Source organism: Zingiber officinale, chromosome 8A (assembly GCF_018446385.1).
Source record: "Zingiber officinale cultivar Zhangliang chromosome 8A, Zo_v1.1, whole genome shotgun sequence".
NCBI lineage: Eukaryota > Viridiplantae > Streptophyta > Magnoliopsida > Zingiberales > Zingiberaceae > Zingiber > Zingiber officinale.
In genome coordinates, this window is record NC_056000.1 from 4015697 (window position 1) to 4133688 (window position 117992).

General features: G+C 41.4%; 9 protein-coding genes, 2 long non-coding RNA genes and 1 other non-coding gene across 19 annotated transcripts; 5 read left to right on the forward strand and 7 right to left on the reverse strand.

Annotated features, from left to right (window-relative positions):
* Nucleotides 1-4805: 4805 nt before the first annotated feature.
* LOC122008377 lies at nt 4806-5310 on the reverse strand. The gene is made up of 3 exons (XR_006119275.1): nt 5212-5310; nt 5034-5116; nt 4806-4825 (listed from the first exon to the last, which is right to left on the reverse strand). It is a non-coding gene; the product is annotated as an uncharacterized LOC122008377 (long non-coding RNA).
* A 5246-nt stretch (nt 5311-10556) lies between these two features.
* Nucleotides 10557-13202, forward strand: LOC122012767 (3-ketoacyl-CoA synthase 20-like). Its single transcript, XM_042569414.1, has 2 exons — nt 10557-11428; nt 12241-13202. The coding sequence occupies exons 1-2, from the start codon at nt 10709-10711 to the stop codon at nt 13033-13035; spliced, it is 1515 nt and encodes a 504-aa protein (XP_042425348.1). The 5' UTR covers nt 10557-10708; the 3' UTR covers nt 13036-13202.
* Nucleotides 13203-14011: 809 nt separating this feature from the next.
* Nucleotides 14012-17410, forward strand: LOC122011999 (protein NUCLEAR FUSION DEFECTIVE 6, mitochondrial-like). Of its 2 annotated transcripts, none has more exons than XM_042568445.1 (3): nt 14012-14257; nt 14334-14455; nt 17155-17410. In XM_042568445.1, exons 1-3 carry the CDS (start codon nt 14115-14117, stop codon nt 17160-17162), a joined length of 273 nt encoding a protein of 90 aa, XP_042424379.1. In that variant the 5' UTR covers nt 14012-14114; the 3' UTR covers nt 17163-17410. The 2 variants fall into 2 exon arrangements, with proteins under 2 accessions (XP_042424379.1, XP_042424378.1); XM_042568444.1 differs by lacking the exon at nt 17155-17410 and adding an exon at nt 16635-16887.
* Nucleotides 17411-17678: 268 nt separating this feature from the next.
* On the reverse strand, nt 17679-18554 carry LOC122009759 (transcription repressor OFP7-like). The gene has a single exon (XM_042566038.1). It carries the CDS (start codon nt 18552-18554, stop codon nt 17679-17681), a length of 876 nt encoding a protein of 291 aa, XP_042421972.1.
* Nucleotides 18555-30554: 12000 nt separating this feature from the next.
* On the forward strand, nt 30555-32962 carry LOC122012000. 5 transcript variants are annotated; one of them, XR_006120080.1, is made up of 7 exons: nt 30555-30827; nt 30883-31107; nt 31774-31880; nt 31984-32074; nt 32269-32360; nt 32490-32597; nt 32776-32962. It is a non-coding gene; the product is annotated as an uncharacterized LOC122012000 (long non-coding RNA). The 5 variants fall into 5 exon arrangements; XR_006120078.1 differs by having other exon boundaries at nt 30556-31107; nt 31981-32074; XR_006120079.1 differs by having other exon boundaries at nt 30556-31097.
* Nucleotides 32963-56662: 23700 nt separating this feature from the next.
* LOC122012003 (transcription factor RAX2-like) lies at nt 56663-57791 on the reverse strand. Its single transcript, XM_042568447.1, has 3 exons — nt 57565-57791; nt 57364-57493; nt 56663-57267 (listed from the first exon to the last, which is right to left on the reverse strand). The coding sequence occupies exons 1-3, from the start codon at nt 57698-57700 to the stop codon at nt 56736-56738; spliced, it is 798 nt and encodes a 265-aa protein (XP_042424381.1). The 5' UTR covers nt 57701-57791; the 3' UTR covers nt 56663-56735.
* Nucleotides 57792-58187: 396 nt separating this feature from the next.
* On the forward strand, nt 58188-62698 carry LOC122012002 (syntaxin-71-like). The gene is made up of 9 exons (XM_042568446.1): nt 58188-58467; nt 58562-58687; nt 60107-60269; nt 60726-60811; nt 61861-61929; nt 62006-62050; nt 62146-62208; nt 62319-62395; nt 62620-62698. Exons 1-9 carry the CDS (start codon nt 58312-58314, stop codon nt 62633-62635), a joined length of 801 nt encoding a protein of 266 aa, XP_042424380.1. The 5' UTR covers nt 58188-58311; the 3' UTR covers nt 62636-62698.
* A 664-nt stretch (nt 62699-63362) lies between these two features.
* Nucleotides 63363-63435, reverse strand: TRNAV-UAC. Its single transcript has one exon. It is a non-coding gene; the product is annotated as a tRNA-Val (tRNA).
* A 1245-nt stretch (nt 63436-64680) lies between these two features.
* LOC122012208 (transcription factor MYBS3-like) lies at nt 64681-65956 on the reverse strand. Of its 2 annotated transcripts, none has more exons than XM_042568668.1 (3): nt 65540-65956; nt 65235-65428; nt 64681-65155 (listed from the first exon to the last, which is right to left on the reverse strand). In XM_042568668.1, the coding sequence occupies exons 1-3, from the start codon at nt 65943-65945 to the stop codon at nt 64913-64915; spliced, it is 843 nt and encodes a 280-aa protein (XP_042424602.1). In that variant the 5' UTR covers nt 65946-65956; the 3' UTR covers nt 64681-64912. The 2 variants fall into 2 exon arrangements, with proteins under 2 accessions (XP_042424602.1, XP_042424601.1); XM_042568667.1 differs by having other exon boundaries at nt 65232-65428; nt 65540-65944.
* A 7941-nt stretch (nt 65957-73897) lies between these two features.
* On the reverse strand, nt 73898-91084 carry LOC122012586 (dynamin-related protein 5A-like). Of its 2 annotated transcripts, XM_042569177.1 has the most exons (16): nt 90748-91084; nt 89974-90037; nt 89784-89888; nt 89485-89586; nt 88985-89035; nt 88832-88893; nt 88453-88543; nt 86670-86734; nt 85638-85832; nt 85313-85432; nt 83200-83270; nt 82727-82952; nt 76061-76111; nt 75108-75336; nt 74734-74873; nt 73898-74284 (listed from the first exon to the last, which is right to left on the reverse strand). In XM_042569177.1, exons 1-16 carry the CDS (start codon nt 90874-90876, stop codon nt 74156-74158), a joined length of 1830 nt encoding a protein of 609 aa, XP_042425111.1. In that variant the 5' UTR covers nt 90877-91084; the 3' UTR covers nt 73898-74155. The 2 variants fall into 2 exon arrangements, with proteins under 2 accessions (XP_042425111.1, XP_042425113.1); XM_042569179.1 differs by lacking the exons at nt 73898-74284; nt 74734-74873 and having other exon boundaries at nt 75171-75346.
* A 1228-nt stretch (nt 91085-92312) lies between these two features.
* LOC122012005 (multiprotein-bridging factor 1b-like) lies at nt 92313-99479 on the reverse strand. Its single transcript, XM_042568451.1, has 4 exons — nt 99260-99479; nt 99041-99124; nt 92811-92893; nt 92313-92690 (listed from the first exon to the last, which is right to left on the reverse strand). The coding sequence occupies exons 1-4, from the start codon at nt 99399-99401 to the stop codon at nt 92571-92573; spliced, it is 429 nt and encodes a 142-aa protein (XP_042424385.1). The 5' UTR covers nt 99402-99479; the 3' UTR covers nt 92313-92570.
* A 1586-nt stretch (nt 99480-101065) lies between these two features.
* Nucleotides 101066-101840, forward strand: LOC122011518 (transcription factor CPC-like). Its single transcript, XM_042567911.1, has 3 exons — nt 101066-101224; nt 101337-101424; nt 101609-101840. The coding sequence occupies exons 1-3, from the start codon at nt 101140-101142 to the stop codon at nt 101724-101726; spliced, it is 291 nt and encodes a 96-aa protein (XP_042423845.1). The 5' UTR covers nt 101066-101139; the 3' UTR covers nt 101727-101840.
* Nucleotides 101841-117992: the final 16152 nt, after the last annotated feature.

Consider the following 117992-nt stretch of genomic DNA (forward strand, 5'->3'; position numbering starts at 1 on the left):
TAGAAAATAAATAAGTATTTATTAATAATAATTATTTCTTAATATAATTCAATTTATAACACGCATTAGCATATTTTGATAGTATCTAAAACCTATAAGATAGCTTACTAGCTCCAGTAGTTTTGATGCAACGGTAAGCTAAATTAACAGTTATAGATGATTAAGATTTGAAGCTCAATTACGCTATAGTACAGGATACTTTTTCTTCACTAAAATGATAAATTTAACAAGTATATTTGTTCTGGATGGATAATCACAAATCTTTTCAATTTATTTAATGGGTAAAATGTAGGATCAAATAGTCTATGTTAGTATTTTGATAGTATCTACAATATCTTTGATAAAACCTATAAGATAACTTAATAGCCCTATGTTAGTGTAACGGTCAGACACTCTAATGATTAATCAAATATTTAATATCAAACCTAACGACATGCATTAACAGATCTAGATAGATAATTATGTGTGTGTGTTTTTTTTTGGACAATTTGTTATCCAAGATATTGAAGAATTTATTGAATTAAAATTATATAAAATTAATTTTAATTTATCTGTCGAGATTACCTGAGCTGATAATCTCAGACTGTCAGTGGGAACTGATTTCTGCTAATTTTTGGGTGCAGACAGAGCATCGAGTACGAACAGCAAAGTCTGAGCGGGCGAAATGACCGACAGGCGAAGCCGTCGAATGGGCGAAGGGGTCGATGCCTGCGATAGTCGCAGTTTCCTTGAAATAGATTCGCCCCACCTCCACCTGTGCTTCAAGGTTTCCTCAGATCGTCTGTTTCCCAGGATACAACGGCAAAGCCACGAACGCAACCAAGTACTGGTTGTTCGTGACGAATTGAGAATGCACTTGAGTGCTATCGTGAGTAGTTCAACCGAGCGGATGCACGACTAAGAGAAGAATTGAGGAACGAAGGTGGAGGAATTCTCTTGCTTTCGCTGCTCTTACGCGTCTTTTCTTTGCTTAATATCCAGCTTTCTTATATGGAGTTCTCACCTTGCCTGCATTAAATGATTAAATTATGATCATTTAATGTTGGGTTTAATGTCGTCATTAATAGATTTAATGTCGTCATTAATAGATTTAATGTCGTCATTAATGGATTTAATGTTGTCATTAATGTCTAGACATTACGAAATCATTATTAATGGGTTTAATGTCGTCATTAATACTGAGACGTTACGAAATCACCATTAATGAATTTAATGTTGGCATTAATGTTGAGACGTTACGAAATCATTATTAATTTCACATTAATGATTCCGTTACACTCTTGAGCATGTAGCAAAAACAGATTAAGTGACAATATATGTTGCTTTATTATTTTGGACAAATTTTGCCTCGACCGGTCCGGCATTCGATATGCGCAGGTCGTGCTCGCACACGAGTCAACTTTGATTCAGTACAATCCGGACCCTGGATTTGCACCCACCCCTGCACAGTCACGTGTGAGAGTCTCTCCCCATGCATATGTTTACAACATCAATGCATGTGTCATAATTTAAACCAACAATAAAGTCAAAAGACTTCTAATGTGAGACTAAACTCATGCACAATAAAGTCTCTTCGTCTCCACCTCTTTATTCCATTCACATTTTCAGCAATCCCCCACATGAATGGAAAACAAGGTATATGATAGCATTCAACAGTTGAGTCAAATATAAGATAGGTAGGTTTTACCATTTGAACCTTCCCTTGTGGAGATATATTTGATTACTGGCTGACAGTAGACGTGATGTCCTTGAACTGTACTACCGTCTGTGTAAGCATTGACAAATCTCACTCAAGACTCTCTCTGATATAACTCAGTTCTCATGAGTGTACTCGTTTTTGGCCATGAACACACCTGGTTCTGTGAGAAACTCTAGGAATTGTGCCTCCAATTCTCTTCGAAGCGGTCCTACTTCTTCCTCACATAGGTGATCTCTCAAGAGTAGTCATCTACTCTTCTTGATCATTAAAAGTCGTGTGCTTAACCTCCATCCTTCACTGATTCATTGGGTCGTTCCCCCACAGTGCGTCTAGTCAGTGCAGATTAGTTATCCCTTTGAACCTAGATTTTGGGATCTCCAATCAGCATAGGTTGGGTATCCTTTGCACTGATCGCTAACAAAGGCATCAAGCTCATTCCTCATGATGAATTTGCAACTAACTCTCGATTTAACCCTTTGGTTAGCGGATCAGCTAGGTTATTCTTTGACCTTACATAGTCAGCAGTGATAACTCCCGTTAAGAGTAGTTGTCTAATGGTATTATGTCTACGACGTATATGTCTAAACTTATCATTATACAGATGGCTCTGTGCCCGACCAATTGTTGATTAACTATCACAATGTATGCAAATTGTCGGCACAGGTTTTAACCATCGTGGAATATCTTCTAAGAATTGTCATAGTTATTCAGCCTCTTCACCACATTTGTCAAGAGCTACAAACTCAAATTCCATCGTAGATCTGGTTATTACGGTTTGCTTAAAAGATTTCCAGGAAATGGCTGCACCTCCCAGAGTGAATACATATCCACTCGTAGACTTAGAATCCTTTATGTCAAATATCCAACTTATATCGTTATATCCTTCAATCATAATGAGATATCTCGTATAGTTCAGACCATATTCACGAGTATACCTTAAGTACCACAATATTGTTGTTATCCCTTTCCAGTGCTCAACATTGGAATTACTCGTGTATCTACTCAGTTTACTTACAGGGAAGGCCAAGTCTGGTCGTGTACAACTCATCAGGTACATCAGATTTTCAATCACTCAAGAGTACTCTAACTGAGAGATACTTTCACCTTTATTTTTTGATAGATGTTGACTCGTATATATTGGTATTCATGCCAACGTAGTATCACCCATGATGAATTTCTCAAAACTTTTGTCCATGTAATGGAACTGACTAAGAACAAGTCCTTCTGTTGTTCTAAGAATTTTGATTTTAGAATCACATAAGCTAGACCTATGTCTTTCATATCAATCTTGAGTTCAACATATCTTTAGTAAATTTGATTATCTTATCATTACTTCTAAAGATAAGTATGTCATCTACATATAAATACAAGATGACATAGTCATTCTCTGTGGCTTTCATGTAGACACATTTATCATATTCATTAATCTTGAATCCATATTCATTCATGACATTATCAAATTTTTCTTGTCACTGTTTTGGTGCTTGTTTTAAGTCATATAATGACTTCACCAATCTACATACCGTGTTTTTCTATCCTGACACAAAATGTCACGCCCCAGAGGAGTCCCTGTCTGAAAAAATTTCGGCAACATCTCCCCTGTACGGTGGACAATCTGAAACTTTTCTACATCCTCATATACCTCAGCCACAGGCGGCTGGAATCATAACAATAAGTAAAAGCAAATACCACGCAGTTACTATAATTTATTCAGTCTCTGGCTGTCACAACCACGCAGTTAAGATAATTAAACAGAAAAAAATACTCTGACTCGAAATCCACCCTACTCCACTACACTCGTAAAGCTCAAATCCGACGAACTCACCTCTTCTGCCGTTCAGGCAAGCATGTAGTAAAAACATATCGAATAAAACATCCATCAATATCGCATACAATGACCAAGTATTCAAATAACCAAGTCCACACATAATCAAATAAGAACAAAACTAAATGATAGATAAATCATCGAGGTCTGCAGGGATCTAGCACTACGTGCAGTGAGGACTAGCGACTGGAAACTCCCTCCTGACAGCATCAACCTGAAAATAACAACAATGGAGGCGGGGTGAGTCCAACACTCAGCAGGTACAATTGATATGCAAAGTAAAGAAATAACACCTAGCACTAATCATGCGTACAGTCTCCTGATAAAAATAAAGATAAATGCAAACCGAAGTAGGCAGGAGAGAATCTGTACTAACCAGGACCCGGTATAAGGACAAACAGTCTGAAAGGTATAGAAGACCTGTATGCATGTCAAACATAGGTATCCAAACAATATGCAGCATATAAATGCAGCAAACACAATCACAAACAATAAATGCATCATGCATATGATGCCAATGTCATGGTCACCCCTGACGCCAGTCAGCCAACTCATAACAAAAGTGGGACCGAGTGGGTAGAGATGTGACAACCGTGCACTCTGCATCACTACCCCTGATGAGTGACCGAGTGGACGGGATGCTGTCGGAGTACACACGTACTCCTACCCCAAATCATAAATGGGGGAGCGAAATGCTCTCATCTCCCGGTACGCTATGACGGGGAGGGATCTCTAACGTGTTACACGCTGCGTCACACTACCCATGAGCAGACCAACGAAGCACCGGAAGAGCCAAACTGAAGTGCTACCACGCTATGTCACACTACCCATGAGCGTCACAACGGAGCACCGAACAGTGATGAAACTGGCAATGTGCTCAACAATAATGGAGCAATATATCGCACAGCATGCGATCATGCAAATGGTGCATGTCACTAAGCATGGTAATATACTAAACCAACCTCTGGACATATAACAATGGGCACCATAATGAATAAATCATATCAAGATATATTGATCAATAAGGTATCAACCTAGGTCCTGAACATGTGAAACATGGTTATATCACTACCCATGAGCATGAAAAATCAGGTACGAGATCAATACGAGATGCAAACAAACAACCAATCAAACAGGTAACATGTATTGGGCAGTGATTAACCGAAACAAATAAGAAACACAATTAATGCAACATGTTAATTTCATTACTAAGCATATCAAAGACAATAAGTCAAAAGTACCCGCCTCCAATCGAAATGGTCCAGTCCGACAAATCGAAATACTCGTCTCGAATCAAAGTCCTGTGTCAAACAAATAAATCTTTTTATTTAGCTACACTCCAAACGAATAGCTAAATAAAATCCTTAACAACAATTCAGAGCAAAACCCTAAATATTTCCTTTGTTCAGATAACCCTAACGATCAAGGTGAACAACATTTAACCATGTAAATCCTAATTCACCACAAAACGTATCACAAGCCTACAATTTACCAAATTCCAAAACTCACCCAAATCCGTATACTTTGTCGTTAATTTGTCGAGGATGCACCCGTTGCCAAAACTGTGGCTGGTACTAGATTTAACCACTGACCTATACATCAAACACCCAAAATTCGTAGTCAATACATTCACCTCTGTGAATCAAACCTTAACATTAAATTCACAGTCTTTAAACCAACAACTTACCCTAAACCAAAGGCTCGGTAGAACCCGAGGCAGCAACTCATGCAAGGGGTGAGGCTCGGCTATGGCAGAAGGAAAGGGTCGGCTCTGCTCGGACTGAGGGACGGCGGTAACCAGGGTGTTAGGGCACCGACGACTAGGATCGGCGTCGGCTTCTGTGGTCGGCGTCGGCTTCTGTGGTGAAGAAAAGGAAGAAACTGCTGTGGCAGTTAGGGCAATCGGCGTGAGAGAAGAAGAGAAGAGGGAGTTTTCGGCGAGGATGAGAGAATCGGCGAGGATGAGAGGAAATAAAGGGAAAAAGAAAAAGGAATATAAAATAAACATTTCCTCGCTTAAACGGGTCGCCTAAACAGGTTTTTTTCCCGGCCCCGTATTTATCCCCGCTAACTCGTCTGTACGAGCTCCGAAAAATTTCCAAAAATTTCGAAAAATTTCCTTATTAATATTCGCCTATTTTCGGTATTTTACACAAAAAAACCCTCAGGTTGCTCCATGTAGATTTTATCTTTTAAATCCCCATTTAGAAAAGCAGTATTTACATTCATCTGATGTATTTCGAGATTCCATAAAGCGGCAATAGCCAACAATACTCTAATGGAAGTTTTTCTCGACACCGGAGAATACATATCAAAGTAATCAAGGCCTTCTTGTTGTCGATATCCTTTGATTACCAATATGACCTTATATTTATCAATTGTGTCATCTGATTTCATTTTTTTTAAGATTCACTTGCAACCTAGCGGTTTACTTCCTGGAGGAAGATCCATAAGTTCCCAAGTGTGATTTTGTAAGATAGAGTTCATCTCAGATGCAATTGTCTCTCGCCAGTTAGGTCCATCAGAAGAGCCTACAGCTTCTGAGTAACTTCGAGACTCACTTTCCAACATAAAAGTGATAAAAATCTGATCCATAGGATTTTTCTACCTGAGCTCTTTTGCTCCGTCTAAGCTCAACCTCCAATGGTTCCTCATCATCATCTTCACCTTGTGTTTAATATACCCACTTTGAGGAGCGAGCATCCTCTCATGTCTTATACGGAACACATGCTTGAAGAACGAGGTATTTCTTGATTCTATTTTCGAGTTCTTATTTATCTCCAATATTTATGATTCATACACAACAAATCGATAAGAACTGCTGTTCTGTGCATATCCAATAAATACACAATCAACAGTCTTTGGTCCTCTCTTAATCCTTTTCGGATCAGACACTAAATCTTTGGCAAAACACCCCACATTCGTAAATATTTGTAGGACAGTTGTCTTCCATTCCACAACCCGTAAGAGCTCTTATTTATTTTATTTTAGGGCACCTTATTTAAAAGATAATTAGTTGTTAACATAGCTTCCCCCCACATGAACTCTGGCAATTCAGAGCTCAATAGAAAAACATTCATCATCTCTTTTAGAGTTCAATTCTTCTGCTTAGCAACTCCATTTTGCTAAGGAGTATATGGAGCTGTTGTTTCGTGTCTGATCCTATATTCAGCACACAACTCAGTAAACGATGATACATATTCATTGTCTCGGTCACTTCGAACCACCTTAATTTTTCTATTAAGTTGGGTTTCAACCTCATTTTTATAAAGAGCAAATTTCTCTATAACTTCATCCTTACTTTTGAGAAGATACACATAACAGTATTTTGTGCTATCATCTACAAAAGTGATGAATTACTTATTTCCATCACATGTTAGTGTACCTTTGAGGTCGCACACGTCAGCGTGGATTAGTCCGAGTGGTTCGTTATTTCTTTCAATATTTTGAAATGATGACCTTATTAGTTTTATTTACCATGTCACAAACATAAAGACTCAAGCATATAAGTGTAAGAGCTTTCATTTTTATTTATCTTGGGCTTAATGGTTATTATATTGAGCTTGAATAACTCATCATATACATAGCCCCTTCCTACAAATATTTCATTCTTGGACAATACAACTCCGTCTGACTAAAAAATAATGTGAAAACCATACTTGCTTAACAATGATCCAGACACTAGATTCTTCCGAATCTCCAGAACATGCAACACATTGTTTAGAGTAAGGTCCTTGCCTGAGGTCATCTTCAGCACCACCTTTACTTGGCCCATGATGTCTGAGCTTGCTGAGTTTCCCATGAACAGTTTGTCTCCAGTGACTTCTTCGAAGTTGTGGAGCAACTCCTTATTGCAGTGCACATGTCTAGTGGCTCCAATATCGATCCACCATTGTCTCGGGTTTGAACCGACTAGGTTCAGTTCTGAGATCATTGCGCAGAGGTCGTTCATTGCTGGTCCCTCGTTCAGGTTAGCCTTCTGCTTCTTCTTCAGCTTCTTGCACTCTGAAGATTTGTGACCTACTTTGTCACAGTTGAAGCACTTCTCAGAGAACCTCTTCTTGCTGATGCCTCCTTTGGGTCTTATCTTGGAACACTTGGGGTTTTTTCGTTTCGAGCTTTGACCGTGCTCGACCACATTGGCTTTCACAATAGCCTGAGAGAATAATTTCCTCTCTGAACTCTTGTTGCCTTCTTCGATGTAAAGTCTAACAATAAATTCCTCCACATTCATCTCCTTCCGCTTGTGCTTCAGGTAGTTCTCGAAGCTTTCCAGCCGGGAGGCAGCTTCTCAATGATAGCACCTGGAAGGTTTCACTCAAAATCATCCCTTCTGAGTGGATCTCGTGCAAGATCACCCGAAACTCCTGAACTTGGCTGATCACCATCTTAGAGTCAACCATCTTATAATCCAGGAATCGACCGATGATGAACTTCTTGGCTCCTGCATCATCCGTTTTGTACTTCTTGTCCAGAGACTCCCACAACTCCTTAGTCGTTCTCTTCATGCTATACATAGCGTACAGTGAATTAGCAAGACAGTTATGGATGTAATTTCGGCAAAGGAACTCAGAATGAGTCCATACCTCCACTACACTGATGGTTTGCGTATCAGCATCCTCATCACGCTTGGGAGGGTCCTCGGTCAAGAATCAAGCCAGATTGAGCGTGGTCAGGTAGAAGAACATCTTCTGCTGCCACCTCTTGAAGTTCAGTGGCTCTGGTTTTCCCTCATGACTCACTGGCACAGTTCCAATCGGGGCGAAGAGGGTTTGCATGTATTGAGTCTGTTGCACCTCAACATTCTATTCTGTGGTCATCTCAACAGAATCGAATATGTTTTAAGATTGTCGGGCAATCTGTTGCTGGAGATATTGGGGAATTAACTAAATTGGAATTATACAAAATCAATTCTAACTTATTTGTCGAGATGACCTGAGCTGATAATCTCAGACTGCCAGCGGGGGCTGATTTCTGTTAATTCCTGAGTGCAGACAGAGCACCGAGTTCGAGCAGCAAAAGTCTGAGCAAGCGAAGCGGCCGACTGGAGAAGCGGCCGACGAGCAAAGCGGTAGAACGAGCGAAGGGACCGAGGCCTGCGATGGTCGCAGTTTCCTTGAAATAGATTCACCCCACTTCCCGCTATGCTTCAAGGTTTCCTCGGGTCGTCTGTTTCCCGGGATACAACGGCAAAACCACGAACGCAACCAAGCACTAATTGTTCGTGGCGAACTGAGAATGCACTTGAGTGCTATCACGAGTAGTTTAGCCGAGCAGATGCACGACTAAGAGAAGAATCGAGGAACGAAGGTGGATGAATTTTCTTGCTTTCGCTTCTCTTACGCGTCTTTTCTTTGCTCAAGATCCAGCCTCCTTATATAGGAGCTCTCACCTTGCCTGCAATAAATGATCAAATTATTATCATTTAATGCTGAGTTTAATGTCATCATTAATGGGTTTAATGTCTTCATTAATGTCGAAACGTTACGAAATCATTATTAATGGGTTTAATGTCACCATTAATACTGAGATGTTACGAAATCATCATTAATGAGTTTTATGTCATGATTAATGTTTAGAAGTTACGGAATCACCATTAATTACACATTAATGCTTCCGTTACACTCTTGAGCATGTAGCAAAAAGAGATTCAAGTGGCAATATGTTAGTTTACTCTTTTGGACAAATTTTGCCTCAATCGGTTTGACATTCGACATGCGCAGGTCGTGCTCACACACGAGTCAACCTTGCTTCAGTACAATTAGGGCTGTAAACAAGCCGAGTTGAGCTGAGCCGAGCTTTGGGATGTTCAAGTTTGTTTGATAAGGTAATCAAGCCGAGCTTAAAATGAACCAAACTTTTGAAATGAGTGTTCAAGCTTGACTTGGTTTATTTTTTATGAGCTTGAGCTTGTTTGAAGCTTGACTTGAGCTTGGTTTGTTTAGATGTTATCAAGCTCTAAATTCAAGCTTGGCTTGAGCTTGGTTCGAGCTTGACATGAGCTTGGCATGAGCTTAGTTCGAGCTTGATTCATTTAGATGTTATCAAACTCTCAATTCAAGTTTATTTGATTGTTTGAAACTTTTAATTGCTTGATTGGTTATTAAGCTTGATAATTTAAATTTATTTATTTATTTTATTATTTATTTAACGTATTAAAAAGAATTTTATTAATGAATATGGTTCATGAATGTTCTTAACGAAGTCGAACACCTAGTTTGTTCATAAACGCTTGGTTCATTTACATCCCTAAGTACAATCCGGACCCTAGATTTGTACCCACCCCTATGCACTCACGAGTGAGTGAGTCTCTCCCCATGTGTATGTTTACAATATCAATGCATGTGTCATAATTTAAACCAACAATAAAGCCAAGAGACTTTTAATGTGGGACTAAATTCATGCATAATAGAGTCTCTTAGTCTCTACCTTTTAGCCCTCGAAGCTATGGTGCAGCGGTAGGGCATCCAGGTTGTCACCCAGGTACCCGCGTTTCGAGCCCCAACTATGACGAATTTGTAGGAATTTTTTCTCGAAATAGGGCACACAACTAAAGGATGTTGGACTCCTGGCTGCCCGAGCTTTCCGATTTACCCTAGTAGCCAGTGAAAAACTTTCGTGGGATTACATTGATTATCTCAAGCTCGATATTACCCAACTTGATTAATTTTTTTTTTAATCTCCACTCTTTATTTTATTCATATTTCCATAATTTTCTGATTTATTCGGTAGATAGAACGTGACATCAGTTGCTCGATTAATTGAGATATAAAATTAGAATACAAGGTATATGAAAAAAAAATAATTATAGACACATTTAATATATATTATATATTTTTTAAAAAATAATAATAATAATATTTTGAAAAAAAAAAACAAAAGTTCTGATACGATGGCGAATGAAGAGGGCTTGTGTCTGAAAGCATTAAACGCAGATAAATCTGAACCATTAAAGATACGGTAATTTCCGCGTTCATCAGACGACTTTAAAATGAGGCATTCACTGGAAACTATACCTTCCCTCTTGCGTTCCACAACACTAATAGAAAAATAAATAAATAAATAATAATAAATAAATAAACAAACAAACAAACCAAAAGCATTAAGCACCTTTTGGGGAATTTGCTGTCTTCCTTTTTCTATAAATCTAGTCGTACCTCTTCTTGCTCAGTGTATCTCCGGCCATGGCTGACGAGAAGGTGGCGCCTCCCGTCGACGACCGTATGAAACCGCTCACACCCAACTACCTGAAGCTTGTCTTTCACCACGTCGTCTCCAACGCCCTCTTTCTCTGTATCCCTCCACTCCTCGCGCTGCTTTTCCCTCACCTCTCCGCCACAAGCCTCGCCAGCTTCGCCTCGCCGCAGCTCAGCTCCCATTCTACCGTCGCTGGATCCACCCTCCTCGGCCTGGTCGTGGCGCTGTACATGCTCCGCCGCCCGAAAGCAGTCTACCTGGTGGACTTCGCCTGCTTCAAGGGGAGCTCGGCGTACGTGGCGCCCCGCGTCACCATCTTGGCGAAGTTCACCGGAGGCGGCACGTTCACCGAAGAGACGGTGGCGTTCCAGCGCAAGATGCTGGAGCGGTCGGGGATCTCCGACGAGGCATATATCCCGGCTTCGCTGCTGTGCAACCCACCCGACATGTGCTACCGGACGGCGCAGGAGGAGGCCGAGACCGTCATATTCAGCGCCGTCGACGAGTTGTTCCGCAACACTGGCGTGGCGGCGCGGGACGTCGGTGTCTTGGTCACCAACTGCAGCCTCCACAACCCGACGCCGACCTACGCCGACATGATCGTCCACCGCTACAAGATGTCCTCTGACGTCATCACCTACAACCTCTCCGGGATGGGCTGCAGCGCCGGCTTGATCGCCATCGATCTCGTTCGCCAGCTTCTTCAGGTATATACAAATTAATCATTTTTACCAATTATATTACTACAAAGTCTGTAATTTATTTATAATATTTATCATTATATATATATATAAATATATATATAAAGCTAGTGAGGGGACTGGAGAATGCACATACTGCCAGCCACATTAACCAGTCAGTGATTTTGAAACTGAGCCGCACTGTTCAAAATTATAATAAAACTATTATCGTTAAATCCACATTTTTTAACTGCTTCAAAACTCAAAAGCACTGCACTGGGTAGGCAATATCCCGAAGTGGACACAAAATAGACATTCAAAATTTTTTTGCCAACGGTTTGTTCATGCATGCTTTTATTTATTTATTACTTCTGACCACGTTAGCATGTGGAGATATATGTGTGCTTCAATAAATTGTGGACTGACGTCGCAACAGTAAACACGAAGCGCGAGAGATCTAACTGGCAACCAGTAACGTGACCGACCAATGTTTGGTCATTCGCATTAATACCGTTGGGCGGGACAGTTAAGAGAGGGTAGCGGATGGGTGGGTGGATGGGTAGGGTGGAATTAATGGCATAGTTATTCTATCGCAGATATGGCGTTTAGATTCTATGAGAATCGCCAAAACCGTGTCGTCAAGTCGCATTCAGCAACGCAGAGCGACAATTGGGCAGACCGCGGCATTTTTTTTCTTGCTCGTTGTTTTAGGGTTTACATTTATAACGTTTGACTTTGATCAGTCGCGGAACAGCCCTCGCAGTTTCTTCACCGGCCTGAATAGTAAGTAATCTCAGAATGTCGAAGACTGTGATTGACTCCGTCAGTAAATTTGGCAGGTGCATCGAAACAGCTACGCGTTGGTGGTGAGCACCGAGAGCATGACGCTGAACGCCTACTTGGGCAACAACCGTTCCATGCTCGTCACCAACAGCCTCTTCCGCTTGGGCGGCGCCGCCATCCTCCTCAGCAACCGCCTCCGAGACCGGCGCCGGTCAAAGTACCAGCTGATCCACACCGTGCGCACCCACAAGGGCGCCGACGATCGCAGCTACTCGTGTGTCACCCAGGAGGAGGACGCGGAGGGCAAGGTCGGCGTCGCTCTCTCCAAGGACCTCATGGCCGTCGCCGGCAGCGCCCTCAAGGCCAACATCTCCACCCTGGGCCCCATCGTCCTCCCCCTCTCCGAGCAGCTCCTCTTCCTCACCTCCCTGGTCCTCAAGAAGGTCCTCAAGCTCGACCATGTCAAGCAATACCTGCCGGACTTCAAGCTCGCATTCGAGCACTTCTGCATCCACGCCGGCGGGCGCGCCGTGCTGGAGGAGCTGGAGAAGAGCCTGGGGCTGTCGCCGTGGGACATGGAGCCGTCGAGGATGACGCTCTACAGGTTCGGCAACACTTCGAGCAGCTCGCTGTGGTACGAGCTCGCCTACTGCGAGGCAAAGGCAAGGATCAAAGCCGGCGACAGGGTGTGGCAGATCGGCTTCGGCTCCGGGTTCAAGTGCAACAGTGCGGTGTGGAGATCCCTGAGAGCGATCAAAAGTGCCAAGAACATGAGAAACAGTAATCCCTGGTTGGATGAGATCGACAACTTCCCAGTTCAAGTGCCGAAACTAGTGCCACTTATGCCATAGATTACCACTTTTCATATCTATTGGAGCATATCGTTATGTATCGAGATGTTTAATTATTAAGTTGGCTCACAAAGCATATGAATGTTTAATCTGTTTGATCTCTTTGACGAATTATGGATCGGATTTCCATCCAATATCTCAAATATAATCAATGTTGATTCTTTGCATTGGTGTAAAGGAAAACAAAATTCCTCCTTAAGCAGCTAGCCACACTACAGAGATATATTCCTAACCTTCCATTTGGTGCATCGGCCTCACTCAAAGCACATTATATATTATATCGATCAAGAAAGCAAATTAATTAAAGTCAGATCACAGCGCTAAACAGAGAACATATCCAAGATAAAATGTTATCACTTCGCCGGCCTCCGGTGGTGTATCCACAGTCCGTAAAGGCCCAATATGCACCCAGCTCCCGAGGTTCGTTCACGCCGGTCTACGTCGTTCTGGGGATCATCGGCGCCTTGACACTGGCAGCCTGCTTCGTGGGGCGGGCGCTTGCGCGTCGTTGCCTTCGGCCTCGAAGAGATAAAAGGTACGTGGCGGAAGGAGAGATCGAAATGGTCGTTCCGGCAGTGAACTTCGGCGCCGGCGCCGGCGTGGGAGGAATCAAGCAGCAGTTGACGATGAAGCATTCGGGAAGCGACCTGCAGGAGTCTGCAGCGGCTGGAACTGGAAGCAGAGTAAATTTTGGTGACATGTTTAAATAAATAAATAATTAATTAATTAATTAATTAATGTGGTTTACTCGTTGCAGCTTTATAAACTTTTGTGTTTCAGATCACTTCTCGAGCATGCTGCAATAATAAATAAATGAAAGCTTAAGCTTCTATGTAATTTATCTTAGCGTAGTGTTTGTCTGGGTCCGGGGAACAATTCAAGCTCTAATTTTGAAAATTGTATGTTTCTTCATAAATTAATTATATAATTATCGTTAGAAATATGAATTTTGGTATTAAAGTAGTTTAATTTGAGTCGAGCTCAAGTCTGACATAAACTGACTCGTAGTCTTATTTTACTCTCAGTGCTACGAGCCCTAATTTGCCGCCTGCCCTAAACCCCGCTGGCCGAAGCGCGTCATGATAGCCGCCGCCGCTGGCAGGTCGATCCTCCGCTCGCCTTGCCTCAGGGGCGCTGCCTCGAGAGCCGGATCAGTGCGGCCTTCCCTGTTTCGCTCCATCCCAAAGCAGAGGCCTCCGTCTGCTGCCGTTCGCTTCTTCAGGTGTCCGCCAGCGGCTCGCGATGCCTTGCTTTCTTTCTCTTCTTTGCGTAAGATTAATTTCTTTCGGATTGTTAAGGTCACCCGTCGAGGCGAGCTTCTGTGTGGAATCGATGCTGCCGATGCACAGTGCCACGGCTTCCGCGTTGATGACGTCGATGCTCACGATTTCGCGCAGGGGTTGTGGGTGGCTGTCGGAAGGTTTACTCCGAACTATTCTTCGTCTGTTGTCCTGTGATTTTCTTTCAATTGGTTGAATTCATTAATTCTCGTTGATTTGTTTATCTAAAACAATCTTGCATATGTGTTCGTTTGCTTCATCTGCTGTCGACAAAATAGCGATGCATATTCTTTATTTTATTATTGTGACCATTGCTTGACAAACAATTTATAAACCCATAATAAGGACTCTACATATTGAAGCAAATTAAATTGATAAAGAAATAATAAATAAATTTCAATGCATTACCTATCCTATGTGTTTTATTGGTCAAATAGCATTAAATTTTGTTTTTTAATTGGACGGGGTAATCAGCAGCAGTGTTCTCCAAAACAAGCTCACTTTAATTTGAGTGCTGGTAGAAAGGAAATCTTTGGTTATAGTAGAAACACGTCAAAAGGTAGTTCACTGGATTGATTTAATAGCCAGGTGCTTCCAACTTTTCAATAGGAAAGTAACTAATTTTACTAATGTCAAATTTCTCGAAATTTATGGTATTTTTTTGATATTCCAGTTCATCTCTAATTGACTATATAAAGGAACTCACTACAGTTTCATTGAAATGTAATTGTCAACTTTCTAAGGAACAAACAAATCTTCAACTTGATAGCCAGAATCTAATTTTTCTTCTGCTCTGCACGCAATTGCGCCTATTACTAGTTGTAACAGCCTATCTGTTTTGTCTTCTCTTTTAAGATGTTTGGTGAGGCCATTTTGACGGGTTCTTTCATTTCATTTAGTTTGTTATCCAACATTCTTCCCTGTCTCAATTTCACTTGATTCAATCACATCACTTCTGGTTCGATGATTGTATTCCTTTTCCTTTTGTGTGAGCCACTTAGCATACTGATTTTTCTTCATTCAACCAGCTGCGATTGATGATGTGTGACAATTACTAGGTGGAGTCTAGCAAGTTAGTTACTGATGTTCTCACATACACAGGTTGGCATATGTTCTTTTGAGCCTCTTGTTAATATTCTCTTTTGAATCTGATTGATTTGACCAAGTCGCTCCAGAGTTGAGGCAATTGTGAGATGATGCGACAAACATGGATGCCCTTGAGCATGACTTCTCTATAAATATGTAGATTAAATATGCAAATGGAATATGAGATTGTATTATCACAATGAAATTTCTCATATCAAGTTTATGCTTCCACAATCTTACCTAGATACTATTACTACTTAAAAGCCACTTTTGAGAATGATGCAACAAAAATATTTTATTCACATGGCTCATAATAAGGACACACCCACAAACACTCTTATTTTTTTCTAATATTTTAATTAACAACCACATGATGCTTAAAAAATGTTTTTTTTTATCATAATGCTGCTGTTGTCGGTGACTTGCTGCCAATTTTGCAAAATAAAAATCATGGCAAGTTGTTCATGTGGAGAATTCATGGAACTTGCACTTGCTCGCCATAAATATTTGCTTCCATGTGTGATTTGGTGTTTTGTTTGTGATATTCCATTTCAATGAGACTTCCCTTGAAGCTTATTCATATATGATCCAAACCTTCCATTTTTGTATGGATGTGCTTTGCTTTGCTTCCTTAAAGTTTAAGCCCCTTCCTCTAATGGAACTCTATTTGTTAGGTTAGTCAATTGCACCAATGCATTTCGTCGTCATTAGCAAAATACAGCTAGTGTTTCCTTCACTTGCATTGGGCTTCAGCCTTCAGCCTTCAGCCTTCAGCCTTCAGATTGATGGCATGCTCTAATACATAGGCTCTTCTTACCCTCTTGGTACTTGTGTTAGATACAAAAACTTCGACATTGATACTAAGGAACAATTGGTACCCCTATTGTTCACTAGTAAAATTTTTAGAAATAGCTATGTCGGATTTGCAGTGCCTTGAGTAATATCGATGGCATGTCGCTTTCAATGGATATATTGCTTTGTGTGCTTGCTCTTGCTGATTCTTTTATGCCTGTCATAATGCCTCCATCATGAACTCATAACATAACTGTAACATGGATATCTGTGATCTACATCAGAAAAACTGTTAGTGTTGCATTTACGTGTCAACAAGAATGTTTATTTTTAACTCGTCATTCAATTCAATCCCTCACCCCAAAAATTATTAATCTAATATCTGGCCAAACTTAGTAGTTTGTAGATATTTCCTGTACTGATGTCTTGTATGTATATCAGCTAGCAATGAGGATGTATGATGGTTCACAAGCGGATCAAAGCAATACTTTGGTCAAAAACAACCAATACGTTTAGAGAAAGTCAGCCATCATTGTGGAAGGATTAAATTAACACTCGTGAGCATCAGATAGATGAACCAAATATTCAATTGTTTTTCCCTGAGTTATGAACTTTAAATGAGGATAATGTATGATCTCCACGCTGCAGTGTGTTGCTCATGAAATAAAAATGCTTCTTACCTTTTTCTATTCAATGAACTTGTATAGCATTTTCACTGATTGTCTCTCTACCGTTCTATTTCCTCGATATGTTGACAGTTCCATTTCTAAGCATTATAAAGATTTTAGCACTATGTTTGTTTGGTCTTTGTGTGAAAGGTTATTCCTGATGCCATTTCTGCATATGTCGAGTCATTTATTCAAATCAAGGAGATTTTGTACAATGTAGCTTTCGACATTCTTGATGTTATTTTTTTTATCATTTTGATTGGAGCTTAGATACTTGATTCTTTATATTGTAGATGGATGAGTTGTAGATTCGGATTTTGGAGGGGCAATGCACGGGTGCAGATCCTTCATGATTGATTCGCTTAAGCAATTAATTCCCTTTAATTTAGATTGCTGTTGGAGATGGATTGCAATACTCGTGACCATATTTTTCGCTTCATTTCTTCTCGACCTTCTTGTAGCTTGACATTAAACTGTCTAATAATTTACAACTTCTCAAGATGTAGCATTTATGAATTCTTGTCCGGAATCCATATAAATTGTGCTCAAGGCAATGTGAGAATTAATGTGCCCGCCTATTTATCTTTTCTGTCAAAACAAGTCTGTTCTTCTAAAGTTACAGAAAACGTTTCGTCCATATTTTCATATTAAGTAATTTAATGCTAGATAAATTCAAGTAACAGTCCATTCTCTTTGTGATCGAGCTTTGAATGTAACATTCTTGTTATTTATCACTGATCGGAAAGAGCTCGGAGGAGCACAAAATTTATTGGTCGATCTTCAAACAGAGCGTTAGAATTAGAGACACGAGCTGAATCTATTTGCCAAACATTGCTTCACAAATGTCCTCAAATGCTTCGAGGATGACCTGATGGTGTCGGCTGGAGTTCAGCTTGAGGTACGAGTGGAGGAGCTGCTCCAGGTCTTGGGCCCTGCTCATGCCGCGTTCCACGATCATCTCCACCATGGAGCTCCTGAAGTCGCCGTAAGGGTCGGTGGACCGCTTCACCACCGGGAATCCTCCCGCGTTGGCCTTGGCCGGCGAGATGGAGACCAATGGCCGGAGTTCCGTCGTCGTCGAATGCGCCGCGTGCCTTCGCGGCGGACGTCGTGTGGACTTCATGCTCTTGCTACTAGTGCTCTTGTTCTTCCTCTTGCTGTGGTGGTAGAATTCGGAGGAGTCGGAGGAGAAGCTCTTGGACGAGAACAGTGTAGTTCTCGATTCCTCCTCGTCCTTCTCTTCCTCGCTGCTGAAGAGATCGAGCTCATCCTCGTTTAATGAGTCCGAGGAAGAAGAGTAGGGGAAGCTACTGCTCTTCTTTCTCTGACCAAAAGGTACCTTGCGCCTCTCTCTTTTAGTTGCCCCCGGCTTCCACTTTCTATCCTCCTTGCCGATCGAGGGGAGCAACGGCTCGGAAGCTTCGACCGACCGACGATCGCGGCAGTTGATGGAGACATGCACGACCGGAGCGACGTAGCGGCGCTGCCGGATGTCGGCGGGAAATGACCAGTAGTGCTGGTCGAGCTTGCAACGGTCATTCCACCCGTGGTTGACCGTCTCCGGCAGACGCGTCGCCGGAGGCTTGGTCGCGGCGGCGACGTTGGCGGCGGTGGAGCAGGAGGAGGCGAGCAGCATCCGTGCGAAGCGCTGCTTCAGCTTGCTACTACTGCTTTTACTGACCGATTTCTCCATTTGAGACGCTTGTTAGAAGATGAACAAGAAGACGATATTTATATCGGAACCTTGACGGAGTAGAATCGGTGCTTGGATTTGGATTGTCTCGCTCGTGACTTGCTTGTTTAAGCTCCCCTACATAATAATTATCCTACTCGCTGATGTCAACACGCGACGGGTGCAATCCAATCAGTCGAGTCGTATCTGAACAATAAAAGTTTAGCTGACGAAGTAACGTAACAACGCTCTCTCGGCAAATAAACATTGTTTAAATCAGATTTTGATGCGTTCTTCTTGTAGGTGGCGTTGCCAATGGAGGGGCATTCAGATGCCTTCTCGTTTTGCCCAGAACGCTGTTGCTACGTGCTTGTCCTGCACGATGCCCATTTCTGTAAGCAGACAAAGCAATTGAAACCGGGGGGTCAACCACTGTCCATCTGTTCCCAAGTACAAGTTCTGCCTGTTGGGAAAGGAAGAGGATGCATGCACGCAAAGATTGGTGACGAAGATAAGTAGCAAGTAGCAAGCCAAGGGGAAGTGGACAGGCATGCTGCTCCAATTTGCTCTCGCACCTTTCGCGGCGCCATAAATGCGATCTAGTGCTGGGTTGCTGCTTGCTCCTGACACGGAGTGGAGGTGATGTGAGTGCGGTGTGGTTGTTTTGTAGCAATTGGACTCTTGTGTCATAGTCACAGGGGTAGACTTCTCTTCTCATTTCTTTTGACTTTATTTCTGATAGATAGATGATGTAGGGACCTAAGGAAAGAATTATTGTCATCCTAAGCTAATGCTAGATTAGAGCTATAAAATTAAACACAACTCTAATCATATACAATTCTCAATGGACTTTTAGGAAAATCAATAGGGACTTGAAAATGGAGAAAATAGTTTGAAAATAGCTTTTATCTGTTCTCATTTCTAATGATGTGTTTTCACGTGAACACTTAGAGCGAGAAAAATAGAGATGCACTTGTTCATGTGGATGATTCAGCGCCGGAGAGGGCGTTCACATTGCTGTGGCAGTACCAAGTGCCAAGGAGAGGGGAGAGAAATACCAGTCGAGAGATTTCCCTCATATCCGAGTGGAAGTTGAGTGGTGGTGGCGTAAAGGTGGAGAAGAAGACAAATGAGGAAGAATGTTGACGAAAATATATTTTCTTATTGCAACAACTTTGATAGTGAACTTTTTGTTGGAATTTCGGTGGATCGATTAGAAAATAAGAATATAGGAGAAGCTTTATAAGAAAATATGAGGATGGAGAGACTCTTTGAATAGGAACGTCTATTTCTTGTTATTTGATAAATGATTATATTCCTATTAATATATTTAGATTCATGTTTCTATGTCCTTTTACAATTAACACATCATAAAACAATTAATTTTTATTGTTTTTTATACTAATGATTATTGTCAAGTTAAGTTGTTCTTAACATTGTTCTTATATGGTTGAAGAAATCAATTTGTCTTTGGAATAAGTTAACATGTCTGCTCCCAACAAATTCCTTAAGTATTGAAAAACTTCCGCTTTTGAGACTTTGTAAATATCAGTTTGATTTCACATGAAGTAATTCTAATTTTTTTTAACTTAATATACTCCTTATGAAATGAAAGTGAATATCAATATGCATGCTTAGATCTTTCATGATGCACTAGCGCAATTGCTGATCTATTATCCACATATATTTTGGTCATAATTTCTTGTTGCAATCTAAGATCTTAGAGTAATTTCTTTCACCAAATAGCATGACAAATACAAGAGGTTACAACAATATACTTAGCTTTACAAGTTGATAGAGCAACAATTGATTGTTTCTTTGAAAACCAAGTGAATGTAACATTACTAAGAAAAACACGTATCTAATAGTGCTCTTGCGATCATCATAACTTCCATCCCAATCGTTATCACTGCGACAAAAAAAACTCCATATCTTTCGTTGATAAATAGATAAACTCATAATCAATTATCCCTTTAATGTATCTAAGAATTCTCTTAGCTACATATAAGTGAAATATTTTTGGAGTTTCTATATACCTGCTTATCAAACCAACTCCAAATAATATTCAAGCCTTGTACATGTCAAATGCTTGAGGCAACCCATAAGACTCTTATAATAAGTTAGATTCATAGGTTTACCTTCTCCGTCTTTAGTTATTCTAATACTGTACTCTATGGGTGTATCCATAGAATAACAATCTTCCATTGAGAATTTTTTCAGAATCCCTTTGGCATATTTTTCTTGTCATACAAAGATTCTCTCTTCTATTTGTTGTACATCAATGCCAAGGAAGTATCTCATCAATCATAGATTTGTCATCTCAAACTCTTTCTCCATTAATTACTTGAATTCTCTAATCATGAAGATATTATTACAAGTAAAAATTAAATCATCCATATAAATACATACCAATAGAATATCTCTAAATGAATTATTCTTTAAGTATAAAGAATGCTCGTAGGTGCACTTTGTGAAACCTTCCTTTATAAAGTGATCACCAATTCTTGAGTTCTAGGCTCTAGGAGTTTGCTAGAGCTTGTAAAGAGCTTTCTTTAATTTGTATACCTTTTCTTCTTTCCCTTTAATGATAAAACCCGATGGTTGCTGGATATATACCTCTTCTTTAATATTTTCATTTTAAAAAGTAGATTTTATGTCCACATGTATATCTTCCATCTTCTTTGAGATGCAAGAGAGATAAGTAATCTTACTGTTTCAAATCAGACTAATGATGGGAAGACTTATTTGTAGTCAACCCTATACTTTTGCTTGTATCCTTTAACAACCAACCTTGCTTTGTGCCTTTCAACTTCTCTTGTTACATTTGTCTTTATTTTGAACACCCATTTGACTTCAATAGCTTTATGTCTTTGAGGAAGTGAAGTGAGTTTCCATGTATTATTTTTCTTTATAGTAAGAATCTCTTCTTTCATTGCTTTTCTCCGCTTTGCATCCTTGGAGACTTCTTCATAAAATCATATCATGCAAATAAACACAAATTATTAGGAGCAAAGTCAGTATCAATCGTTCGGCTAGAGTCATATATGTCTTAGATGCTCTTTATCTTTTTCACAATTAGACTATTTGGATCATCACTTTCTAATTGAGTATCAACTTGTTGGGGGTGATTATATTTCTTCACTCTCTCCTTGCTTGTTTTTCTTCTCTTTATATTTTTCTTCAAATGAGATTTACTTCTTGTCATGTACATCATTATTATTGTTATTGTTATTCCAATTCCATGTTTGTTCTTCATCAAATTTCATATCTCTTGATACCATGAGCTTTTGAGTTACAAGATTGTCAATTTGTACCCGCTAGCATTATCACAATAGCCTAAGAGAATACATTTCTGACTTTTACCTTCAAATTTTGTCTGCTTCTTAGTTTGTACCTTTGCAAATGTTATGCTCCCAAAAAATATGAAGATGATCCACCCTTGGTTTGTGTAACCTTCAAGCTTCCTCTAGGGTGATGTCTTTGGAAAACCTGTTCAATAAATATACAATACAGATAACAACATCTTTCTAAAATTATTTTGGAATATTTTTCTCTTTCAACATACATCAAATCATATTTAAAATAGTTCAATTTTTTCTTCTTGATACACCATTTTGTTATGATGTTTAGGGCATTATGAGTGGATGAATAATATAATTTTCCTTGAAAATAATTCTCAAACTCTAACAAATTGTATTCACCTCCTAAATCAATTTACAAATATTTTATCTGATATCTACTTTATTTTTCAACTAAAATTTTAAATTACTTAAATTTGGTGAAAATTTCTTTATTCTCTTTCAGCATAGATACCTAAGTTTTCCCATTATAATCATAAGTTAAATTCAAGAAATACATATTTCCACTAGTAGAGATAGGTTTGATGGGTCCATAAACATCGAAGTGTGATAACCGTTATTATATCGCATTATTCAAGTTCCTAAATTCATGATTTTAATCCTTTCTTAGTTTAAATCCACATTTGTACACTTTATGAGGATGGATTCATTTTGAGCATTTAATACAATTTCCTTTATATTTGTGGAGTTTTATGCTAATTTGTGGAATCGATTTTGCAAGCGATCAAGAGTTTATGGATCTGAGTCGGATCAAACCAAATTGGAATTAATTTTGAATTTAAATTTGGAGAACCAATTGACAACTAATATGAGCCATCTATTCAAGATTTGAGGAGAGTTGGGTATCCATCAAAGATCTGATCCATCAAGCTCAAAGGAGAGTAGATCATAACCATTGATTAAGATCTAAAGACTTTCACCCAAATTTGAACTTATCCAACTATTGATCTAGATCTGGAGTAATTTTGGCCATAGGTTAGGATTTGATTAGATTTAAAACAAGAAGGAAGCTACAATGTGCTCATTCGTTAAATTGAACATTACAAGAATGCACGTAGAACAGAGGAGTTCCTTATCTGATCATGATCACCGGAACTCTCCATCTTCCTTCTCACTGCAGAGGTCAAGGGCTTTTCCTTACTTCTCAGATTCCACCTCCAAGCTGCCAATCGAAGTCTAACCATCTCTTCATTTATTCCATCGTTGATCGCAGGATGTCAACACAACCACCGGGCTACCAAGTTCTTGGGCTTTTACAGCTTGGAAGAAACCCTAATTTCATCCTTCTTCACAGCTTAGCATCAATGATCTCCATCAATAATTAAATCTTCAATAGAGCATCATTAGAGTCTTCTTCTTCACCATCCATCAGTTGTGCCAACTGATACAAGTTAGGAGAATACCCTAGCTTGGTTTGTGAGCAAAATTGCATTCTAGAGAACACGTTATTGATTGATTTGTAGTTCCTTTTCTTCTATTTGATTTGTTTGATTGTGAACACAATTTGTTCAAGTCCCTCATACAATGGAAGTTATATCTCTTTGATTTCATTCCTATACTTGTTGTTTGCTTCGGATTGTTGATGTCTTGGTTAACTTGGTCACTTCATTATCTCTATTGAGGTTAGATGTAATCAGATTTGGGTTAGTTGAATAGGATTTGTTACTTCCCTTACTTAGATTTCATTTGGTTCTTGTTTAGGTTACTTCATTAATGTTGTTTACAACTTGGTTGGATTTTAGGATTCATGTAGATTAGCATGTCTTACTTATGATTCCATAAATCTCCTTACGATGTAGTTTAACAAGGTTCGGTTTCATTAGTTACATTATTTCATGCTTGTCTTTATTTCCTTTATGGTTGTACATTAGTTTACTTTCTTATCAATTGTATTCATTTCTTTTTATTGTCATTAGACTTAGCATTTCAAAACCAACCCAAAACTCTAAACCTATAACAACTCAATCCTAAGCTTTATCATTATCAGCTACATTCCTTATGAAAGATGATTCGGGTCACCTATACCATATTGGTATAGTGAGGGTTTCAGTACTTTATTATTTGATACCCATTTCATGACAAAAATAGGGTTTATCAAATTTGGCATTGTTACCAGAGAATATAAAGGTATTTGATAATTTTAGGATTGTTTTTTTTTTATTTCACATCAAATTTGAAAAAAAAATATTGTTGAGTGCTTTAATATTTAGATATCCATGTGTTTGATCATATATGTTTTTGTGTCTTTTGATCATACTTCCTAGTATTTCAGTGTAAGATTTGATTTTTTTTTTATTATTATGGATCCATATTATCAACATTTCAGGGGTAGGATGAGAGTCAGTACTACCAGCCTAAATCTCAGTATTATTAGCCTGATTCTCAATACCACTAGCTCTATCAGCAAGGCATGTATGATTTATTTTCAGATTCCTATAATTTTAATTGGACAAATTCTTTGAATTTCAGGTACGAGAGTATGCAACAGTACATTTCTAAGCAACCTCAGTGTTATCCACCTCCACGACATGATGTGTATAATCTGGTTCCTAATGCATATATGCTTGATTAGAGAGATCATTCAAATTATATATATGGGGGAACACAATAACAAAATGCTCAGAATTGTTCAGTTGATCAAAGTCCAATTGGATATCAAGGCAATTCGATGTTTGACTACGACAATTTGAGTTGGCTCCTTGGGACAGATTTCATGACTTTAGTACAAATATTCTTGTCCCTAGTCATGAAGAAACCCCTATGCAAGGGTTTGAATAGATTATGCTGGAATTCACTTTACAAATGCAACAACAAGGCACTCTTAGTCTTCAGTTCCAATAGCAAAATGATGTCACATTACAAAACTTGCAGATTCAGTTAAATCAAATGACATCATCTATCAACCAGATGCTAGCACAAGACACCAGTCAGTCTCTCTCATAGGTCATTTATAATGGTATCAGCATGTTTGATGAGATGGATTGTGGAGGTAGATATATGCATGTCTATGATTCTATCACTCTACAAGACTCCTCTATTTCATTGTGCTATAGAGACAATGTTGTTGATGTTATGGATTCTGATGATGATAAGGCATGTAAAAAAGAAATTATTGTTGTCGGAGATTTTGATGATTTAAATGTAGCGTGTAGTATTCATGATGAAAGTGGAGAGGTTGTTGATGTTAAGGATGATAAGGTTGCTGACCTACAGTTAGAGCAACCCATGGAGTTAGGAGTGATGAACAACGGGAGATCTGTAGACTTAACATTCTCAGTTAAGCTGTTGGACTATATATTTGATTATATAGTAGGAATGGATCCAATCCCTCAAGTTATCTTCACCAAGAATGAAAGGAAGATTTCACCACTTCCTTTTGATTTTTATTATATTTAGATCTTATCTGCTTTATTCTAACTTGGTGATTTTCTTTAATCATGCACTTTAACATTTATGTTGAGGAGGCCTAAGGCTAAGGTGATAAATGTAACAATTTAACTTTTGGGGTGGATACTTCAACTAGATCACCTTCGACCACCTGAGAGAGTCTTCGAGGAGCTATTGGTGGAAGGAGCTAGTATTTCACCTTCTGAGAGGACCTTACAGTTGAATCGACTTAGACCACCTGGAAAGACTTTTGAGAAGACAATAACTGAGGGAGAAACTTTGTACAAAGTTGACTATATGAGGATTGTGCTCATCTCCATCTTGATTATTTCACCTTTGGTGTGGAAATTAAAATTGAATCTTCTTCAACCACTGGGGATGACTTTTATTCGTACTACTCCATTATCCGCCAAGCTTCTACTTCTGAATCACCTTCAACCACTAGGAATAAAAGGAAGTTTGTTATTTTCTTTTTTACTTCCCACTTTTCTTTTCATACTTTACTTTCATATTTTTTTTTTATACTTTGCATTTTATTTTGAATAAACATATCTAATTGTTCCATTAATACCTTGAAAATCATAAAAGTTTCTTAAATTTGATCATCAAGTTCTAGTCATTTGACATGATTGAATGCTCTACTTGCATGCTATTGATTTGTGTGGTTGTGGATTCTAATTTGACTAATTAAGTTTGATTGTCAAATTACCTAGTGAGGACTACTATATGTTTATTCTTTATTCCAAATGGGACACGCAACTAAAGGATGTTGGGCTCTTGGGTTGCCCGCTGCGAGCGCTTCCTAATTTACCCTGGTGGCCGATGGGAAACTTTCGTGGGGTCGGGACGGTCACCCCAGGTTCGACGTTACCCAGCCTGGTTAATCATTTTTTTATTCTCTTTTTTTGTAATATGCACTCATGACAATTGAGCTTTAGAACTTGCTTTGTTTCTTTTCAAAATTACAATGACATATGTGTGTATGAACATGATGAAAGATATTTATTTCCCCATCCTTTGATTTCCTTTCCTTCAAATACTAGTTGAATAACTCACTCAACATTTTTACTTTCCACCATATTTTCTTTGTCTTCATTCTCTTGAGAGTTTGGTTGAATTATTGATGAGTTAGATTTTTTCAAGATGGACAAAGTTCTAAGTGTGGGGGATTACATATGTTTGAATTTCATGAAGATTAGGAATTTTTGGAGTTGAAAAGAAAATTCTGATATGTTGTGCAAAATTTGAGCACTTGGAGACACAATTATTTCTAACTTGGAAGAATGTATCAAAGTTGATATTACAGAAATGTTGATAGTTTAGTTGATTGGTTTGCATGATACACTAGTTGGGTCTTTGAATGCTAGAATAGATAATGCTATAGCAGTAAGGAAATTATGTAGGAAGTTATAGATCATCAATGATAGTAATGGAGCTTCTTGTGGATGTTACACCCGTGGAGAGTTGTTCACTGTTTATGTTGTATTTACTAAAATTGAAAGGGAAAAGATGCTACATTCCTGAATGGTAAACATAGTAATCATGATGGATATCAAGCCAAGGAACCTTGAAGGTATAAATGTTGCAATTGAAGCTATTTTGGAATCTAAAATTTTAGAATTGTATTGGATTTCAAGTTTTTAAAAATTCTAGTTTTCAGAATCTAAAACTCTCATCCCTTGAACGCTGCACACTTTCTTCTCATTAATCTGTGTATTCTTCCATAGCACCTCGTCTCTCGGATGCACCGCCGAGTCCGTTGACTCACTTCCTGTGCCATCCTTCTTGCTAGCTATGTCTTCTGCTCGATTTCTTGTGCTCATAAGTTTTGCATATTTAGACACAACTCATTAAACACAAATAGGATATAACTTAACATAGTTGATCACATCAAAACTACCACAGAGTACTTACACCAAACACATTGAAATTAAACATCACTTTATCAGGGATCATGCTGTTAAAGGAAACATTGAACTTGACTACGTTGAGTCCAAGTCAGATCTAGCTGACATCTTTATAAAATTGCTCCCTGAATCCGAATTTAGCAATTTATGTCGATAGTTAGTAATGTGCACGATAGATTATAACTTAATCTTTTACTTCATTTTTTCTAGCAAACGATTTTCAACTGCTAGGCTACTCCTATTTTTACCTTTATTTTAAAACCCCCATTTTTCTAGTTTTCTAAAATCTGTTATGGACTTAGGCTAGGTTTTCCCTTAAACAACATAATCCTATAGTTTTGGGTAGCCAACATCTCATAAGCACATTAGGACTATCTTGCTTGTGTATTCAAAAACATAGAAAGGTGTGAGATGCATAAGGTGTTGAAACCCCAAAGTTGTTTTGATGTGATCAACCAAGTTAGGTTAGGTCATGTGATGTTTTAACCTTGTGTATAAGTGTGCAGGAGCTTAGGAACATAAGAAGTCGAGCAAAAGACGCAGCTAGCATGAAGGATGACATGGGAGAGAGCTGATGGGATCGGTGCATCTGAGGGACGAGGTGCTGTGGAAGAGTACGCGGGCAGACGAGAAGGAAACACACGACGTTTCCGAGGGATGAGAAGACGGAGCGAAAGGTTGCTCGAGAAGGTCGAAATTGGGTTCGGGTGAGCCTTATTTTGGTTGGCCGAAATCACCCAAGCGAGCAGAGCCGGAGCGGAAGACCCGGACCGAGGTGAGCAGTACCGGAGTAGAGAGTCCGGATCAGAAAAAGTCAACCATGTTGACTTTAGTGGTCTGGGTGTCCGGACCCAATTTGAGCGCTTGGAACCTGACTTTGACTAGATCATGATTTGACCATGATCCATTGCGAAGGGGTTAAAGTTTTATCCCCTTTCAGGCACCTAGAACCCTCCAGGCGCCCCGACCAAGGTTATAAATACAGCCTTGGTTCAGAAGCTTTTCAATCAATCAAGCAATCACTGTAACAACACTTGTGCGCTCTTCTTTTAGTTTAGCTTCTCATTTCTGTATTTTCACTGTTGTAAGAGGCTTCTCCGCCTAAAGGAGATACTTAGTGCGATCCATTCCTTGGATTAACAACCTCCCCGGTTGTAACCAAGTCAAACCCGTGAGCCTCGTCTTTTTAGTTTCTTTCTTTATTTAATTTACGCAAGTGTTCTTTTAAAAGTTTTAGAAGGATATTTTTGTTTTATTTTTGCAGGGCTATTCAACCTCCGATAGTCGGCCACTAACGGTCCCTAACAAGTGGTATCAGAGTCAAGACGCTTCAGGAGAACTAACCGTCGATCGAAGCAAAGACGATGATCGGACCTAGCATATACCCGCCAAAGTTCGAGGGGGAGTTCGCTAGCTAGAAAAAGCGAATGCAGGTATTTTTTTTAAATTGATTTCGATTACTTCTAATAATAAAATTCAGTTTTATAGCACCAGAAGGTAAAGAAAAATATCAGTGGATGAAAAAAGAGCAGGCCGACTACGTGGCAAGCGGCAAAGCAGAGTTCCATCTGCTGAGCGTCCTTCCGCCATAAGAAGTCAACCGGATCGGCAACTACGACTCAGCAAATGAGCGTTGGGAGAAGTTCCTTGAGCTACACGAAGGGACGTCCGAAGCCAAGCTCGCAAAACAGGACTTATTTCGCAACCAGCTGACCAACCTACGGCTTGAAGAAGACGAAACAATTGTGCATCTTCACTCGAGAATTAAGAAGCTCATCACCAAACTATCGAATCTCGGAGAAAAGGTAAGTGATCCGGTAGTAAGAGTGGGCCCCCCCCTTTTTTCTTGCAAAGTCAACGCCAAGGGGAAGTCACCGGAACAGCCGCCCACCCAGAGGAAAGTGTGGTCCGACCGGACGGACGGTCGTAGACGGCCGGTCCGATTGGACTGCCGGCCGGTCGATGGAATCGAGTACCCGGAGGGGTCCGGCCGGCTCGCACTTATAGTTGGGAGGCACCCTGTCAAATCGGGGTTCCGACGCTCAGTTAAAAAGGTCATGGACCGAGCTGACCTTTTGACCGACCGCAGTCATAAAGCACCCCTGTTTGTTAGTCTCCACAAAGCACAAGTAAACCACTGCGGATGTCCGGTCGGATGTTTAGGTATCTGTCCGCTCGGACTACAAGTTTGGAGCAAAGGAAAAGGCCAGAGGATTTCTTTCTTTAACAACCTGTGGGTTTCACGTGTGTGCCATGCTCCAAATCTTGTGACAGGGGATTCTGCTGTCCCATCGAGGGCATGCTTTGACTGTAGCGATATGGGTCAGGTAAACTTTCTGACAGCCGCGTACCTAGGAAAGGACAGGTAAGCTTTCTGACAGCCGCATACCTAGGATAGGACAGAGGACACTTGTGCACCTTGGTACGCGTGCCCAAACCTTTCACACACTACAACAAAAATAGCTTTTCGCAGCTTGCTATTAACAGCGCATATTAAAAGCATCTCGTTAATAGTATTATTAACGGCATGCATATTGCTGCGCGCTGTTAATAGTATAAACTTAAAGAAGGAAAAAAATTACGTCCAGATATTAACGGTGCACATTAAAAGTATGTCGTTAATACTATAAATATTTAATAACAATAACGACATGCAAAAATAGGCACGCCGCGAATACTTTTTAAAATTATCAACGGCATGTAGCATGCTGCGATTAATTTAAAAAAATAATAAGAAAATTATTATTTTTTTCACGTTAAGTTTAAAAAAAATCTAAACATGAGACCTCTCTCTCACACAAACTCCTCCGCCGCCGAAGCCCTCTCACGCGAAGCCCTCCACCGAAGTCCTCTCACGCGATGCCCTTCACCGAAGCCTGATAAAGAGTATTTTGGTGCATTGTTTTGGCTCTTATTCTTGCAATTTTTACCTTCTCACATACTTAATTTGATGTTTATATTATATTTTGTGAGTAGAAACTCATTTTGAACTTAATTATAAATTTCCTATAAATTATAGAATTTAATTTCATATTTTTATATGGTTTTGTAGGAAATCAAAAAGAGCTATGGATTATGGTCAAGCCGGACTGAATTTGACTTGATTTGGATGTCAAATGGGGTAGATCAAGCAGAATAGTGTGGACCGTTGATCTATATCAAGAGAGATCTTACTCCTTCATTTTGATTTAAGCATCCTGCCCTTGATTAGATCTAAATGCTATGGACCCTTGGATCTAAGAATAAAGGCAGCTTGATCCAAACCACACATCTCTCCATCAGCTAAATCAGACGGCCAGATCTTCATCATCTCCCTTACAAAGATGGATGGCCCAGATTAAATGAGGAGAAATTCCCCTCTTAAGCAAACACGCGCACAGTTCCCTTCTTCTCACCCTGTCGGCTCGCGTTTCTTCTTCCAGCAGCTAGGGCGCGACAACTCTCCTCACCAGCGCATCTTCTTCCTTCCTCACAACCGGCCGGCGGCTTCTTCATCTTCCCTTTACTCGTCGCCGGCCGGACCTCCGCAGCCCACTTCCTCTTCTAGATTTCCAGTGGCGACGGCATAGGCAAACACGAAAGGGAGTAGCAGGCGACCGCGGCGATTCCGACCAACTCCACCTCACCAGAGGGGTTCTCCGGTGAGATCCTTCACCTCCTGACGTTCTTCCTTCACTCTTACCTTCTGGGGTTCAGTTGGCAGCAAGAAGAAGGCAACACGGTAGGATCTCCATGACAGTCCGGTCAACTTCCATCTGAGGGGGTTCCTCAGTGGAAGATTCGCATCATCTTCGTTGTCTAAGCAAGCAGCAACCGGCAGTGAGCTTCTGTCCACCGACTTTGGGGGTTCCGAGCTGGGTCTTCATGTGACGATGAGGGTAGTAGTTGGAATCAGAATCAGAAGCGAAAGTGTAAATTGTGGTTGGAAGTCTTAGTTTATTTTATGTTTACTGTTGATGTTTGTTAATTCTTATTAAATGTTTGTAGCAAACTTAGATCCTCATGTTTAGATTGCACACACTTTATCTACTTTGTTTCGTGCATAAAATGTGTTCGATGAAATGTTTCTTTAAGTCGTTAGGTTCAATTTGATGCGTTTTAACTTGTTTAATTTTTATTTTGTCTTGTTCTTTCAATTTTGTTAGGTTCTAGTTTTGATTAAATGCAATTAGGATATGTTATATTAGATTTCTTTAATGCTCTAGATTTTTAATTCAATGCTTACTTTATGTTGTCTTTAATTTCATTGCAATCTTAGTTTAAGTTAGAATAGGTTTCCTTATTTGCATCGTCTTTCATTTACTAGGTTAGGTTCATTTAATGTTTTGCTATTTCATTTCTTAGTTTAACTCTATTAATGGTGATATCGTAGCGTAGAGTGACAATGCGTTGTCACTTGTTTTCCAAAATCAGTTTAACTCCATTAATGGATATGTTATCTTATTTGAGAAAGTATGACTATTTATAATATTTAGAACTTGCTTTCCAAAATCAGCTTTACTCTATTCCGATATCTCCATATCTCAACTTGCATGTTTGATTGTTTTGGAGATTTTTCGTCTTAATGAGTGATTCACCTTTGTTTAGAACCCTCCCAAGCTGGCTACTCCTCTATTTGATACTAAAATGCCAGAGGACCCTAAGATGGCATACACAGACCTAGATAATCTTCAAATGGTGTTTTGAACGAAGAGGTATTTACTTATATTCGCAAGCATGTTATATATATGCATTCCACTAGATTCATGTCTTAATGTATTGTTGAATTGATAGCACTAATTCTTTTCCGCATAGTAGTGTTTGGTCTTGCATTGTGATGGCGTCTGAGTGTTGGCTTGGTCTCTGTTGGCTTGCTACATATCTAGAAAGCTCCATGATTTGTGCTAAGGTAGTTCTTCTCAACGAGCATATCTGAGATGGAAGTTCCATGCTACTTGCTTTTCCGAGTTTGATTTGCTGCTACAAGATCGAAAAGATATTATGTAGTTGTTCCTTCTGGTCGAATAGTTTCACTTTCCCGTCTTAGTTTCTTGTATGTTCTTTGTTAAATAATTATGTGGATTTAATTCTTATCGGTAACAGCTGAAGCGTATCCAATTTGGATTTTCCAGCTCAAAATATCAGTAGATTTGTTGTGGTAGTGCCTTAACAGGATTTGAGGCTTCTCCATTCAGGTAGGTTATGCTCGTTTGACTCACATTATGGTAATTATTTTTAATTTTGTATAATTTAAGTAATAAGTAATGATATATGTATCTTTTGAATTGTGCTGTAATGATTTTGTATATATTTCTATATTTAAGGAAAAGACAAGTCTGGTAGATACAAAAATTACAAGATCACAAGTTTGGATTGAAGGTCACAAGAAAAAAAATGGGAAGCCTAGTACTCAAGTTGTTGGAGAGAAAATAGTAAGCATGCCCACTCATTTTAGATTTCTTTAGTATTTTATTCCACTGATCTTGTTTTTCATAAGAATTTATACTTAAGATCTCTATTTATACAGCCTAAAATGTTTTTTCTATACCTCCTTGTACATGTGTTCAAGCTGTTTTTTACTTGTGAGTTGGTACATGTGTTCAATTTCAGGTGGACCTAATTCGACCAAATGATGAAATGCAGTTTCTCGATGATGCAATAGAAAGCACGGTCGCATGGTTATCTATATTTATAGTATTGTGTGATTGATATATATTATACTAATTTGTTTGGATTGTAAGTTGAATTGTTGTTATGTAATTGTTAGTTTGTTAGATATTTTATATATTGTTTTAGATGTTTTGAGTTTTTGTGGATAATGAAAAATTATGACTTTTATTAATTTTGTATGGATTTGATTTGCACTAAATTTATTGTAAAATTTTAATTTATTATTTTCGTCAATTTTTTTTTAATATAGTTAAGATCATTAACAGCATACGTTTGCGCGCTGCGGATAGTATTTTCTGTAGCGTGCAAAGCACACCGTGGATACTATTATCCGTAGCGTGCTTTGCGTGCTACGAAAAATACTATTATCCGCGGCATGCTTTGCGTGCTGCGGAAAATACTATCCGTGGCGTGCAAAGCACGCCGCGGATAATAGTATCTGCGGCGTGCTTTGCGCGCTACAGAAAATACTATCCGCAGCGCGCAAACGCACGCCGCGGATAATTTATGACTTTCAACAGCTTTTAACTATGCTGCGCGCAATGCACGCTGCGAAAAGTGAATTTGCACGCTGTGAAAAGTCATTTTTGTTGTAGTGACAGCTCTATATAAAGAACCTCAGGTTTCATCGACAGAGAATTCTGGTACGTACTCTGAGACTTCTGGAGCCACCTTGTTCATCGTGATTTACCTGACTTGAGCGTCGGAGGGTCGTCGCTGGGAATCCCCTTCCCGGCTCGACTTCTGTGCAGGATAGCCGGAGCATCTCGACACTAGTTGGAGATCTACATCAGCGAGCCTTGGAGCGCCACGTGCCCAGCGTCTGTTGACTTCTGGTTCGGACAGGATCAAATTGGCGCCGTCTGTGGGAACGCTCCTGCATCCGATCGGAGACAATGGACGAGGCTGGACGACAACACACGGTGACGCTTTCAATAGAGGAACTCGACGCCCTGGTCGAGATAAGGGCCGCCAAACTCATGGAGCAAAAACAAAAAGCATCAGCCGAGCGGGCGGAGCAGCAAGCAACATCTGCGTCTCATGGCCGAGCGGAAGCACCTCAAGCCACCGTCGCATTCCCCCGAGCCTTGTTTCGCACTCCTGAAGCCGCACCAGCTCGAAGAGATAAAGGCTCCTCTTCAGATGAAATGCCAAGGCGGGATGACAGAAAAGGGAAAGCCCCCCGGGCAGACTCATCTCCCGAGCGGACCAATCGCCAATTCTCGGAAGATATTTTACGAGACCCTCTGCCCAAGCACTACGTGCCTCCGACGATCGGCGAATACAATGGAACAACGGACCCGGATGATCATCTGGGTAAGTTTGATAATACAGCCACGCTCCATCAATACACCGATGGAGTAAAGTGCCGCGTCTTTCTTACCACTCTCTCGGGATCGGCTCAACGGTGGTTCCGTAGGCTGCCGGACGGATCCATCACAAGCTTCAAGGACTTCCGAACGGCCTTCCTCCACCACTTCGCTAGCAGTCGGCGTTATCAGAAAACAAGTGTTAGCTTGTTCGCCATCAAGCAAGAACCAAAAGAATCGCTTCGAGCTTACATCCAGCGATTCAACCAAGTGGCGATGGACATCCCAACGGCCACATCGGAGACGATGATGAATGCCTTCACGCAAGGCCTTGTGGATGGGGATTTCTTCCGGTCGCTCATCCGAAAGCCGCCCCGAGATTATGATCACATGCTACATCGGGCCAACGAATATATAAATGTGGAAGAAGCGCAAGCCGCTCGGAAAAAGGAAACTCCAGCCGAGCGCGCACCTGTTCATGCCGAGCGGAAACAGCACACCGCTCAGCAGCCACCCAGAGGACCGAGGCGAAGCAATTCGATCCCTCACGCGGATCGCACGTACAAGAAGTGGCTGCCGCTCGGCCCAAGCCAAAGAAGAGGTGGACCCCTATGTTCTGCAAATTCCACCAAACGGATACGCACAACACGAGGGATTGCCGAAGCCTTCCCTTTGTGTCCAATCCTGTTCCCCGGAGAGCCGAACGACGGTCTCCTCCCCTCGACAGGAGGCAAAGGACCCAGGAAGCCGACCGGACCCGCATAGAGAGGCGACATCACCAGACGTCCGATCGGCATAGATCCCCAAGACAGGAGAGTCGCCGGACGTCCAGAGAACGGTCCCGACCGTCCGCTCGGGAGGAGGAAAATAGGAGCAATACTTCCCGGGGCGAGATCAACGTTATTGCTGGCGGACCGACCGGAGGAGATTCCAACCGAGCCCGAAAGGCGGCCGTCCGGCAGCTGCAGATCCACACGGTCGGCTGTAGCCAAGAGCGGGCAAGTGGACCGGAAATCACTTTCGGGCCTGGAGACTTAGAAGGAGTAGAAGTGCCCCACGACGACGCGCTGCTCATTAAAGCGGTAATAGCAAATTACACCATTCACCGCGTATTTGTTGACACAGGAAGTTCGGTCAACATCATATTCAAGAAGGCGTTCGATCAGTTACAAATTGATCGCGCCGAGCTGCTGCCCATGACAACCCCGCTCTACGGGTTTACGGGCAACGAAGTTCAGCCGGTCGGACAGATCCGGCTGGCCACCTCACTGGGGGAAGAGCCGCTCAGGAGGACCAGGACAATAAACTTCGTGGTGGTCGACTCTCCATCATCCTACAATGTCATTCTGGGACGACCGACGCTCGGCGAATTCTGAGCGGTTGTTTCAACCTTCCACCAGAAGATAAAGTTCCCCGTGGAAGACAAAGTAGGAGAAGTGCGTGGAGATCAACTAGCAGCTCGGCGATGCTATATAGAGATGATCCGAGCAGAAGCTTCTTCCGCTCGGAAGGCCCCCCGAATCGAGGTACACGCCATAACCGAGAAACCTCCTGCTTTAATTTATGATGAAAAGGAGGAAGTTCAGATCCATCCGACCCGATCGGAGGCCACCACTTTCATCGCCTCGGATCTAGAGGAAAAACAGAAGAAGAAGCTGATCCAATGCCTCCAGCAAAATCATGATGTCTTTGTTTGGTCGATACACGAGTTGCCCGGAATTTCGCCTAGCCTAGCGCAGCATGAGTTGCATGTCCGACCTGACGCTCGGCCAGTAAAGCAGAAAAAAAGAGATTTTAGCGCCGCGGAAGTAGAGAAACTTCTGGAGGCCGGCCACATACGCGAGGTGCAGTTCCTGAGCTGGCTAGCCAACGTGGTATTGGTCTCCAAGCCGGGCGGCAAGTGGAGAGTTTGCATTGACTTTCGGGACTTAAACAAAGCATGTCCCAAAGATTTTTATCCTCTGCCCCGGATAGATCAGCTGGTGGACTCTACGGCCGGCTGTGAATTAATTTGCATGCTCGACGCCTACCAGGGCTATCACCAGGTACCGCTCGCCCGCGAAGATCAGGAAAAGGTTAGCTTCGTGACTGCCGACGGCACTTACTGTTACAACGTGATGCCGTTCGGACCACCTATCAACGCTTGATGAACAAAGTGTTCAGGGAGCAGATAGGGCGGAATCTGGAAGTTTATGTGGACGACATTCTTATTAAATCCGTCCTAGCGGCAGATCTCTTTAAAGACATGGAAGAGACATTCCGAACGCTGCGCAAATACGGAGTCAAGCTGAATCCCCAGAAGTGCCTGTTCGGAGCAAAGGGAGGACGTTTCTTGGGATACGTAGTGACCGAGCGGGGAATCGAAGCCAACCCCGGCAAGGTGAAAGCTCTGCAAGACATGCTTCCTCCCAGAAACACAAGGGAAGTGCAACGGTTGACCGGTCGGATAACTGCTTTGTCCAGATTCATCTCCAAAACTGCCGACCGGAGCCTGCCATTCTTCAAGATCCTGCGCAAGGCTACTAAGTTCCAGTGGAACGAAGAGTGTGACCGAGCATTTGAAGAGTTGAAAACATATCTGAATTCTCTGCCTATACTTGTCAAGCCGATCGGGGGTGAGTCACTTTATATGTATCTATCGTCAACTGAGCATGCTGTAGGCTCAGCACTTGTGAGGGCGAACGGTGAAGAGCAACCGGTGTATTTTCTGAGCCATATTTTGAAAGATGCTGAATCTCGCTACACCGGGCTCGAGAAGTTGGCCTTTGCTTTGGTTCTAGCCGCTCGGCGCCTTCGACCGTATTTCTTGGCCCACACAATCATTGTCCGGACGAACAGTCCACTCGGAAGAGTCCTGTTGAATCCAGAAGCGTCCGGACGGCTTATCAAGTGGACGACAGAATTAAGCGAGTTTGACATCCAGTACCAGCCCCGCTCGGCGATTAAAGCCCAATCCTTGGCTGATTTTGTGACCGAAGTGCAGAGGCCCGAGCCGGAAGCTCTGTGGAAGATATATGTGGATGGGTCTTCCACTCGACTCGGAAGCGGGATTGGGATATTACTTATCTCACCGCAAGAAGAAAAGATGCACCTATCCGTCCGGCTGGACTACAAGGCCACCAACAATGAGGCAGAGTATGAGGCCCTTATAGCCGGATTACAGGCAGCACGGCATGTGGGAGCCGGTCGGGTAACTCTCTATTCGGATTCACAGTTGGCCGCTCAGCAACTTTCCGGCACCTTTGAAATCAACTGTGTTCGGCTTAAACTCTACGCTGAGGCCTTTGAAAAACTCAAAGCTACTTTCCGAGAAGTGCTTATTCAGAAGATTCCCGAACGGAGAACCAGATAGTCGGCCAAACTCATGAGCTCAATAACGCCGATCGCCATTCAGCAGCCAATTGAAAAAACGCTGATGGTGGCGCATGTCGACCGGATGCAAGGCCTCGCGTTTCCAAGTGACCGGAGGACACCTATTATAGAATTCCTCCGTTCGGCACCACACCATCCGATGAATATGCAGCCCGGAAAGAGCCGGTCGGTTTACACTCATCGGAGATCAGCTTTACAAAGCTTTCTCGCGTCCTCTGCTAAAATGTGTAAGCTCGGAGGACTCACCATCCTCCGAAGTACATCAAGGATCATGTGGAGGTCATCCGGGCCTCGTTAGCCAAGAAGATCCTCTTGGCCGGATACTTTTGGCCAACTTTACAAGCGGACGCCGATCGACATGTTACGTGCCTTTCATGCCGAAGTATCACAACTTCTCCCACCGACCGCAGAGGAGATGAAGGCATCAACCATCTCATGTCCGGTCGATCGGTGGGGAATGGATATTGTGGGTCCATTTCCGATGGCGGCAGAGGAAATTTTACTAGTGGCGGAGACTATTTCTCCAAGTGGGTGGAGGCCGAGCCGCTAGCAAAGATCACCGAGCAAATGGTTAAAAATTCATCTGGCAAGACATCATTTGTCGGTTCGGCATCCCTCGCCGACTGATTAACGGGCGGCAGTTCACAGGGAAGATGTTGGAGGATTGGTGCCAAAGCTACGGCATTGAGCAACATTTCACGTCCGTGGCCTATCCTCAGAGCAACGGTCAAGCTGAAGTCGCCAACCGGGAAATTCTTCGTATTCTGCGCGCTCGGCTCGACCATTTGGGAGGGAGTTGGCCGGATGAAGTGCCGAGCGTCTTGTGGGCTATCCGAACGACGCCAAAAGAAGGGACGGGAGTCACACCGTTCCATTTGGTATATGGCGGTGAGGCTGTCATACCGGTCGAAGTCGGCGTTGAGTCAGCCAGGATCCAGAACTATGATGATGACAACACCGAACGAAGATGGACTTGGTAGAAGAGGAGAGGGCAAAGGCGTCCGTTCGGCTGATGGCGTACCGTCAGCGGATGAAGCAAAACTACAACCGGCGCGTAATTCCCAGATCGTTCCAAGTCGGCGATCTTGTCTGGAAGAAAGTCAAGCCGGTCGGCGACGTCGGCAAGCTTGAAGCGCCATGGGCAGGCCCTTTCAAAATCATCGAAAAGCTCCGCTCGGGCGCGTATTATCTGGAGGATGAGGACGGACGGCAGCTAGATAGGCCGTGGAGCGCGAACCACCTCCAGCCTTACCGGGCGGGGTGAAAGGTGTATCACTGTAAATCACCCTGTGTATTTCATTTTTCGACTAAATACTTGAAATGCAGAGATGAAAAGTCAAAGGAGCGAATATAAGGCATTATCATCGTAGCGCGAAGGCCCCCGAGCCGATCGGCCGGGAGGTTTATGTGGTTAAGACTTGTAAGCAAATAACCCGCGCCGTTCGGCCGGAGGTAAATGGGTCGAGCCAAGCGCTCGAGGAACGAAGGCCCCGCGCCGTTCGGCCGGAGGTAAATGGGTCGAGCCAAACGCTCGAAGATCGAAGGCCCCGTGCCATTCGGACGGAGGTATATTATCCGAGCCAAAATACTCGATGAAGTAGATCCTGAGCCGTGCGGCCAGGAGGGCATTATCCAAGCTGGGGGAAAGGCAAAGAGCTACGCCGAACGGAAGTGTCAAAATTAGCCTTGACGCCCAGACGTTAGAGCCGCGCCGACCGGCTATAAATATCCGCGCCGACGAGCACCGTCGTTAAAGATCAAGAGACGAGCCGGCGTCTATAAACCCTCCGAGCGGAAGACCGACGAGCACCGTCGTTAAAGATCAAGAGACGAGCCGGCGTCTATAAACCCTCCGAGCGGAAGACCGACGAGCACCGTCGTTAAAGATCGAGAGCCGCGCCGACCGGCTATAAATATCCGCGCCGACGAGCACCGTCGTTAAAGATCAAGAGACGAGCCGACGTCTATAAACCCTCCGAGCGGAAGACCGACGAGCACCGGCGTTAAAGATCAAGAGACGAGCCGGCGTCTATAAACCCTCCGAGCGGAAGACCGACGAGCACCGTCGTTAAAGATCAAGAGACGAGCCGGCGCCTATAAACCCTCCGAGCGGAAGACCGACGAGCACCGTCGTTAAAGATCGAGAGCCGCGCCGACCGGCTATAAATATCCGCGCCGACGAGCACCGTCGTTAAAGATCAAGAGACGAGCCGGCGTCTATAAACCCTCCGAGCGGAAGACCGACGAGCACCGTCGTTAAAGATCAAGAGACGAGCCGGCGTCTATAAACCCTCCGAGTGGAAGACCGACGAGCACCGTCGTTAAAGATCGAGAGCCTCGCCGACCGGCTATAAATATCCGCGCCGACGAGCACCGTCGTTAAAGATCAAGAGACGAGTCGGCGTCTATAAATAATCCGAGCAGGCCAACCGTCGAGCTCCGAGGTTGAACATCGAGAGGTTCGGATCGTCTCATAACCAGCGATTCTTGGTAGCAACACAGAATTATGTGCGGCCGAACGGAAGAGCTGGAGAAAATACTCCAGCGATTCTCCAAGGGTGTGATGTGACAGGAGATGAGCGGACAGCACAAGTGTTAGCAAGGGGACAGTGCAAGAAGATAAAATACACGAAAGGAAAGCATTTCATTAAAATTAAAACCTTAGGCCGAGTGGCCTAAATACAAAAAGGTTCATGATCAGCCGAGCGGCTAAATTACAAGAATTACTCGATGTAGTCGTAGAGGTCCCTCGGAATGTTGCTCAGAAGCTCCACCTGATCGCCGGCCGGAATATCGGTGGACTCCGGAAGAAGGCCCTTCGACTTCAGATAGGTCATAGTAGCCGTAATGGCCAAGTCGAAAGCCGAGTACATCCGCTCGCAAATTTTCTCCGAGAACTCGGGCGATCGGATGTGGCTTTGTCGGAGAGCGGCGACTCGGCTCGGCTCGGCATCCTGGTATTCTTTGAAGGTTGCCTGGGAGCTTGTGAGGGCCTCATTCAGACGTTCGATCTTCTCCGCATCAGCCGAGCGGCCTGCCTTCTCCCGATCGAGCTGCTCCGTCAGCTCTTTTATCTTCGACTCCAGGCCCCGGGCCTCCACGTTTTTCTTCTCCAGATCGGAGATGGCTGTGTTCTTCCGAGTGGTGGCAAGAGTTATCTTTGTGTCAAGCGACTTGACCTGTCGCTCGGACTCGGCTAGGGCGTGGGCCTGGTCAGCTGTTTTCTTCTGCTCAGCAGCCAGCAGAGTTTGAGCTTTCTTCAGCTCTTTTTGCAGCTCAGAGTAGGAAGGTCCTTGGGAGCCGCTCGGACCACCTGCCGCCCGCAGTTGCCTTATCTCCTCGTCCGCCATAGCCAGACGGCTGGAAACTGCTATCTCTTCCACCCACCTCTGAAACGAGAAGGCGCAGTTGTTAGAAGCCGAGCGGAAATATTTTAGGCAAAACAAAAAACAAAAAACAACGAAGAACTTACCCCCGTAGCCGCTTGCATGTGGCTGTTGGCTAAGTTCTGGAGAGGGATCAGTGCTACGCGCGCCCGAGCGTCGGCCCACATCTCGGCGAGGGGCCCTTTCAAAGTGATAGTGTGCTCGGGCACGGTTGTCCGGTCAGCTTCTGGCAGCAACTCTTCAGTAGGGAGATGAAGAGTAGCCCGTACTGTGCGGCCATGACCAGGGATCGCCCGACCGGGATCAGAAGCTGGCGCAGAAGATCGCGAATGGATGGTCGAACGTTGGACTGAACGGCGAGCAGGGGGGAGAGTGTCGACCGGAGTGGCCTCGACCGGAGTGGCCTCGACCGGAGCAGTCAGCTCGTCCCAGTCCGAAGGCGTCCGGTCGGACGAAATGGTCTCGGGCACAGGCGCCTTCCCTTTCGCAGTCGAGGCGGCCCGGTCAGAGGGTTGGACCGCGGAGGTAGCCGAGCGTAGCGGTGTCTCCACTCGGCGTCTCTTTTGCAGTGGCTGATCCTCCTCCCGAACGGACCCTTCCTCGGGGGCCGTTGGTTCCCTGGAGGGGGTAGCTCCGCTGTCCACCTGCTGTTGAGAGGCCTGAGCGGCCGATTCAGCCTGGGTGCCGCTTTCTCCTTCGTGAGAACCGACCGGCTGAATACCCAGCGCCTTCATTTCTTTGGCTGCCACGGCCTCCAGCGCCGCTGCCTTTCTCTTTAGAACGCCGGCCATCACCGAGTCCATGACGATGTCAGCTGCAGGAAGAGAAAAAGAAATCAGTTAGCAATTAAAGCAAGTGCCAAAGCAAAGTTCTTACCGAAGCCGGTCGGAAGTGGGGTCCGTATAGGACTCAGCCCAAAAATGTACATCACTCCCTCGTGAAGAAGCTTGTTGATGTCAAGCCGTAGACCGGCTAGTACATTTGCGGCGTGAAGATAATCCGGTCGGGTCTTGAATTTCTTCGGGAGGGGAGGTAGACTGACTTGCCACTTGGTCGGAAAGGTGGGGCATGCGGATATAGAAATAATAGTCCTTCAATGTTTATTGGAAGTGGGTAGTTTATTGAAGAAGACGAAACCGGCCGAGCTTGAAGGTGCCCGGCTCGGCTTGCTTAGGATAATAGAAATAAAGAAGACCTCCTCGGAGGGGGATGTTGTGAATCTTAAACAAAACGACAACGCCGCAGCGCATAAAGGTATTTGGTACTAAACCGCGGCACGCTAAAATAGTTACAGACGTCTACTATAAAAGGATGTACGGGAACCGCAGACCGACGATGAATTGGTCGCGAAGACATAGAAACCGCCACGGTGGTCTCAGGAGGCCGAGCGGGACCAGCTAAGGCGAACTCGATATCCTCGGGATTTCAAATTGTCACCAAAATATCAAAATCCGTTGTTGAAACGAGATCGCGATGGTAGTATACCATGGGCCTAGGGATTGTTCTTCGGGATGAGAAGAACTGGCCATGATCGGGACAGAAGAAATCAAAAAGGAAGTTTCAAAGACGAGGAAATGGAGTTTCAAAAACTAGAGCAGAAGTGCGAATTAGATATCGGAAAGGAAAAAGGAAAGATCTAAAACCTTACTGGGGGAAGAGGGATCGAAGAAAGGCGCCGGATAGCGTCAAAGGGCAAAAGCGAGATCGCCGGAGCTCCAGAGCGCAGAAAGCAACAGTAGAGGTGACGGAGGCGTGTAAAGGTGAGGAGGAAATGAAGAATTTATAGGGTGAGGGCCGGGCGGCCTCCACCGTCGGATCCAGGTCACGGGAATCAAAGCATACATCTAGCCGTATATTTCGAATTGCTTCGGTCACATCAAAATATCACGCTGCCGCCTCCGTATTCCGAGAGCATCGCTCCACGTGGCAGTCAATCGTTCGGAGCATTTAATGAAGGTATGATCAACCTTGATGGCGAAGATTGGCGCAGAACGCGAGGAGATCCGGTGAAGGCCATCACTGACTCATTCAAGGACATCTCTACGGCTGACCGGGCGGAGAATACCATCATGAATGAGCCGTTCGGCTAGACTCACAGTCCAGTCAGTCGGACTATGCGCCTCCTTCGACTAGACTTGAAGGGAAGGCAAGTGATCCGGTAGTAAGAGTGGGCCCCCCCCCTTTTTCTTGCAAAGTCAACGCCAAGGGGAAGTCACCGGAACAGCCGCCCACCCAGAGGAGAGTGTGGTCCGACCGGACGGACGGCCGTAGACGGCCGGTCCGATTGGACTGCCGGCCGGTCGATGGAATCGAGTACCCGGAGGGGTCCGGCCGGCTCGCACTTATAGTTGGGAGGCACCCTGTCAAATCGGGGTTCCGACGCTCAGTTAAAAAGGTCATGGACCGAGCTGACCTTTTGACCGACCGCAGTCATAAAGCACCCCTGTTTGTTAGTCTCCACAAAGCACAAGTAAACCATTGCGGATGTCCGGTCGGATGTTTCCGCTCGGACTACAAGTTTGGAGCAAAGGAAAAGGCCAGAGGATTTCTTTCTTTGACAACCTGTAGGTTTCACGTGTGTGCCATGCTCCAAATCTTGTGACAGGGGATTCTGCTGTCCCATCGAGGGCATGCTTTGACTGTAGCGATATGGGTCAGGTAAACTTTCTGACAGCCGCGTACCTAGGAAAGGACAGGTAAGCTTTCTGACAGCCGCATACCTAGGATAGGACAGAGGACACTTGTGCACCTTGGTACGCGTGCCCAAACCTTTCACAGCTCTATATAAAGAACCTCAGGTTTCATCGACAGAGAATTCTGGTACGTACTCTGAGACTTCTGGAGTCACCTTGTTCATCGTGATTTACCTGACTTGAGCGTCGGAGGGTCGTCGCTGGGAATCCCCTTCCCGGCTCGACTTCTGTGCAGGATAGCCGGAGCATCTCGACACTAGTTGGAGATCTACATCAGCGAGCCTTGGAGCGTCACGTGCCCAGCGTCTGTTGACTTCTGGTTCGGACAGGATCAGTAAGTAACTGAGATTCGCTAAGATACGCGTTAAATGCATTCCCTAGGAATACAAAATGGACTTCACTAGTAGATATTTTTTATATCTCTAAGGACTTAGAAACTATTACCTTAGAAGAATTATTTTCTACGTTTGAAGTGCATGAATCGATATGTGCAGGTACGAAGGAGTCGAAGCACAACATCATCCTCAAGGTAACAAGAGACGAACATGAGTCAGAATCTTCTCTCGACGACGAAGAAATGGTAATGATGATAAGGTAATTTAAAAGTTGTTTAATTTAAAGAAAACTAACCATCCGTAGGGTAGAAAGAAAAGGACAATCAGATGCTACCACTGCAACGAAGAAGAGCATGTCAAAGACAACTGCTCGAAGCTAAGGAACAAGGACAAGGACAAAGAAAAGAAATCTATCCAAACAAACAAATTCAAGACACTAAAAGCGATGTGGGATGATACGTCATCCAAATCGAAAGTCGAGGCATTCTCGGGACTTGCATTAATGGCAAGTCATCAAGACGAGGACTACGATTCAAGCTCGTCCGAAATGAGCATCGAGAGCATCGATGAAGGAGGAGCTACGTCGGAAGAAAGCAGCAGTTCAGGGGGAGCCACGGATAATGAGATCGATAAGGTATGTCAGGTACGATCTCTTCCTCCCGATAAATTATTTAAGTTTATTAAAGTATTAACTAAAGATTGCTGTAAATTAGAAAAAGAGATAAAAAAAAATTTAAAAATAATTCTAGCTAAATCTTGCCCGTTAGAAGAGTTTGACAGAGTAAAATTAGAAAAATGATAATTTACAAAAAGAAATAAATAACTTAAAAATTCATGCATGCTCATCTAATACAAATTTTAGAAAATTCAATAATCTAAATTGATACTTTAGATATCACAAGGGACAAATTAGAAATATTTCAAAGAAATGTGTCCCTAAGAAATACCTAATTAATACAGTTGGTTGGAACCTATATTGGGTTCCGAAATCTTGTCTAAATTAAACCTTAATTAGACTTAGCGCTTTCAGTGAGAAATTAATTTCTTGATGAGGCTTTGTCTAGAAAGTAGTTGTTGCTCCAATAACTAAGAACGCCTAGTGTCTCGCCACTGCCTGGAAGCCAAGTATTGAAATAAAAAGTTTAATTGACTAACTGATAAAGCATTAAATTGAAATTAGATAATGCTTTAAAAGGGTTACTCAATTTTCTTTAAAATTTGCCAAAAAAAATTTTTTTGCGAAAACTTAGAAAAATTTCTCAAATTTTTTGCAAAGTTGTCTAACTTAGAAATTTTTGTTTAACTTAGGAAGTCTTTTTCTCTGCTTGAAATTTCTTTTACTTAACTTTTTTTTTTCTAGAATTCTTGTAAATTTTTGGTGATAACAAAATAATTTTCAAAAATTTTTCAATTTTTTTTTAAATTAGTACCCTTAGATTTTTTGGTACCCCATTTTTTATGTGATCATGGGGGAGAAGGAAAAGATTAAGTCTAGAGGGAGGTAGATTATAATTTTTTATTTTTGGACTTTATTGCAGAATTTATTATTTTAATTTTTTATGTCTTTTTACCCTATCTTAACTTGGGTTGCTCACATCAAAAAGGGGGAGATTGTTGGAATCCCAAGGTTGTTTTGATATGATCAACCAAGTTAGGTTAGGTCTTGTGGTGTTTTAACCTTGTGTCTAAGTGCGCAGGAGCTTAGGAACATAAGAAGTCGAGCAAAAGACACAGCTAGCGTGAAGGACGGCATGGGAGAGAGCTGACGGGATCGGTGCGTCTGAGGGACGAGGTGTTGTGGAAGAGTACGCGGGCGGAAGAGAAGGAAGCGCGCGGCGTTTTTGAGGGACAAGAAGCCGGAGCAAAAGGTTGCTTGAGAAGGCCGAAATTAGATTCAGGTGAGCCTTATTTCAGTTGACTGAAATCACCCAAGCGAGCGGAGCCGGAGCGGAAGACCCGGACTGAGGCGAGCAGCACCGGAGCAGAGCGCCCGGACTAAAAAAAGTCAACCATGTTGACTTTGAAGGTGCAGCGGGGCCGGCAAGAGGAGGGTGAATTGCCTGCGAAATAAAAGTATACCCTCCTCAGTTTTTAAACTCAAAATAGATAGCAACAATTAAAGTAAAAGGCAGATGAATAAGAGACAAGAAATTAACTTGTTTACAACCAAGACGGTTGTTAATCCAAGGTGGTTGAACAGCTCCACTAGAATGTCTCCTTCACTGTAGGAGGAGAAGCCTTTTTACACACTAAAAGAGTTCACAAGTTGCTAGGAATTGAATGCTTGATTGACTTATCATTTCCTAGCTCCATGGGTCTTTAAATAGCTCCTGGAAATTCTATCTCGAAGGTCCAAGGCACCTCTAATAAAGGTCCAAGGCGCCTCTAACTAAGTCAAGCGGATAAAACTCTATCCGCACTCAAACGGCCGAGTTGACCAGCTTGGAGGCGCCTCAAGCAGTGTTGAAGGTGACTCCAAGGTTGAGGACAACGCAGACGCCTTTAGTACTTCATTGAGGGCACCTCAAACTAGCGTTCCAGCTCCTTTAGCCTTCATTTTAGCTTCCGATGCTCTAATAACTTGGGTGATTGCAGCCAACTGGAATAGGGCTCACCCGAACCCAATTCCCGACCTTTTCCTCGAGCAGTCTTCCGTCCCGACTTTACGCCCCTCGAACGTCGCGTACGTTCTTCTCACCCACCGGTGTACTCTTTCACAGCTCTCTCATCCTTCGGACGCACCGAGCCCGTCGGCTCCCTTCCCGTGTCGTCCTTCTCGCTAGCTACGTCTTCCGCTCGACTTCTTGCGCTCCTAAGCTCCTGCACACTTAGACACAGGGACCAAAAATAAACAGGACCTAACTAACTTGGTTGATCATATCAAAATAACCACGGGGTCCAACAATCTCCCTCTTTTTGATGTGCATCAACCCAAGTTCAAGTTAGGGAAAAAGTAAACAAATAGTAATTTTAAGTAAATTACTAAACTTACATTTTGCAATAATAGATTTCCTAACTCTCCCTAAACTTAAACTTGTACTTACTTAACTATCTCCCCCTTTGATCACAGCAAAAAGAGTGGGGAACAAAGTAAAAAAAATCCTAAGTTAAAAATTTTCTAAATAAGAGAAAAATTCAAGTTTTCTAAGTACAAGATCAGACTAAAATATTTTAAGTTAACAATGTTCTTAAAAACAATTTTAAAGCATGTGCTAAATAAAAGCAAATCTTTTTCAGAAAAATTTAGTTAAGATAAAAAAATTCTAATTGAGAATTTTTCTAAGAAATATTTTTTTAGAAAAAGATGTTTTCGAAGAATATCCAAAAAAAATGTTTAAAAACTTTTCAAAGTATTATCTATTTTTAATTTTAACACTTTTATCAGAAAGTTAATTAAATATTTTATTTTCAATATTTTGACTTCAAGGTCGGGGCGAGGCACTAGGCCTTCTTGGTTATTGGAGCAACAACCACTTCCTTAGTCAAAGCCTCATAAAGAAATTTTAATGTTTAATGTTCTTCTGAAAGCCTTAACTTAAAGAGATTTTAATCCAGTAAAGATTTTAGAACCCAGTATAGATTCCTTGCTACAGGGTTAGTTAAAAACTTAGGGGGTATATAGCCTTTAGATATTCTTCTAAGTTGACCCTGATGTTTTCTTATATACCAATTTAATTTTCCATAAATCTTAATTTTTGATTTTTGAAAAAGATTAGTATTTAAACATCCATTAGATTTTAACTTTTCAATTTGGAGTTTCAATTTATCATTTTCAGATTTCAAATTATCTAACATTTTATTTAAGTTAGCAATTTCTTTTTCTGATTCAGCTAAGTCTTTAGAAAGAGCTTTAATAAATTGAAACGACTGTTTAGGGTTTAGAGCACGTACCTTACTTACCTTACTTTGTGATGCTCCCCTTTCATCATAGCTTTCCTCTTCTAATGTTCCTCCTCCTTCATCTATGCTCATTTCTGAACTTGACTCTTCTTCTAACAGATAGTTGGCGATCAGCACTAGTCCTGAGAAGGCTTCGACTTCATATTCGGAGGGCGTCGAATCGTCCCATGTGGCCTTCAGGATTTTGTGCTTAAAGGAATTTGACTTGTACTTTACCTTCTCCTTGTCTTTTGTCTTTTGCTTTATCTTTGGGCAGTCATCCTTGATATGTCATTCTTCGTTGCAATTATAGCACCGGACCGTTCTTCTATTGCGCTGATGCTTTCTCGACTGTGATCAAAATTTATTAGTTTTAAGAAATTTATTAAAACGTTTTACCAGTAGCGCCTCTTCGGTTTCGTCAATCGACGCTTCAGAGTCGGAATCGTCCTTTTCGGCTTGTAGGGCAATGTTGAGGTTCGACTTTTCTACTTGTTGAGGCTCTGTAAGTTGAGACTCGTGAAGTTCGAAGGTAGAAAATAAATTTTCTAAACTACTTACCTCAAAGTCCTTAGAGATGTAGTAAGCATCTACTAAGGACGCCCACTCTGGAGTCCTTAGGAAAGCGTTGTGTATATACCGGATGGAATCTCGGTTTGTTACCGATTCATCGAGATTTGTCAGTTGCGTTATCAGCTCCTTGATTCTCGCTTGGAGTTGCGCTACCTTCTCGCCGGTGTTCATCCGGAGATTCATTAGTTGAGTCCGGAGGATGTCACACCTCGCTAGCTTTGCTTCTGAGGTGTCTTCGTGGAGCTCCAGGAATTTATCCCAAAGATCTTTGGTGGAGTCGTAGCTTCCGATCCATCTTACCTCCTAGGGCGGAAGAATACTGAGCAGGTGAAATTTCGCCTTTCCGTTGGCCACGCAATCGGCCTGCTTCTTCTTCGTCCAGTTGCATTATTCTTTGTCTTTTGGCGTTATATATCCATATTTCATTATTAAAAGAGTATTGAATTCGGTCTTAAAAAATACCTCCATTTTATATTTCCACGTAGCGAAGTCTCCGTCGAACTTCGGGGGATGAATGTTCGCTCTGGCCATAGTCTTGATCTTTGTGCTTCAGTTGGCAGTTAGTCCTTTTGAGGCGGTCGGACTCTGATACTAATTGAAGGTTCAGCGGGGCCGATAAGAGGGGGGTGAATTGCCTGCGAAATAAAAGTATACCCTCCTCAGTTTTTTAACTCAAAATAGATAGCAACAATTAAAGTAAAAGGCAGATGAATAAGAGACAAGAAATTAACTTGGTTACAACCAGTTAATCCAAGGCGGTTGAACAGCTCCACTAGAATATCTCCTTCACTGTGGGCGGAGAAGCCTTTTTACACACTAAAAGAGTTCACAAGTTGCTAGGAATTGAATGCTTGATTGACTTATCATTTCCTAGCTCCAGGGGCCTTTAAATAGCTCCTGGAAATTCTATCTTGAAGGTCCAAGGCGCATCTAACCAAGTCGAGCGGATAAAACTCTATCCGCGCTCAAACGATCGAGTTGACCAGCTTGGATGCGCCTCAAGCAGTATTGAAGGCGCCTCCATTGTTTAAGGCACCTTCAACACTTGTTGGAGGCGCCTCTAAGGTTGAGGACAGCGCAAACGCCTTTAGTACTTCATTGAGGGCGCCTCAAGCTAGCGTTCCAGCTCCTTTAGCCTTCATTTTAACTTTCGATGCTCCGATAACTTGGGTGATTGCAGCCAACCGGAATAGAGCTCACTCGAACTCAATTCCCGACATTTTCCTCGTGCAGTCTTCCGTCCCGGCTTTACGTCCCTCAACCGTCGCGCACGTTCTTCTCACCCACCGGTGTATTCTTCCGCAGTTCTCTCGTACTTCGGACGCACCGAGCCCATCAACTCCCTTCTCGTGCCGTCCTTCTCGCTAGTTGCGTCTTCCGCTCGACTTCCTACGCTCCTAAGATTCTGCACACTTAGACATAGGGATCAAAAACAAACAAAACCTAACTAACTTGGTTGATCATATCAAAACAACCACGGGGTCCAACAGACTTTAGTGGTCCGAGCGCCCGGAGTGATTCCAGATGCCTAGAACCTAACTTTGACTAGATCACGATTTGACCATGATCCGTTGCGAAGGGGATAAAGTTTTATCCCCTTCCAGGTGCCTGGAACCCTCCAGGCGCTCCGACCATGGCTATAAATATAATCTTAGTCAAGAAGCTTTTCAATCAATCAAGCAATAACTGTAACAACACTTGTGCGCTCTTCTTTTAGTTTAGCTTCTCATTTATGTGCTTTCACTGCTGTAAGATGCTTCTACGCCTGAAGGGGATACTTAGTGCGATCCATTCCTTGGATTAACAACCTCCCCGGTTATAACCAAATCAAACCCGTGAGCCTCGTCTTTTTAGTTTCTTTCTTTATTTAATTTACACAAGCGTTCTTTTAAAAGTCCGAGAAGGGTATTTTGGTTTTATTTTTGTAGGGCTATTCAACCCTCCGATAGCCGACCACCAACGGTCCCCAACATAAGGTATTGTTTAGACTTCAGATGCTTATTTTAGTACATCAATATAAATCTAAGCGTTAAATATCAAAATATATTGATCAAGCTAAGTAGTTCTTCTTAGTGAATAACTAGTTGGATAGAGGTATTTAACTTGACTAATTAAGTGAACACTACTATCTCCTGGTAATTAGCTAGTAATTAAAGGTTAAATATTTAAGGGCAAATTTTCTAAATGATTATTTTCAAAGTAATATCAGGTTAAGGGGAGGGTCTGTCTTGAAAACTAAAATTTTGTTTTTTAAAAAATATTTTGAAAATTATTTTCCAAGTATTTATGAAATTTACTTGAAATCTTTTAAAATCCTTTGCAAAACTCTTAGTTTTTGTTTGAAAATACTTTGAATATTGCTTTGAAAAACTTCCTTGAAAACACTTTGCAAGATTCTTACAAAATTTTATGTTTGAAAAATTTTATGAAAAATACATGGAAAATGTTTTTTTGATTTTTTTTTTGTCAAAATGGGTTGAAAAATTACTTTGAAAATTATTGCTTTGAAAAAAACTTTGCAAATTGCTTTATAACTAGAAAAGTGTTTTGAAATAACTCTAAAAATTGCTTTGATATTCTTTAAAGATTACTTTAAAATTACTTTGAAAGTTTTTAAATGTACTTTGAAATTACTTTTAAAGTTGCTTTTAAAATATTTTGAAAATACTTTGAAGTTACTTTAAAAATTATTTTAAAAAATACTTTAAAAATATTTCAAAATTACTTAAAATTTTCTTTGGAAACATTACTTTTAAAATTAATTATTTGAAAGATATTTTGAAAAAGATCTTGAACATTACTTTGAAAATTTTCCTAAAAAAGTCATTTGAAAATTATTTTAAAAATTAATTTGACAGATCTTTTGAAAATTACTTTAAAAAATCTATTGAAAATTATTTTGAAAAAAATTATTTAAAAATACTTGAAAAATATTTTGCAAAATCTATGTTTAAAAATTTTATGAAAATACTTGCAAAAGGTTTTGAAAACAATTGCAAACACTTCCTAAACCTTTATTATTTTATAAGTTTACTTAGTTTATTTACATATTTTATACTTTTGGTGGAATCTATTTACATGGCCATTTTTTAATGGATGTCAAAGGAAAAGGGGGGGCGGCGGGAGTAAGGGTTTAAGTAAGAAAAAAATAAGAATTCTATAAAAATTTTAACCCTAAAATTGATTAAGAGAATAAACAAAAATTAAACTAAGTTTTTCATGATCATATTTTCTTCATGCAAATTTTTCTAACTTTAACTCATATTGTTATTATATCAAAAAAGAAGAGATTGTTGGTACAGTAAGCACTAATGATCGAACTTAGATTTTGATGAATGACAAATGAATTAAAGTTAGATATTGTATTATCTAACCTTGTTACCAAATATGTAGAAATTGACGGGTCTGGAGTACCTAACACCAGACTGAAATCCAACTAAGTCTGTTGGACCTAATAGCTGGTGGGAAGTTCAGATATGTCAAGAAGTGACTCGATATCTGGTGGAAAGTCCAGTTGGATCCGCGGGACCTGACAACTAGTCAAAGTCCAGTTGGATCTACGGACCTAACAACTAGCAAAAAGACCTAATGGATCAAAGGAGAGTCAAGTGATTCTTCATGGTAAGTGAGGTAAGTCACTAGGGGAGAGTGGTCTAGTGAGGATGAATCTCAATTAGGGACTTGAGGCACTGGTCCGGCTTAAATCTATTTTGGAAGTCTAAGCTTAGTTCATGATTAGATCTTGAACTCAAGAAGATAGAATCTAATTAATAGTCATTTTATTACATTATAATAACTCTGTTTTGTAGGTTATTTTTTGTTATTTGGACTAACATGCATTGCAGGAGTTAATGTGCAAAAATCAGCTTTGGATAAATAATGTCTGAAGCACCTCGGAGGGTCAAGGAGGCATCTTAGAGTAGCACGGAGGTGCCCTCACATGGATGAACTTTCAAGATAAAGTTCTCGTGGTGGGGAGGTGCCCTGGAATGCGCTGAAAGCGCCTCAGAGTGCATTGGAGGTGCCTTAAAGGGTCTGGAAAGCACCCTAATATGGATAAAAGTACAGTTTACAGAACTTATCGAGTTTGAAGCTTGGGGGATAATTTTTTCAGCCGAAGGCACCTCGGACAAGGCTAGAGCCACCCTCAACACTCCTTAAAAGGGTTATTTGACCAACAAAACAACACAATTCATTTTCAAGTTACTATAACTCTTCTGCTACTTCGAACACACCATACTGCTACTGGGCTATTGCTCTGAGACATTCGATCACTGTCGGTAGACTGACATTAGCACACGAGCTCTAAACTTTGACAATTTAGTGTTGATAAATTTTAATTAAAGTTAATTACATTATTATTATTCGTAAGACAGTATAGGTTATTATACTGTTCTTTATTTCTGTATATGATTCACTCTTCCAGTGGTTCCAAAAGAGTTTTTAGTGGATTATTTATCGATACGGTCCGAGGAATTGTGGGTCTTGGAGTAAGAGTCTACGGAGGCTCCGAACAAAGTAAAAAAAAAATATTTGTGATTTTTTCTTTCATTTTTTTCTTATTTATTCTATTTTCCCCTTACACTTTGATTCAAAATGTTAAAGTTTTTTTTTAAAACACGTGATCCCCCCTCTCACGTGCACCGATCCTAGAGATTGGACCTTTTGTCCGATCAAATTTCGAGTCCTCTTGGCTCGATTGAATCCCAAGTCCCCTAAGCTCGATTGGAACCCGAGTTGTCTTGGTTCGATCGAATCTTCTAGACATACTACCTAACCGGGCTCTTTGTCTGACCAGATGTCGAGTCCTCAAGTACCTAACCTTCGATAGTTGATCAAACCAGTTCAAGAGCGATGCCCGATCAGATAGTAGATAGGACTTAGCCAGCCCACTGCTAAAGTGTTACAATTAATGACCCCTCAAACTAAGAGCTTGATATTCCTTTTTGGCATTTTATATAACCATTATAAGGGAATCAAGAGAATATTTCTTGTGTGGTTCGTACGGTGGAAGCTTCCACCCTGCAAACACAGAGGTGATGTGTAACGACCCGACCCTTTGGCCTCTTGGGCGGCCCTTATGTCATCGACCCATTTGGCGACCTCTCATGTCGTCGACCGACAACCCTTTGGTCGTGCCGTTACTCACTAGGACTTTCCACCCCTGGCAGTGGATTTTTGCCTTCCCCAGGATTCGAACTCTAGACCTCCAAGCTTAAGTACTAGAGTTTATGAATCCTGGTACTTGGCTACTAGGATTCATAAACTCTAGTACTTAAACTTGGAGGTCTAGAGTTCAAATTCTGGGGAAGACAAAAATCCACTGCTAGAGGTGGAAAGTCCTAGTGAGTAATGGCACGACCAAAGGGTCGTCGGTCGACGACATGAGAGGTCGCCAAATGGGCCGATGACATAAGGGCCGCCAGTTGAGCCGCCCAAGAGGCCAAAGGGTCAGGTCGTTACAATAAAAAGGCACCTTTTTATTGTAACGACCAGGCCCTTTGGCCTCTTGGGCGACCCTTGCGGCGGCCCACTGGCGGCCCTTATGTCGTCGGCCCATTTGGTGACCTCTAATGTCATCGACCGACGACTCTTTGGCCGTGTCGTTACTCACTAGGACTTTCCACCCCTGGCAGTGGATTTTTGTCTTCCCCAGGATTCGAACTCTAGACCTCTAGGCTTAAGTACTAGAGTTTATGAATCCTGGTAGCCAAGTGAGCGCCCTTTTTATTGTAACGACCCGACCCATTTGGCGGCCCATTTGGTACCCTTGGGTCGTCGACCGTCAATCGTTGGCAGTGCCGTTACTCACTAGGACTTTCCACCCCTGGCCAATGGATTTTTGCCTTTCCCAGGATTCGAAATCTAGACCTCCAGGCTTAAGTACTAGAGTTTATGAATCCTGGTAGCCAAGTGAGTTGTCTTGGTTCGATCGGATCTTCTAGACATACTACCTAACCGGGCTCTTTGTCTGACCAGATGTCGAGTCCTCAAGTACCTAACCTTCGATAGTTGATCAAACCAATTCAAGAGCGATGCCCGATCAGATAGTAGATGGGACTTAGCCAGTCCACCGCTAAAGTGTTACAATTAATGACCCCTCAAACTAAGAGCTTGGTATTCCTTTTTGGCATTTTATATAACCATTGTAAGGGAATCATCTTGTGTGATTCGTACGGTGGAAGCTTCCACCCTGTAAACACAAAGGTGATGGGTCCAATTTAGAAAAGATTACAAAGTGTCAGAATGGTTGCTCCTATTTTAGTAATGTATCGATATTCATACAGAGAGGAAAAATAACACTATATAAGGGTTCTCTATGCAGCATTACACTACATTCTCAGAATTTACAGTTCCCTATTTTCCTCACCACTCGTCTAACTTGAGCATTGGAGTGTCTGTGTCGGGGCCCCTCCCAGGCCTAGTCACTGATGTTTTGTTCCTCCTTCGTTCTTCTTTGACACACAAGCTCGCTCGTGGCACTAGGTTCCTCTTGCTCGGAGTCTTCCTACGGTCAACCTCAAAGCCACCTAGCTAGCATGCCAACTTTCTTGATTTCAGACAGGATCAAATTTTGATCCGACGAACAAGATTAGGCCCTTGAGGTTGGGGCCGAAGTTAAGGAGGCTAGCTGACGTGGTGGTCAAAGTCAAAGAAGGGTCAATAATCAGGACTAGCATGACCACAGAGCTCGACCAATCACTTCGGTCGATCAGACCTTTTGTCCGATTAGATTACGAGTCCTCCTGGCTCGATTGAATCCTGAGTTCCCTTAGCTCGATTGGAACCCGAGTTCTCTTAGTCCAATCAGATCTTCTAAACATACTGCCCGACCAAGCTCTTTGTCTAATCGGATGTCGGATCCTCAAGGTACCTAACCTTCGGTAGTCGATTAGATTCGTTCAAGAGCGATATCCGATCAGATAGCAGATAGGACTTGGATAGCCCACCCCGCTGAAGTCTTACAATTAATGGCCCCTCAACCTAAAGGCTCGATATTCCTTTTTGATGTTTTGCGTAACTATTGTCGGGAAATCAAGGGAATATTCCTTGTGTAGTCCGTATAGTGAAAGCTTCCACCTTGCAAACGCGGAGGTGATGAGTCCAATTTAGGAAAGACTACAAAGTGTCAAAATGGTTGATCCTATTTTAGAATCCATCAATATTTATGTAGAGAGAAAAAATAACACTATATAAGGGGTCTCCTTCCAAATGCATAAGTACGCTATGCAATATTACACTACGCTCTTAGAATTTACGGTTCTCCATTTTTCTCACCACTCGTTTAACTTGAACATCAGAGTGCTTATATCAGGATCCCTCTTGATCCGATCACTAACATTTCGTTCCTCCTTCGTTGTTCTTTAAGACGGAGGCTTGTTCATGATATAAAGTTCCTCCTATTTAGAGTTTTTTCATGGTCATTTTTAAAATCACCTAACTTGCATATTAACTTTTTCTATTACAGACACGATCATCTATTATTTTTTAGCCATATATATTTTATTTTAGTTCACGATAATCTATATTATTTTTAGTCAGTGTTATTTAGCTGTGATGTTTTCTTGCTACGCATTAAATTTCAGAATTTAAGACATCTACAATTGTGAAAATATTTTGTTAGCTTTTTGTGTTGCCCTATAAAATTCAAGAGAGAGAGAGAGAGAGAGAGAAAAGCTGGGTTCGAAAAATAGAACCCAGCTTCTTAATTTGATGACAGGTACCAAAGAGAACAACAATAAGCTGTAAAAAAACTTTGGATGATTACCGTACGAGAAAGTCTGCTGCCTTGGAAGAAGAGATAAGACTTTCCTTATTCAGAGGACGCAGCCAGATGAGAGAGGGCGAGAGAGCAGACCCTCGAAAGCAATGCATGAACAAATGCTTTAGAATAGGCAACAATTAATGGCTAAATACATAAAGCAGAAGCAGGATTAGGAGTAAATGTCTGAAATTGGCCAAAGAGTAAGCCTCGTGATGTATCTTGATGCAGCGAGAAAGGCCTGATAGCTATTCCATCCTTTGCATGAGCTTCGAAACTGCCAGTCCACCGTCCATGCAATTCTCATGGCGTCTGAGCACTCTGTGTCATACGCAGACAGACTAAAAGAATCATGCCTTTGCTGACCATGTTTGAACGACGAACTGTCCACACCATTCCAATGCACAATACAACCATGACTTTGATTAATTAGCATTAGTTAATGAGTTTTTGTTAACTTAATTTCGACTTCGCACCACCCAATCGACTGCACTACACAGATACTGAAAACAAAAGGGGCATTAAAACAGAAACTACACTGCTATAACAACAATTACTAGTCATCTACTCTGTCGTCAGTTCTATCATGTTCATGGGTAATTGAACTTGCTGCAGTTGCATCCATCATGACAAGTGAAACCCTGGGGCGGTGTTGCCATGTCGCTTGGAGTTGGATCGCTTTCCTGGCAGCCGAAGCTGTAGCCACCGAGGAATAAGGCAGCTGCATCTCCCAGCCCAAGCGACGACAGGAACAGCTCATTAGAGTAGCTGCACCAGCTGTTAACCGACGACGACGAAGCCGCCGAGGCTTCCTCCGACGGGGAGACCACTTGTTCGATGAAAATCCTCTCAGGGAATGGCATCTGCCGATACTGCTGGGAGAGCAGCCCGTAGCTGGGTTGAAGAGGCTTGACATGCGCGAAGCTGAAATCGGCGCCGCCGAAAGCCTCGGTTTTGATGGGTGGATAGAGGACCGGAGGAGGTGGAGTGGACGGTGCGCCGTGGAGAGTGGAGTTGGAGGTTGCCCTCGGCACGAGCAACTTCTTCTTGAGTTTGGTGTTCCAGTAGTTCTTCACGTCGTTGTCAGTTCTCCCAACCAGCTGGGAAGCGATCACAGACCACCTAATGAGAATTTTTTTTTTTTTGCCCGTGAATTAGGAATGTCCAATCTCGAGATAAAATTCTTAGCTAACTCAACTCCAAATCAATCGACCAAACCTGCTTCCGAGTCTATCATACAGAGTGCAAATGACGTTGTCCTCTTCCTCTGTGAACCCGCCGTGTTTGATGTCGGGGCGGAGGTAATTGAGCCATCTTAATCGGCAGCTCTTGCCGCATCGCTTGAGGCCTACATTATTGATAGTGATCGAGTGAGCACACTGCTACATGCACTATTGATTGAGATGGAACAGTAATGACCTGCTTTCTGAGGCAAAGCGATCCAGTTGCCGCCGGCGCCGTTTTTCTCAATGTAGCTCTTGAGAGCGGCGTCTTCCTCCGGCGACCAGGGCCCCCGCTTCACGTTGGCTTTGTCGCAGCACGGAGCTCTCCCCATCGAACAATAAACCTACAGCTCAAAGAGATGGATGGATGAAAGGAGGAAAACAGAGCTGGCAGAGGAGGATGCTTCTCTCTGCTTCGTTTATAAACAGACGAAAAGAATGGAAAAAAGGTAGACGCGTACCGTACGAGCTGCACCAACAGACTGTCAATTAGTATTATCATTATTGAAGAGGCGATTGACATTCTATTACCTGCTTTTATATTTATATAATAATATTATTAAAAATACTTTTATTTATAATACATATATATTTTAATTAGCTTTTATCTTAAATACACCCCTCTAATAAAAAAATGAATTAACATGGCACACAATAAACCCATAAACCATGGCACTGTTGAACAGGACTTCAGAAGGAAATTTGGAAACTGAGGGGTTGAAATGAAAACAAAACAATGGGACGTCCCTACGTTAAATTTTGAAACTGAGGGTTTTCTAAGTAAAGATCTTCGAGTATATATTATATTATTTTATTTTATTTTATCGAAATTACCTCTAAATTTGTTCTCCGCCCCGAACGCATCTCCATTTCCTGGAGTTGGGGTCGGAGAACAGCCAGATTTGTTCTGGTTCAGAGAAGGGAGGCTGACCAAGGATCGAGGATGAGCGTCATCGATATCCTTACGCGGGTCGACGTAATCTGCAAGAAGTACGAGAAATACGACGTCGACAAGCTCAATGCCGACAATGTTTCCGGTGACGACGCCTTCGCCCGCCTTTATGCCTCCGTCGATTCGGACATCGAATCAGCCCTCCAGGTATCTCCCGTTCCTTCCTTCTTTTTCTTCGCCTCTTTTTGCATTGTGCTAGGGTTTGATCCGTAGCGGTTGATTTGGCGATCGCGCGACGCAGAAAGCGGAAGCAGCGTCCAGCGAAAAGAATCGAGCCGCAGTTGTGGCGTTGAATGCGGAGATCCGGCGCACAAAGGCGCGGTTGCTGGAGGAGATCCCGAAGCTGCAGCGGTTGGCCGTGAAGAAGGTGTGACCCCTTTTTCTCTGATTCTCTTTTGTCAAGTTGCGGGTTATTTAAATTTGGCATATGCTTTGTTTTCGATTGTGTGATTTGAGATTATGTTAGCTTTTTAACTCCAAATGTTGTTCAAAAAACAACATTTTAGTTCTGTTTTGCCCCTCATAGGAATAGGAAAGCAAGCCTGCAGAGAACACTGTGAGGTCATGCTCAATTAAGCAGGTTTGACAGCATGACATATTAGTTGGTGCCTTTGACTGTTAGAATCTACTATCAAGTAAGATCCTTTTATCCTGGTTCTAAATAGTTGAGCTTAAGATTGGTTGTTCTCTGTTGTTGTCATGCAAGAGATAAGAGTTATTTAAGGTGTTCACAAGAAGACAGTGATGGTATGTTAAAAAATTGAATTCCTTTGTGACCTGAGACTCAGTAGCTTGCAGTTCATTTTAAGATAGGAGTAGAAAATATACTTGGAGAAGCACCACAGGAAGATCCTGCTTCAATGATGAACTTCAGTCAATTGATGTCAGAGATTACAGAGACCAGCTGATAAACTCATGACTGAACTTGCAAGGAAAAATGAGCATTCGTTTGATGTTCTTTTCATATTGGAATTGCTGTTGTTAGTATGTAATGCTGAATTTAGGTGATGATATGCTTTTAATTGTGGATTAGGAGTTAGATCACCAAGCCGTGTTAAATGATTTGTTAACGTTGTTTGTTTGTGTTGTCTATATTTCCGCTGCATACTCTTCACAAACAACACACACGAGCACATGCGCAATTAAGTGATTTATTATTTGGGTATGAAAATTTTCAATTTAGGTAAACTGGCCATTCATCCCCTCTCCCTCTAGTTGCCCGTATACCCCTAGCCCCTGTCAAGCACACCATCTATTGATCCCACAAGAACTACTGGAGGGGCTAAAGAGACAAAAACAACAACTGTATTGGAAACATAAATTGTATATGCTACCGTACTACAAGCTTGACATTTCATGATACATTATTGGAAAACATTTTGGTAGGTTAAGATGGGTAATTTAATATTTGAAATGTTTTCGGAAATTTCAATGATACAAAATGTATGTGACTCAATGATATATAATGTTACATGATCTTTGATGAGACCATAGCTGAGCTTCATATTTCTTCTCTTGTTATTTTTACCTTGCAAGAAGGTAGATCACAATATGTTGTGCTGATAACGATTAGCCTGCATGGCCCATTCTTTGAAATGCAATTTGTTTTACACACAATACCAATGCATTGCAAATTCATAATGGTTGGTTTTTCTTAAAATTGACTGTTTGTGTCTTCCTGTGAGTGTAATTGGGCATCCATTATTATGTATTTAGAACATAGATAATCTGAAATAGACGACTTATTTCTGTTGAATTTGGTATTTCTAATTTATTTTTAGTTCAGGTAAAAGGGCTGTCAAAAGAGGAACTTGCTACACGCAGTGACTTGGTGTCAGCTCTACCAGACAGGATTCAATCAATTCCAGATGGGAGTTCAACTGGAGCAAAAACTGGCGGCTGGACAGCTTCAGGTTCTCGCACAGGGATTAGATTCGACACTACTTCAGGTTATCATAATCATATTCTGTGCATTTATCAGGTGTTTGTAAGAATACTCAAAGAAGGTATTAACTTAGAGAAAATTAATCTGGTATAGACTGTGGATGTGCGCTTAGCACTTCTAGTTCTTATAGTTTTTCCTGATACAGGGGCAAGTTTGCAGTTTTGCTTCTTTTTTCTAGGCCATACAACATCAATATGTTTGGAGTGACTAGGGCTAAATGAATTTAGTCAAGAAAGGGATAAATCAAGTAGGCAAATCCTGAGCCATAGAATAAACTATTCCTAGTTGCATTGGTTGTATGCTTCTGGAGATTGAAGTCCTTACAAGTTCCTTTTTCTAATGTATAATGGAATACATTATTTTAGTAGTACACTAGTCCTTGTATCATGATCTCACATTTATACTCTTTTTTTTTTTTGTAAATTGATTGGGATTTGATTATGTATTTGATTTCTCCCAGATGGAAGATTTGACAGTGAGTACTTTCAGCAGACTGAAGAATCAAACCAATTTAGGCAAGAGTATGAAATGCGCAAAATGAAACAAGTGATTTCTCTTCTTCCTTTATATTTGTATATGCCAGTGCATAGGTTAAGGGTGGCAGTAGACATCTGGTCCATTTTGTTGCAATTCAAATTGCTAAGCTTTTATTGGTGATGGTTTATTTCTCCTGATTGTTGATGTACTACCATTGTCTGCTACGAATAATTTCTTTCAGTGATTAGGTATGTTAATCTGTATAACTCGTATATAAGTTTTCTCAAGTGAACATGTGTTCTTACCTAGAATACTAGCTGTATATCATATCTTATGTTCAACGCAGATTGCTTATTATTTTAACTATCATCGTCTTCTCCTTGAAATTGCAAATCTCACTTGTGCGTGTCTTGTTCTTCTTTGCACTTTTGGATGATTTAATGATGTTCTCATATTTCTGTTTCATTGATAGAGAAAATGTGTGTGCCAGCTGGAATACATTAAGCAAATGCGTGCCTGTTTATACATGGCCAATTCCTTCTTATTGATGAATCAAATGTCTTTTTCTCAACCACTGAGCATTTAATATAAGAAATTGGGCACAAGCTGTGGTGTTCTGAAATGCACATGATGTTGTTTTTTTATTATTATTATTTTTTCCATTTGATCATTGTTCATTTGTTGTTTGTCTGAGTCTTTTATCCTCTTTGTAGTATTAGTACATTATTGTATTAATCACATCATTTGAGAATTACACTTCATTTTATTTATCATGCATTTTTTGTTTCACTCCCTAGACCGTGTTGTAAAATGAACTGTGTTTTTCATGGAAATAGTTTTTTTTTGTTTCAAATAATTTTCATGCTCTTGCAATAGCAAACTTTATTGGCATAGTTTGGGATACTGTGCCAATTTCTATTAAATCCCTATATTCCATCTTCATTTTTTTTTAATTTTGGTCCTCAGTTATTTTAGATTTGTTAATTAACTTTCAGATCTGGAGATGGTTTTAGTGAGACTACAAACTATAATAGTTGTTTTCTCTGTCAGTCAGTGATGGTTTTATTGTAACTAATTATTGCTGCTGATAGATGGGTGATGTATAATCTATTTTTCAGGATCAAGGTTTGGATGTTATATCGGAAGGACTGGATACACTGAAAAACATGGCCCATGACATGAATGAAGTGAGGTTTTTATTTTGAGTTATCAAGTACTAAAAGGAATTTTTTTTTGTTTCGCTGATTTTATTGTATTGGACAGGAATTGGACAGGCAAGTACCTCTGATGGATGAAATTGATTCAAAGGTAGTTTTTTTACTCTCTTCAAATATTATCATTCTTTTCACTAACTAATGAGATATTCAGTTTTTGTTTGACTTACTGGTGAGATTGGACTACAGGTGGACAAGGCTACTTCTGACCTGAAGCATACCAATGTCAGACTTAAGCAGACTGTTACTCAGGTCCCTTCTAATTCTAGTTTGAGTTTACATTATCTATTCGGACAGATATTTGTTCAACCACCTATAGTCTAAAATTTCTAACAGGTAACTGTAATTTTCATTTTTTTCAGCTAAGATCCAGTCGCAATTTTTGCATTGACATAATCTTGTTGTGCATTATTCTTGGTATTGCTGCTTATCTGTACAAGTAAGTTTCGCTTCTATCCTGCAGTTTGTACAGTCATATTTATGGCTGGTGGACTGATTTAGTTACCATCTTGAATCTGATTCCATAAATAGAATAACTGATGTAAACAATACCATGGCTATGCATATCCCTGAGAACCTACAGATTTTTTTTTTTCATGGATGAATTCCAACAATGAAAGAGTTCCTGAAACCCTAACTAATTTGTTCTTTTTCCCTTTCCAGTGTACTAAAGAAATGAGATTCCAATGACACGATCAGTCTTCCATCTGATTGCGCATTTGTATTCCATCGGGCAAGAGATGTCATGCTGTGTGTGTTCTGTTGCTACTTCGTTATAAAATTTTTGTTTCTAGTTTGTTGTGCATTTGTTGAATTACAACAGAACAACTGGACTACATTTCATTTCCTGCTAACAGACTTTGTATGAATGATTATTTGCTATGGATATGATGATAATCAGCAAATTGTATTGTCAAAAAATTCAGTTTCTTTCGAGTTTATTACGTTTTTACAACGAAGTTCTTTGTTTTGTGTACCTATTTTATGCACTTTTTTTTCCAAACGCTCCTATGCTTTCGAAATTGCTAAAATTTGTTAAGTTATTGAAAATGAGCCCGGTTTGGGTAAAAGAAATTTTTAAAATTTTCTTTTTAAATTATGAAAACTAAATAAAAAAATAAAAAATTGATATTTTAATAAAATAATAAAGTTGCATTTTTGAAAATATTATATATATATATAATTAAGAAATCAATTGGTAAATGTGAAACTAGGAGAGATGTTTCGTAAATTGTAAAACTTGTGGGGTTGCAAAAGTAAAACGACTGAAAATGTTTTCCATTTTATATGAAATATCAAACTTCGTGTTCTGGAAAAGGATTTGTATTCTTCAACTTGCCCCACAAAAACAGAGACAGATAGACAAAATCAAAACAATTTAAGGAGTAAAATAAAAATAAAAAACCTGTTGCTACCCAGGATCGAACTGGGGACCTTTAGTGTGTAAGACTAACGTGATAACCACTACACCATAGCAACTTGATGCTCTAAGGGATAAAAACAATAGAAATAGCACCATCTCTACCAATTAACGTGATATCCACAGGTATCTCATCTCACCACCTCTCATCATTGCCCGCACACTTCTAAACCTTTTGACTACTCACTTCAAAATTTATCGATAGTTCCAAGATTATGACACCGACGTCTAGCACCACCTTCAAATGGAGGAATCCATGCACGAAAAAGAGCAAGCCATAGAATTATTACTCCATGATAGAGAAAAAAAAACAAAAAAAAAAGAAAAAAGAAAAAAAAAAAAAAAGAAGAGAGGTCTAAAATATCCGTACAATAATTGCATGACCGTGGCCTTTTCCCATTGGTGATAGTGATGACACACTCACCAATTACTAAGTTGGAGATTCATAAGACAACATGTGGAGGCGGAGCATCGATCGTCCCCCTGCGACAATTAAGAAGGTCACCCAACTCCACACCAGTCTAATTAATCTCGTGGCGTGGTGGTGGTTCACCTGCTGCCAACATGTTCAAAAAGTGAGCTTTCCTCCTCGTTAACCTTTCCACACTCAGCTACTTGTGTCTCCTCCTTCCATATCTATCCGACCGTCCAACTATTCATAGATCAATTGACTCGATCGACACTCAATAATTCTTTCATCTTTTTTATATAGTGAAAGTAAACATGAGTTCCTCATGCAACAACAACAACAGTGAGTGATTTGAGAGCACACCTATTCCAAGAAACGTAATTGGTAGGTAAATCATAATTGGTGTATTATATTGCCTCATCATTTCCTTATCTTCCAATATAGGATATGATGCCGATCAAATCTTCATGGATAAGTCAAATGATGTGGCTTCCTATCCTCCATCTACAGGATTTGTATTATCTTTCCTTAGCTTGTTGCAAATCCCTTTCAGGTTATCAAATGCAAGTTTTCTTGTCTGCTGAAACAAGATTCCGTAACTGCACAGAAAGGAACAAATGTTTTTTTTTTTTCTTTTCTCCTTTTCTTTTTTTCTGGCACAGAGCATTAATTTGTAGCAGTTCATGCCATTGTTTTCACAATATGCATTAACCAAATGCTATTCAGATGTTCACCATTCTTTATTCTCTATGTCTTCAGTTTCTTTAAGGAGTTTATCAATAGTTATACTCATATTTTGGTTACCTTAAATGGCAACTGGGTATTAACTTCCTGTTCATAGTCACAGCTCAGTCAGTCTTTGTGATTGTATAAAAGTACTTTGAGGTGGAAATGCTGGCCATCAATGAGAAAAAGCTTCCTGGAGAATTTCTCACACAAACAGTACGTACTGCTTTCATTTCAAAAAAAAAAAAAAGAGAGAGAAAGGGAAACTTTCAGTAGAGCTACAGATCATCTCCTTATCTGACAGTGTTTGAGTTAATCTAAAAGATCAAAAGGAACCTTGTGTCGATGACACTGGCTAAGCTTCGACCTCAAATTGCAGCATCTTATTTATTGACAACACTTTATGTAACACTTGTGGTACCAAGACAGAGATTCCCAGGCATTGAGATCTTCTGATTTAACCTTGAGCTGGAAATTCTGAGCTCTAAATCTAGGCCTACAGATGAAGGAAGATGGTCTGTTTCTTGCCCTTGGATTGATGAATTCAGGTCTATTTTTGCAGTCTCAAAGCCCCCTTGGCTTGCCATGGTACAAAGAGATAATCCTGAGTCAGTGTGGCGAGCTGCCTTCTCACCAGTTGCAACCTGCAGAGATGCAATGAGATAAACGGTGGTTAGAAGATATCAAGAAAGCAAGATAGAACAAGATTGTTTGAACAACCACATCGAAGAGACTCGATCGACGCTTCTTTTTGTCGAGGTTGCTTTGCCTCAGGAAGTATTTCTGAGCATGGCTCGCCACTTGTGTGGGAGTTCTAGTGGTGACGAAGTTCCTCGAGATGCCTCTCCAATCCCCTTTTCCAAGCTTCTCTAGCCCCGCCAGGAATCGCCTGTGCTCTTCCTCAGTCCACGAAAGCCCTATCCAATTCAAAGGGGGAAAAAAAATCTTGTGTCACTAGGAAGGATGTTCATCTTATGATGAGAGAAGGTTGTGTTGTGTTGCATGTTTCAGAGTTGCTGATGGTTCACCTTTCTTCCTCTCTTGTTTTCTGCCACCAGGACCATCAGAGAGATAGCCATTAGCCATCTTCTGATCAGCAGCCTCATCCACTGAGCCAAGAGAAGAAGTCGATGAAGAAGGGGAAGAGGAAAAGGCAAAAGGATAAGTGCAAGAGACGAGGCACTCCATGCTGAAGCTTTTCTTGAGAGGGGAAGCCGAACGAAGCTGAACCCCAAATAGCTTCACTCCACCGCCTTCTCCTCCAGCCATGCCTCTTGTGCTGCTGCAACACGTCCTCGAGTTGTGGCCATTATGTCCACAATGAGAGCATTTCCTCACCATTCTCAACCTGCTCAAGCTCAATCCAGCAGCTAATCTATCTGTGTGTGTGTATATATATATATATACATACAACAAAGGGCTAGGGCTGCTCATTTGTGGAGAGGCTTTGATTGGGTGTGTCACTATAAACGACACACAAAATCTAACAGTTCACTATTTTGGAAAAGATGACAAATCTAATCTCTTGGACTTCTTGAAATCAAATTTAATCTAACAGTTCACTATTTTTTTGAAGGTCTATTGCTTTTGTCAGACAGCTTTCTCAAATGATTTAATATCATTAGGATTTGGGTGGATTCTGTTTGGCGTGATTAGCTTAATCACTTCCACTAGCACCTAATCCTGGATTTGTGTGTGATAATAATATGAAGCAAACATGCTCCATGAGATTCGATTACATCAAAAAAAAAAAAACTTTGCCATTGTTGCTGGCATCCATTGTACGTGCTCCTTTTGTAAATTAACACAGATGACGCACTATTCTATTTAGTTAGATGAGCCTTTCATCATTGAGCTGCGTCAAGAAGGTTTCATTATTTATAATATTCTAAAATTTGTTTTGTTTAATATATTTACGAATTTCACTTGCTTACAGTTATGCCTAATCTTTTTAAATTATTTTAATTTTATCCTATGAATGGGATATTTTCCATATCGATTTGCAAAAAGTAAGCTTATATATATATGTTTTGTTGAAACCAAAGTGCAAGATCTTATAATGATATATCATCCTGTTCAGAAGTTGAGTATAAGGAGAGGTCGACGATATGGTTACAATATTAACGAAGGAGAGATTTTAAGTTGAGAGTTGTTGACCTGCACATATTATAGACAAAGTCAATAGGAACGTTAGAGCGAGAATTAGAAAGGGGATCTCTAGCACAGACACTACAACACTCAAGTTAGAGTAGTAGCCGAGCGAAAATTAACAAGAAGATTAACAGTAGAATACTGGAATTTGAGTGCCTCTGGATGTGTTCACGTACCTAGCCAACAGAGAGGACTCCTTTTTTATACCGTCTCTCATAACCTCCATAATAATGAGGCGACAAAGAATGTCTGGTGTCAGAATATGTAAGGTGATGAAGTATATACAGTAGTCCGCCCTTAGCCATAGGAATGTTCAATTGCGTGTATATATTAGAATAAGGAAATATTCTCGATGAGTAACCATTATTTTCTGACAAATTGTTACAATTCCTTCACAATATTGTGTCCTAGAGGAGATCTGACCAGCTTTGGGTCCAAGCAGATGTATGTTGAGATACTTACATAGGATAAGTAGGGAGTTAAGCCCTGTATATCCAGTCGGCTCTAGGGCCGCTCAGGTTTATATTAAGAATCTTACATTGGAAGAGTGGGGAGCTAGGCCCCGTATACTCGGCCAGCTCTAGGGCCCGACCAACTGTATGCTGAGAGATTTACAAGGAGAAGTGGGGAGCTAAGTCTTGTATGTCTGACCGACTCTAGGGTCGCCCGGATTTATACTAAGAATCTTACATTGAAAGAGTGGGGAGCTGGGCCCCGTATGCTCGACCGGTTCTATGGTCTGATCGACTGTATACTGAGAGACCTGTAGAGAGAAGTGTTGAGTTGTGCCCCGTATGACCGGGTTGCCCAGGTGTATGGTAAGAGACTTGCACAGGAGAAGTGGAGAGCTAAGCCCCGGATGTCTGGTTGGCTCTAGGACCTGATCGACTGTATGCTGAGAGACTTGGACAAGAGAAGTGGGGAGCTAAACCCCATATGTCCAGTCGGCTCTAGGACCCGACTGGTTGTATGCTAAGAAACTTACAAAGGAAAGGTTGTTCGTTCAGATACATATACCTAGATTTTGAATGACATCTCACTTTGACTTTGACTCTATCATATCACCTTGACTATCGATTCACATTACCTTGGGGGCCACTCATACACGTCATATCATAAGCCTCCCCTTCAAGTCTAATTGAAGGAGGTGCAAGTTCAATTGACTAGACAGCTTATCGCAAAGGCTAAATCACTTGAGCAGGCGACGATATGTGAGTACTGAGCGGGTGGTGATATGTAAGGAACGTCGAGCAAGCGGGGATATGTAAGTCCCGAGCGGGTAATGATATGTAAGCAATGCTGAGCGAGCGGCGATATGTGAGTACCAAACGGATGGAGATATATAAGTAATGTCGAGTGGGCGGAGATATGTAAGGAATGTCGAGCGAGCGGTGATATGTAAGGGTTGAGTGCGCGACAATTTGTTGATAAGTGTCGATCATCTAGGAGCCCTACCCAAGTGAGTTGATGCTAGGGGCTATGTGTAAGTGGATTAGGGCTGGGAGTTATGCCCAAGTGAATAATTCACGCGAGTCATGCACTCTTATGACTCAGCCGAGCGGCATGAGAGTCTGAGACATAGGCTTGAGGATAGACTCACTTATAACTCGCTCGGGCAACATGAGAATCTGGGAGATAGGCGTAAAGGCAGGCTTATTTATAACTCGGTCAGGCAGCAAGAGAGTCTGGGACATTTGCACGAGGGCAGACTTGCTTATAATTCGGTCAGGCAGCACAAGAGTGTGGGACATAGGTGCGAGGGTAGGCTCACTTATAACTCGGTTAGGCGGTGCGAGAGTCTAGGACATAGGTACAAGGGGCAGGCTCACTTATAACTCGGTCAGGCGGTGCGAGGTCTGAGACATTGGCAGGCTCGCTTATAACTTAGTTGGGAGACATGAGAGTCTGGGTCATAGGCACGAGAGCAAGCTTGCTTATAACTCGGTCAAGCGACGCAAGAGTCTGGGACATAGGTGTAAGGGAAGGCTCACTTATAACACGGTCAGGCGGCACGAGAGTCTGGGATGGAAGACCAGATGGTCATTGGGTGCAAAAGCCTTGCTCGCTTATAACTCGCAACTAGAGCGAGAGTTTGGGATAGCGAACAGAATGGTCATTAGGCGTGAAAGCCTTCCTCGCTTATAACTCGCAGTTGGGGCGAGAGTTTGAGATGGTTGACTAGATGGTCGTTGGGTGTGAGAACCTTGTTCGCTTATAACTCGCAGTTGGGACGAGAGTCTATGATGGACGATCGGATGGTCGTTGGGCTTGAGAGCCTTGCTCGATTATAATTCGTAGCTGGGTCGAGAGTCTGAGATAGCCGACGGGATGATTTGGCACGAGAGAGTCTTGCTCGCTTATAACTCATAGTTGTGGCAAGAGTCTAGGATGGTCATTGGGCACGAGAGTCTTGCTCACTTATAACTCACAATTGGGGCAAGAGTCTAGGATGGCCGACATAATGGTCATTCGGCATAAGAGCCTTGCTCGCTTATAACTCATAGTTGGGACAAGAGTCTAGGATGGCTGACCAGATGGTCATTAGGCGCGAGAATCTTGCTCGCTCATAACTCGCAGCTGGAGTGAGAGTCTGGGATGACTGACCGAATGGTCATTTGGGCTCGAGAGCATTGCTCGCTTATAACTCGTAGCTGGGGCAAGAATCTGAGATGGCCGACCGGATGGTCATTGGGTGTGAAAGTCTTGCTCGCTTATAACTTGTAGTTAAGGCGAGAGTTTGGGATGATTGACCCTATGGTTGTTGGGCGTGAGAGCCTTACTCACTTATAACTAGTAGCTGGGGCGAGAGTCGGGATTTTCATAAGTCTGAATTCGTTGACTGAGAATTGCTAATTAATGCTGATAAAGCTTTTAAACAATGTTGATTGAACTATTGAACGGTCGATTTAAGCTGACCTAATTTTGATAGGAATTTCTTGAAGTCGGTTGGACGTTGTCACTTTCATTTCAATGGATAATTTTGTTGGTGCGGTTAACACTAACGGTTTAACCCAGATTTTGATGAATGACAAAATATGTTAAGTTAGTTTTGCTGTTGATCTAACACTCTGACCGAGTGTGCAGGCGAAGTCCAGATAGGTCAACAGGCTGACTAGATGTCTGGCACGAAGCCCAGCTAGGTCGACGGGCTGACCGGATAGCTGGCACGAAGTCCAAGCGAGTCGACGGGCTGACCGGACGCTTGGCACGAAGTCCAGCTAGGTCGACGGGCTGACCAGATAGCTGGCGAGAAGTCCAAGCGGGTCGACGGGCCGACCGGACGCTTGGCACGAAGTCCAGCTAGGTCGACGGGCTGACCGGATAGCTGGCGAGAAGTCCATCTAGGTCGATGAGCTGACCGGATAGTTGGCGAGAAGTCCAGACGGGTCGAAGGGCTGACCGGACGTCTGGCGGGTAAGTAAAGGTAAGTCATTGGAAGGGAGTGACTGTGAGGACGCGTTCCCGGGAAGGGAACATTAGGCGTCGATCCGGCTTAGATGCATTTCGGATATCTAAGTCGAGATCGTGACTAGATTCCGATCTCGGAAAGACGGAATCTAAGTCATACTCCTTATGATTCAAACTATAAACTGTGCTAACAATTTATTTTACAGGATATACATTGCCTCGGACTAACCTTGTCTTGCAGGAGAAGGAGTCTCTGGAGAAAGGTGGTCCGGGCACTCGGAGGGGATCCGGGCGCCCGGAGGTCCGGGCGCCCGGAGGCAACTTCTATCCAGTTCGCGGCGTAGACACGTGGAGCTCGCTGGTTGGGCCTGCCACGTCACACTAGGGCGCCCGGAAGGGATCCGGGGCGCTCCGAGCCTCCTATATAAGGAGGGTCAAAGGCGGAGCTCAAAACAACAACTCTGAATTGAAGAACTCGCTCTCCTATGCTCCTGCGACGCTGTAAAGCTCCGACAAACGCGCTGCTTCTCTTTTTAAGTCTCTTATTTTATCGGTATTGCTTTAATTATTTCATTAGCATTTTCTGTACTTAGTTTGTAATATCTTTCGAACTGCTAGTGAATTGCCCATCGAAAGCACCCTCGTGTGCGGGCCTTGGAGTAGGAGTCGCCTAAGGCTCCGAACCAAGTAAAATTGGTTCTTGTGTTAGCATTGCATTGTTTTACTTTTCCGCTGCGCTTACTCTTATCGACGAATTTTTTATAATCAATATTCACCCCCCCCCTCTATCGAACGTCTACGATCCAACAAATTTGACCTTGTTTATTTTGACTATAATGAGAATTCAGTTGATCGTTGATTTGAAATTTACCTTTTTATGGGTTGAGTGGCCATTTAAAAATATCGACCATGTAGTCATTTAGAGATACTGGTCGAGTGGCAATTTTGAGATACCAGTCGTGTTGCCATTTGGAGATACTGCCCAAGTGGTCATTTAGAAATACCGATCGTGTGATCATTTGGAGATATTGACCGAGTGATCATTTAGAATTATCGAATGTGTGGCCATTTGGAGATACTGGCTGAGTGACCATTTTGAAATAATAGCCGTTGAATGTCCATTAATAGAAGAGCCTCATACCTGATAAGTATAGGGATATAGTCTAAATTTAAATTCTAAAATTTAAGTTTTAGACTTATCCGTCGAGATGGCTTGAGCGGATAATCTTAAGTTGCCAAGCAGGACGAATAAGCTACTTGGGACGATTGAATTGCAATTTAGAGCTTGGATGAATTTGCTCGGGTTCAAATTTAATTTCATCTTTGATGGGGACTACTGATCAGATCAAAATGTACTGTGCTGTGAAATATTTGTCTCGATTCCTCGATTCCCAAATATTCCCAGAGTTGGGGAGAGACTAGGAATTTCCAGTTCAGCACTCCTGCACTGTAGCTGTGATGCATTTGTCAAAATCCTCCAGCGTCATGGCGATGTTGATTGTACCGGGTGCATCCCTCTTTACGCTCCAGAACAGGCGAAGATTCTTATAGACAATGTCAAATTTGATCCTATTTGGAAGTTGAGTAGACGGAGGGGCTAGCAATGTGACTGGAATGTTGGCGGAGGAGAAACTTTGAGCTAGGAGTTGTTGACCTATGCATAGCACAGAAAGAATCAATGGGAATGTTAGAGAGAGAACCAGGGAGGAGGTCCCTAACGCAGACACTTCGACGCCCAAGTTATAATAGTAGCCAAGTGAAAATGGAGAAGAAGATAAATAGTATAACAATGGAATTTGAGTGCCTTTGGATGTGTTTGCGTACTTGACTAACTAAGTGGACCTCCCTATTTATACTGTCTTTCATAACCTTCGTAATAATGAGGCAGCAGAGAATATTTGGTGTCAGAAGGTTTGATTACGTGTATATGCCATAATAAGAGAATATTCTCTGGTAAATAATTATTATTCTCTTACAAGTTATTATGATTACCTGACAATGTTGTCTCTTAGAGGGTATCCGATTAGTTCTGGGTCCGGGTGGATGTATGCTGAGAGACTTGCATAGGAGAAGTAGGGAGCTATGCCCTGTATGTCTGGCCGACTCTAAGGTCACCCGAGTTTATGATGTGAACCTTACATTGGAAGTGTAGGGAGCAGAGCCCATATGCCCAGCCGGCTCTAGGGCCCAACCGACTGTATGCTGAGAGACTTGCAAGGAGAAGTGGGGAGCTAAACCTTGTATGTCCAACCGGCTCTAGGGCCGCCTGAGTTTATATTGAGACCCCTTACATTAGAAGAATGGGAAGCTGGACCCCGTATGTCGATTAATTCAATCATGTCTATCCAGGCACTGCCTTCACATACTCATGAGGATGGGTGGGGTCCACTCAAGGGTCGATGGGACCCACCCCTATGAGTCCTATGCAGACCGTGCCTGCACAGGCAGGATCGAATTAACTACATATGTTCAACCAGCTTTAGGGCTCGACCGTCTGCATGTTGAGAGACTTGCAAGGAGAAGTGGGGAGCTAAACTATGTATGTCTGACCAACTATAGAGCTATCCGAGTGTATACTGAGAGACTTGCATAGAAGAAGTGGGGAGCTAAGATTCGTATGTCCGGCCGCCTCTAGGACCGAATCGACTGGACTTACATAGGAGAAGTGGGGAGCTAAGCCCCGTATATCCGACCGGCTCTAGGACCCGACCGACTATATGTTAAGAGACTTGCACAGGAAATATAGTTTGTTCATATACATATTTCTGAACTTTGATTACCACCTCACTTTAACTTGGATCGCTATATCATCTTAACTATTAATCCTATATAATTACCTTTGTGACAAGTGACCACTCACAACCCGCCTTGTAATATAATTAATTATTTTTCTTAACGAGTGTTACATTCATCCGATAGTCAAAATTTACCGAACCACACTTTTTTTATAATTGATAATTATTAAGAAAAAAACATCATTATAATATTTTTTTAAAACTACAAAATAGTTTTAAATAAAAGGCGCTTACAAAATGTTTTTTTTATCATAATGTTTCTTTTAATTTAAGAATACTAATAATCTACACTTTGAATATTTAAAGGAAATATTTTATTTTAATAGCATAACCTGATTTATAAATCAATTTTCACTTAAAAAAATTGATATATAATGGAGGTAAATTGATTTATAAAGTAGCTAGTAGTATTTTATTTTATCGACATAAACTCTTTTAGATAAAAAAAAAAAATCAATATCGTATTTAGAAAACATAGAAGCTCATAATGATTAAAATTTTGATTTTAAAATCTCAAATTAAATCACAAATTAGGTCACATTTTGAAAATCAACCAAAAAAAATGAGTAAGAACTAAGGCATCGATTAGAGGGAGAGAAAAAGAAAAGGAAGATTCACCAAATCTTTTCAAAATTTCTTATTCAATAGCAAATTAGATAGAGCCCGAGTAATATAATCAAAAGTATAAAATAAAATACGACAAAACTAAGTAATCATAGTGGGAAAAGAAATAGGCGTCCGTCTTACTTATGTGTTCATAGAGTTGAGATTCTCTGTCTCAAAAATAATATTCTCATGTCCCCTCGTTGTTCGGAGGAGTTAGATTGCATCTCAAGGATGCAGTGCGCATCACGAGGATGTCATGATTATCCGATCGACGAAAAAACATAGAAACATAATATATTTAGGATAGAAGATCCCAACTCCTCAAGATAAGAGAAAAGTTCTTATATGCAAACAATAGATGATGTTGCTACAATGTTCTTACATGGTCCAACATATTAGCTAAAATGACAGACATCTTCATAAATGTGGAATCTATCGACTAATTCAATTTATTATTATTTTTTTAAGATGATACTAAATACATCGATTGCATTAGGGCATGCAGAGTGGCTTTGTTCAATGAACTAATAGGATAAATAAAGACGTAGTTTAACTACGTAGAAGCAGTTATGAATGAATGAATGAACGAACGAACGAACGAACAATAATGGAAAAAAAAAATAACACCTTGAGCGAGGGAGAAAATCTGGAATAAAAGTAAAAGGCAAGATGATATGGCAAGCGCTACTTGGCCCATGCGACAGTGTCAATCTCCGCTTGGGCACTTCTATATAGCTCTAATCTCTTTGCAAGTGAAATTCTACGTTCCATAATTGCAGGGTCTTCATCCAGTAACTTTCCTAGCTGCTTTCCCTGTAAAAAACAAATAAAATAAAAATAACGTGATTCTTCCCTACTATTTTCAACAAGGTAAAAATTGCATGGTTACTAATAGAGTTGCTTTATTCCTCCACAGGAAAGAACTTGTCCCTAGTCCCATCGAGTGAGGAAAACCGAAAATATGCAATAGGTAATTATTATGATTTTGGGCTTAAATTTTTTTCCAAAACATTATAGCAAGATTCTATATTTAAATATCTCGATGTCTCTTTAAATCCTTCCTTAAATCATGTGTGCTGAACTGCCTCATTCAAAATTTTGAATATTAGAAAACTAATTAAAAAGGCAAATATCCGGGGAAGGTTATCATGTCTTAAGGAGACAATCATATTCAATAAAGATATCCAAAAATGCAAGATACATAACCTTAAAAATAAAAATAAAGTTAAAATGATTAAAATTTCAAAATACTTCATACTCACCTCTCTTTTTCCTATATCAGTAAAGAAAAGATCGAGCAAGGAGCGCTTAGCCTCACGTACTTGGCAGTAAACAATAGATTTAGGTATCGAATTCCGCAAGCTTGCACATACCATATTCACATAAGCCAGAACAGTAGATCCTGCCAGCAAGAGTAGGATGAATAAAATGCAGATATTTCGGGTTCGAGTATATTTACAATTTCCAGGAACTATGAAGAAAAAAGCGACCAAATTCATCATGAAATTTTCAGGCACCATACCACTGGCAGACTCAAAAACATATCATGCCATTCTAGTGATAGTAGTAAGAATAGAGACATGTGTAGGTAACAGTATTGCAGATTGGTAATTCCAGAAACAAAATGACAACTTACCTACACGTCTGAGGTATGAATCATTGTATCTATCAAAAAGGGAGTGTGTTGGATTTCCACCCTTCTCAACATCCTGAGGAAGCTTCCTGAAGAAATCTACAGTTAAATAACTGCATTCCATGTCTACCAGCTTTAGAGTTGCTTTCTTGCTTTCTTCCCTCATTCTCTCCAAGGACTCAACGGCCGCATTCCCGACCTCAGCTCTCAAAGTAGGGTATTGTTTTAATTCCTGAAGAATACTATAATCATTCTCGGGTTCAATAATTTTCTCTAGTATTGAATGGATATAATATTTAGCAATATATGAGACATGAAATAGAAAAAAATATTCCAAGTTACATTAACAAACTAAGAACTAGAAGTGTTAATTGGACTGGGCTGCCCATCGCCCGGCTTGACCTGACACAGTTTGTGTTGTGCCCAACCCAAAGGTTAACTAAATTAGACCAAGCCAAATGGTTGACTGCTAAAGGTACACAAAGATCTGTTGATGAGATTTCTTCACAAAAGTTCAGTGCAGAATTGTACAATATAACAATGTTGATTGTTGAATAGTCAATCAGATTCCTCCACTGTCTTAGCTAGGTCTGATTTTAGACACCACTGTTATTTATTGACCAGCAAATTTGCTCATATTCATTCAGTGTGGAATAGAGACATTTGTAATGGAAAATAACATAAAAATTATATGGGATCTTTGTAAGAAACTAAGAATTAATACTAGCATGAAGGGATTACTGCAGGCCATTTAATGTCATCAATAGTCTCAATCATGCTATCTCTACTTTTAATAAAAACATCAAACTCTTTTAAGTTGAAAAAGGAGGCTTCAATTCAAAGAATAAAATTATGATGATGAAAAGAAACACTAAAAGGAACAACTGCAGTCTACGCTACACCATAAAAAAACTCCAGAAATCAAAGTTCAGCTTAGCTGAGAATGCAAGACCTACCAAGGTTTCGCTGATAGCCTTGTGGGCTAGGTCCTTCAATATAGAATGGACCTGCAATTATGAGAACAAGTGGGATTATTAAATGGGGATTGCTTTCTCAGCACACAAAGAAATATATTTATTTAATATAACTAAAAGTCATTCACAAGATCTGGTTATTAGAAGCCATATAGTCACATGGGATAAGATTCATCTAGCTGAACTCAAATGCTTTGCTGTTGTAGTACAGTAAAAGTCATTGCTGTTGTGATGACTATATTTCATCTAGCAAAGGCCTTTCACAACATTGAGTGGGGCTCACTATGAGTCAGGAAAGAACCTGATTCAATGGATATCCGATTTCACTGCAATATGATTCCACAAAAAAATTCAGCTTATTTTGGTTTTGGGCCAATTGAATTCACAGGTCAAAAATAGTGTATTTGAATCTTAGCTTAGAGATGGATATGTAGGAAATACCAACTAACTAGACTTGACCAAGATTTAATAATACAAATATATTGTTTGCACAAGTTAATTGCATGCAAAAAAACCATAGTGATAAAATAATAATAGTAAAAGAGTACCATTAAAAAGTAAGAATCTTATGGATTTAATCTTGGAGACTATTGCACTGTACAACTATCATGTTGATATTTATAATGATATTGCAGCAAGTAGTTATTTTGATATTTTTAGTCATGGTTTGTCATCTTTCTTACAAATTAATATTTTCTATACTAAACTTTGTTTTTTGGTATTAACATTGTTCTGTTTTGATGGCGACAAAAAAATTGATACCGAAACAACCCCAGCTATAGTTAGGTCAAATCTACTATAGACATTCGAAGGTTAACTGAATCAAATGCCTTTCATAGACAACCATGTCAAAAGTGTTGCAAATGGTTCTTTTGGGAAGTACTATGCTTTCCCCAATATATAATAAAAACATTGACAAACCCAAGAGGAACGGGGGTAGCCGAGTTGGTATTGTTAGAAAAAATATAAATGAAAACATAATTTGTGGGTTATTAGTCCGACGTTGGAAGAGTGGCAATACGGTTGATCGATAGTGTATGAGGAGATGCGAATTCATAACTCGAATTGCACCAATTCAAGAGTTCTTGTGTGAATGTTATTACACACTATGGACCGTGATCGGCGCACAATGTACCCACATGAATCAACCAGAAGTTATCACGAATCTTTTTTACATATTCAGCCCACGTGGCTCAACAGGAGCATGCCACATGACTTGGCATGCCACTTGCCTTTCCATGCTTTACATGCAAGCCACACATGTTAATCTCAAGTGACACATGTCACATGGCTTGCATGCAAAGCATGGACGTTTCTTTATAAGGAAAGATATGTTGAGAAGTACGAGCGCTTCTTCTTCCTACATAGAAAGGAACAAAAAACACAGAGGCAAGAAAAAGAAGAAGCAGAAGAAAGCTCTTCTTCGTACAGAGCAAGAGACTAAATATGTCAAGGAAAAGAGAGATTTGTTTTCCTTTAACTCCTCTCATTTTTTGTCTGTCATGCAATTCTCCGCTCGATAAATACTTATGATAACATTCAGATATATGTTCAATTCACCGTGACAATCTATGCTAGATTATGTTTGTGGTTTCGTCGTTTAAATCTTGGAAAACAAACATCCAAGCATGACCACCTAGCACAGTTGAAGGAGACAAATCTGTTTTAAGAAAATTATCTCCCTGTAGGACTCAGTGTCTTTGTTCCTTGAATGATGCTCCTCATGCAATCCACTCGGACTCATGCTTTTGTTCAGTGTCCGTCTTGAGCCTTCGGTATCAGCTTCATCGATTCGACACTCGGAGTATTCACCGACTCGACAACTTGGTAAATCTGCAACTCGGTAAATTTTCTCTCCCACTCGGACTTGGACAACTCCAAACGAAATTTACAATTAACCTACTCAGCTAGGCCGACAACTTGAGATAATCAGTTCAAGCCATATTGACAAAGTAAATATTGTCCCTCTGACAGACTGTGGATAGAGATCCAACAATCTTAAAATAGATTCGTTCCGTTGAGATGGCTGCAGAAGATGTTGAGATGTAACAAGCTCAACATGTACCGACCTCCTCCACTCCGATTAAAAATATTCCAATCAATCATAGGAAAAAGCCATAGAATTTCATTGGGTCGAACTTTAAGCAGTGTCACGTTGAACTTGGCACGAATCTTGACCAAAAAACCTCCCAAGTATTGTGAGGGTGCAAATGATATGAAAATCATCACTGTAGTGGACACATAGAATCAATCTGAGTTCCTATGCCGAAACTACATCCTCAACAGTCTTGTCGACTCGTTATACGTTGTGTGAGCTGTGGGAGTACCTGGATAAGAAATATAAATTGGAGGATATTGGAATTGAACTCATTGTTAGACTTCGAATTGCGAAAGGCAATAAGAGTTCAAAGAAAAAACTATTTAATCAGGCTACTGTAAAAGCCAACATGGTCAAGCACGGTCAAAGCTTAAAACGGAAGAATCCCAAATCTTCCTAGACGGGACCAGAGGAGGCAATTTCAAAAACTATGACATGCTCTCTGAAGTGAACCTGATAGGTTCAAACTCCTGACAATGGTGGATCGATATCGATACCACTGGACATATTTGTTGTAACAAGGAGTTGCTCCACAATTTTGAAGAAGTCAAAGATGGGGATATGCTGTTCATAAATAATTCAGCAACTTCAGACATAAAGGGATAAGGGAAAGTGGTGCTAAAGATGACCTCTGGCAAGGAGTTGCCTTTAAATAAGGTGTTATATGTTCCAAAGATTCAAAACAATCTAATATCTGGATCACTTCTCAGCAAACATGTGTTCCAGATTATATTTGAGTTAGACAAGATTGTGCTGTCCAAACATGGAATGTATATAGGAAGAGGCTGTGTAAATAATTGGCTATTTAAACTCAATGTAAAGGTCATTCAACCTAAGAAAAATAAAGTCAAAAGCTCTTCTTGAGCCTTCCAGTTTGTGGCATGGTAGATTAAAATATATTAACTACGATGTATTGCGTAAATTAATTAACATGTAAAACATACTTACATTCAACCTTGACCCGGAACACAAGTGTGAGACTTGTGTCAAAGTAAAAATGATAAGGTCATCCTTTCAACATGTTGAAAGAAGTACTAAACAACTCAGCTTAATTCACACCAACGTGTACAACATGGGAATAAGTACTTCATCACTTTTGTAGATGATCACCCATAATATGATTATGTATATCTTCTCTAAAATAAGGATGAAGCTATAAAGAAACTTATTCTTTATACAAATGATGTTAAAAATCAACTTAATAAGAAAAGAAAATTAAGGTGGTTAGAAGTGACCGCGGCGGTGAATATGTATCATCATTTACTGAGTTATGTGTTGAACACGAGATTATACATGAAACAACTCCCTATTCTCCTCAGCAAAAAGTGGTGTTGTTGAGCGAAAGAATCGTAATCTAAAAGAGATGATGAATGCTCTTCTATTGAGCTCTGTACTATTAGAGTAAATATGGGGGAAGTTGTGTTAACAGCTAATTACCTTTTAAATAAGGTGCTCAAAAGAAAATAGAAAAGATCTCTTATAAATTGTGGACTGGACGACAACCATCCTACGCCTACTTGCAAATATGGGGGTGTTTTGCCAAAGGATTTTTTTCCTAATCCGAAGAGGATTAAGATAGGACCAACTATTAATTGCATATTTCTTGAATATGCTCATAACAACAGTGTCTTTAGGTTCCTTGTGTTTGAATCACAAATATTAGAGATACACAAGAACTTAATTATCGAATCGAGAAATGCCTCATTCTTTGAACATGTATTTCCATATAAGACCCGAGAGGAAGCAAGTTCCTCTAAATGAGCATTAAAACCACAAGAAGAAGGAGATGACCCTGTTGAGGTTGAGTTAAAAGAGCGCTAGTGGAAAAATCTTTCGAAATAGATTTTATCACTTTTATGTTGGAACGTGATCCCCAAAGTTATTCAAAAGCAATAAGCTATTCTAAGGGACCTCAATGAAAAGAGGCAATCATATCTTAAATTGACTCTATCTCCACACTTGGAAACTTGTAAATCTTCCTCCAGGAAGTAAACCACTCGATTGTAAGTAGATTTTCAAGGAAAAAATGAAATCAAATGGCACGATTACTACGTTCAAGACTAGATCGGTAATAAAAAATTACCGATAAGGCGAAGGCCTTAATTATTTTGATATGTATTCTCCGGTATCGAGAATAACTTCCATCAGAGTTTTATTGGTTGTCACTGCTCTATAGAATTTGAAAATACATCAAATGGATGTAAACCAATTTTTTAAATGGGGATTTAAAAGAGAAAATTTACATGGAGCAACCCGAGGAGTTTTCTATGCCAAGGAAGAAAATCTTGATTTGTAGATTAGTAAAGTAGTTATAAGCTTGAAATGATACTATCATAAAGGAAAGTGGATTAAGATCAATGAATATGAAAAAATGTCTCTACATGAAAAACACAGGAAATGACTATGTCATATTATGTCTTTTTGTAGATGAGATTCTTAACATTGGGAATAATGATAAGATAATCTGAACTCAAAATTTAGTATGAAAGACATGGGTCTAATTGATGTGATTCTAAAAAATTAAATTTCTTAGAATAGATGACTTGTTTTTAGTCAGTTTCATTATATGGATAAAATTCTTGAGAAATTTAAAAGGGTGATACTGCATTGGCATGAACTCTGATAGATATGAGTCAACATCTATCGAAAAATTAAGACGATAATATCTCTTAGATAAAGTACTCCGGGATGATTAGAAGTCTAATGTACTTAATGAGTTGTACACGATTAGACTTAGCATATGTAGTAAGTAAACTGAGTAGATGCACGAGGTGTTGAATAGAATAATAAGAGTACTGAGATACTTGTGGTATACTCGTGATTACGGACCGCACTACAAGAGATATCCTACTCTGATCGAAGGATAGTGATGTGAATTTGATATCGGGCATGACAAATTCTAAGTCCACAAGTGGATATATATTCACTTTGGAAAGTGCGGTCATTTCGTGAAAATCTTTTAAACAAATCGTAATAATCAGATACACTATAGAATCAGAATTTGTGGCTCTTAACAAATGTTGAGAAGATGCTGAATGATTACGATAATTCCGAGAAGATGCTCTTGAATGGCCGAAATCCGTGTCAGATACATTACGATCGCAAATAAGCAATTGGTCGGGCATGGAATCATCTATAAAATGGTAAGTCTCAACATATACGTTACGAACATAATACCATGAGACAACTACTATCAACAGGGGTTATCACGACTATGTACCGTCAACGAATAACCTAGTAGATCCACTAACTAAAAGGTTAAACAGAGAATTGGTCGTAAGCTCTTAGTGAGGAATGAGCTTGCTGTTAGTGCCAATGTCGACTAGGTTTAAAGGAAACCAACCTATGTTGACTGGAGATCCTAAGAACTAGGTTCAAAAATACAACTTAATTGCACTGAAAGACAATCACTATGGAGAATGACCCGATGAATCAGTGACCAGATGAAGGATAAAAATTCTTGCTTTTAATGATCCCAGTAGAGTAGTGTTAAATACACTCGAGATATCACCAATGCTGACTAGAGATCTTAAGAACTAGGTTCAAAGGTACAACCTAACTGCACTGAAAGACAATCACTATGGAGAACGACCCGATGAATCAGTGACTGGATGAAGGGTAAAAATTCTTACTTTTAATGATCTCAGTGGAGTTATATATGCATCTCGTCAGCTAGTGAGCAAACAGATTTTACCCCGTGCTAGGTCCCCTCACTAGGAAGTTGTTCGGCCGGCCGAATGACCCTGTGATTTACTCCCTTCAATGTGCTTGGGGCAATCTTGGAAGGTCCCCCTCACCTTTTGCCACAATAGGATGTGTTGAGCCCCACTAACATTTGAATTTTCTATTAGAAAGACGTAACTATAACCTCCAAAATATTTATACAACAATTTCTTATATTGTCTCTTGGATTCAATTATTATCTCCACTAACTAACAAGATGATTATGTGATTATGTGTTAATGCCATTACTATTTTCCTCTTCTTTGTGCTACTAGAAGAACTTAATTGAGCAAAAAAGCCATCTCCGTTCCATTACTGAAAATGGATTGATTGAAGTTTTAAATCATCTCCCATTTGCAGTTAGATTTAGACTGACTTCTATGTTTGTATTTGATGCATAGAACATCTATATAGGTGAAGCCATTCATTCCAGCTGACCAATGCTACAGAAAATCACATTTCAAATGCCCCAGAGCAATGGGCTGAATCCAAAAAAAGTTCATTTCAAAGTATAATTAGTCTATAAAGAAACTAAGTAAAACTGAAGGTTATATTCCACATCAATGACTCATCCTCCAAGTAATGAGAGCCTAAGTTGACCACTGTAATATGTATGCGTGTATCTTGAGTGTGCATATATTGTCCTTAGTGATGTGTTTCTACTGTACAATAGATATGAAACAGATCTTATTAATAACCCATACCCACACAACAAACAAGCGAAACAATGCAGCGTAGTTATGAATGAGAATTAATCCATTAGAACTTTGAAGATTTTCACATTGCATATGACTAGAAGTGCATATGTAAATTAAGTCATGTAATACCGCATCAACAGTTGATTCTGCTGGGCCTCTTATTGAAATTAGTGAAGATTCAATAAGGCGACGATAACCTTGCTCAGGAGCTATCAAGTGAGGCTGGTATCCATCAGCCTCAGTGATGATTTTTCTTACATTCTCCATTGACAGATGCTTGTCAAACTGTAACCTTTTTAGAGCAGCTGGTAGTTGACTGTCAAAGACATTATGGATCTTCTCACCACCAGGACGCCTATCAGAAAGAAGTTAATATAAGAGAAAGCATTGATTGGATTCATCAATAATGAGCTTTAGTGCTAGAATTAGCATTATAATGACTCTCTAATTTGTTTTGATGAAGAATAACGATCATAGAGGAAAGTATTATGGGAGAGAATCTATAATTTATTTTCATTACTCAAATAATTGAATGAATAAATAATTGAATGTTTAAGTGCTAGAATTGAAAATAATATGCTTCAAAGCTTGTTTCTACTTACACGCCATCAAGGTGTTCCTTGTAGATTGAATCAAAAGTACGACAAATTTCCATGATTGAGTACAATTTTCCCTATAATAAAATAAATATCTTTTTAAAAGTTAATCAAAGCAAACTAGAATCACACAAAAGAGGCATAGAAAAGAATTTGATATGTAAAATAGCAACCTTAAGAAGTTTGACATTAATTTGACAGTGTAGCAATGAATAATTAGCACTCCAATAAATATAGACCAAACTTTGATATGAAACTCTGTTATCGGTAAGTATTTTGTCTGTCAACAACAAAATATTTTTTTATACATATGATATGATATGACAATCATGTGTTTGGGTTTGAGTCAAGTAGAAGATTCAAATATAATTCAGGAAATAACCAAGTATTATTACATGCAACAGGGCATTCAAGGAACCAGCTCTGTGTGGAAATTTTGACATAAAATCCAGAATAACATGCTAATGAATTGACAAGAAAGCTGTTATTCTTGCATTTGGTCCTTATATCCCAACTCTCTTTTAGGGTTAAAAACTAGTATTATCTAGATAAGTAAAACTAAGCATAAGCTTTATATTATGGTTTGAAATATAGCGTCAAGCTATTGAAACGGTCAAAACATATCATTTTAGTAATATATAAACCTAATCTTGATCAGCAAAGGTAATCTCTCATGTCATCCATATCGATCATGCTAATATCATATTGTGCCTAGGGTTGAGCATTAGGTTAAAACCGAACCGACGTAACTGAACAAATTGAAAAATTTTTAAATCAACCGAACCGACCGAATTTTCCTAAGAAAACCAAACAAACCGAACTGATTAATCGGTTAATTCAGTCTTTGACTGAATTAACGGAAATTTTAAAGCTAAATTAATTAAATTTAAATTTTTATTTAATTAATTATATATTTTGTTTAATTAATTATATTTTTAAATAAAAAATAATTAAATTAATATCCTTATTCAGTTTATTCGGTTTAACCGAATTACGAATTTTAAAATCGAAAACCAAACCGAATTTTACAAAAAAAAATCAAAAAACATATTAGTCGAACCAAATTTCAAAATTCGATTGGTTCGGTTCAATTAATTCGATTTTACGGAATTTTTCTCACCCATAATCATGCCAACATTTGAAATACTTTATGCTTCAACATATGTAAAAATGAATCCAAACAATATTTTTGTATACATTCTTTTTTAAAATTCTAATTCCGTTGACTATCTACCGGCTATAAAAATATCTTAATAGTAAACAATTTACATAGAAGAAAAATAATAGGAGTAGAAGGAATAAAACTTATATAAAGACATTTTTGGCACATACCAAGGGATCATGAGCAAAGATCATTTTTAATTTATATTAACTTATTAAAGAAAAAAGTTTAGGTTAAAGAGAAATTTATCTGAATTCATCTCAACATGCTTGTATTTTAATGATTATCTAATTTCCATAGCCTTGTTTCTAGAAGTAAATAAACAAAGTGAAAGAGCATTAAAGGAATAAACTAAATTTTGAGATATACTTCGAGTGTTAACACAACAGTGTTGATCGGGCCATAGTGGTGTCAAAATGCACCTATTGGATTAGGCATGACCTGAGCCTTGTCATCTTGTTTCCATGTAGCGTCGAATTGGGCACGACACAAGCAATTATAGTTCATGTCAGCCATGAGTCCATGACTACACCAAGCTATGCCCAACATTTATTTTTAAATAAAATTTAAAAAAAAACTAAAAACATATAAAAAAATAGAAAAAAAAAAATCAGACAGGTATAAAAAATAAATGGCCCAAACCTCTATATCGGACCATTTCGACTAGTAACCAAATCTCCAATACCAAACAATATTATTTTAACATTGCTTTATATTATGTTATAGACATGTTTTTATTACTGATTTTCCATAGACACTAGTAATTTCCCCTTTAGGGTTGAATCCACTGATTCCATATTAGGAACAATAAGTTTTACACTAGAAGCATGGGTCTTTAGCTTTTGAATTCAACTAATAAAATAAGCCTAAAAATAATATATGTAAAAAATCAGTAAACAGAAGAAATCCATATACTCTATAAAATCATAAAGATTAGTGAGCTTAAGAAACACTTACACCAGTATCAACAGCAATAGGTTTCCCCAGACGGCCGAGTTCCATTTCAAGCTCAGTTATGGTTTTACTTATAAGAGATTGGATGCCCGGAATCCGAGACTTGATAACTTGTTCCAAATGCTACAAAGGTAACAAAAGTAATTACATAATTTGTAGAACAGTTCATTATATCATAAACAAAAATAAACACTTCTATCTATTGTCAGCAAAGGTAACAAAAGTAATTGCATTCTTTGTTTAAGACTTGTATTGTAAAATCAAACACATTATCAATGGACTGAAAACATGCCATGCAAAGGTTGCAAGAATTGACAACAAATACTACCTTTGAAAGCATTTTAGCCAAATGCTCTGAGCCCATTCTATGAGCAAGATGCTTGTATTCTGGTGTATTGGCAAAGTACTCACGTTCTCTATGCCTGGCAGCAATCATGTCAACATTCTTGTTAATATCAGCTTGTGATCGATTAACAACACCAATCCATGGAAATTGCATCTTGTATGACTTTCCTTCCAATATCTACAAAATCCAAAAAATTAGAAACACATTCCAAGGTATAAATACTTCGGGCAGAAAAGAAATAATCAAACTGTTTGCACTTTCTTTAGATAACTTTTTTATAAAGGAATCATTCTTTTTTTAAGACAAAAAAATGATTGCAGTTTTAAGCAGCAGAAAAAGAGAGATCTTTTTAATAACTGAGAAGAAGCATAAATAGGTAATACTCACCACATATGTGCATCTTTGAACTTCCAATGAAGACCAATTTCTAAGTTCAATTGATAACCATTTGCAAAAAACTTAAGCTATTAGAAAAATATCCATCTATAATTTTCTTGTTCTTAACATCATCTCTCATGTGTGACTAAGCAAACTAGATATGACTAGCTCAAGCCATTTTGGCTTAATTGGGTATGTACTCTTTTAAGTGCCAACAATGGAGGAATTAAAACATGGAACTCTGCACAGATACCATATTGCTAGATTTGCTTAGTGACTATTCAAGTCAAAAGATGTAGATATTAGGAAAAGACTGATCCATCCTTTGTTTGTAATTTAAAATAAAAAGAAAAAGAAAAATAGAACTCCAATTTGTCCCACAAAACCTCATATTTCTGGATTGACTACCTTTTTCACATTAGTTTTTATGTTGATACTTAATCAAGTTGTCACATGCTCCAGATAAATAATACCAAAGGTTATTTTGGTAAATTTCCTATGAAATCAAGTTCCATTTGTTCTTCCTCCAAACATAAGATTCAAGATTTAGTTCTCAAGGTTCTGTTGCTTTTAGACAACCAAAATTGTTTTATTTGGAAACTTCATTGAAAATAAGACGGAGGGAAATAATCTTACATCAACTGCATCAGTGCCCTTGTCCATAAGATCAATTTTAGTAAGCACACCAAATGTCCTCTCCCCTAGATTCAAATAGTGAGAAATGAAGCATTAATTGAATGACTATGGCAATGAAAAGCTGAAAATCAACTTTCTTTCACCTCTAGGGTGAGCATACTTTAGAAATTAGCAACATTCCTGTCTTTCAATAGATGGATAACACTAAGCATACAAGATTTGAACACGAAAGAAATTCTTAGAAAGTTGATTGCTCTGGTATCATCTCCAACAATTTTGTAACAAAATGAATGATTACATACAAGCTGATTAGCATTAGTTTTACAAATAAAATATGAAATAAGATGGAAAAGAAGAAAAATTCTCAATGAAGAGAAGTTTTACATGCATATAAACCACAAACTAGTTGTCTATGGCATGGTTTAACTTGCCATTAAGCTTTATTGATAGATTTCATAGGATATCAAAAACATGAAAAAAGGATGAAATATTGCTAAGGTAATAATAGTGGCATGCAGCTGCTATGATTAACTAGTTGCAGTTCACACGGAACAGGCACCTACCATTGTACAGAAATGGATACAAATTGTAAATCCTGCTTTGTTATGTAGAATTTTATAGAAGAAAGCAAGGGGTCATTTGCATAAAAACTTTCTAATGAAATCTGAGCATCTAGTTAATTCACATGGTTTAAAATTTCGAACCGTATTGGAGTTTCGGTCTATGACTGGAACAATACGGCTTTGGTACCATATCGTGCTATGCCGATACAGTTTCGGTATTTTTTTTAATATAAATATATTAATAAAAATTAAAAAAATTAACTTAATTTTTTTTAAAAAAAATATGAATGATAAATAAATAAATAAATTTTATTATATATTTTTAGAATTAAAATAAATAATATATATATTAAATTAATGTGATAGTTCTATTAGAGTTTAATAAAACATATTTAGATTATCCCTACCGTACTATAGCCGGAGTTAATTGAAATTATTAAAGTAAGTTTTAATTAAAAATTAATCGTTGTGCTCAAACCTAGCTCGCACCGGAGTCGTGTGACCCCTCCGGTGCAGCCAGGGGCGACCGCGGAGGTTGCACAATGTCTCCTCAGGGCGTGTCGATCTTTGTGTCGTACCGTTCGATTGGCAGAACGAAATGTTCCGCCCATGCCACCCACAGCATGAGATTTTAAACCATTAATTGACTAGGATTTTTGACTTTACATGCCATGCCATGCCATGCCATCTAATTGGCTAAGGTTTATTGTATTTGGACCGGATAATAAAAATTGGTAGCAGTTGCATTTCCTTGGCTTACAGTACCATTCCATCCATTGCCTTCACTTCCATGCTAATCTTTTACAAAATTATAACAAATTGCAATAATTCATTCACATACAAAAAGTTAACTTCAGCTTTGATAAATATTCATGCAAGGCTTAACAGTTTACCAAGTTTAACAGGTCCCTCTAAATGAGGGAGTTGTTCATATAGTTGTTGCTGTGAATCTTTTGAACCAATATATAATAATGTGAAATAAATTCAAGTTATTATCATTCTTCCCAACTAAGCTGAATCAGCCATGCCAACTATGGGAATAGTATATAATTAGCATAGTAAAAATGTTTCCAATGATCATGAGAAGCGAAAGAAATAGGGTTCAAATATATTTTAGCATAGAAGAACTTATCCTAAATCCACACTGAAAACACCTTGGCCAGAACAGGCAAATGCACCAGTACCACCAATTATTTTTCCATGGGACTAAGAGCACTTACCCTTAGGATCCACTTCACGAGATATCTTAATTGCATCAGATGTAGCCAGATCCTGATTGGCTGGAGAAATTGCAAGAATTATTGAATTAGGCTGCAAATAAAGACTTTCAATCAAAATCACTTGGAATTATCACTTATCCGTGTTAAAACATAAAAACTCAGAACAATTACGATTTCAAGTTGTTATTTAAGTAATTAATCAAGACAAGATGAAACGGAGCTAATTTTTTTTTTTAAAAAAAAAAATACTAAACTGGAAACATGAACTTAAATGAGTGGCTCTGTAAAATGAGATAATTAAAAGGGAAATAGGTGAGACATTGTTGTTATAGAGATTGATAAGAATCACATTCTACAATTTCTATTCATTGAATGGTACCTTCTCGATATATGCACGAACCATATTCTCAATATCAGCCACAATACTCTCAGGTTGACCATCTGAAACTCAAAATTAGATTGATAATGCATTTTGCACTAAAACAAGATTAAAAAAAAAAGTGTTTTTAGCATACAGTAAGAAATGACCTACCAACTGCTACCTTTGTCAGTCCAGGAAGATCAACAAGTGTCAAGTTTACAACTGTTAATTTAGAGAGAATTAGCACAAAAACAATAAAAATATAAGTGATTCACTACATATGCAGGTTAAATGTTGGCTAAACTCATACAATATTAAAGATTATGCAAAAGTAAATTATGAATGCAATGCACAGATAATTCAAATTGAGATGGGTATTAACCATGGGCGTTTATAAAATAGGATTCTGTTGAATGGATTATAATATGTTTGCAGACTAGGATTTTATAGCCCCTAAGCCTAACACTATAATAGTAAATAACAATGTAGGATAGTATCATTCTAACACTCCCCTTCAAGTATGCCATATCTATCAAATCCAACATATATCAATAAACATACAATTATTTATCTGACAAATGCATTTAGCATTATTTAACACGTAGGGATGATGTGTGTGTGTCCATAGCTTAAAGTTAGTTGACAAATCTGCAGCATTAACATTGTCTCACCATTAGGAGAAGATATACTAAGATGAATTGGAACGGAGGAGATTGCCTTTGATCGCCCTGTTTCTCTATCTGTTTCATCTTCAATTTCCTTCCGAACTTGAGCTGCATAAGAATTTTCAATTTGCACATTGAGTCAATAGATATCAAGTGACAACTAAAAAAATGAGATGCACAACAAAAATAAAGATAATACTTATGTTTAAAAAGTCATCATACAGACATATGACAACCAAAATTCATTAAGACTTAGCACGATACATCAAGGAAAACACAAACTGGTTCGTTTTCTCAGAAATTACCAAAGTCTGTGAACCTTTTCTTTGGAAGATGCATAAACTCTGCATACTCTCTTCCTTCATCAATTTTATGAAGTTGCAAAACAAGAGGGCGACGAGTAACAATTCCTATAATGGGGGATGGCTTAAGTTGACAAATAAAAGGATTAAATAAGTGTTAATAAACTATAGTAAATTCGTCCTTGAAAATCACCTGAACCCCTTGGCAAAAAGTCTTTTCCAACTACGCTCTCCAATACTGAAGACTTACCTGAGCTCTTTAAAAGCAAACAGACAGTGAGAGTATGTGTACTTACTCTAATTCACGTAGTTGCAAAAAAAAGGTAAACGGAAATTTTATCAGAGACATAGTTGCAAAAAAAAAAAAAAAACGTAGCCTCTAGTTCACAATTCTACGAAAACTTTTTTATGCAAGTTAAAAAGGTAAACGATCAATCAATATTTATACTGCAGTGTACTTACTTCCCAACAATATAAGAATCACAAACTGAGTCAACGGAAATTTGAGATTGCCAAAGGATCATAATTTTGGAACCAAGAAATTGCTATTATTTACATCGGAATCCGCAATAACCGAGATAAAAGACAGAGTACCGATGTAGTAGGGTGAGAACTCTCGTACAATGCATGTAAAACTTCAGAATTTGAGCGGCCAAATAATAGAGATAGAAGATTAGGTGCATGAAATAGAATAGAACAGATGGCAAAACCAAATGACTTTATGAAAAAGAAGATGATATTTCAGAAACTTAATCACGATACATTACGGGGACAAACAGAATCCAAATGCTACAAGTCTGGAGCTAAAAACAATAGAGAATTGCAGAATGCACGGTCTAGGCTAATAGGCGAGACCTTTCCACTAAAATCCAGGAAAACAATCTCCAGTAAAGCAAGACCCTCTAAAATCAGAAAAGCCCTCAGCGATACATACAGAAGAAAGCCAGATCGACTAAGGAGGTGATACCTGCCCTCCTACGACAGCGATCGCCGGCAGCGAGTCCCACAAGGTCGGCAAGGAGCTCTCCTCCCCGTGATCCCCGAGGGCGGTGCAAGCCCTCTGGATGTTGTTCACCAAAGAAATCAAGTTCTCCATTATCTGTCTCTCTCCGTGCAATGGAGATCGAATGCTGTCGCTGATGATCGAGGATCAGATCGGGGCTAGTGATTGCCACCGAAGACGAAGAACAGAAGGACGAAAGAAGCGGGGAAGGAAGGGTCGATTGGGAAGCCTGCCTCCGCTATTTGATGTCCATTTTGAACGGGTCCCGGAACAGTGTTAATGGATCGCATTCGTCATCGTTTGATGAAAGCGAAAAGATCGTTATCTTATTATTGTTATTTTTTTTAAAAAAAAAAAGTCGTTTTGGACTACATTCAAACGTGAATTTTAAAAGATTAATGCTTCTGACAATGGAAAATAGCGCAACTTATTAATGAAGTCCACCATTTTATACTAAAACAATAATAGTAATATTGCCCCAGCAGTTACGTCTTTATGGCGATTAATCAGGTAACGATATGTTTGGATAGATATCGCCGAAAACAAGAATTTTATAAATCAAATTGAGCTTTAGAATTCGAAGAGCTAAAATTTTGAATTATATAAAATAATAATATATGTCATAGAACCTGTTCTGAGGATAACATGTCTCAATAAGATCGGATTTCATGGATTATCCGAGATGATAAGTGATGACATATTTATCACATGAAGTCGCAGGATCGAATCGTAGGACTGTCAGGGTGTAAATCATCGAACCCTGTGTAACTCGCCCCATCATCGCTTATCCTCTTGATTACCATGATTTACCTCCTACATGATAACTTAGGATTGGGTGCGATGAGGACATTGAGAGCAAGCGATTTTATCTTTTGCCACATGTCTCAATAAGATCGGACAAAAGACCAGGACGTTCAGGCAAAAGACTGATACTGGTATTGACTATATAATCAATCTATGAAGAAACTATAATATGCAGCCTGTGAAGCCAACTGTATATCAATCAAATCTTCAAAATAGGTTTTAGGGGAAGAAGATTCTTGTCAAATTGCCATATCTTTTATTTAATAGTTAAAAGATCAAGTTAGCAACGATGATTTCGTGCTAGTAGCACGAGAGAGAACAAATCTCGATTTCGAGCCGAGCTCTGGATCCAACGAATGGAAGGTGGTCGCCGGATCGACCCAGCTGAGACGAATGGTGCAAATAAAATAATCAATGTCCATTCCATGACTCCGTATCGGCGACGGATGGGAGCGGGTCAGCACAGATCGGATAAGTGTGTGTATATATATATATATAATTCAAGTTTCTAGACGTCCTCCCTGATTTGTCCATCCGGTACATCAAAGAGCACTCGCACTAGTGCACCGACGGGCCAAGCTCTACAGTCCAGTCCACGACTGTAAAATATTTTTTATTTCCTTCCAATAAACATAATACAAACACCGCACGCCGGATCGATGCTTCTCAAGTGTCAAATATAGCATGAAAAGTTTTTATCATTGAGATTTAAGTAGGTTGTCATATGCAGAAAGACTTTGAGCCCCATCACCACATCACATTTCTTATTGGTTCAAAAAGAGTATCAACACCAAATAAAAAACGAAAATTACAGTCATGAAACTTACTATAGCATTGGAAACTTGGGTCAAAATACAGGGAAAGCTACCAAATGCCAAGGGAGTTGAACATGCGAAAGACGAGTCCACGTGCATTTGACATGCAAAACTTGCATGCTGCATATTAAACATCGTGCTGACGGGTAGTCAAATGCTGGGCTATAATTATTTTTTACCTCGGAGTTTTGTCCCAAGCACCCTTTCCAGTTTGATAATTATCTGTTGGTTTGGAATAGCCTTTCCAGACTCATATTCTTGGATAATTTGGGGCTTCTCGTTGATTAGCTGATACAAATAGGAGTGGCTCAGTTGGATATGCCAGAAACAATCAAACAAAAATGCTAGCCAAAAACAAAAATAGGAAATGCATTCCGTAAAATGGAGGCTGAAAGAGAAGATGCGTACCTGTGCAAGTTGAGCCTGGGTAAGCTTCTTTTCAAGTCGAGCTTGCATGAGATTCTTCTTCAGTTCAGTTGATACTCGCTCATCTTGTTGAATAGGATAAAAAGGTTAGGACATGGAATTGTATAGTAAGTTGTTGGATATGGCAACTCACTGTTTACATTTACTTTTGAGAAACACTATTATTGAGCACACCATTGTAGATCTCACTCACATAGTACAGACTGGAACAAAAGAAGCAAGCACATCTTACATCTTCAGTGATTTGTTTACTAGGGTGAGTTTGAATTAATAAGAGCGAAGGCAAAGAAACAGGGGGAAAAAAACATTCATGGGAGGTCATCTTTCTCATATGCAGATGGAAATTTGCTCCATTCATTCACAATTTAGCATTCCCGTCTATTTATCCACCCAAGAAAACAAGTCATATATACCTTTATCCTAATAGCAACAAATAGATACACATCCAGGATGATCAATTTCTATAATATGATAAACAATTTGACTATATGGAAACCACATTTAGGCATAAACACACATTGCTACATGCATATGCATGATGTATGTACACAAATTAATGAATGTACGCATCGCAAGAAATGAATACCCATGCAGAAGCAAAGTATACAATGGAAATTTTACAGATAGTTGGGAAATGACTATAGAAGATCCCTGAAAACCTATGTATGTGTTACAGGAGGATCTAATCACAGTTTGTTTGGATCAATATCAGCAAAAACAGATCTTGATTTTTTTTCCCCAGGAAATTAAAATTTCACAAAGATTAAAGAGGAATTAAAATAAATAAATAAATCGATGAAAATAGCTAGAAATTATTGTATTTACAATAGAAAACTGATAAAATTCATTGAAATTTGATCAGATAGAAAGGGAAAACTAATGAAATCGATTAAATTTAGATAAATTGAGATATATTTGAAAAAATTGACCATGATAAGGTGATAAAGATAACCCCCAAAAAGTGGGTCAAAATAGGGAGACCAGCTAACATGAAGGTCAAAGTCAAATAGTCAAAGTTACATGATCAGGCAGACCTAGAACCATTGACCTAGCTATGTCTGACCGAACCTTTAGAGCGGCCATCCTTCACAACTTACAGACAAGATTTGAAGTTGAGTACTAATTTACCTGGCCCATTGTCCTAGCCGATCGAACACATTGCGTCTCCTCGACAAAATGAAGGGTCGAATGAAGAACAAGTTGGTGATTGCATCTTGTAAGGCCGAGTTGGCAATCTCCCGACCGAGTGGCGGTCGGTCGGCCTACCACGGAACCTAGATACCTGTCAAATCATACTCTTTTGGAAATTTGTGCCGAAAAGGACAAAAAAATATCCCTTCGACAAATCGTCCATTAGAAGCTTCCAGCTTGTCAAATCATAGAGATTTGCATGCTCGTTTAAGGAAGGGTGTCAAGACATCGTTCAAAATTTCGTTCCGTGCCAGGCAGAATGGGCAAAACTTACCGTTTTACCCACACACCTAAACTAGACTAGCCATTATTTCGTCGAGTCATCGCATGTACGCGACAAGAGGAGCGACAGGAGGAATCGCATGATCATCGTTACGTGACAGATGGCATGTCACGATTCCATCGCGACCGACGTCGCCAAAGGAGTCAGGACTCCTCCGTACCGCCGAAGGCATGCCGCGACTCTACAGCACCACCAGCACGCATGAAGAACGGAATATCTAAAGGCATTACTGTTAAAATTTAAATATTTTAATTTAATTAATTAAACATTTCCTAACTTAATTGTGATATCTCGAAAAGGCTTTTATAAAATCAAATTAAATTATCCTAATAAAATATAAATATATTTAAATTAAAAATAATAATAAATTTTATTAATTAATATTCTGAAAAATAATTTTATTGATTTAATTTATTTAAAAATTCTTAAAAAATCTATTTTTTTTTAAAAAAAGTCTAATAAATCAGATTAATATTCTGATATTTTTTTTAATTTTTTCCTGTTTTACTATTTAATTAATATTCTGATATTTTTTATCACTTTAAATATATATTATTTAAAATAATAATTAATTTAAATAAATAAATAATTTATATAATTATTATACATAACGTAATATTTTTAATTAATTTATATATTTATTATAGATAATATTTTTTATCTTAGAATCAATTTAAAATTTAGATCTATGAATTTTAAAATATTTAGCTTTTTTTACTTTTAGAATGTCTATCTGCTTAGGAAATATTATATGTTCTTTATTTAAAAAATTTTGATAAATGTGTAGTTTATGATTCTTAATAAAACACTTACAATCTTATACATGTCTGACCATTCTAAATTGAGATAGCTGAATTATTATTATTAGATGATTGTTTTAAGTTTAAATAAAAAAATACTGAAACCGTATCAACGCAGCACGATACGATACCGAAACCGTATCATTTCGATCTGGGACTGAAACTTCGGCACAGGTCAAGATTTTAAACCTTGTGTGTGAGGCACTTCATGGCCCGTACTTTCTTAGGAAAGTTTTAGGAAACATGCTAATGCTTTGAGATGCATGCATAACACAACATGGTGGCAAAAGGCGAATACACTCGCCCCAGCGCCCCCGCCAACCCGTCCCATGACCAACACGGAGGAGGACAGGAGGTAAATCACGGACGGCTACTAGCCTTTGGAATAGTAACTAGCACATAAGGGAGGCATTTACCTCGATTTTGCTGAGATTCGAACCCCAGACCTCATGGTGGCAACACCTCATGCGCTAGCCACTAGACTCATCCGAGGGGACACATGCATAACACAACAGTACACTATAAAAGAGGTCTCCATCTACAAGTGGAGGTATATCATGTTTCATATTTAGATATGCTCTTTGCTACAGTTCGCTTCCACTGTTTTCTTCTCCCGAATTGATCACTGACTTGAGCATCGGAGGGCCAACGCCGAGGGCCCCTTCCTGCCCGACACTAACGCACCCTATGTTGCAAGACAACACGAAATCTTCATCAAGTCAATAGCAGAGCCACGTCACCAGCTCACCGCCTTCATCAATTTCGGGCAGATCAGACCATTCTAGTGTTCCTTTTAATCCCAACTTTCCACAACATGAGATTCAGCACACCAAAAGAACAAGCATCATTCAATCAACTTTTTTATCACTCGCCGGACTCAACCCCTTATTTATCTTTCCCTCACTAACAGTTAATTGAGCATGGTTATCATGAATCAAGAGACTATTAGGGATTGAAAAGGAATACCATAATCTCTTAATAATCTCTATTGAACAACAATCTACCTTCAACTAAAAAATAGTTACGGACCCAACTACAACCTATAGCATTAAATATTAAACATTAACACTTTTACCAATATAATGTTATTTAATAATTTATACTAAAAAAATGATTTTATTGGTGGTTCTAATTTATTTTTAGTCTTTGTCAGTTTTATACTAATAAATGTGACATTATTTGTATATTGGATTAATAATAGCATATACAATAATATATATATATATAGTATATTCTTTAAGATTTATGAATATATTATAATCTCATATATGAAATTGTATTTTTTAATCTCTCTTATTTTTTTCCATTGATTCCAATTTTATTGTTCCTACCAATCTGATACAACTGTATTTGTATTCTCTGACCATCCAGTCCTATCCTCATATAGATTTTGACGACTATGAATCTAATACTGGGAACAAAGAGGAGAAAATTAATGATGGAAGTAAAGATTATAGGTGCTGGCCAGGTATGAATTGAATGATACATACACTACCATGCCAATCTAGCAACTTGGGTTAAGCCTAGTCAACATATGGTTGCATTGTCTTATTTTAGTTGGCTTCTTAGAATGAATGAAAACAGAAACTGTCATGTGAAAAGAATGCATGCAATTTAGCATAGTTGTGAAAAGCGAGCGCCTAACTACGCCTAGATGCAAGACGCAGCTAGGTGAGCAGCAATACTTGAATGAAGAGCGCTCCTTTTGAAAGGTTAAGGCATGCTTGAGGCACAATTTTACTCTCTTTATTGAAATTTTAATTTTTTTTTTTAAGTCTAGCCAATACCTTTAAATACCCTTTAAATTAACTAGGCTGTATTAACTTGCACGCATGCGACACATTTTTCTTGCTTTGCTCTTCCTCTCCCCAAGATAATGAACATCAACCTCCCTTAATCCCTTGCAAACTTATTTCTCTCTTGCATTACTCTTCCTCTCCCCTAAAAAATCAGCATCAACCTCCCCTCTCCTCTCAAACATGAACTCTGCTCTCTCCTAAAATATCAACATTGGTCGATTTGGCTACACTTTCTTGCTTTTCTCCTTTTATTTCATCATAATGGTATATTTTTTTCCTCACAGATTTAAGTTTATAAGTTTCTTATTGGTTTTGCTTGTTCTCTCACAAAATTAATTGTAAATTAGTGCAGAATTTATATTTTGATGATTCTATTTTTTCATTCCTCACAAATTCAAATTGTAAATTAGTTTAGAATTTTTCATTCCACTTATTTTTTTTATTATGAAGATAAATTATTTCAATATTTGAAAGTTAGTGAATTTTATATTTAAATTATTGTTTAAGAGTTTGTGAAATATTTGAATTTTATTAGTGAAATATTTTAATAGAAATTTCCTATATATATTTGAATTATAAAAATCATACCCAAAGTGCCTTATTTCGAGAAAGTGTGCGCCTCACCTTGCGCCTAGCGCCTCAAGCCCCACAGTACCTATGTGCTTTTGAGCGTCTCACGTCACAAATAAATATGCAATTTAGAACAAAATACTAGCTAATGTATCGTTTAGGTGGCCATGAATCTGAAAGTTTAAATTATAGCTTTGAAAGATACCTCCAACTTCTAATGTAACATACTTCTTAGGATTTAGAATTGAATTTCCTCTGAACAGGAATAGAACGAATAAACTAAATATGATTAATCAGAACCAGGTTAATTGCAAACTGTGTGAAACAAGTGAACACAAAAATTGAAGACTTTTCTTTCATCATATGAACATAGGGATTGTGATTTTCGCACAAGTAGCAATCAAAAAGATTGAACAGGAAATAGAATTACTTGAGGCACTTGGCATTATAAAGCAAGCATGAAATGATAACAGAGATGATTAACCATGGTCCTCCATTGTAGTTGATTACAATACATCCAATAGCTTCTTAAACTTGCAACAAAATACACGACGACAAAAAGGTTTAATAAAAATTTAAAAAGTTATGCCTTTCTGAGACTGAAAAGAGCTTGCAAAAGTAAGTCATGTTTGAGAGTCAAAAAAAGACCGACCACATGGACACTTAACTATTAGGTTATTATTGGAAAATAAAATCAAAGAACAAAGAAAAGATGTTTAAAAAACAAATAATTCTGTGACAGAGTAGGACTTAATATCTCTGTTCATTCATAATTTAGCATGTGCAGATGGCTTGAAGAAAAGTGAAATCCGTGTCAAAACCAAGAAACAAAAAAATGAAAAAAAAAAAATGCAATTAACATAGTTCCCTATCTACCAAGTGATAGGGCATACTTATACAATCTAGCAATATCCAGACAGACAATGGAAACGATGCATGGAGCTTCGCATTATGCTTGGGGAAACATAGGAGGGAAAAGATTATATATACATATATATTCTTATTTGTTACTTTCTAGGAAGAAGAGGATAAGAGGAAGGAATTTCATTCCATTCAATTCCTCCATTTTATTTTTGACCAAATTGGGCATAATTGGAGGGAAATAAAATTAAGTCTCTAATACATGCAATATAAGTAACAGTATTTCTGCCTTTCAATTCTTAGTTTTGATTTCGACCAAGTAAACAAGATGGGTGCTAAAGTCGGAAAGATGAAGGTTGTTTTTCACATAAACATATATAAATGTGCGTGCACTTCTGTGTAAAATATGACTACGTGCGTCTGTATAAAATATGTGCCTGCGCGTGTGAAAATTTTTAGTTTGTTTGGGTTTCAGCTTGAAAATTTTCTCATACTTTGGCTGGTTTGGCTTAAATTTCTTTACTTACTGTAAACCGAATTGTGTCCATCCTAGCCCCTCTCCAACGACTGACTGCAATAGAAAACCTGGATTGCAGCTACAAACGAGATCCAATATAGAGATAAAGATAATAGCATAACTACCGGAATAGAAACAAGCCACTTTCAAGGATAAGGATCCAACAAAGCAAACAAAACAGAGAAACTCACGAGTAAGATTCTCTGTTTCCTCGTCAAGTTTCCTTGTGTTTAGGGACGTGCTACTAGAGGAAGCCTTGTTCGAACCAGCATTAACTGTAACATAACGTCCAACAAAATCACCAACACTGAGACACCCAATTAAAAATAGCAAATAAATCTCGCTCCCGCGCAGGGACACAGAGAGGGGAAAAGGGACTACAGAGTAAATCAATCACAAAGGAGGCGTACACTTCTTGATGGTCTCGATCTCAGCACCGCTGCGACGGGCGGCGTTGACGGCCTTCTCGTCCTTCTTTGCGGCGGCGGTGGGAGCCTTCTTGCGGAGCACGACGGGCTCCCAGTCCTGGGAGATCGGTCCATTCCCTGCCATCGATCCAATCTTCACCCTCGTTAGCGACCGAGAAGGATTAGGGTTACAAAGAAAAGCCGACGAAAATGGGAATTGTTGCAGATTTCTGCCATCGATGAACTCTTATAGCTGGCTTCGATTGGGCTTCCGAATTTAGTGGGCCTCCAACTGAAACTATTAAGCCGTAAACATAGACAAACTTAAGAGGCCCATTATCAGATCACAGCCCGCATCAGGTATGATGCATGACATCGCATTATACCTTCAAAAAAAATTAAAAAGGAAAGTTAAATAAGTATTTGAGAAATCAAAATATAAATATTCTAAATTTTTTGTTTAAAGTTATTTTTATAATTTTTTTTAAATATAATTTTAATTTATGGGTCGGGATCGGCATGCAAGTTGCATGTATTCTAATTTATAATTTTAAAAAATTTGTTATTAAATTGTTGGTGGAGAGATGCTCTCATGTCATTTGTCTTCTACATGGTTCTATTTAATCACTTCACTGTTTGTTATTTTATGATTATTTAATTATTATCCATCCACAATATTTTAAAATATGGCATAGTTTAACAATCTATATATAACAATTTATATACCTTGTAAAAGGTTATTTTCACTACTCAGATTAGTGGCCTTCAAATCACACGCCATTAACTCTTTCTCTTCTTAATAATTTATATATAAAAGGTAAATTTAATGGGAATTGGAAAATCATCATATTCGAAGGCGCGAAGTTAGAAAGTCAGAGAGGTAGTAGTTCCAATAACGAGATGAAGATTTCGCTTTTCTCTATAAAATAAAATTAAAATCAAGAAAGAGGTCTCTGGCGTTGGCCCTCCGATGTTTAAATTAGAAATACAAGAAGGAAAATGAAAAATAATAGAGACGAAGATTCTTATTTCTCTTGTCTTTTCCTCATATCTGACATGTCCTTTTATATCTTTCTTAGTGATCCTTTATCTTCCCTTATTTAATGATATTGATTATCTACAGAAGACATCTTTATTTTGATTTTTGTGTATTTAATAATAGATAAAGTATTTTCCTTTACTTTCATTCCCTCAAGACCTTTAGTCTTCTCCTTAATTACTTCACATGATTAATATCGGTACCATATCCGACCGGGTGAATGGTCCACTCAGACTGATTTCCCACTGATCAGCTAATGTAGTTATTTTTATTCGGATTAATCTTTACCGTTTTAACTTTGATTTACATGGTAGCTATTAACCTATATCACTTAGGCTCTTATCAGAAGGTACGTGACATTTTGAAAATAAAATAGTCCATGTTCTACATCCAATTAGTATTTTATTTAAAAATTATATATATAATAATTAATTTTACGAAATTATGAGTTATTAAGATAATTTAATTTGAAATACTGTTTTTTATATTATTATTTTTTTTATGAAACATTATTATTTTTAACTTTTAATCTATGGCTAGGTGCTCGGCATTCAAGTTGCATCTGGCATGCACTCTAATTTATAATTTTGAAATTTTTATTATTAAATGGTTGGTGGAGAGATGCTTTCCAGTCATTTGTCTTCTACCTGTCCTTCCAACTAATTTTATAAACATTGCAGTACTAACTCACATATTAGGAAACTACTTCACTATTCCATGTTCTGCGTACTATTAATTAGTATTTTATTATATATAATAATTATTTTATTTGAAATAATGTTTTTATATTATTCTTTTCATTCATTTTGTACTATAAATATATATATATTTTTCGCTGTACTAGATGACCCTCTTGTTTTCTTTCGATCAAGAAGCCATGGAGAAGCGCAGGCCCAGCGAGGCGAAGTCTTTTGGCCATGATTTCCAAGGTCGCGCGCTGCACATGCATCTTGCTCCGCTCTTTATTTTAATTACGCCTTCCATTTCTGCAATTTGTTGGGCATGGTGGACAACAGTTGACTGTTTAATTGATTCCTGCAGAGGTGAGCAGCATCGAGTGGGAATTCGTCGACATGTCAGAGGAGGAGGAAGACCTTGTTCACAGGATGTATAGACTTGTCGGAGACAGGTAATTAACGCTACCTCTCTCCTCCTTCCCTGTTCTGTAAGTTTTCATTCGTTGTCGATCGGATCTCGGACTCCTTTAGAGTTAATTTACAAGTCCCCAAACTGTTCAACTTGTTCCATGGTCCCTTTCGAATTCGTCGTCGGCCTCCAGGACACTAAAATTAATGCACGCTGAGTGTGTTTAGGTGGGTATTGATAGCTGGTCGAATTCCTGGCCGAACACCAGAGGCGATCGAACGGTTCTGGAAAATGAATTATGATCCTTGTTTTGCTGAAAGAAGGCTGAAGAGGAGGAGGAATTAGAGAACGTGCATGAAGTTTATGCTCTGCTCAGATGTCCTGCAGTACTCGACTCTTGATATATTAATCTGTACCTTGTACTCGTTATCAGTGATTAAATTTACTTGTATTTCTTCATGAATTTTTATTAATTTCTAAGCAAGCTAAGCATATTATGAGTTGGCTGAGTGTGTGCCTAGGATCTCTTAGAGAAGCTTAATTAAAACGAGACAAAACTTGAATGAAATATCGATCAGCAGATCAGTGGAAGTCGTATACAGATCTGAAGAAACATAGTACTCCAGGAAAACAAAAATGTAGGTACGTAATTTATCTTTGCAAAAAGAAAATCAACTTGAATGGGAAATTACTAGATATTTTAATTTGATTATTTGTAGGGGACCATATATATAGATCTTTTCTTTGTTATATTAATTTGTGATAGTGGTTTCGTCCCATGTCAATTTTGTTTGTCAATTATGTCTTATAAATCTTGTATGATCTATTTGTAAGGCAACTATATATATATAATATCGGATTTTTTTTAATAGGTATTTTAATTATTTGCAGGGGCCCATATAAATGATAGCCCCAACTTACCTAGCCTCTCTTTGATATTTTTGCCGCCGCGGTGATGGACGTTTCGTCTCATATCAAAAAATTTCTCCGTTGCTCCTTTCTTTTCTTGTCGCTCGTACCGTGACATTGACGAGGCCTTGTTTTTATTAGGGAAACAAAATTAAATACATAATCTGTGTTTATCTACAAATCAATTCTAAACTTGCACCCTTCTATCAAAGTTGGTCAACAAATTAAACGACCCTCTTATACTTGCCGATTCAATATAAATTACTTTATTATCATAAAATTATTAGCGTAGAATTATTCTCCCATTTATTGTTGTATCTATAAAAATGATAAATCCTTTAATCTCATTGATTAGTTTTAAGGTGATTAGGCTGACCACTAGAATAAATTGGAAAGGTGCGCTATGTGTAATCCAGAAGTTCAGTATTTATTGATTGTGTATCTCATTTAAAGAAAAAATTTCTATAAATACATCTGATCCGGTAGTAAGAGCGGGCCCCCCCTTCTCTTGCAAAGTCAACGCCAAATGGAAGTCACCGGAACAGCCGCCCACCCAGAGGAGAGTGTGGTCCGACCGGACGGACGGCCATAGGTGGCCGGTCCCACTGGACTGCCGGCCGGCCGATGGAATCGAGTACCCGGAAGGGTCCGGCCGGTTTGCACTTATAGTTGGTAGGCACCCTGTCAAATCGGGGTTCCGACGCTCAGTTAAAAAGGTCATGGACCGAGCTGACCTTTTGACCGATCACAGTCATAAAGCACCCCTGTTTGTTAGTCTCCACAAAGTCCGGTCGGATGTTTAGGTATCTTTCCGCCGGACTACAAGTTTGGAGCAAAGGAAAGGGCCGAGGATTTCTTTCTCTGACAACCTGTAGGTTTCACGTGTGTGTCATGCTCCAAATCTTGTGACAGGGATTCTGTCCCATCGAGGGCATGCTTTGATCAGTAGCGATATGGGTCGTAAACTTTCCGGCACTAGGAAAGGACGGTAAGCTTTCGACACCGATACCTAGGATAAGACAGGGACACTTATGCACCTTGCACGCTGCTCCAAACCTTTCATATATAAAGAACCTCGTGTTTCATCGATGTAAAAGGATGGTATGTACCGAGACTCGAGCCACCTTGTTCATCGTGATTTACCCGACTTGAGCGCCGAGGGTCGTCATTGGAATCCCTTCCTCCGACTGCGCGTGAGATAGCCGAGCATCTCGACACTAGTTGGAGACCTACATCAGCGAGCCTTGGAGCGCCACGTTCATCGACTGACTGTTCGGACAGATCAAATTGGCGCCGTCTGTGGCGCCGTCTGTGGGAACGCTCCGCATCCGGGAGACAATGGACGAGGCTGGACGACAGCACACGGTGACGCTTTCAAGGGAGACTCGACGCCCTGGTCGAGATAAGGGCCGCCAAACTCGTGGAGCAAAGCAAAAAGCATCCGCCGAGCGGGCGGAGCAACAGCAACGTCCGGGGGCCGAGCGGAAGCACCTCCAGCCACCGTCGCATTCCACCGGGCCTTATTTCGCACCCCTGGAGCCACGCCAGCCCGAAGAGATGTAGGATCTTCCTCAGATGAAATGCCAAGGCGGGATGCCAGGAAGGGGAAAGCTCCCCGGACGGACTCATCTCCCGAGCGGACCAACCGCCAATTTTCGGAAGCCATTCTGCGAGATCCTCTGCCCAAGCACTACGTGCCCCCTACGATCGGCGAGTATAATGGAACAACGGACCCGGATGATCATTTGGGTAAGTTTGATAATACCGCCACGCTCCACCAATACACTGATGGAGTGAAATGCCGAGTCTTCCTTACCACGCTCTCGGGATCGGCTCAGCGGTGGTTCCGTAGGCTGCCGGACGGATCCATCACAAGCTTCAAGGACTTCCGAACGGCCTTCCTCCACCACTTCGCCAGCAGTCGGCGTTATCAGAAAACAAGCGTTAGCTTGTTCGCCATCAAGCAAGAACAAAAAGAATCGCTTCGAGCTTACATCCAGCGATTCAACCAAGTGGCGATGGACATCCCAACAGCCACATCGGAAACGATGATGAACGCCTTCACACAAGGCCTTGTTGATGGGGACTTCTTCAGGTCGCTCATCCGAAAGCCGCCCCGAGACTATGATCACATGCTACATCGGGCCAACGAATACATAAACGTGGAAGAAGCGCAAGCCGCTCGGAAAAAAGAAGCTCCAACCGAGCGTGCACTTGTTCATGCCGAGCGGAAGCAGCACTCCGCTCAGCAACCACCTAGAGGACCAAGGGCTGAAGCAATTCGATCTCCCCACACCAGATCGCACGTGCAAGAAGTGGCTGCCGCTCGGCCCAAGCCAAAGAAGAGGTGGACCCCAATGTTCTGCAAATTCCACCAAACGGATACGCACAACACGAGGGATTGCCGAAGCCTTCCCTTTGTGTCCAATCCTGTTCCCCGGAGAGCCGAACGACGGTCTCCTCCCCTCAACACGAGGCAAAGGACCCAGGAAGCCGACCGGACCCGCATAGAGAGGCGACATCACCATACGTCCGATCGGCATAGATCCCCAAGACAGGAGAGTCGCCGGACGTCCAGGGAACGGTCCCGACCATCCACTCGGGAGGAAGAAAACAGGAGCAATACTTCCCGGGGCGAAATCAACGTTATTGCTGGTGGGCCGACCGGAGGAGACTCCAACCGAGCAAGAAAGGCAGGCGTTCGGCAGCTGCAGATCCATACGGTCGGCTGTAGCCAAGAGCGGGCAAGTGGACCGGAAATCACTTTCGGGCCCGGAGACTTGGAAGGAGTAGAAGTACCCCACGACGACGCGCTGCTCATTAAAGCGGTAATAGCAAATTACACCATTCACCGCATATTTGTTGACACAGGGAGCTCGGTCAACATACTATTCAAGAAGGCGTTCGATCAGCTGCAAATTGATCGAGCCGAGCTGCTTCCAATGACGACCCCGCCTCACGGGTTTACGGCAATGAAGTTCACCGGACAAATCCGGTTAGCCACCTCACCGGGAGAAGAGCCAGAGGACCAGACAACAACTGTGGTGGTTGACTCTCCTCATCCTACAACGTCATTTTGGGATGACCGGCGCATTCCGAGCGGTTGTCTCAACCTTCCACCAAGATAAAATTTCCCGTGGAGGACAAAGTTGGAGAAGTGCGGGAGATCAACTAGCAGCTCGGCGTTGCTATATAGAGATGATCCGAGCGAAGCTTCTTCCGCTCGGAAGGTCCCCGAATCGAGGTACACGCCATAACCGAGAAACCTCCCGCTTTAATTTATGATGAAAAGGAGGAAGTTCAGATCCATCCGACCCGATCGGAGGCCACCACTTTCATCGCCTCGGATCTAGAGGAAAACAGAGGAAGAAGTTGATCCAATGCCTCCAGAAAAATCATGATGTCTTTGTTTGGTCGACACACGAGTTGCCCGGAATTTCGCCTAGCCTAGCGCAACATGAGTTGCATGTCCGACCGACGCCGCCGAAAGTAAAAAGAGATTTTAGCGCGAGCGTAATGCCATAATCCCGGAAGTAGAGAAACTTCGGAGGCCTACCACATACGCGAGGTGCAGCTCCCGAGCTGGCTAGCCAATGTTGGTCTCCAAGCCGGGCGGCAAGTGGCGAGTTTGCATTGACTTTCGGACTTAAACAAAGCATGTCCCAAAGATTTTATCCTCTGCCCTGATCAGCTGGTGGACTCTACGGCCGGTGTGAGTTAATTTGCATGCTCGACGCCTACCGGGGCTATCACTGTGCTCGCCCGCGAAGATCAAGAAAAGGTGAGCTTCGTAACGTCCGACGGCACATATTGCTACAATGTGATGCCGTTCGGATTGAAGAATGCCGGGGCCACCTATCAGCGCTTGATGAACAAGGTATTCAAGGAGCAGATCGGGCGGAACCTGGAAGTTTACGTGGACGACATTCTTATCAAATCCGTCCGAGCGGCCGATCTTTTCAAGGATATGGAAGAAACCTTCCGAACACTGCGCAAATATGGAGTCAAGCTAAATCCCCAGAAATGCCTGTTCGGAGCTAAAGGAGGGCGTTTCTTGGGGTATATAGTGACCGAGCGGGGGATCGAAGCAAATCCCAACAAGGTGAAAGCTCCGCAAGACATGCTTCCTCCCAGAAACACAAGGGAAGTGCAACGGTTGACCGGTCGGATAACTGCTTTGTCCAGATTCATCTCCAAAACTGCCGACCGGAGCCTGCCATTCTTCAAGATCCTACGCAAAGCTACTAAGTTCCAGTGGAACGAAGAGTGTGACCGAGCATTTGAAGAGTTGAAAACATATCTGAATTCCCTGCCTGTACTGGCCAAGCCGATCGGAGGTGAGTCACTGTATATGTATTTGTCGTCAACTGAACATGCTGTAGGCTCAGCACTTGTGAGGGCGAACGGCGAAGAGCAGCCGGTGTATTTTCTGAGCCATATTTTGAAAGATGCTGAATCTCGCTACACCGGGCTCGAGAAGTTGGCCTTTGCATTGGTTCTAGCCGCTCGGCGCCTTCGACCGTATTTCTTGGCCCACACAATCATTGTCCGGACGAACAGTCCACTCGGAAGAGTCCTGTTGAATCCAGAAGCGTCCGGACGGCTTATCAAGTGGACGACAGAATTAAGCGAGTTTGACATCCAGTACCAGCCCCGCTCGGCGATTAAAGCCCAATCCTTGGCTGATTTTGTGACCGAAGTGCAGAGGCCCGAGCCGGAAGCTCTGTGGAAGATATATGTGGATGGGTCTTCCACTCGACTCGGAAGCGGGATTGGGATATTACTTATCTCACCGCAAGAAGAAAAGATGCACCTATCCGTCCGGCTGGACTACAAGGCCACCAACAATGAGGCAGAGTATGAGGCCCTTATAGCCGGATTACAGGCGGCACGACATGTGGGGGCCGGTCGGGTAACTCTCCATTCGGATTCACAGTTGGCCGCTCAGCAACTTTCCGGCACCTTTGAAATCAACTGTGTTCGGCTTAAACTCTACGCTGAGGCCTTTGAGAAACTCAAAGCTACTTTCCGAGAGGTGCTTATTCAGAAGATTCCCCGAACGGAGAACCAGGCGGCCGATGAGTTGGCCAAACTCGCGAGCTCAATAACGCCGATCGCCATTCAGCAGCCAATTGAAAAAACGCTGATGGTGGCGCATGTCGACCGGATGCAAGGCCTCGCGTTTCCAAGTGACTGGAGGACACCTATTATAGAATTCCTCCGTTCGGGCACCACACCATCCGATGAATATGCAGCCCGGCTCCTCCGAAGAAGAGCCGGTCGGTTACACTCATCGGAGATCAGCTTTACAAGAAGGCTTTCTCGCGTCCTCTGCTAAAATGTGTGAGCTCGGAGGACTCAGCTTACATCCTCCAGGAAGTACATCAAGGATCATGTGGAGGTCATCCGGGCGGACGCTCGTTAGCCAAGAAGATCCTTTTGGCCGGATACTTTTGGCCAACTTTACAAGCAGATGCCGCTCGGACAGTATCTACCTGCCTTTCATGCCAGAAGTATCACAACTTCTCCCACCGACCGGCAGAGGAGATGAAGGCATCAACCATCTCATGTCCGTTCGATCAGTGGGGAATGGATATTGTGGGTCCATTTCCGATGGCGACCGGGCAGAGGAAATTTTTACTAGTGGCGGTAGACTATTTCTCCAAGTGGGTGGAGGCCGAGCCGCTGGCAAAGATCACTGAGCAAATGGTTAAAAAATTCATCTGGCAGAACATCATTTGTCGGTTCGGCATCCCTCGCCGATTGGTGTCCGACAACGGGCGGCAGTTCACAGGGAAGATGTTGGAGGATTGGTGCCAAAGCTACGGCATTGAGCAACATTTCACATCCGTGGCCTATCCTCAGAGCAACGGTCAAGCTGAAGTCGCCAACCGGGAAATGCTTCGCACTCGGCTCGACCATTTAGGAGGGAGTTGGCCGGACGAGGTGCCGAGCGTCTTGTGGGCTATCCGAACGACGCCAAAAGAAGGGACGGGAGTCACACCGTTCCATTTGGTATACGGCGGTGAGGCTGTCATACCGGTCGAAGTAGGCGTTGAGTCAGCCAGGATCCAGAACTATGATGATGACAACACCGAACGAAGAAACATAGAGCTGGACTTGGTAGAAGAGGAGAGGGCAAAGGCGTCCGTTCGGCTGATGGCGTACCGTCAGCGGATGAAGCAAAACTACAACCGGCGCGTAATTCCCAGGTCGTTCCAAGTCGGCGATCTCGTCTGGAAGAAAGTCAAGCCGGTCGGCGACGTCGGCAAGCTTGAAGCGCCATGGGCAGGCCCTTTCAAAATCATCGAGAAGCTCCGCTCGGGCGCGTATTATCTGACGGCAGCTAGAAAGGACGTGGAGCGCGAACTACCTCCAGCCTTTCTGGGCGGGGTGAAAGGTGTATCACTGTAAATCACCCTGTGTATTTCATTTTTCGACTAAATACTTGAAATGCAGAGATGAAAAGTCAAAGGAGCGAATATAAGGCATTATCATCGTAGCGCGAAGGCCCCCAGGCCGATCGGCCGGGAGGTTTATGTGGTTAGACTTGTAAGCAAATAACCCGTGCCGTTCGGCCGGAATTAAATTGGTCAAGCCAAACGCTCGAAGATCGAAGGCCCCGTACCCTTCGAACGGAGGTATATTATCCGAGCCAAAATACTCGATGAAGTAGATCCTGAGCCGTGCGGCCAGGAGGGCATTATCCAAGCTGGGGGAAAGGCGAAGAGCAACTCCGAACGGAAGTGTCAAAATTAGCCTTGACGGCCGTCTAGCCCAGACGTTAAACCGCAGAGCCGCGCCGACCGGCTATAAACCCTCCGGGCGGAATACCGACGAGCTCCGTCGTTAAAGATCGAGAGCCGCGCCGACCGGCTATAAATATCCGCGCCGACGAGCACCGTCGTTAAAAATCAAGAGACGAGCCGGCGTCTATAAACCCTCCGAGCGGAATACCGACGAGCTCCGTCGTTAAAGATCGAGAGCCGCGCCGACCGGCTATAAATATCCGCGCCGACGAGCTCCGTCGTTAAAGATCGAGAGCCGCGCCGACCGGCTATAAACCTCCGGAGCGGAATACCGACGAGCTCCGTCGTTAAAGATCGAGAGCCGCACCGACCGGCTATAAATATCCGCGCCGACGAGCACCGTCGTTAAAAATCAAGAGACGAGCCGGCGTCTATAAACCCTCCGAGCGGAATACCGACGAGCTCCGTCGTTAAAGATCGAGAGCCGCGCCGACCGGCTATAAATATCCGCGCCGACGAGCACCGTCGTTAAAAATCAAGAGACGAGCCGGCGTCTATAAACCCTCCGAGCGGAATACCGACGAGCTCCGTCGTTAAAGATCGAGAGCCGCGCCGGCTATAAATATCCGCCCGACGAGCACCGTCGTTAAAATCAAGAGACGAGCCGGCGTCTAAACCTCCGGGCGGAATACCGACGAGCTCCGTCGTTAAAGATCGAGAGCCGCGACCGGCTATAAATATCCGCGACCGACGAGCACCGCCGTTAAAAATCAAGAGACGAGCCGGCGTCTATAAACCCTCCGAAGGGAATACCGACGAGCTCCGTCGTTAAAGATCGAGAGCCGACCGGCTATAAATATCCGCGCCGACGAGCACCGTCGTTAAAAATCAAGAGACGAGCCGGCGTCTATAAACCCTCCGAGCGGAATACCGACGAGCTCCGTCGTTAAAGATCGAGAGCCGCGCCGACCGGCTATAAATATCCGCGCCGACGAGCACCGTCGTTAAAAATCAAGAGACGAGCCGGCGTATAAAACCTCCGAGCGGAATACCGACGAGCTCCGTCGTTAAAGATCGAGAGCCGGCTATAAATATCCGCGCCGACGAGCTCCGTCGTTAAAAATCAAGAGACGAGCCGGCGTCTATAAATAATCCGAGCGGAATACCGACGAGCTCCGTCGTTAAAGATCGAGAGCCGCGCCGACCGGCTATAAATATCCGCGCCGACGAGCACCGTCGTTAAAAATCAAGAGACGAGCCGGCGTCTATAAATAATCCGAGCGGAATATCGTCGACACTGCGATTATTCGTATTCCCCGCCGATTCAGACCGAAGCTATTTTCCGATCGGACTCGAGGTATAAAAGGTTCGGATCGGCTTATAGCGAGCGATTCTGGCTAGCAGCCCAGATTGATATTCGGCCGGACGGAAGAGCTGGGGAAAACACTTCATTCTGGAAGAATGCACCTCGAATGCCCAAGGTATGATGTGATAGAAGACGAGCGGACCGTACAAGTGTTAGCCAGGGAACAGTGCAAAAAGATAGGGTACACGAAAGGAAAGCATTTCATTAAAATTAGAACCTTAGGTCGAGTGGCCTAAGTACAAAAAGGTGCATGTTCAGCCGAGTGGCGAAATTACAAAAATTACTCGATGTAGTCGTAGAGGTCCCTCGGAATGTTGCTCAGGAGCTCCACTTGATCGCCGGCTGGAATATTGGTGGACTCCGGAAGAAGGCCCTTCGACTTCAGATAGGTCATAGTGGCCGTAATTGCCAGGTCGAAAGCCGAGTACATCCGCTCGCAAATTTTCTCCGAGAACTCGGGCGATCGGATGTAACTTTGTCGGAGAGCGGCGACTCGGCTCGGCTCGGCATCCTGGTATTCCTTGAAGGTTGCCTGGGAGCTTGTCAGGGCCTCATTCAGACGTTCAATCTTCTCCGCATCGGCCGAGCGGCCTGCCTTCTCCCGATCGAGCTGCTCCGTCAGCTCCTTTATCTTCAACTCCAGGCCCCGGGCCTCCACGTTTTTCTTCTCCAGATCGGAGATGGCTGTGTTCTTCCGAGTGGTGGCCAGAGTTATCTTTGTGTCAAGCGACTTGACCTGTCGCTCGGACTCGGCTAGGGCGTGGGCCTGATCAGCTGTTTTCTTCTGCTCAGCAGCTAGCAGAGTTTGAGTTTTCTTCAGCTCTTTTTGCAACTCGGAGTAGGAAGGTCCTTGGGAGCCGCTCGGACCACCTGCCGCCCGCAGTTGCCTTATCTCCTCGTCCGCCATAGCCAGACGGTTGGAAACTGCTATCTCTTCCACCCACCTCTGAAACGAGAAGTCGCAGTTGTTAGAAGCCGAGCGGAAATATTTTAGGTAAAACAAAAAACAAAAAACAACGAAGAACTTACCCCCGTAGCCGCTTGCATGTGGCTATTGGCTAAGTTCTGGAGAGGGATCAGTGCTACGCGCGCCCGAGCGTCGGCCCACATCTCGGCGAGGGGCCCTTTCAAAGTAACAGTGTGCTCGGGCACGGTTCGGAAGATGAAGAGTAACCCGTATTGTGCGACCGTGACCAGGGAACGCCCGACCGGGATCAGAAGCTGGCGCAGAAGACCGCGAATGGATGGTCGAACGTTGGACTGAACGGCGAGCGGGGGGGAGAGTGTCGACCGGAGTGGCCTCGACCGGAGCAGTCAGCTCGTCCCAGTCAGAAGGCGTCCGGTCAGATGAAATGGTCTCAGGCACCGGCGCCTTCCCTTTCGCAGTCGAGGCGGCCCGGTCAGAGGGTTGGACCGCGGAGGTAGCCGAGCGTAGCGGGGTCTCCACTCGGCGTCTCTTTTGCAGCGGCTGATCCTCCTCCCGAACGGACCCTTCCTCGGGGGCCGTTGGTTCCCTGGAGGGGGTAGCGCCGCTGTCCACATGCTGTTGAGAGGCCTGAGCGGCCGATTCAGCCTGGGTGCCGCTTTCTCCTTCGTGAGAACCGACCGGCTGAATACCCAGCGCCTTCATTTCTTTGGCTGCCACAGCCTCCAGCGCTGCTGCCTTTCTCTTTAGAACGCCGGCCATCACCGAGTCCATGACGATGTCAGCTGCATGAAGAGAAAAAGAAATCAGTTAGCAATTAAAGCAAGTGCCAAAGCAAAGTTCTTACCGAAGCCGGTCGGAAGTGGGGTCCGTATAGGACTCAGCCCAAAAATGTACATCACTCCCTCGTGAAGAAGCTTGTTGATGTCAAGTCGTAGACCGGCTAGTACATTTGCGGCGTGAAGATAGTCCGGTCGGGTCTTGAATTTCTTCAGGTCGGGAGGGGGAGGTAGACTGACTTGCCACTGGGTCGGAAAGTTTGGCTGACTGGGCATGCGGAGGTAGAAATAATAGTCCTTCCAATGTTTATTGGAAGTGGGTAGTTTATTGAAGAAGACCAAACCGGGCCGAGCTTGGAACATAAAGGTGCCCGGCTCGGCTTGCTTAGGATAATAGAAATAAAAGAAGACCTCCGGTCGGAGGGGAATGTTGTGAATCTTGAACAAAACGACAACGCCGCAGAGGAGACGGAAGGTGTTTGGTACTAAACTTCCGAGCGGCACGCCAAAATAATTGCAGACGTCTGCTATAAAAGGATGGACGGGGAACCGCAGACCGGCGGTAAATTGGTCGCGAAAGACACAGAAACCACCGCGCGGCGGTCTGTGTGGCCGAGCGACAGGACCAGCCAGGGATTTCGAAATTGTCAGCCAAAATATCAAAATCCCGTTGTTCGAAACGAGATCGCATGGTAGTATACCATGGGCCTAAGGATTGTTCTTCGGGATGAGAAGAACTGGCCATGATCGGGGCAGAAGAAATCAAAAAGGAAGTTCCAAAGACGAAGGAATGGAATTTCAAAGACTCGAGCTAGGGGAAGAAATACGGATTAGATACCGGAAAGGAAGGAGGAGAGATCTAAAACCTTACTGAGGGGAGATGAATCGAGGAAAGGCGCCGGAGAGCGTCAGAAGGCAGCAACAAGATCGCCGGAGCTCCACAGCGCAGAGAGCAACAGTAGAGGTAACGGAGGCGTGTGAAGGCGAGAAGGAAACGAAGAATTTATAGGGTGAGGGCCGGTCGGCCTCCACCGTCGGATCCAGGTCACGGGAATCAATGCATACATCTAGCCGTTTATTTCGAATTGCTTCGGTCACATCAAAATATCATGCAACCGCCTCCGTACTCTGATGGCATTGCTCCACGTGGCAGTCAATCATTCGGAGCATTTAATGAAGGTATGATCGACATTGATGTCGAAGATTGGCGCAGAACGCAAGGAGATCCGGCGAAAGCCATCATTGATTCATTCAAGGATACCTCTGCCGCTGACCGGGCGGAGAAGATTAGCATGGAAGAGCCGTTCGGCTAGACTCACAGTCCAGTCAGTCGGACTATGCGCCTCCTTCGACTAGACTTGAAGGGAAGGCAAGTGATCCGGTAGTAAGAGTGGGCCCCCCCTTCTCTTGCAAAGTCAACGCCAAATGGAAGTCACCGGAACAGCCGCCCACCCAGAGGAGAGTGTGGTCCGACCGGACGGACGGCCATAGGTGGCCGGTCCCACTGGACTGCCGGCCGGCCGATGGAATCGAGTACCCGGAAGGGTCCGGCCGGTTTGCACTTATAGTTGGTAGGCACCCTGTCAAATCGGGGTTCCGACGCTCAGTTAAAAAGGTCATGGACCGAGCTGACCTTTTGACCGATCACAGTCATAAAGCACCCCTGTTTGTTAGTCTCCACAAAGCACAAGTAAACCACTGCGGATGTCCGGTCGGATGTTTAGGTATCTTTCCGCTCGGACTACAAGTTTGGAGCAAAGGAAAGGGCCAGAGGATTTCTTTCTCTGACAACCTGTAGGTTTCACGTGTGTGTCATGCTCCAAATCTTGTGACAGGGGATTCTGCTGTCCCATCGAGGGCATGCTTTGACTGTAGCGATATGGGTCAGGTAAACTTTCTGACAGCCGCGTACCTAGGAAAGGACAGGTAAGCTTTCTGACAGCCGCATACCTAGGATAAGACAGGGGACACTTATGCACCTTGGTACGCGTGCCCAAACCTTTCACAGCTCTATATAAAGAACCTCAGGTTTCATCGACAGAAAAGGATGGTATGTACTCTGAGACTTCTGGAGCCACCTTGTTCATCGTGATTTACCTGACTTGAGCGTCGGAGGGTCGTCGCTGGGAATCCCCTTCCCGGCTCGACTTCTGTGCAGGATAGCCGGAGCATCTCGACACTAGTTGGAGACCTACATCAGCGAGCCTTGGAGCGTCACGTGCCCAGCGTCTGTTGACTTCTGGTTCGGACAGGATCAACATCATAGCTAGAGATCGAACTACGAATACCTAGATGACAATTTGAATATCCTATTCAACTTTACCGATTTATAGGCTCGCATCATTCAATTCATTCCTCCTCTACTTAGTGCATCTGACCCTTTGGCTCATATAATTTTGTTGGTCCCCTGTTGACCGACAAGAGGGGAATGAATTGCATAAAATTGAAAAATAAATCTTTCTCAAACTTTAAACTAAGTTAGAAAAACACTTGTTTATAAAAAGGAAAATGTATAAAATACAAACAGAGGCAAGAAATATTTACTTGGTTTGTAATCAGAGGATTGCTATCCAAAGCAAATGAAGCTCACTAAAATCTCCTTTAGGTGGAGTAGCATCTTACAATGTTAACAGCTCACAAAAGTAGTAGAACAGAAAGAGAATTCGTTTTACAAGTGTTGTTCTGACAACTGAGATCAGAGCTATATTTGTAGCCATGTTATGGGCTCCTAGAAGGACTTCGGGCGTCTGGGGTGAATAAAATTGTTGGTGCAATATCTCCTGAGTCAGGTTGACCAGGTTGACTAAGCTTGAGTTGGCTCAAGATTGAGTCTTGATGTTTGAATTTTAATGTTTGACAATATAGGGAGATTGCAGATGTGATCGTCCGATTGAGGAGTTTGTTGGTGTAATTCCCCCTCTGGTCAAGGGATGATTAGTTTGATGTGAAGAAGAGTCAAGTATGTCAAGGTTGACTGGATACTTAACTGGACAAGTCCTGGTGAGTGAAGCTAGGTGAAAGACCTAGTGAGTAAAGCTAGACAGTTGAAAAATCCTGGTGAGTGAAGCTAGGCAAATGGAAAGTCCGGGTAAGTGAAGCCAGGCAGATGAAAAGTCTTAATGAGTGAAGCTAGGTAGATGGAAAGACTTGATTAGTGAAGCCAGGCACGTGGAGATCCAGGTGAGTCAAGGTTAATTGGACACCTGGTGTTGGGAAGCCCAAGTAGGTCAAAGAATTGAACGGATACTTGGCACGAGAAAATTCAGATGGGTCAAGGGTGATCGGACATCTGGTGGAAGTCCAAGTGGGTCATGGAGGACCGGACACTCGACACGAGACGACAAGTCCAAGTAGGTCAAGGTTGACCGGACACTTGGCACGAAGATAAAAGTCTAAGTGGGTCAAAAGATTGACCGGACATTTGGTGAAGAAGTCCGAGCAGGTTAAGGTTGATCGGATGCTAGGCACGAGGAGTTCCAACAGGTCACGGTTGACCAGATGTTGGATTTGGGGACCCTTGAGCTCCGATCGATTGGGAGAATGCTGCGATAAACAGCAACCCAATCGTTTATCGCGTAAACAGAAGCCTCCCTAATCGATCAATCGATCGATTGGGCATCACCAATCGATCAACTTATTGATTGGAGGCTGGAAATCGCATGTGACGCAAGAAAGTTGAATCGATCAGTTGATCGATTCAGGCTTTTCCAGCAAAGAGCACAGAGGCACTCTGAATGTAACGACGGGGGACCCCCTTTGAGGGAAGTCAACGACATGTGGAGGTCAAAGGTCAAACAGCCGACCGGAGAAGGGGATGCCGACTGGACGAGCGGGACCCTAGCGGAAGCAAAGACACCCCGGCGGGGAGTCGGGGTTCCGACGCTCATGTTGAACAAGGTTGTATGGCCGAGTGGGTAACCCGCTCGACCGAAGGCATAAAGTAGTAATACTGCGAACAGTCTCCACAGAGCACACAACCATAAATCTCCCGAGCGGACTAGCACATACGACCGGTCGAACGTGAGGGGACTGCCAACCGGCCGGACGCTCGGAATGGGGTTAGAAGAGACAAAAGGACAAGGGAACATCTTCTGACAGCGGGTATGTTCAACGACCAGGCCATACGCAGGATCTTATGACAGAGGGTTCCGCTGTCCCATCAGAGATGCGCTCAGACTATAGTAGTATGGTGTCAGGTAAGCTCTTCTGTCGAGCCCATACTGAGGTATGGTTAGAGGACACGTATTCACCTCGGTATGTGTGCACTCGTTTCTCCACAGCCCTATATAATGGTCCTCATACTTCGCCGGAGGTACGTGATCTCGTATATTCAGAGCTACTTTCTCGTCTTCCTCTTGCCTTACTTGAGCGTCGGAGGGTCGTCGCCGGGAACCCCTTCCCGGCCCGACTTCCTTGCAGGTTCGCCGGAGACCCGGGCGACCGGTCGGAGATCCACGTCAGCAGTTCGGAGAGCGCCACGTGCCCAACGTCCGTTGATTTAGCGTTTGGACAGGATCAATTTGGCGCCGTCTGTGGGAACACACTTGCATCCGAGCGGAAGCAATGGACGAAGCTGGACGACTGCACTCGGTGATGCTCTCCACAGAGGAGTTCGACGCTCTGATCGAAACAAGAGCAGCTAAGCTCGTGGCACAACAAAGGCAGAAGTCGCAAGCCGAGCGGATTGAGCAGCAAGCGACATCAGCATCAGGGGGCCGAGCAGAAGCACCGCATGCCACGGTTCCATTTCATCGGGCCCTATTCCGTACGCCTCCTGAAGCTGCAACAGTTAATCGTGATCGAGGATCTTCATCAGATGAAGTGCCAATACGAGACAACAGAAAAGGCAAGGCTCCCCGAGCGGATGCCTCCCCCGAGCGGATCAACCGTCAATTTTCAGAGGTCATCCTGCGGGACCCTCTGCCAAAGCACTATGCGCCCCCGGCGATCAGTGAATACAGCGGAACCACCGACCCGGATGATCACCTTGGTAAGTTCGACAACACAGCCACCCTTCATCAATACACAGATGGAGTAAAGTGTTGGGTGTTCCTTACCACCCTCTCGGGATCGGCGCAACGGTGGTTTCGGAGGCTACCGGACGGATCCATCACAAGTTTCAAGGAGTTCCACACGACGTTACTCCACCATTTCGCAAGCAGTCGGCGTTATCAGAAGACAAGTGTCAGCCTGTTTGCCATCAAGCAAGAGCCCAGAGAGCCGCTCAGAGCTTATATCCAACGATTCAACTAGGTGGCCATGGACATTCCAACGGCCGCCTCAGAAACGATGATGAATGCGTTCACGCAAGGCCTCGTGGACGGAGACTTCTTCCGCTCGCTTATTCGAAAGCCGCCCCGAGACTACGACCATATGTTACACCAGGCCAATGAGTACATCAATGTGGAGGAAGCCTAGGCGGCTCGAAGAAAAGAAGTTCCAACCGAGCGGCTAGCCCCTACCGAGCGGAAGCCTGTCACCCGCCAGGAGCCGCCCAGAGGACCGCGGGCCGAAGCAGTCCACTCTCACCATGCGAGGTCCCATGTCCAAGAGGTATCTGCCGAGCGGCCCAAACCAAAGGAGAAGGTATGGACCCCCATGTTCTGCTCTTTTCCACCGGACCGACACTCATAATACAAGAGATTGTCGAAGCCTTCCCTTGATCGCCCACCCCACTCCTCGGAGTAACCGCCGTCGATCACCATCATCCGACAGGCGACAGCAACAACATGAGGCCGATCGGCGGATACCCGACAGGCGACAGCATCAGTCTCCCGAACGGCATTACCCTCAAAGGCACGAGGACAATCCCCGGGTGTCTAGGGAGCGGCCTAGGCCGTCCGCTCGGGAAGAAGAAAATAGAAGTAACACTTCCCGAGGCGA

Bases quoted from the DNA above. Each gene is read 5' to 3' on its own strand.
- LOC122011518 (XM_042567911.1), top strand. From the start codon at position 101,140: ATGACCCTCTTGTTTTCTTTCGATCAAGAAGCCATGGAGAAGCGCAGG. The intron at 101,225-101,336 runs GTCGCGCGCTGC...TGATTCCTGCAG, and splicing joins TTTTGGCCATGATTTCCAAG to AGGTGAGCAGCATCGAGTGG. The intron at 101,425-101,608 runs GTAATTAACGCT...GAGTGTGTTTAG, and splicing joins TATAGACTTGTCGGAGACAG to GTGGGTATTGATAGCTGGTC.
- LOC122012002 (XM_042568446.1), top strand. From the start codon at position 58,312: ATGAGCGTCATCGATATCCTTACGCGGGTCGACGTAATCTGCAAGAAG. The intron at 58,468-58,561 runs GTATCTCCCGTT...CGCGCGACGCAG, and splicing joins ACATCGAATCAGCCCTCCAG to AAAGCGGAAGCAGCGTCCAG. The intron at 60,270-60,725 runs GTTATCATAATC...GATTTCTCCCAG, and splicing joins TAGATTCGACACTACTTCAG to ATGGAAGATTTGACAGTGAG.
- LOC122012005 (XM_042568451.1), bottom strand. From the start codon at position 99,401: ATGGCAGGGAATGGACCGATCTCCCAGGACTGGGAGCCCGTCGTGCTC. The intron at 92,894-99,040 runs GTGAGTTTCTCT...CTATTCAACAAG, and splicing joins GGAAACAGAGAATCTTACTC to ATGAGCGAGTATCAACTGAA. The intron at 92,691-92,810 runs GTACGCATCTTC...TATTTGTATCAG, and splicing joins CCCAGGCTCAACTTGCACAG to CTAATCAACGAGAAGCCCCA.
- LOC122011999 (XM_042568444.1), top strand. From the start codon at position 14,115: ATGATAGCCGCCGCCGCTGGCAGGTCGATCCTCCGCTCGCCTTGCCTC. The intron at 14,258-14,333 runs GTGTCCGCCAGC...CGGATTGTTAAG, and splicing joins GCTGCCGTTCGCTTCTTCAG to GTCACCCGTCGAGGCGAGCT. The intron at 14,456-16,634 runs GTTTACTCCGAA...TATGTATATCAG, and splicing joins TTGTGGGTGGCTGTCGGAAG to CTAGCAATGAGGATGTATGA.
- LOC122012586 (XM_042569177.1), bottom strand. From the start codon at position 90,876: ATGGAGAACTTGATTTCTTTGGTGAACAACATCCAGAGGGCTTGCACC. The intron at 89,889-89,973 runs GTGATTTTCAAG...CCCCCATTATAG, and splicing joins CTTTTTGCCAAGGGGTTCAG to GAATTGTTACTCGTCGCCCT. The intron at 88,894-88,984 runs GTAGGTCATTTC...TTTGAGTTTCAG, and splicing joins ACTGACAAAGGTAGCAGTTG to ATGGTCAACCTGAGAGTATT.
- LOC122012767 (XM_042569414.1), top strand. From the start codon at position 10,709: ATGGCTGACGAGAAGGTGGCGCCTCCCGTCGACGACCGTATGAAACCG. The intron at 11,429-12,240 runs GTATATACAAAT...TAAATTTGGCAG, and splicing joins TCGTTCGCCAGCTTCTTCAG to GTGCATCGAAACAGCTACGC.
- LOC122012208 (XM_042568668.1), bottom strand. From the start codon at position 65,945: ATGAGCAGCCCTAGCCCTTTGTTGTATGTATATATATATATATACACA. The intron at 65,429-65,539 runs GTGAACCATCAG...TGAATTGGATAG, and splicing joins AAAACAAGAGAGGAAGAAAG to GGCTTTCGTGGACTGAGGAA. The intron at 65,156-65,234 runs GTGGTTGTTCAA...GCATCTCTGCAG, and splicing joins GTCGATCGAGTCTCTTCGAT to GTTGCAACTGGTGAGAAGGC.
- LOC122012003 (XM_042568447.1), bottom strand. From the start codon at position 57,700: ATGGGGAGAGCTCCGTGCTGCGACAAAGCCAACGTGAAGCGGGGGCCC. The intron at 57,494-57,564 runs GTCATTACTGTT...TCAATAATGTAG, and splicing joins CGCTTTGCCTCAGAAAGCAG to GCCTCAAGCGATGCGGCAAG. The intron at 57,268-57,363 runs GTTTGGTCGATT...AATTCTCATTAG, and splicing joins TATGATAGACTCGGAAGCAG to GTGGTCTGTGATCGCTTCCC.
- LOC122009759 (XM_042566038.1), bottom strand. From the start codon at position 18,554: ATGGAGAAATCGGTCAGTAAAAGCAGTAGTAGCAAGCTGAAGCAGCGC.